Source organism: Myxocyprinus asiaticus, chromosome 21 (genome assembly GCF_019703515.2).
Source record: "Myxocyprinus asiaticus isolate MX2 ecotype Aquarium Trade chromosome 21, UBuf_Myxa_2, whole genome shotgun sequence".
Lineage (NCBI taxonomy): Eukaryota > Metazoa > Chordata > Actinopteri > Cypriniformes > Catostomidae > Myxocyprinus > Myxocyprinus asiaticus.
The window spans coordinates 17762212-17864019 of record NC_059364.1 but is presented as its reverse complement, the minus strand read 5'-3'; the positions used below and the strand labels follow the sequence as shown (position 1 = coordinate 17864019).

At 39.0% G+C, this 101808-nt stretch overlaps 1 protein-coding gene across 1 annotated transcript; it reads left to right on the top strand.

Moving 5' to 3' along the window:
* Positions 1-417: 417 nt before the first annotated feature.
* On the top strand, positions 418-61308 carry ptpn20 (protein tyrosine phosphatase non-receptor type 20). The gene is made up of 46 exons (XM_051648714.1): positions 418-541; positions 631-791; positions 3466-3531; positions 3666-3845; positions 3942-4017; positions 5977-6066; positions 6363-6441; positions 6556-6709; positions 7839-7910; positions 8075-8249; positions 8586-8721; positions 8884-9022; positions 9113-9265; positions 16595-16780; positions 16925-17084; positions 17280-17523; positions 22106-22206; positions 22303-22377; positions 22575-22682; positions 22763-22879; positions 24766-24965; positions 25060-25161; positions 25256-25349; positions 25902-25987; positions 27304-27493; positions 28318-28523; positions 28970-29065; positions 29578-30020; positions 31441-31741; positions 32518-32688; positions 32792-32966; positions 38048-38258; positions 38366-38403; positions 40593-40679; positions 41235-41299; positions 43017-43178; positions 43261-43435; positions 43883-43959; positions 44580-44653; positions 45228-45376; positions 46486-46631; positions 46891-46981; positions 52344-52678; positions 54828-55043; positions 59721-59783; positions 59947-61308. The coding sequence occupies exons 1-46, from the start codon at positions 418-420 to the stop codon at positions 60019-60021; spliced, it is 6624 nt and encodes a 2207-aa protein (XP_051504674.1). The 3' UTR covers positions 60022-61308.
* Positions 61309-101808: the final 40500 nt, after the last annotated feature.

The following is a 101808-nucleotide window of genomic DNA, read 5'->3' as shown; positions in this document are numbered from 1 at the left end:
TGCTAGCAACACCTACAGTAAGTCATGGGTTTGATTCCCAGGGAGAACATCTACTGATAAAATGTATACTCCTAATGCACTGTTAGTCACTTTGGATAAAAATATCTGCCAAATGTCTATACATATAGAACCACTACTGATTAGTCTAGAATGACGCCTCAGCTAAAGACAAAAAAATTAATAAAAAATAATTAACAAATATTAACGATTAGCAGAGCACAGGCGTAGACAGGTTAAGATTTACATAATCACACATTATTAAGCATGTATATTACAATCAATACTGTCATGAAACTCTGGTGATAAAAATCAGAGTTCCTGAACCACAGTATGAACCAGAGCATCTCCATTCTCTTCTATAAACATAGACCAGCTTGTGTCTCTCCTTCTCAGGTATCTGTCTCACGACTCTGCAGGATGAGCAGCACATTTGTGACCCTTACCGAGGTGCTGGAAGCCAGAGGAGGACCACTGGAAGAGGACGAGGTGTGGTCCTTATTGCTGGGCTCAGCTGAATCTCTCCTGGATCTTTCCTACAAAGGTAAAGCACTGACCCTTGCAGTTGTTATGTCTGGCTGTTGAAGAGTGCACTCCATGCAAAATGTAATGAATGTGGCTCTGTTTTTCTAGGTCACAATATCGGCAACATTATAACTCCTGCATCACTGCTCTTGTCAGCAACTGGAACACTGGCGTTTAAGAACTGTGCTATGACAGATGAGTTGTGTGCCTTCACAGCCCCAGAAATGCTGCAAGGCCGTGCCATATCCACTAAGCTAGCTATGGAGAAGGTCAGTTTCATTTAATGACATCATGTGGGTATTAGACAACTAGGATGCAGGCTGACACAATATGCACTGTTTTTTAGCACATTGACACTGAGTTACCTCTGACTGTGTTTGTTCTGGAAAGTTAATTGCTAAGACAACAGTAAAGAACGTTGAGAAAGAATTTCCATTTGTAACAGTGAAGGTCAAAAGATTTTGGCTTTTTTTTTTTAATTTTTTCTTTTTACATAATTATTGTGTTAGTTGCAAAAGCAACATGACAAACATTTTTTTAAAGAAAAAATATTAATAAATTAAAAAATTAATAAATAGCTGACTAACTAAACATAAATAATACAGTATGTGTATTTCACTCATATTTTATAGTGAACACTGTGACAACACACTACAGGCAAAAATGTTTTTTAAGTTCTGGGATATATTTTCCTATAACATGTCCTGTGTAACATTGATAAAAATATTAAAAACATATTTAATATATTAAAAATATGAAAAGATGTTTATGTTTATATTTTGTAGGTACACTAGTATATTTATGAACTGACCATCTAATTTACTGGTCAATATTGAATGTTTTTCAGCAACAGAAATCTCAACTGCACTAAATATACCTGAATTAAACTTAAAGGGATAGTTCACCCCAAAATAAAAATTCTCTCATCATTTACTCACTATTATCCTATCCCAGATGTGTATGACTTTCTTTCTTCTGCTGAACACAAACAAAGATTTTTAGAAGAATATCTCAGCTATGTAGGTCCATACAATGCAAGTGAATGGGAACCAAAATTTTGAAGCTCCAAAAAGGACATGAAGGCAGCATAAATGTAACTCTTAAGACTACAGTGGTTAAATCCATATCTTCAGAAGTGATATTAAAGGTTTAGGTGAGAAACAGATCAATATTTAAGTCCTTTTTTTACTATGAACCCCCACTTTCACTTTCAGTTTCACATTCTTCTTCTGTTGTTTTTGGCGATTCACATTCTTCTTGCATATCGCCACCTACTGGCAAGGAGGAGAATTTATGGTAAAAACATACTTCAAAATGTATCTGTTTCTCACACGCACTTATCATATTGCTTCTAAAGATATGGATTTAACCACTGGAGTCTTATCGATTACTTTTATGCTGCCTTTATGTCCTTTTTGGAGCTTCAAAATTTTGGTTCCCATTCACTTGTACTGTATGGACCTACATAGCTGAAATATTATTCTAAAAATCTTTGTTTGTGTTCAGCAGAAGAAAGAAAGTCATACACATCTGGAATGGCATGAGGGTGAGTAAATGATGAGAGAATTTTCTTTTTTGGGTGAACTATTCCTTTAAAACATAGCAGAGCTGCACGATTCTGGATAAACTAAGAATCACAATTTATTTACTTAGAATAAAGATCACGATTCTGAAGAAAAATGCTTATTTCAGTGATTTACAAAACCTGGACATAAGGGTATTAAACAAAGTAACATATAATTTACTAGCGGTTCTGACAAAATGTTCTCAATCTATGCAAAAATGCAATAAAGTTGTTAATTAAATATATACATTTAAAATGCCTTAAGTCCACAAGAGGGCGCAACGACTACATTATAAACCAAACAGCACCTTGTGATTATTGCAAAAAATAATAATAATAAATAAATAAATAAATAAATAAAATCCTGTTAAAAAACTGCATAATAAATCAAAAAACGATTTAAGCTGTTTCTCACATGCTAAGTAAAAAGCAAAACGATCAGAAATAAGCGTCAGTTCTATGATAACTTGGTATTGCACTTGTAAGCAAATATGCAATAAAACTGTTATTTTACAAAAGTTTTTGTTTTTTATAAATATTAACAATTTAAATTAAAACAATCTTGTATAACTTTATAACTTGTATACATCTTATAAGCTTGTAAATGAATTATTCATGAGCCAGAGTAAACAGTGATTTAAGTTTTTTAGCAACAGTAGCGATTAAACATTAAAACAAATTATAATATTTTTTTTTTTTTAGATTTTTTTTTTTTAAGGGAACTTAATGCAAATGAAAGTACTAAAATATCTGACACTTTACTGTGTGATTGTTAGATCTACATATATATTGTTTTGATGCAGAAAGAATGCCTGAATGCCTGTAACAGACAGCATGTAGCTTATATACAATTAGACATCGCACAGATCTAACACTGAAGAATTTGTTAACGGCTGTGTTTGCTTTAATATCTGGTCAAGACAGCGCAGATTTAATTCCGTCTGTTTACGCTGGTAATTCATGAACAGTTTCATTACATTACATTAATATCACCTAAAGAGGGGTTTTGATTAAAAACAGTGCAGAGTCTCGTGCAGGAGCGCTGCATTCATCACAAGACTCAAGTGCATGGACGGACACGCATGAGAGCGTTTGAAAGCAGCTGGCTGTGATCAAACAGCGCACGGGTAGCGAATTTAGTCAGATTTTGGTATTTTTGTAGCATCGGTTGCTATTCAAATATTGAACTGAACATATATTCTGTCACACTCCTAACTAATCGTGGCTGCACCCTGCAGTTTGTAAAGTACTGTGCTGGACAAACGTCTTTGGCCATTGCGTTTTAGTTTATTCAGCGTCTCGTAAGGAAAAGCACATCAACAAATACTGCTAATCATCAGCTAATTTTAATTTCTACTGATTTGTGTAATTTCTTCCAGATAATTGTGTATTCTCTCGGTATGACTCTCTACTGGTCAGTTGACTATCACCTCCCTCAAAACCAGGTCAGTCACAGCAATCCCATAAAGCAAGTCATTTATGAATGAACCATGCTAGAAAATAATAAGCCTGTTATATTTAACTGATTACCTTCCAGTTGACAATGTATTGGAAATTGTTGTTGTTGTTGCTTATTCAGCCTATTCAGCTAAGTGATTCTCTGAATTGCCTTCTCCTGAGCATGTGTGAGGACATGGCCCATCGGCGAGCAAACCTCAACTCCATCTTGGAGGTGTGTGAATCACACCACAAAGCTTCTCTCCTGCCTCCTCCCAACAAGGTCATCAAACAGCTGGTCGAGGATGTCTTCCAAGGCTCTGTGAGTTAAACAAGTCTTTTTAAGTCTCAAAGAGTTGTTTTCAGCAAATCAAATTTGAGATATTGTAGCCGAAGTTCATGAGACCTTCCTTTCCAGGTGGACCAAGCTGCTTTATCTGAGAACGTTGTGCAATTGAGTGGCAAAAGTCAGATGGTCAGAGAAAGACTTCATGGTAGGAACTTACAAAATCTGTTGAATAATTCTGAATCACAAAATGTAGTTTATTCTCTTAAAGGTGCACTCAGTAATTTTTTGTATGTCGAAGTGTGTCGAAGAATGGCTTACACTAACACCCAGTGGCCTGGATGTTGCATCATTCAAACGCAGTAGTTTTTAGTTACCAGTGTCATTGTAGAAATTCACTATGTACAGTAAGCTTATTCCATGAATGAAAATGTCCAGTAACAGGGCAGTTACTGAGATTAAGCCAGTAGTATTCAGCTTGTCATGTGATGCAATCATGGCAGCCCCCATGAGGTGCCCCTGCTCCATGTAGAATAAAAGAGCTTTTATAAGGTTACTGATATGACTGAACTCTTCATCTCACATGAGTGGTCATGATTTTATTAGGACTGTCAATCGATTAAAGTTTTTTAATCAAATTAATTACATGGTATGTCGATTAATTGCAATTAATCACATACATAAATATTTGCTGAGAAAGCCCCTCAAATAACAATAATTGAATATATAATTATTAAATAATTATAAATGGTTATAAATAGTTATATTTAAATAATATATAATATATATATATATATATATATATATATATATATATATATTATAAATAATAATAATAAATAATACAGATAATTCAAATGCATTACATTATTTTGGCACACAAGTGAAGCATTAAAAAAGACAATACAAAAAGTGGCTTTATAATGCAATATATTGTTATTTCCATGTTATTGAACATAAGTCTGTCATTGGCCTACAGTTCACAGCAATCCATTTTGCAATTAAATTCATCAATCAGTCCAAGATTTATTATAAGGTCTTGTCTAACGACGCGTCAGTGTTCACCTGCGTCAGACATACGCTTTTGGAGCGTCTCGGTTGTTGCATCAAAAACATACAGTTTTAGGTTGCTGTGTCTATTGAAACAAAGTTTTATACTTAGAAAAGCACATCTTGAGATCCCTGCCTTCGAATTTGCGCTCCATCAAGCTGTGTTTGAACACAAGAACGTGTTCTCATCTTGTGTTGTCTGCCCTTGGTAAGTGTGGTTTGTTCTCTGTCTGTATAAGCTGCGCATTGCCTATACAACGAGTTTCGCTTACTGCCCCCTGAAAAAAACAGGTGGTACTCCATGCTTGAATTGCTCAGATGGAAGGAATATTCCTTAATTACGGTCGGGGACATGATTAATATCATTCATTTTTTTTTTATGTGTTATTTTTTTAAATATAATTAATCACACTGAATTAACATGTTAAATCAACAGCCCTATATTTTATACATATGTTTCAAAATACTAATCATTTTATTAGAAGTAAAACTTTTTAAAAGGGGAAAAAAAATTCTGAGTGAACCTTTAAGGTTGTATCTTAAATAATTACGGAATATAGTGTAGTCAAACTAGTTAAATGACTCAAAATGTTTATACTGCATGTTAAAAGTAACTGTAACCTGTTTTAATAAAAATATGCAAAGGAGGTGATGTAATGGGTACACATGCAATTTTACACACTGTGCACGTCACTCCTTTTGCATAACAAGTGTAAGTGGGTGGTGATGCCACAAATTTGTCTTAATCTATGCCATTAACTAAATGTTTTAATGGTAATCCAGACCTATTCCTTGAATTAAATTGTTTATCCTGTTAAATTCTAATTAATAAGACCTCTCAAGTTTGACCAATATGTGCGTAAGAAAGCACCATTGCACCAATAAAACAGTGTCCACAATAGGATTAAGGTTTTAAACTAAACCGAACATGGGATTACAAAAAGTTGTAATCAGGATCTAAGCATTGATGCAATAAGGTGAACCCTTAATGTAGAGTTTAGAGCTCATTTGTCTGGCCCCTTTCCAGAGGTTTTTCTGGGGCATGTGCAGTATATACTTCAGTGTGTATACAATGTGGTGGACATCTCAGTAGTGATCAGGTCTCCTTGTTGAGCAGGTAAGCGTGGACCATATACTGGTTATACAGAGGGGAGCAGAGCTTCAGGAGACACTCACAAACTTTCTCTGGACTCTGAGGCAAAACAAGGTGAGCATTTTATTTTATAATCAATTAAATCCTGTGCTGAATTCATTGTTGCTGTATGTTGCTGTTTAAATTAATAATTTAAATTTGGTAGCACTTTAAAGTTCTATATGTTAACACAGTGGGAAAAAACAAAACAATAAAAATTGAAAATTATGTTTATTTGCCGCCATACATTTTGCATTAACTAATCTTAATGTAAAAATCATCATTGTAATGTGTTACTGTTAATTGCAGAGCATTTAGACATAATTTCCAGTTTCAATGTTTAATCTAGTTTATTTGGTTTTAATTTTCAGGGATTTCCCATCAACAGAAAACCTGGTCTCTTAGAAGTAGACCTAGTCAGGCTCCAGCCTATCAGGGCATCTCAAACAGGTTAGCAATTTCTGTTATGCACTTTTAAATGTACAGTTATCAGTTATCATTACACTGAGAACCCTGAGCAATGTCAGTCTCTGATGTGTGGAAATCAATACTATGGTATCCTAGAGATTCTCAGGGGCTTCATCACAGACGAAGCACAAGTTGCTGGCTGCCACGGAGTACGTACCTCAACGTTCCCAGCAAGGGTGAAGCCAGGCCTTCCAGTCCCTCTATTATTGCCAGCGAGTCTTCAGTCAGCCTCTCCCAAAGGAAAGCTATGGTAAAGTGCTCGATGACTTTGCTGGATTGTGCATTATACAGTGGGCCCAAAAAGTATTTGGATAATTTTGGACACTCTGGCCAATTTTGGTTATTTTTAATTACTTTTAACCAACTGATCTCATGGTCATTTTTAGTGGTTGTGTAAAGTCAGTTCCCCTTCAAGTTCACAAGTAGTGTCCTAGCAGAGTAACCACAGGTCTAGTTCAGTTCTCCACCACTACTTAAACAACAGCAAATACATTATTATGTGACCCGAGTTGTGATCTTGCAATCTAAATGAAATGCAATGAGATAAATAGACAGTGTATTGCAAAATAATGTCAAGAAAACACCTCGTTTCTGAGTTGTCCTCGCGGGCTGCACGCAAAAACACAGCGTGACCAGTGTAGTCCGATTCTTGAGCAAATTATTGTTTTAACTGGTTCTTTTAATGAATAGTAAAAAAGACTCACAAACTCATGAATTACCATTTTAGAGTCTGACATATTTCTACAATGAATGACTTACTGAATCAACATTTCACTTACTGAACTGAGGATATTATCATTTTCAGAAATGACGCAAGGGCTGTTATGTAAAGCTACTTACATCAGCATCACTACTGGCAGGTTGTTCATATGACAAAATGTAGTTTAAAAAACATTTTTGTTCTTTACTTGAATTAAACTATATAAATATGTTTTTGTTAAAATTCTGTTTTTACAGCAAAAAAAAAAAAAAGAATACTGCAAGAAAAAACTGGTGTGGTATATTAACTCTTGACGTGTTCTAGTAAGTTTGACAACCAGAATGTTTCTAAATACTTTTGTCTTAATATTTTTTTTTTTATCTATTGTTTTATCATTTAAATTCTACAAACTTCTTTTCTCAAATCTTTTGCTTGAAGGTGTGCATCTCTTCTATTTAAAATGAATGACACTTGGTTTGATATTTATTATATACTGTAATGTAAAACCATTCATGCATTTTGAAGTGTGGCTTAATTGTCCAAATACTTTTTTTTAAACCACTGTATGCTTAGTCTGCTTTATACTAATGTGCTGCTTATATGCATACTTTATTATGTATGCTTAATCCTAGTCTTGCTTTTTAGTTGCTGATTATCTGTTTTCATATTTCAATTGTAGAGTCTAGGACCTGAGTTTACCAGAATGACTGATGAACCTCAGATCGTTTTAGAGCTGCCTGGATCTATAGTGGTAAATTGAGTTTTAATATTACTGTTACATATATATCATTTGCACTTCCGAATTAAGCATTTAATATTCTGTTAAGAGGTTTAATGTGTTATAACATTTTACTGGCCACTAAAATTGCTGAGTCTTATCTCCTTTTTTCTCTCTTTCTCTCTCAATCAATACAGTCGAAGAAAGGCAAGTCAGGTTTTTCTCAAAGGGAAGTTAATGTGATCATGCCAAATGAGCAGTGTTTGGCAGTGAAATGTGACATCAAGTCACGTGGGAGAGATGTCTTCGACATGGTTGTGGCTCACGCTAACCTTGTGGAGCACTTTTACTTTGGCCTTGCTTTCATTGATGGTAATACAATGTTCTTCCATGTCATTCAGCTATGTTACTTTCCAGAATAAATTGTTATTGCTCTCTTTTGTGTTGTTTATGACTGAGAGAGATCAAGTATTTATGTAATATTAAACTCACATCAAAGGGCATGGGTAGTTGACATTTGGAATGTTGACATGTCCATGCTAAACTCCATCTAAAAGTATTTAATACAGCATTTCACAAATTACTATTCATGCAACTATATGGAGTATTTAGTTTAAAAAATGCATTTGTCACACTGTAGGGCCATTTAAAATTAACTAGTGAAGGCAAAAAGGTTAATCTTGATGTTCATTTTATTTTCTAATGTAGATGGTGAATTTTTCTTTTTGGACCATGAGACAAAAATCTCCAAAGTTGCCCCAGATTCCTGGAAGAAAGTGGCTTGCGCAACATTTACCATTTTTCTCCGTGTCAAATTCTTCCCTGATGACATTTCCTACATATTGTATGTATTTTGTTGTTTCAGATTGGCTTAATAATTGTGTTTAAATCATGATTTAAATTTCTGTTTAATGGACAATATACCTAGTAATGTGCAGTTAAGTCTTTTAATTTCATACTAATGCTTACTTTTGTGTGTGTGTGCGTGTATAATTACTTTTAAAAGGCATCGACTTACACGTCACCAATACTATCTCCAATTGAGGAGAGACATTCTGGAGGACAGAGTGTACTGTAATGAAGAAACAGCATTGTTTCTGGCAGCACTAGCACTGCAGGCTGAGTTTGGAGACTACATGCCTGAAGTGAGTCAGATAGTATGGAACTTTATAATATTCAACAGACATAGCCACTTTAGAAAAGACAAAGTATTCTGAGATATAAAACTTTTTCAGGTTTATGGGAAGAACTATTTCCAGATGGAGCAGTACATCTCTAAGAGAGTCATTGAGAAAGTGGCCTTGCCGTGTTTAAGAGAGGAGTTGCCAAGGTTACATGCCAGTAATGCCCAAATGCTTCCAGAGGAGGCTGAGATGGAGTTCTTAAAGGTAGTTTTATTTTACCTTGAATCTCATTCTAAAAAAACTCTTGTTATGCTTGTAGAACTCTATTGTACAACAATAAAGAAAATGAACTATCAGACAGGTTGTTATTGTTTTGGATTTTAATTTATTTTTAGTTCCATTTTATTTTTTATTTTTTTCAATTTGTCCTTTTAGTTTAGTTTTGCTTTTGTTAGTTTTCACGCTATGATATATAGTTTTAGTAATTCAGATTTTTTGTTTATATTTCAGTTTTTCAGTTTTCAGTATTTGAAGGCATTTTCAGTTCTCTTTCAAGCATGTTTCGGTGTCTCACTTTGGGATACACCCCCTCCGCATATTCCTCAGAAGCCCTGTTACATTACGCCAGCTCTTATTGGCTGGCAGAGGTGACGCTCGTGTCTGGGAGTGGCTCCTCTTCCCAGTATAAAAGGAGCGACACATTGTCACTTCATTATTCAAAAACCTCTTCTTGCTTCACTCCAGAAGCCTGGATTACCGTTCGGAATAGTCATCGACTAGGATCCACACTGGCTGCTGACTACTTATTCCGGTACAGAGTTCTTTCAACGAATTACTGGCCACCACACCGTGTTCGTTTTATTCTGCAGTTTGCCCTCCAGCTAATTGTTAGAATTTCTTTAGCACTCCAGCTAAATGGCTGCAGCAATGCAGAGTACTTTGGCTAGTGTGGGGGATTCTTTGCGGCTTTGCTCTTGCGGGAACAAAATTTCATGCAAAGACACACACCAGGTTTGCTCTGCATGTCTTGGGCTGAAACATGCCCAAGCGGTGATTGACAACCCGGGATCATGTGAGCATTGTGCATGTTTCACCATGAAGAGCCTTCGTCGCAGACTAGCTTGCCAAGCTAGCCTGTTGGGCCAGGATCCCCTCGCGTCAGCTAGACCTGCTTTGGCTACTGCCCCACAAGTATCCATTCCTGTAGAGCTGCCCACCACAGTAGCTTTGACCTGGGGTGAACAGCTCGATGTGTGCGCCCCTTTGTCCACTGAGCTCAGTACAGATGAGGATGAGGGACAGTCAGATTTTCTTTTCTCTGAGAAGGACAATTTTGAGGGTTCCCTTTTCCTTCCCCCTGCACAATTGGCACAACCCCTCACCGCGGCGGGAACCATGGAAGAGGCGGGTGAGGAACCATCCTCTCCGCTTCTCAGCGTTGATCTGCAAGATCTGTGCAAATGCGCAACAGAGAAATGAAATATTCCGTGGCCGACTGTGGTAGCAGAGGCTGCAGAGTCTCACTATGAGTTCAAAAGGCTGCAGAGAGCAAAATGGGCAATGAGACAGCTTCTTCTAATATTTCCAGAGCTATTGGAAGAGGTTGTGGTCACCTGGGAGGATAAACCTTTCTCAAGCAAAATGCCCATTCAGGGGGGATCCGCGCTCGATTTAGAGGGAATGGAGAAGGAAGGTCTTCTCCGCATGCCTCCCGTGGAGCCTTTAGTAGCAGTGCACCTGCACCCCGGGTGCAAGGCAGCTGCAAATCCGACATTGCCATCAAAAGCGGACCAGTTTCAGTCAAGCATGAAGGAACGCGCTTATAGAGCAGTCGCTCTCTCTGTTAGGACTTTGAATGCTATCTCCATGCTGACCGCATACCAAGCTGAGCTGTAAGACGAGGTGTCTGCCATGCCAGGTCGGGCACAATGGGATGAGATCTGTGTTGCCACGGACATCTCTCTCCATCTTCAGAGATGTGCTGTCCAAGCTGCAGGCAAGGCCATGGCCACAGTGGTCATTCAGGAGAGGGGCAATGGCTTAACCTGGCTAACAATTCTGATGGAGAGAAGGAGGCCATTTTGGATGCACTGGTTGTTTCAGAGGGGATTTTTGGTTCGGCTCTGACATGGATGCAGAAGAAGTGTGAGGAAAAGAAGAGGGATGATGAAGCTTTGCAGCTCTGTCTGCCCAGAAAGACACAGACTGCACCTCCCCCACCAACTCGACAAACTTTTGCACAAGTTACGGCTCGCCTACCTCTGAGCTTTCGTATTCCTAGGCGACAGAGACCAAATGTGAGTGCAGCGGGTCAGAGTGGAGTTCCAGAGCAAAAGAATGCTTGGTCCAGGGAGAACTATCCACCTGTTACAGCTCAGATGGATCAGCCTGCTCCTCATCCCACTGAGGGAACGAGGAGGAAGGTGGCGGCAACATGATGGGAAGGGAGCCCACACAACTACACATGCGCAGTACAGAGCTCATATGTTCCCACAGTTCAGCTACTAGATGGTGCCAGAACACTAGATATAAACACTTGGTGGGCGTGTACAAAGTCCCGCTGGGTGTTGAGAACAATACAGTATGGGTACAGACTGTAGTTTGCCTCTCGCTCCCTGCAATTCAGAGGAATAATTCACTCTCAGGTACAGGGGGGCATCAGCTCATGTTCTTCAGGAGGACATTTCCTGGCTGGCGGAGATCATACATATGCTATACGAACAGCCATGCCTCTTCCATTATGAAGAGATCTGCTGTCGCAAGCGCAGGAAGAGATTTTTCATCCTCATTCAGAACGCTTGGCACTGTGGTCCTGGCCCATGAGTGGTTCAATTTGAAAACAACTGGTTTACCCGACAGTGCTATTAAGACCATACAGAATGCTAGAGCATCGTCTACAACATGGGTCGGCAACCTTTTTGACTGACTGCCATTTTTTATTTTCCTGGTCAATGGCTGTGCTGTATGTGCAAAAAAACATGCGCATGTATGTGATTTTGTGTCCACTTGTGAAAATGTTTCTGTATTGCATTTTTCTATTTTAATAGTTTATTTTTCATTACAAATGTTATTATCAGCATAAGTTTGAGTGAATAATTTGTGCAAAACCCGATGATTATGATATAATCATGATCCTGCAAGTCAATTTTCACAGGGCATCTTGTGAAAGTGCTTTAATTAAAGTAATCCTGTCCTTTTGTAAAAAATGAGTTAACAAAGTTAATGTCACAAATTTGCTTATTTGATTACTGATCACGAAATTGTGTGGATTATTAAATATTTAGTATATTATGTCATACATTTTTTTTAAATCACACAGAGGGGTAATTACTAGCATGTAAACAACAGCGAGAGAGGAGCAGTCTATTTTATTTATATAAAGTTTTTCACACCTGACCTGAACTCCAATCTACATCTTGACATAATCCTTCCTCATGATCACACAGCATATTTTCATCAGCTGAATGCGAGGCTAAACACTATTAAAGTGTGACGAGACTCACGCTGCGTGTGCAAGCCATTTGCACATCACATGCCGATCAACTATTTAGCCCTTTTTGGTGAATCCTAAAACTTTATGTCCATAAACCACACAATGTGGGTTTATGTTTTCTCTTTTAATTGTTTAATGTAATTTTGAGTGTGACCATGGTTTAAGGAGGGTGTACCTGTGTGCGAAATCTCAAGGATTAATAGTGGTGTTTTCCTTAATGCATCACATGTTGTTCTGAAAGCAAAAAGAAAAAAATGAAACACGGAATGTAGGCTGTCATCCGCGCAGCCTGACCGAAGCAAAGCGGGCGTTTACTTACGCGATTAACCGAAAGTGACACGCTGCTGGCTCGTGATGTGCAAATGGCTTGCACGCGCTGCATGAGTCTGTTGGGTATACTGCAGTCTTGTCACATTTTAACTTTTTGTTTAGCCTCCCATTCAGCTCATGAAAACTCGCTGCGTGATCATGAGGAAGGATTACATCAAGATGTAGATTGTAAAGCAGGTGTGGAATTTATATAAATAAAATAGTCTGTTCCTCTCTTGCTGTTGCTGTCATGCCAGTGATTACCCCTCCGCGTGCCAGCATTGCAGTGTCATAGGTTGCCGACCCCTAGCTGGTTTACAAGATCTCTTTATGAGTGTAAATGAGTGTAAATATTCGAGCGGTGGTGCGCAGATAAGCACAAGGTTCATTTTCAGTGTTCAGTAGCAGTCATACTATCATTTCTACAAGATTTGATAGATAAGGGGAAAGCATTCTCAACCATTAAGGTGTTTTTGGCTGCTATATCAGCATGTCATAGGCTTTGATGGAAACACAGTAGGGCATCATCCCTTATGGGGCTTTTCCACTGCACGGTACAGCTCAACTCGACTCTGCTCGCTTTTTGGGGGTTTTCCACTGTGGATAGTACCTGGTACCTCATAATTTTTTTAGTACCACCTCGGTCGAGGTTCCAAGCAAGCCGAGCCGATACTAAATGTGACGTCAAAACCCTGCAGATCACTGATTGGTCAGAGAGAATCGTCACTACCAGTGTCGCTGGATTTGCGACACGGGACATCAGCCCGCTAGTTTTAAAGTTAGCAACAGCGACAGCAATATCATTTGTTCACGCGACTTTCGAATTGTTAAAAGAAATGGCTGTGCGCAAAACCACGCCATGATCAATAAACGAGGTGCAGACGTTCCTCTCGTTAGCAACGAACGAAACGACACGAAACGAAAAAGTCTTTCAGGAAGTGTCTCAGCTGTTGGCCGCACACAGCTACCACCGGACCTATCAACAGTGTAGGGAAAAGTTAAAAAAAAAACGTAAAAGTGACTACAGAACCATCAAGGACCACAACAGCCAGAGTGGTTCAAAAAGAAGAAAGTGGAAGTGGTTCGACCAAATGGACGTTATCTATGGCGATAGACCGGCGAGCAATGGGAGGGAGAGTGCCCTGGACTTGGCGTTGTTGGAGTCCACGATGGAGGATGGTACGTTTTGTTACGTTAACTCTATATTCTGCTTGAAAGCTTCACTTTATTTAGTTGACCAGCTACAGGAAAGCTTGCTTCTAAAACAACCAGGCCGATTTAACTGTTAAACTTGTGTAAAATCACCATGCAGCAACTGCTTTATGCGGCACAATGAGCTAGTAGCTAACAGCTAGCGGTCGTGTTATTGTTTATGGTCAGTAATGTTTGTGTCGCGTTTAAGATGATGTCACGGCAGTAGAGGCGGCACAACTATGACGATCAGCCTATAATCCCACCCACATTGAGGCGGCACTAAACTGCAGTGGAAAAGCAAACTCAGAAAAGTAAAGCGAGCAGAGTCGAGTCGAGTCGAACCGTAACGTGCAGTGGAAAAGTGCCATGTGTCGCTTTATGAAAGTAACGTGTCTCACTCTCCCAGTCTCAAAACCGCTTTCTCCCTCATGGGACTTAGCTATGGTGCTTGAAATTATTTTGGAGTCTACATTTGAGCCACTGGACAAAGTTGATTTTAAAATATTGTTGTTCAAGACGGCACTATTGTTAGCGTTGGCTTCAGCTTAACGTGTTGAAATTCATGCACTCTCAGTAAATTCTGCGTGTATGCAATTTATGCCAGGGGACACAAGGGTTATAACATGTCCAAACCCTGCTTTTATGCCAAAAGTGATTTAGTCCATTGTTCCTCTTGAACTTAGGGCTTTTTGTCCGCCACTTTTTGCTTCATTGGAACAATGGTTGAATTCATTATGCCCGGTTCGTGTGCTGCGCATTTACAAAGAAAGGACTGAGAGGTTCAGGGAAAGTGATCAGATGTTTGTATCTTGGGGAAACCGATCACCAATCACCGATCTTTGGCATATTCCAGTAAGGGTTTTATGGCCCCAACTGGTTTATGTGCACATTCCACAAGGGAAATGTCTACATTGTGGGCTCTCTTTAAGGGGGTTACGATACAGGATGTTTGTGAAGCAGCAAGCTGGTCTGCATCACGCACATTTGCAAGGTTCTTTAAATTGGATGTTACTGCACAGATGTTAGCGCATGCTGTTCTGAGTGTAGGTTCTTGAGTCTGCCAGGACTCTTCCAGCCCTGGATTTAACATCATTATGGTTGGCAGAATGTTTCGATACAGGCTATCTGGCAATACGGTATTTAGGATATTCCGCAGTGAGACACGAAACTTATGCTTAAAAGAAAACTATAGGTTAATTGCATAACCCTGGTTCTCTGAAAGAATTAAGTGAGGTGTCTCACCAAATCATCCTACCTGTTGTGTGAAGCGAGTTAGAGGTGTGCTTGTTTTGAATAACAAAGTGACTCTGTGTCACTCCTTTTATACTGGGAAGTGGAGCCACTTCCAGACACGAGCGTCACGTTTGCCAGCCAATAAGGGCTGGCGTAATGTAATAGGGCTTCTGAGGAATACGTGTAAGGGGCGTATCCCACAGTGAGACAACTCACTTAATGCTGTTAGAGAACTGGGGTTACACAAGTAACTTGTAGGTTTAAAGGTGCACTAAGTAATTTTTTTTAATTTGTCATCTTGGACTTACACTGACATCTAGTGGCGTGGATGCAGCATCATTCAAACACAATAATTTTCAGTTACAGATGCCATTGTAGAAACTCACTATTCACAGTCAGCCATGATAAATTTAATCCATGAGTGAAAGTGTCCAATAAGAGAGCGGTTACTGGGATTAAGCGAGTAGTATTCGGCTGGTCATGTGATTATAACATGATAGCTCCCATGAGGGGACCCTCTCCATGTAGAATAAAACTGCTTTTTTAAGGTTTCTGATATGACTGGATTCCTCATCTCATGTGATTGGTCATGACTGTATACATATGTTTCAAAATTACAATTAATTTCTTGTGGCGTAAACATTTTTTATTCAGGAAAAAATTACATCTTTAATGAAGGTGGGTTGTAAAGGTTTAAAATTTTGTAATATTCTCTACTGTGTAATAATTTGTGGTGATTTTTATTTTAGTTAGTGTAGAGTGAAAATTAATTTTAGTTTACTTTGTTTTTTTCGGTTTAAATTTTTATTTAAAAATGTTTTTATTTCATTTTATTTTTAAGTTTTGTTAATGATAATAACACTGCTCCGATCAATATAATAGTACTGTATAATCAACACACTCTCACAGAGAAATCGTACAGATTCATACGAGTTGCTATTATATTGGTGTATAAAATCATACGAATTAGGTCGTACAAATTGGTATGAATTTTACAACTGCCAATCAAGTGACTGTCCCTCGTTTCCTTCTAAAACACAACAATTACTTTCTTTCATCATACAAAACATACTCTTTACATTTCAAATCATTCTTACAGACTCTACTCTATGGTTAGGCTTAGATACTGGGTTTGGGGAAGAGCATAAAATTAATAAGCATGTACACAACGTCTGACACGTGTAACTTTCACTCACTTCCGCATTACACACAGAGGTATTGGTGCGTCTAGAATTCTTACGAATTCCCAAGAACAAACTCGTACAATTTCATACGATTACATAATAATGTTATAGTACTTTTGTTCAAATTATCTGGCTGTTTGATCATAGTCTTCATTGTCAATGTCTTACATGCTTTTATAGATTGCACAGCAGCTATCAGAGTATGGGGTGCTGTTTCACAGAGTTGCCCGGGAAAGGAAGCCTGTTATTGGAGAGCTGATTTTGGGAATTTGTGCCAGAGGAATTCTGGTTTATGAAGTCAAGAGCAATTCTCGGATATTAAGCCACAGATTTCATTGGTCAGAGACGGACTGTCTCTCAACAAGTGTAAGTTCACAATTGTTATTTGTGTAGCTTACATTGTTTGATTTGGTTGAATACTTAATGATATCCAATAACATGCCATTTTAAAGTTGCTTAAAAATGTTTTTTGGGTGTAGTTTTTTTTTAATCATTTTGATCCTGTCACAGAGAAGAAAATTCACAATTGAATGCAGCCCGAGTGGGAAGAAGCACTCGTTTGTGACAGAGAGCTCAAAGATCGCACAATACCTGCTGAACCTCTGCTCAGCCCAGCACAAGTTTCATAGTGAGATGACCTCTCGTCAGCTAACCTACTGTTTAGCCTCAGGTGTGTGGAAGTATTCTCAAAATATTTCTGTATACAGAGCCTAATTTTTTACAGTATATCTATTGTTTAAAATATATTGTTCATTGTTAGTTGCATTAACTATGTTAACGAATGGAACCTTATTATAAAGTGTTAGTGCTTTGTGAATAAGCTGAATTTCTTGGAGTTAATTAATTCTATTATCTTTTGTCCTAGATGACAACATAGCAAAATATTCGTTAATATACCGTGCTCGACACGAACAGATGAAGAGGCTGTCATGCTCTGAGATTGTGCTCAATAATGTTGGTTTGAATGCATTACCAAATGACTTAATGAGCAAGTCCTGTGATGACCTGTCAGCAAAGATCGGTGTTCGGATACGACAGCAGAATGAAATAAATTACATTCCTGAACCAAGAGCTCTGAGTGAACTGAAAGACCAGAGCCAAAGCTGCAGGTACTTTAAAGGACTCTGCTCTGCACATCATTGAAATCACAATGGAAATATATATATATATATACACTGCTGGTCATACGTTTTGGAACACTTGACTGAAATGTTTCTCTTGATCTTAAAAACCTTTTGATCTGAAGGCGTATGCTTAAATGTTTGAAATTAGTTTTGTAGACAAACATATAATTGTACCACCATATTAATTTATTTCACTATAAAACTAAAATTTAATAAATAAAATTGTTTTTTTGAAATTGATGACTTGGACCAAATAATAAAGAAAAGCAGCAAATAAGTGCCCAACATAGATGGGAACTCCTTCAATACTGTTTAAAAATCATCCCAGGAAGTTGGTTGAGAAAATGTCAAGAGTACATGTCTGCAAATTCTAGGCAAAGGGTGACTACTATGAAGATGCTAAAATATAACACAGTTTTGATTTATTTTGGATTTTTTTTAGTCACAGCATAATTCCCATAGTTCCATTTATGTATTCCATAGTTTTGATGACTTGACTATTATTCTAAAATGTGAAAAAAAAATAAAAATAATAATTGTAATAATTATAATAAAGAATGAGTAAGTGTTTCAAAACTTTTGACCGGTAGTGTATGTGTATATATATACACACACACACACACACACACAGTACTGTGCAAAAGTTTTAGGCACTTGTGAAAAATGTTGCATAGTGGGGATGTCTTCAAAAATAGTTCATAAATAGTTTTCATTGTTCAATTAATGTCATGCAAAGTCCAGTAAACATAAAAAAACAATATTTGGTGTGACCACCTTTGCTTTAAAAACAACACAAATTCTCCTAGGTACACCTGGACACAGTTTTTCTTTGTTGTTGGCAAATAGGATGTTCCAAGCTTCTTGGAGAATTTGCCACAGATCTTCTATCTGTTTAGGCTGTCTCAATTGCTTCTGTCTCTTCATGTAATCCCAGACTGACTCGATGTTCAGTTGGGGGCTCTCTGGGGGCCATGCCATTTGTTGCAGGGCTCCCTGTTCTTCTATTCTATTTATTTGCAAAAGGAATGTTTAGGAGTCTAAAATGTATATTTCCTATTTACACACTAAAGCTGAAGATATACAGTAAATAACCATCTTAAGACAAATGTTTTTGTGAAACAACTTATGTGCCTAAGACTTTTGCACATACAGTATATATATATATATATATACAGGTGCATCTCAATAAATTAGAATGTCGTGGAAAAGTTAATTTATTTCAGTAATTCAACTCAAATTGTGAAACTTGTGTATTAAAATAAATTCAGTGCACACAGACTGAAGTAGTTTAAGTCTTTGGTTCTTTTAACTGTGATGATTTTGGCTCACATTTAACAAAAACCCACCAATTCACTATCTCAAAAAATTAGAATACATCATAAGACCAATAAAAAAAACATTTTTAGTGAATTGTTGGCCTTCTGGAAAGTATGTTCATTTACTGTATATGTACTCAATACTTGGTAGGGGCTCCTTTTGCTTTAATTACTGCCTCAATTCGGCGTCGCATGGAGGTGATCAGTTTGTGGCACTGCTGAGGTGGTATGGAAGCCCAGGTTTCTTTGACAGTGGCCTTCAGCTCATCTGCATTTTTTGGTCTCTTGTTTCTCATTTTCCTCTTGACAATACCCCATAGATTCTCTATGGGGTTCAGGTCTGGTGAGTTTGCTGGCCAGTCAAGCACACCAACACCATGGTCATTTAACCAACTTTTGGTGCTTTTGGCAGTGTGGGCAGGTGCCAAATCCTGCTGGAAAATGAAATCAGCATCTTTAAAATGCTGGTCAGCAGAAGGAAGCATGAAGTGCTCCAAAATTTCTTGGTAAACGGGTGCAGTGACTTTGGTTTTCAAAAAACACAATGGACCAACACCAGCAGATGACATTGCACCCCAAATCATCACAGACTGTGGAAACTTAACACTGGACTTCAAGCAACTTGGGCTATGAGCTTCTCCACCCTTCCTTCAGACTCTAGGACCTTGGTTTCCAAATGAAATACAAAACTTGCTCTCATCTGAAAAGAGGACTTTTGAACACTGGGCAACAGTCCAGTTCTTCTTCTCCTTAGCCCAGGTAAGATGCCTCTGACGTTGTCTGTGGTTCAGAAGCGGCTTAACAAGAGGAATACGACAACTGTAGCCAAATTCCTTGACATGTCTGTGTGTGGTGGCTCTTGATGCCTTGACCCCAGCCTCAGTCCATTCCTTGTGAAGTTCACCCAAATTCTTGAATCGATTTTGCTTGACAGTCATAAGGCTGCAGTTCTCTCGGTTGGTTGTGCATCTTTTTCTTCCACACTTTTTCCTTCCACTCAACTTTCTGTTAACATGCTTGGATACAGCACTCTGTGAACAGCCAGCTTCTTTGGCAATGAATGTTTGTGGCTTACCCTCCTTGTGAAGGGTGTCAATGATTGTCTTCTGGACAACTGTCAGATCAGCAGTCTTCCCCATGATTGTGTAGCCTAGTGAACCAAACTGAGAGACCATTTTGAAGGCTCAGGAAACCTTTGCAGGTGTTTTGAGTTGATTAGCTGATTGGCATGTCACCATATTCTAATTTTTTGAGATAGTGAATTGGTGGGTTTTTGTTAAATGTGAGCCAAAATCATCACAATTAAAAGAACCAAAGACTTAAACTACTTCAGTCTGTGTGCATTGAATTTATGTAATACACAAGTTTCACAATTTGAGTTGAATTACTGAAATAAATGAACTTTTCCACGACATTCTAATTTATTGAGATGCACCTGTATATATATATATATATATACAGTTGAAGTCAGACATTTACATACAACTTAGCCAAATATATTTAAACTTTCACAATTGCTGACATTTAATCGTAGAAAAATTCCCTATCTTAGGTCAGTTAGGATCACTACTTTGTTTTAAGAATGTGAAATGTCAGAATAATAGTAGAGAGAATGATTTATTTCAGCTTTTATTTCTTTTATCACATTCCTAGTGGGTCAGAAGTTTACATACACTTTTTAGTATTTGGTAGCATTGCCTTTAAATTGTTTAACTTGGGTCAAATGTTTTGGGTAGCCTTCCCAAGCTTCTCACAATAAGTTGCTGGAATTTTGGCCATTCCTCCAGACAGAACTGGTGTATCGGAGTCAGATATGTAGGCCTCCTTGCTCGCACATATTTTTTCAGTTCTGCCCACAAATTCTCTGATTGAGGTCAGGGCTTTGTGATGACTACTGCAATACCTTGACTTTGTTGTCCTTAAGCCATTTTGCCACAATTTTGGAGGTATGCTTGGGGTCATTGTCCATTTGGAAGACCCATTTGTGACCGAGCTTTAACTTCCTGGCTGATGTCTTGAGATGTTGCTTCAATATATCCACATACTTTTCCTTCCTCATGATGCTATCTATTTTGTGAAGTGCACCTCTCCCTCCTGAGGCAAAGCACCCCCACAACATGATGCTGCCGCCCCATGCTTCACGATTGGGATGGTGTTCTTTGGCTTCGCCTCACCCTTTTTCCTCCAAAAATAACAATGGTCATTATGGCCAAACAGTTCAGTTTATATTTCATTAGACCAGAGGACATTTCTTCAGAAAGTAAGATCTTTGTCCCCATGTGCACTTGCAAACTGTAGTCTGGCTTTTTTTGTGGCGGTTTTGGAGCAGTGGCTTCTTCCTTGCTAAGCAGGGAATCCTTTCAGGTTATATCGATATAGGACTCGTTTTACTGTGGATATAAATACTTGTCTACCTGTTTCCTCCAGCATCTTCACAGGGTCCTTTGCTGTAGTTCTGGGATTGATTTGCACTTTTCGCACCAAACTATGTTCATCTCTAGGAGACAGAATGCGTCTCCTTCCTGAGCGGTATGATGGCTGTGTGGTCCCATGGTGTTTATAGCTGCGTACTATTGTTTGTACAGATGAACGTGGTACCTTCAGGTGTTTGGAAATTGCTCCCAAGGATGAACCAGATTTGTGGAGGTCCACATTTGTTTTTCTGAAGTCTTGGCTGATTTCTTTTGATTTTCCCATGATGTCAAGCAAAGAGGCACTGAATTTGAAGGTAGGCCTTAAAATACATTCACAGGTACACCTCCAATTCAGTACACCGCCTATCAGAAGCTAACTGGCTCATTTGTCTAAAGGCTTGACATCATTTTCTGGAATTTTCCAAGCTGCTTAAAGGCACAGTTAACTTAGTGTATGTAAACTTCTGACCCACTGGAATTGTGATATAGTCAATTAAAAGTGAAACAATCTGTCTGTAAACAACTGCTGGAAAAATGACCCATGTCATGCACAAAGTAGATGTCCTAAATTACTTGCCAAAACTATAGTTTGCTAATATTAAATCAATGGAGTGGTTAAAAAATGAGTTTTAATGACTTCAACCTAAGTGTACGTAAACCTATGACTGATATATAGATATATATATATATATATATATATATATATATATATAGATATAGATATAGATATAGATATAGATATAGATATATAGATATATAGATATAGATATATATAGATATATAGATATAGATATATATAAAATAAAGGCCCTTCGTGTTGATCTTGTCTCTCTGCAGCCCACTGGAAACTTTCAGTCCTCCAATTTACCGGATAATGTCCAATGTCTCTTTGCAAAAGCAGGACTCAGAAGTTCATTCCACTACATCATCAATAAGAGGTAAAGGTGTTGAATTTTAACTGATTCTAAACAACATTTGTCAATATCTGTGAGTACTTGATAACATTATTATTATTTTTTATTTTTTTTTTGCAGACACTCCCACAAGAACAACCCCGGAAAGAGAAATAATTTGTGTTTCTCTGAAGAAAGATCCCAAGCTTGGCTTTGGTGAGTAAAAATGAGTTTCAAATATAAAAGCAGCATGTATGCATCTTTTGTATAGCATTAAAGGGATAGTTCAACAAAAATGAAATTTATACAGGTTTGGACCAACATCCGTAATTGATGACAGAAGTTGTATTTTTGGCTTAGCTATTCCTTTTAATCATTTGTTAATATCCATGTATATCACTGTTGTTGTTCAGGTTTTGTAATAGTTGGGGAGGACAACACAGGAAAGTTAGACCTTGGCATTTTCATTGCATCCATTGTTCCCAACGGGCCAGCTGAAAAGGATGGCAGAATCAGACCAGGTACAATACTGACTGTCTTCCCCCTTTTATTACCAAATAAAAAAAGAAAAAGACTTTCAGCTTTTCTCCTTTATGTTTAGGTGGTCGGTTGATCTCTCTGAATAAGATCAGTCTAGAAGGCGTGACGTTTAATACAGCTGCTGCCATCCTGCAGAACAGTCCAGATGAAGTGGAGCTCATAGTTTCTCAACCCAAACGTGCGTTTTGATCATTAGATGTATTGTATATTGTATCATGTAATTCCACGTTGTTTAAATGCTCTGTCTCCATGCATTTACCACCCCAATTCCGAAAAAGTTGGGACAGTATGAAAAATGCTAATAAAAACAAAAATGAGTGATTTGTAAATTATATTCACCCTTTGCTGTATTGAAAGCACTACAACTACACATTATATGATGTTTTTCCGTGTGAATTTCACAATTTTTTGAAAATGTACAGTAATTTCAAATCAGATGATTGCAACACGCTCCAAAAAAGTTGAGACAGGGGCAATTTAAGACTAATAACAATTTGACGAGTTGAAATTAAAAGGTGATGTGAAACAGGAGATGTTAAACAGGTGAGGCAATCGTGTCATAGTGTATAGGGAGCCTCCAAAAACAGCCTAGTCCTTCAAGAGCAAGGATCGTTCAAGACTTGTCAATTTGCCAACAGATGCTTCAGCAAATAATCCAGCACTTTGAGAACAATGTTCCCCAAAGACAAATTGGAAGGATTTTGGGCATTTCACCCTCTACAGTGCATAATATATTTAAAAGATTCAAGGAATCTGGTCAAATCTCAGTGCGTATAGGCAAGACAAAAACCACTTCTGAATGCACGTGATCTCTGATCCCTCAGACATCATTGTCTTAAAAAAACATTATTCATCTGTAATGGATATCATGAACATGGGTTTGGGATTACTTTAGTAAACCTTTGTTTGTCAACACCATTCTCAGCTGCATCCACAGATGCAAGTTAAGACTTTATTATGCAAAGCAGAAGCCATACATCAACACTGTCCAGAAGCGCTGCCGAATTCTCTGGGCTCGGTCTCATCTTAGATGGAAAGTAGAACAGTGGAACTGTGTTTTTTGGTCCGCAGAGTCCAAACTCAAAAAGTTTTTGAAAAACACAGCTGTCGTATTATCCGGGCCAAAGAGGAAAAGGACCATTAAAGTTGTTATCAGCGTCAGGTCCAAAAGCCAGTGTCTGTATGGGCCAGGGGTGCCCACTGCCCATGGCATGGGTAACTCACACATCTATGAGGGCACCATGAATGCAGACAGATATGTAAAAATTTTGGAGCAACATATACTGCCATCCAGCACCGTCTTTTCCAGGAATGTCCCTGCATTTTCCAGAAGGACAACTTCATACACATATTGCCCAGATTTCAAATGCATGGCTGTGTGAGCAGATAGTGTGGGATTGGCCTGCCTGCAGTCCTAACATGTCTCCAATTGAGAATGTTATGAAGCACAACATATGGCAACGAAGACCCCGTACAATTGTGTAGCTAAAGACCTACATAATGGATGAATTGGGGAAAATTCCACTTTTTAAACTTAACAAATTTGTGTCTTTAGTGCCTAAATGCTTTGTAGTGCTTTCAATATAGCAAAGGGTGAATATCATTTACAAATCACTCCTTTTTGTTTTTATTAGCATTTTTCATACTGTCCCAGCTTTTTCGGAATTGGGGTTGCACTTAAAGGTGAAGTGGGTAATTATTTTAATGTTAAAATACTTTCTCCTATCCCAGTTTAATATGCAGAGACTATAAGCCATTCGTAGGTTGATTACCACAAAAAATATAAACATTGTAGCTCTGTGGTGCTATCAAGGCTTTGCTCTGTTTGTTTGAGAATCCCAACTAGCCATACACAGCAACATTGACTCAACCAATGAGTTTGGGGCAGGACTACCTTTAGGGGAGTGTTTGGGAAACCTGTTTGAAAACACTGCTTATTTTTGTAGCTTCCTTTTGTGAAACTAGTGCTGCAAAAATTACACACCTTTCAAAATAAGAAAACTGACAAAGCCAACAACTGCTAGATAAAATTATTATTATTTTTATTTTTTTCTCTCTGAGTAGAGGATCTTCGGGACAGTAAGACCTCCCTGGCTACATGTAATCTAGGGATGATGCTGGAAAGAGGCTTTGACTCCCAAAGCACACTTAATGCAGAGTACAGGCCTGTCATGGAGGAACTGGAGGAGACCCTCTCTAATATCATGGCTCCTAAAATGGGGAAAAAGCTGTACATACCAGTGGTGCGGATTCTGGATATTAAGGTGTGACTTACTGCACTGTATAGTGTCCAGATTTATTGGGAAATGTCTCACATGAGTCAAAAATAATTACAAATATTTTTCTCATGCTGTGAAGGATGGGCTCTCCAATACCACCTCCAGCTTCAGCCTGAAGCCAGGTGAAGTGATCTACATGGAGCTTGGAAAGATCAACGGTAGCTTGGGAATCAGTGTTGCTGTGAGTGTCAACTACTCTGTATAGTGCTCATTTCTGTGAATCTTCAAACATGGATGAATGAATCAAGAGTGACTGTTATTACTGTTATTTTCAGGGAGGAATCAACACTAATGTACGGCATGGTGGAATCTACATAAAAAACTTGATACCAGGAGGAGCAGCAGATCAAGATGGAAGAATACAGATCGGTAAAGCCAATTAAAATACATTATTAATGTTCTGCATTCAAAATATTGTGTTATCCGCTCTTTCTCCTATAATACCAATTTAAAGATAAAATGTTTGTGTGTGCTGTATAAGTATACCCTGCTGGGGGGGTGCTTTAAACCAGGCTAAGATAATTTGCTGGTTGGTATAATCAGGTTTAGCTGGTCTCCCAGCTTGGCCAAATGTTGCCTAGCAGATTTAGCTGGTCGGCCAGCTGGTCATCCAGCATAACCAGCTGAGAAATGCTGTAAAACAGATCAGCCTGACCTGGCATGTATAGCAGCTAACTTAACTAAGACCAGCAAACAAAGTTAGGCTGGTTTAAGCTTTTTCTATTTCAGCAGGATAGTTGAGAATCTTTAGTGTAATCTATGAGTATTTGTCATTTCCTTGACAATATACAAATATGACTCCAGTGTTCTTGACATAAGATGTGTTGCTGACATGCTAATGAGCATGAATATGCAACCTCCTGACCAGCTGTGACGCATGATTGGTGTTGACAGCTCGACAATGTCTTGTGCGTGTGACAGGTGACAGGCTGCTGGAGGTAGATGGCTGTAACCTGCGTGGTGTCACCCACAGGCAAGCGGTCGAGTGCCTGAAGAGGACAGGAGAGGTACCCTCACAATCATTTAAGTAGTAATTGCCCTATGGAAATACTCGATTTGAATTATGTCATCTTTGCTCAGGGCAGTTCTGGGCATGGAAGTTTTTGAACCAATCACCAGAATCATAAAATGATGTCATGAAAATGCTGATTGGCTGGTGGCAACACAAGCCCAAGCCCTTCACTAGCGACTTTTCTGAGCTGTGACATCATAAGCAGCAGACAGGGAAAAATATTAAGAAGTCAATTTCATGGTAATGAAATATGATATATTTGAGATTTAAATTATTATTATTATTATTTCGTCAGAATTTAGGGTTACTGTTGAATGGTCGTCAATGGAAAAAGATGCTTTTTGCCCAAAGAATGGTGTAGTTATCTACCAGCAGGGGCTGACTGGACAATGCTAACCAATCAAACAAGACATAATCCACCAGTTTATGAAATCAGACCACTTGCATTGAGTTTTGTACTGTGTTTCTGCAGTTAAAGAGCAGTAATTTTCATTGAATCTTCACTGACACCTTGAGAAGTAACTGCCATGTGAACTCTAGCACAAGGTCACAATATGTCTGAAGGGTCTTTGACCCTCTCACCAACATGTCAGTTGCTTTAGGACAGCAGCACCAGCAGCCCTTGTGTCTTAGAGGTTCTCAGACAGCAGTGAGATCTGAAGTGACACAGGGTATAGAAAGCATATGTGTTGGTCATTATTTTTGATTGGGCTAATAAGATTTTCTGGTGAATGACGCTAAGCTGTGCGTGGTCGTACTGACACACTATGACACTTAAGCTGACCAATCTCCACCCCTACACACTGGTTAGATAATGCACCTTGAGTCAAGCAGTATGATGACGTGATTATGTTTATTAGGATTGTACATGACTGTCCCAAACTGAACTCCCAAAAACTAGTTCCTTTTTCAACGCCTTTGTCTTTAATCATGTACAATTGTTCACAAACTGTCTCCTGAATCAGATTGAAATTGTGTTAACCTCTGAAAAGTAAAGAAATGTGCTTCACCACACTGCAAAAAAACACAGTATTTACTCATTTACTTGAGAAGCAGAAAGAAAAAAAAAACCCATTGGCTAATTATTTTATCTTGTTTAAAGTGTTCACTAAATGTTGTAAGAATTATGCTTAAAAAAACAAAAAACAAATGGAATTGAAAATTTTTATACATTCCAAAAACAAGTCTTGCAACTTACAATTTTGCTTCACAAGAAAATGTATCTTGTTTTGAGGATGTTTACACATTTTTTCTGGAAAACAAGACAAAAATGGCTTGAATGGCTTGTGACAGGATGCTGCGCTATTTCAGGTGGTGAGCCTGGTTCTGGAGAGAGAACCTCCGGTGGTGTTGGACACATCAAGTGCCTCATCTACACTGGAGAGACAGAGATCTTTTTCACCCCTCAGTGTGCAGAGTGCCCCCACCCTCCTAAGGAGAGATGTGGCCATGGAAACGCCCTTGTCTGTCAGGGCCAAGGACTTCAGCTTTGTGTCAGATGGTGAGACGGGGCTAAGAGAGGGGAAGAGCACTCTGCCAAACATTTCAACTGAATCTGACAGCGACACTGTGCTAGCTGCCAGACCCACAAACTCAAAGATCAAGCCAAATATAGAACATGTCCAAAGGAGCACTGTTTTTTATATTTACATTCAAATGTTATAGTTGCATTTTTGCTTGCCATATGTTTCACATCAATTCTGACAGTTTCAGTTACTTTTATATAAAAATATAAATCGGGACTGTAACATCATAAACAAAATCATCAAACAGTATGTCATAAATGGGCATGAGCACATGATATTTAAGTCGTTATTATTGTAACCAATGTAGATATACCGGATATTGACTATAATGTCTGAACAAATGGATCAAATTTAATCTCTTGAAAAAAAAAAGAAAAACCCCCATTGTGGACAGTCCTAAAGAATGAATTTGAAAAACAAATGGATTTATTTGCAGTGTAAAGAAGCTTTAGTTTCATTTAAAGGGATAGTTCACCTAAAATGATAATTATGTCATCATTGCCTCATGTTGTAACAAACCCATATGACTTTCTTCCGTGGAACACAGATGATGTTCGGTAGAATGTTAGCCTCAGTCACCATTCTCTTTCATTGTATGGAGAAAATATGCAGTGAAAATGAATGGTGACTAATATTCTGTTTATTATCTCCTTTTGTGTTCCAAGGGGGAAAAAATGATACAGGTTTGGAACAGCCTGTAACTATACAAGATTGTACATATAAAAATAAAAAAAATACATTGAATATGTACACATTGTAAGCAACAAATTAAAAATGTCCTGTGCTTTCTGTGTGACAGAGAACACCATGGAGGTGACTGTACAGAAGAATGAAAGTGGCCTGGGGTTCAATTTCCTCATATCTGAGCCAAGTCCTGATGAGGGCAGCATGGTGCATATTAAGAGCCTCTCTTCTGCTCAGCCTGCATGGGACTCTGGGCTTCTAAAGGAGGGAGACATAATCATTTCTGTCAATGGAGAATCTGTTAGAGGCCTCTCCTATGAGGTAATGGATATATTTATCCAGCATTCCAGGACTGAACACATCAATAAAGTGTGAGACAATAAATCTCAAAGATGTAGTGGGAAGATGATGAGCAAAATATATTTGTATATGTATATTTTAACTAGTGTGTGGCATGGTGTAGTTTTTCTCTGATTGATAATCTTATGTTGTATATGTGTGGCCAAGGAACACAACTAGAATGTTTTTTAAAAACTTGCCCTTCTACGTCACAGTTAATATGCAGAAATTAGCCCTTTGTGCTTTATTCATATTGAATTAAAAAACTACAAGATATTAATGCATCATTAGGTTTTGGTCATGATGTTTATTTTTCTTGATTATTCAAAGACATAATATCTTACCGAGTATAGTTAATATTTTAGTTCAAAGGTGTCGTTAAGAGGCTGTCAACGCTTCATGACAAACATTTATTTCTGTTACCACAGGAAGTTCTACATCTCCTCCAGAAATCTCCATCTGAGGTCAGGCTGTCAATTTGCAGACCATCACAGGATGAATGTCCAGATATTGAGACCTCACTGGTATACCCTTCTGCACTGTCCTTTTATAACTGAAAATTTTAAATATTCATGAAATCAAAATTAAACTTGTGTGGGTTTTAATCCTTTAGTTGTGTGACAATCTCTATAGGACTGTACTCCTAAAAGTTGAACAAGTAAACTTTTAGCAAATATACATATTTACAATTTTACAATTTATAGTCTTTCTCTTCAGGGAAAATAGACAAAAAATATTGTTGACACATATTGTATAGAGAGGCATATGGAAAGTATATAGAATGTTTTGTCGAATAAAATGCTACTTAATAAAATGCTGTTTCAATAGGAAATACGTCAACACAGGAAAGAAAATTGTGTTCACAAAGCCATTTCTTTGGGTCTTTAAGAACACACATTTTTGGGAGAAATATTCAGAATCATTTTTGAAATTGGGGTTGTGTTGTATTGTTTCATGTTCAAATGGAAAAGTATGATTTTAATAACTACAGTTATAACTGAGCTCTTTCCCAAACTTACATCCCTCTCTTTTACAGGGTCTTTCCACACTTCCAACCCGTGAACTGAGATCCAAGTCTCTAGACCTGCAAGTAAGGTCTGTCACTCCAGACTTCAAAGATTTCCTTAAGAAGAGGGCAATGGAGATGGGTCTAGAGAAAGAAGGTCCCATGGAGAAAACCCAGGAGATCCCCGTGACCCAACAGAGCCAAGACAGGGAACTGGTGGATGAGACTACATCAAGCCCTTCGTCTTCACCTTCACTTCCATCCTCCATTGAAGCTGAGCAACCAAAACTTCATGCCATGGTGGAGGAGGAGCATAAGAACAAAGCCCCACCCCCAACTCCATGCACTCTTAAAGTGACAACTGCCAACACCACACCAAGTCCAGAAGCCCCTGATGCAGCAATTACAAGCCATAAGCAAGAGTCAAAAGATGATACCATCTCAAGAAGCAACCATAGCTCAGTTTATACCAGGTAAAAGCCTGCAGGTTATTTTTAGTGCTTGTATGATACAGATGCAACAAAAAAGTGAATTACCTTTTGTTTCTTTGATTGGGTGTTTTTTTTTTTTTTTTTTTTAAGATACAGTGACCCCCAAAACTATTTGGACAGTTAAATGTGAAGTGTGAAACTTTTTCTGTGTTAAAATACTTTCTTCTATCCCAGCTTAAAGGAATATTCCAGGTTCAATACAAGTTAAGCTCAATTGACAGCATCTGTTGCATAATATTGATTACCACTCAAATTAATTTTGACTTGTCCCTCCTTTTCTTTAAAAAAATAAAAAAATCTGGGTTACAGTGAGGCCCTTACAATGGAAGTGAATGGGGCCAATCCGTATATGTTAAAATACTCACTATTTCAAAAGTATAGTTACAAGACATAAACAATATGTGTGTTAACGTGATTTTAGTGTGATCAAATCGCTTACTAACCTTTTCTGTGTAAAGTTATAGCCATTTTTACAACTTCGTTACCATGACGATGTAATTTCAACAAACCCTGAAATGACTGTAAAAATGATGATTTAAGCAAATTTGCAGCTCAAATAAGACACAAGTTTTAACAGAGGAATTAATGTTAGTGGTTTTATAAAATTATAAGCTTCACATTTCTGTCTTCAAACCGTCCAAAAATTGGCCCCATTCATTTCTATTTTAAGTGCCTCACTGTAACCTCGATTTTGTTTTTATTTTTAATTTTTTAAAGAAAAGGACAGACGGGTCAAAATAAATTTTTGTGGTAATCAACACTGTGCTTAACTTGTATTGAACCCGGAATATTCCTTTAATATGCAGAGACAACTGCAATGAGACAACGAAAGTAGGCCTTTCATAGTTTAATTTTCTCGAAAACTGTAAACACTGTTTCTGTGGCGCTATAAAAATTCCTCTGTTTGCTTTGAGTGGCCCATCCAATCCGACACATCAACACTGACTCAACCAATGGCGTGAGTTTGAGGCAGGACTATCTTTTTGTTCAATTAACAGCAGAAAGGGGAAGTATTCGGAAAGATGTTTGAAAGCAATGTTTATTTTTGCAATTCCATTGGGTGCCGCTAGTGGTGCTGAAATTAATTTAGCTTTAAGTCACATATAAAATTTTATTTCATTGCATTTGTAAACAAAATTTATAACCAAATGGCATCTGCAAACCAAAGATGCATGAATAAATTCTCTTTGGTTTGATATTTTGTTACCTAATGCACCGACATGCATGCATTTTTAAATGTGACTTAAGTTTACAAATAATTTTTGAGGCCACTGTATATTCTGTGTGATATGACCAATAAAAAGGTTGATAAGATCCTAAAATTAAATTTAAAATGAACTAAAATCAGTTGAGATTTAGTAGAGCCAGACAAAATTTCACTTCTTGTTATCTGTCATTCCAGTGAATGCATGAATGAGAGCGCTTCAGTTTTCACAGCTAATGGGCTGACTGTCATAGCTGATGAAGAATACTTGACCATCGCCGCCACGGCACCCTGTAGCTGCAGCACTGCTGTCTCCAGTAATCTGCCTCCTCCGACACACCTTTCTCAATCAATGTTAAGCACACCTCCACCCTACCATGAAGTTCCTCAGTCAGCATCCCCACCAGAACCTCTGCCTCTTGCCCAGTCCACTGCCCCTTCAACCAGCAACAATGGCTGGGACGATGAAGATGAGGAGGACGACGAAGATCCCCAAAAGGTGAAGTCTATGTAGATAGGCCCAGACAAGCTTAGACCTGTATAAATGTCCAGGCTGGTTTATGATGGCTTGGTGCTGGTCTAGCTGGTGTACCAGTGCAATCACTGTTCACAAGCAAAACTTATTTGGTGAATCTTGTAGAAGCTATCCACCTTTTTCCTGAACGTGGAAATGTTCCACGGTTCGCCTGATTTCAATTTCCGGTCTCCAGTGTTTTCACCCGCTTCAGCGTTTATTCTTAGTGGGTAAAGTATTACATTTGTAGAAGTTGTCAAAAACATGTGAATCTATAACGCAGATACTTCACAGAGTCGAGATGACCGTTTTTTTTTTTTTGACAGTGCCTCACCTGAGTATGTAGATGACATGAAGCGATGGTCCGAGATGATATCATTACCTGAGTAGTTATGACAGCCAATAACTGCACAAGTTGAGCTGAAATAATTTTTTACTCCAAATAACACTTAAGTGGTTGTTGTTCTCCATCTGGATCGCTCGTTTCGGTTAGTTTTACATTGCGTCTCGAGACCAGAAACAGAAAGCAAGCAGTTAGAATCATCATGGCTCCGTCCAGTGGTTGCTCATGAAAACTGTGGAAAATGAAGCTGGTGGACTAAGGAAGTCTTGCAGATTAGGTTACTTAAACAGCCTGAAGGGGACACCAGCACATCAGCATCTCATAATGGGGACCAGCATCCAAAACACAACATATGCAGGTGACCAGCTAGCAGGGATACATTTTAAAAATATAATTTATATGTTCTTTCTTCTTTTAGGACATGTTGAAGGAGTTTGAATTGACCGTCTCACTCACCAAATCGTGGTGTGGTAGCTTTGGTTTTACAATCACCAGGAGTAAACTGGACAATTGCTATTATGTCCAAGATGTCCTGGATAATCCAGCCAAAGCAGATGGAAGACTGAGAGCAGGAGACAGACTTGTCATAGTACAGTTTTTCCCACTATTCTATTTATATCTAAGCTAAATTCAACATGTATGATCTTACAGATTTGATAGGATTGAAATTTGATGGCATTATCATTTTTCAGGTGAACGGTCAAAATGTGACTAATGTGACAGATGACGTGGCTATTGGCATTCTCAAGTGCTCCTCCAAAAGACTGCACATGGTGCTGGGCAGAGCTGTGCAAAATTTACTGCCCCCACCGCCTCCTGACACATTCCAAGACATAGTTATACCCAAGACTCCATCAGGACAGTTGGGTGAGGAAATGCTTTATAGTGGGGTAGACCAGAGGCAATTGTAACAGGGGGCAATTAAGAAACACTAAATGTATTTAAGGCTGCTTACACTGTCGCTTGTAGTTACCATATAAAATTCTATCATGGCTGTTAGGTTGGGTGCAATTTTAACACTAGTAATGAAAGGAACTGCAGCGAAGACACTGGGGCAGTAATGTTAAGATCCATATGCAGTTTAATAAAAGTATAAACAGTACAACAATGTAGCAAATCAAAGGGTAAACAAAAAGCAGGCAAGGGTTCGGTACACAGGAAGACAGTCCAAGAAAGGCAAACCAAGTAAATCCGAGAGACAGAGGGGTAATCCAGTAAACAGGCAATATGTCCAAAAACACACAAAAAGGCTGGTAAATACGATGAACAGGCAGGAGTCAAAACACAGGGAAAACAGTAATGGTAAATAATGCTCAGAATTGCAGACTAGGTAGAACAAGACTTTGCACAGAATGCGTGTAAACAGGGAACTTAAATAGACAGAGATAATGAGAAACAGGTGGTTGAGTAATCAGTCTGAGCGGAGGGTTATGGGAAATGTAGTTTGTGAAGGAAGGGTTAGTACTCTGGAGATGGCAACCTCTGGTGGTGTTCAGGAGAGATAGTGGGCACTGCCGGTGTAACAGAGACCCCCCCCCGCGAGCGGCTCCTGACGTGAGGAGGTTGTCTGCATCAGGGTCTATCACGACCTCTGGGAGTGGGACGATTAGGGAAATCATGGTGGAATTCAGAGATGAGAGCAGGGTCCAGAATGTCCTCTGAGTTTGTCCAGGAATGCTCCTCAGGAACGTAGCCCTTCCAGTCAACCAAGTATTGGTTGCTTGACCCCGGCATCAAGAGTCCAGGAGCTTGTGTACCCGAAAGGCCTCCTCTCCATCAATGAGGAATGGAAGGGGTCTCTGGGGGTCTTGAGAGCCCTCCTCTCTTGGAGGCGCCGTGGGTTTGAGCAAGGAAACATGAAAGGTGGGGGAAACATGGTAAACAGCAGGGAGCTGAAGCTTGAAGGACACAGGATTGATTTGACTAAGGATTTTGAAAGGACCAACATACCTGGGACTTAATTTCTTGCACGGGAGCCGAAGATGAAGATCTCGGGTGGATAGCCAAACCCACTGCCGTGGAGCATAGTTGGGGCCAGGCCGCCGATGGAGATTTGCCTGCTCCCTCTGTCGGCGAATAGCATGTTGTAAGTGGACGTGAGCTTGATCCCATATAGTCGACGACTGCAGGTACATCGGACGGCTCCCCGGACCAGAGAAAGAGTGGGGGTTGAAAACCTAGGATACACTTGGAGTGGTTCTGGTGGCCGGTATGAACAGGGAGTTTTGAGCATATTCGGCCCAGGGAAGGAAATGGCTCCAGTCATGCTGGTTCCCTTGACAGTAAGCCCGGAGGAATTTACCTAGGTCCTGATTTAGGCATTCAGCTTGTCCATTGGATTGAGGATGATATCCAGAGGTTAGACTCACATTGACGTTGAGCAATTTGAAGAATGCAGACCAGACTTGGGAGGTGAATTGGGGACCACAGTCAGAGATAATGTCTTCTGGTAGGCCATAGAAGTGGAAGACATACTGGAACAGGTTCTCAGCACATTCCATAGACGAGGGAAGTTTGGGCAGAGGGATGAATCTACAGGCCTTAGAGAAGCGGTCCACCACAGTTAAGATGGTAGTGAAGCCCTGAGAGTTGGATAGATCCATGACAAAATCCACAGTGATATGGGACCAAGGACAACGAGGGGCAGGCGGGAGCTGTCGAACAGACTTAGAGGTGGCACACACATTGCAGTTCTTAACATAGTCAGTGACCTCAGTCGCTAGGTTCTCCCACCAAAACTGATTTTGAACTAACCTGCAAGTAGCTTGTGCGCCTGGATGTCCGGAACAGGCTGAGTCATGTACCCAGTGAAGAACTCTGTTACGTAAGCATCTGGGAACAAAGACATTATCAGGAGGGCAGTCAGTGGGAGTGGGTTCTTGGTTCTGAGCTTGGGTGATGTCTGCCATAATGTCCCATTGTATGGGAGCGACAACGAGGGTTGGTGGGATTATTGAAGTCACAGGGTTGTTGCAAGCAGTGGACCCATAAATGCAGAACAGGGCATCGGCTTTGGTATTCTTGGAGCCAGGTCGAAAGGTTATGGTCAAATCAAACCTGGAGAAGAATAGAGAGGATTAAGACGCTTAGCAGACTGGATGTATTCCAGGTTGCGATGATCCGTGATCACCAGGAAAGGATGACGAGCTCCCTCTAACCAATGTCTCCACTTCTCGAAAGCCACTTTCATGGCCAACAGTTCACGGTTGCCAATGTCGTAATTTCTTTCACCACCTGACAACTTGCGTGAGAAGGCACAGGGATGGAGTTTGGCGGGAGATCCTTGTCATTGAGAGAGTACTGCACCAACTCCTGAATCAGAAGCGTCCACTTCCAGCACAAAGGGTCAAGTGGGGTCTGGATGATGGAGAATGGGTGCAGTCGTAAAACGTCGTTTGAGGTCATCGAAGGCTTGAGGATCAGAAGGTGTCCAGATGAGTTTCAGAGCTTTTTCTCAGAGCAATGAGGTGAGTAGAGCAGCCACCGAGCTGTAACCTCGGATGAAACATCTGTAGAAATTGGCAAAACCAAGGAAGTGCAGTAGTTCCTTGACAGACACAGGTAGTGGCCATTGCAGCACGGCTTGCACCTTAGAAGAGTCCATGGTGACCCCCTCAGGGGAGATGACATACCCCAGGAATGAGATGGTAGGTTGGTGAAACTCACATTTCTCCATTTCAAAGTTGATTTTGAACGAGGCGGTTGAGCACCATTCTGACGTGTTGAACATGTACATCAAGGGAAGAAGAGTAGATCAGAATGTCATCGATGTAGACAATAACACATTTGGTAATAAGATCGAGAAAAATGTCATTTACATAGGCTTGAATAACAGATGGACTGTTGGAAAGTCCGAAAGGCATCACCTGGTATTCGTAGTGGCCAGTGTGTGTAGAAAAGGCAGTCTTCCATTCATCCCCCTCCCGAATGCGGATTAAATTGCAGGCATTACGAAGATCCAGTTTGTAGAAGATTTTGGTGTATCGTAACTGCTCGTAAATCGTAAAAGAGGGAGAGGATAGTGATATTTGATGGTGACTGTGTTCAATCGTCAATGCATGGACGAAGGCCCCCGTCCTTCTTTCCTATGAATAAGAAACCAGCAGAAGCAGGAGAAGTGGATGGTCGAATTAACCCTCTTTCTAGGGACTTTGAGATGTACTCCTCCATAGCTTTATTTCAGGTGCAGATAAGGGGTATATTCGTCCATGTGGAGGAGAGGTGCCCGGCATTAGGTCAATGGCGCACAGTCACAGGAACGGTGAGGAAGAAGTTGCGTAGCCTTTGATTTGCTGAATGCCTCCTGGAGATCCGAATAATGTGGCAGGATCGACATCTCCTTCTCAGTGAGGATAGTCGTGGTGCTTACAGGAGGGAGAGAGATGGGTTCAAGAAGGTTGAGGCAAGACTGGAAACAGGAAGCACTCCAACGAGTGATTTGTCCATCTCTCCATGAGATCTCAGGGTTGTGAAGTCTCATGGGTCAGGTGATCTGTTGAATCTTGCCAGAGCCCAGAGGTCCTCTGTCTAGCGCTGATACATGTAAAGGAAGGACACGGGACAAAAGACAGATTTAGATTCGTGGCGAGACCTAGGTCAATAAAGTTCCCTGCAGCCCCAGAATCTAAAATGGCAGATGCATGATGTTCATTATTTAACACATGCAAAGTAACAGAAACTTCAAACTGTTTGATAAGAATTAGGTTTGAAAGTTCCAAACTCACCGCCGCATCCCCCTTCCTAGGGGGACGAGTAGGGCAGGCAGCCAGTAAATGTCCCGACTGTCCGCAGTAGATACATAATCTCTCCCGGAGACGGCATCTTCATTCTTCAGAGGAGAGAGAAGAAAGACCCACATGCATGGGCTCGTGATAACTGGTTGCAGCGATGTCTGAGTGAAGTGTGTGTAGAGGGCTGACTGGACGACGGGCTTTGATCAGGTTATCCAGGCGAATGGCTAATTTGATGAATTCATCAAGAGATCTCCCCTCATCACGACATGCTAGTTCAGCTTGAAGATCAGGATTTAATCCCTGTTGGAACAACAGTTTCAAAGTGTCCTCCACCCACACAGTTTGCACTGCTAGCATGCAAAAGGATAAAGAGAATTAAGCAGCAGACCTCTTGCCCTGTTTTAAACACAATAGACGTTCACCCGGATCCTTACCACCCTCAGAATGTTCAAAAACCTCCCATAAACGAGCTAGGAAGTGAGACAAAGAGCATTTTAAAATGTTCTCATGACTCCATACTGCAGTAGCCCAGTCGAGTGCCTTTCCTGATAGCAGTGATACAATAAAGGAAACACGAGCTTCATCATTGGGATACATTTGAGGTAGTTGAGAGAGAAAAAGCTCACATTACAAGAGGAATTATTGACACTTACTGGGTGATCCGTCAAACTTCTCAGGAAGCGAGAGTCGAGGATTAACAACAGCTGTAGAGTTGTGTTGCTGGCAGAGTTGCTAGTGGAAACCCCCAAGACTTCACACTGAATGTGTGTAAACAGTGAACTTGAATAGACAGAGATAATGAGAAACAGGTGGGTGAGTAATCAGTCTGAGCGGAGGGTTATGGGAAATGTAGTTCGTGAAGGAAGTGTTAGTACTCTGGAGATGGCGACCTCTGGCAGCGTTCAGGAGAGATAGCGGGCGCTGCCAGTGTAACAGGAACATTGAATGGCTGAATTAAAAGATCTTTAAAATATGTAATGGAACATTATTTCATTGAAGTATCCAGTTGAAGACTGTTCTTAACTTATCAGCTGATCTTGATAATTTCAAAACTATTCACTGTTTTTAAAGTATTACAGAAATAATATTATTGCTTTGATGTGCTCTTATGGTAAATGTAAATTTTTCAAGTGTCCCCTGTTATGGGGATGACTGTAACAGAGGTTAGGGGCAGTTGTAACATTCTGACTTCTTGAATTCCATTCGTCTGTGCAGGTATCAAGCTCACAGGAGGCATTGGCAGCAAGTGGCAGGGAATCTATGTCCTAGAGGTGGTGCCAAACTCCCCTGCCAGTGAGGAGGGCAGCATCCAGCCCAATGACAAGATTGTTTACATCTGTGGGAAGTGCACCCTGGGAATGACACTGGAGGATGCAGTGAAAGTATGTGAGAATGCCCCACGCAAAGTCAGATTCAAAGCCATGAGGTGAGAGCAGAGTTTTAGAGTATCGTACAGTATGATTAGGGAAATGCATTCATTACATGTCAGTGTTTGCTTTTGTAAAGTTTGTTATATGTTTTTCTTTGTTTCAGAGATGATCGACCAGTGACACCAATAGATAAATGGAATGGTATGTGTTTGATTGAAACCACAATAGCAGTCAGTTTATTTGAATTACAGCAATAATTGACTTATAATGGGCTGAATCTTATTTGATCTACATTCTAACCCATAGTAAAGAAAAATCACAAAGGAGATCTCTTTAAAATCTTAATTGTTGTCTAATTTTTGTCTCTTTTTACTTAAGGAATTTTAGGAGTAACATCTGAGACAAAGTTGATACTGTAAACTTAAGGAATAATTGTTTGATCTCTGCTGTTTATTTCACTCTGCGAGTGTGTGTTTGTTGGTATCACGAGTCATATGATTATATGGTGTTATATAGGGTCTTAACCTTCCCATGGAATAACTACTCTGGCTGTCAGTGAATTGTGTTCTCGCTAGCTCTGGGCGTGTGAAAGCTGAGGCTGGGCTGCAGAGGGCAGTCGTGATCTACGTGTTTTTTAGTCTAGTCTGAAGTGACAGTAATGAGGTGTCGAGCTGCTCCAGTGGTGCTCCAGAGCAGCCCAGGCTTTGACTACACATTTCCCTGGCCATTTCGATTTTTTTTATCAGATTGTCAACTCTTATTAGAGGCCTTTTTCATCGGTGTCAGTCCTGAGTAATATTTGATTCTCTTCATTTGATTTGAATCTTCACTGTATTTTGTCAGTGTGGGTCAGTTATGTTGGAATTTCTGAAATAAAGTTTAATGTTCATATGGTATATTGAAATAAAAGAAATAAATAGATTTTTGTATTTTCTGAAGAAAAAGTAAGTGGTTCTTGCCCATGCAAAAATCACTGCCATGATACTAGAGTGTTGTTAGTGGTTGCCAGGGCATAGCTATGCAGTTGCTAGGGTGTTCAGGGGGATTGCTAGGTAATTGCTAGGTGGTTGCTAAGGTGTTCAGTAGGGATGCTAGGTGATTACTTACTGGCCCATGTCAAAAGGGTCCACCAAAGTCTCTATGATATTCTGGTCCATAGATATGGCTTGGGTCCCTCTTTCACTGTCTGTTGGATTATTTATTTGTTGCCTGTTTCTACCAGGTGAAAATTGCAAGTTTTATTGCTTAGAAAATAGTTGGCTCTCCATATGAGGTATCAAACATGTCCATACCACAAACCATGTAAATATAACAAAGGACAAGTTGAGCACCGAAGTTTAACATTTAAAGGGATAGTTCATCCAAAAATGAAAATTCTCTCATCATTTACACAACCTAAGATGTATGACTATCTTTCTTCTGCAGAACACAAATGAAGATGTTTAGAAAAATATTTCAGCTCTGTAGGTCCTAACAATGCAAGTAAATGGTGTCCAGGCCATTGATGCTCCAAAAAGCAGATAAAGGTAGCATAAAAGTAATCCATATGACTTCAGTGGTTTAAATAATGTCTTATGAAGTGATCCAGTTGGTTTAGGGTGGGAACAGGCCAAAATATAACTCCTTTTTCACCGTACATCTTGAGAGCAGTCTCCTTGGCGATCATGATTTCAAGCTCGATTGCACTTCCTACTGCGGAATCTAGCACTCTGCGCATGTGTCAAGCGCTAGTAAGTGTAATCGAGCTTGAAATTATGATTGTGCCTAAAGACTGCAGATGTCAAGATTCATAGTGAAAAGGAGTTATACTGGATTATACTGGATTGCTTAAGAAGACATGGATTAACCCCACTGGAGTCTGATGGATTACTTTTATGCTGCCTTTATCTGCTTTTTGGAGCTTCAAAGAACTGATCACCATTCACTTGCATTGTATGGACCTACAGAGCTAAGATATTCTACTAGAAATCTTTGCTTCTGTTCTGCAGAAGAAAGAAAGTCTTACACATCTTAGATGGCATGAGGGTGAGTAAATTTTCAATTTTGGGTGAACTAACCAGGTTCTTTCAAATCCCTAACCCTAAGCATCAGCAACAGTAAAAGTGATGCTTGCCTTCAGTGATGCTTTTCAGAAAATGTCATAAAGTGTTAATTAACAAGAGATTGTAGGGCCTAACTTGTGTACAGCCTAAACATTTGTGTAGGGACGAGAACTGTTTTTATTGTAAAAAAAAAAAAAAAAAAATATATATATATATATATATATATATATATATATATATATATATATATATTTTTTTTTTTTTTTTTTTTTTTTCAGACAGTTGTAAATTGTTAATTGATAACAAAATATCTTCTTGGTGCTTATCCTCACTATTTCTCCTCTCCAGGTTTCTTTGAATGGAAGAAGGAGAAAAAGCTGTTCCCTCACCTGGAAGAGCCCAGCTCACCTGATGTGGAGGCAGCTCCTGCGGATGGTAAAGCCTTTGGTTTCCTGTTTCCCTGTTGTGTAGGAGATCTGTGCTGACAGACACAGCATGTCTTGCTCAGAGGACAGCGGATGCAGAATTAATTATTAGCAAGGGACATGGCCTCCTCTGGCCGATCAAAGAGCCTGTTCATTGTGTCTGACAAATAAAAGGCAAAGCTGATCTAGTGGGCATCCGGGTTGCTAGGAGACCGCTAGCCAGGAGGTCTGAAAGCGCTTGAAAAGGTGCTCATAGTTTACCTACTGTAGCTTGGAGCAGGTCATCAGCACATCTCCCCAGAATGGCAGCAAAGGAGGGGGACACTCGTGAGTTTAGGAATTGTTTTCAATTGCATTGCAGTGCTTTTAGTTTCCAATTTAGCAGGAGGGATAAGATTTAGTGTGATGCTTGAGTTGATTTTGTCGTTTTTTTATGATTCCAGTAACTTGATATATGTTCAGTGAGTTTGATGTACCTTGCAGTTTTCAGGCACATAAACTATTTCTCTCTCTTTTTCCTTCTATTTCTTTCTTTCTCTCTCTCTCTCTCTAATTTCTGTTGCAGTTAAACCTGTTGCTGAGAGTGCCATACGATTCAGGAAAAGGCTCTCTGTGACATCAGAGCAGGAGGTAACTGTCTCTCGGCCTGGTCCTATGTTGACGACATGGACTGTAATGTTACTCTAACTCTGTAATCTCTCCATGTCATTCACCTCTCAGTACCTTTGACATCATCCTCAGCACTAGATTCATAATTCATTAATTTTACACTATTCAAACAGTAATCAGTTAAACCTTTCCTAGAATATTGGAGTAAATACCACAGTTGGGCTAAATTCGAAATATAAGAAATACCTCCATTTCAGTTGATGAGCTGGGATTTGAATCAAATTGGCCACACGCCACAGAAAGTTGAATTTGAATAGGAATGGCAGGAAGAGGAATATCTATCCATCTTTCTGTGTGTCTCTGTGTTGTCCTATATAACTTTCAAGACTTTTTAATCTTTAGTAACACTACAATAAAGTTCTGTTTCATTAGTAAATGCATTAGGTATCATGAACTGACAATGAACCATATGTTTTTACAGTACTGATTAATCTTGGTTATTGTTAATTTATGAAAATACAATTGTTCATTGCTAGTTCATGTTAATTCATAATGCATTAACTAATGTTAACATAAACAACATTTAATTTCAAAAATGTATATGTTGAAATTTACATTCACCAAGATTAAAGGCATAGTTCACCCAAAAATGAAAATTCTTTCATTATTTACTCACCCTCACATGCCATCTAAGATGTGTATGACTTTCTTTCTTCTGCTGAACATAAACAAAGCTTTTTAGGAGAAAAGCTCTGTAAGTCCATACAATGCAAGTGAATGGTGATCAGGCCTTTAAAGCACCAAAAAGGAGATACAGTTAGCATAAAAGTAATCCATAAGACTCCAGTGGTTTAATCAATGTCTTCTGAAGCGATCCAGTTGATTTTGGGTGACAACAGACCAAAATATAACTCCTTTTTCATTGTACATCTTGCCATTGCAGTCTCTAGGTACGATCATGATTTCAAGCTCGATTACACTTCCTAGTACTTGAGGCATGTGCAGAGTGCTAGATGGCAAGTGTAATCAAGCTTGATATTGTAATAGCCAAGGAGACTGCTGTCAAGATGCACAGTGAAAAAGGAGTTACATTTTGGTCTGTTCTCACCTAAAACCAATTGGATCACTTCATAAGACATTGATTAAACCACTGGAGCTATCTGCTTTTTGGAGCTTCAAAGTCCTGATCACCATTCATTTGCATTGCATGGACCTACAGAGCTGATATATTCTTCTAAAAATCTTAGTTTGTGTTCAGCAGAAGAAAGTAAGTCATACACATCTGGGATGGCATGAGGGTGAGTAAATGATGAGAGAATTTTCATTTTTGGGTGAACTAACCCTTTAATATGTGTAAAAGTTCTGTTCATTGTTAGTTCATGTAGTTAATGTAGTAAACTAATGTTTAAAAAATATTTAAATAAGACTTTTCTACTTAAAAATGTATAGCAGTTAAATTGATTTCTTTTAATTGTATCACATTTTAATTTTACTTCCTTAAATTCAAGTTTGAAAATGCAGTTCTGCATCCTGTTTGCTACCTCAATTCAAGCTAAATACAAATTAAATTCAAAATCAGGAATGAATTAAAAGCCATTCTCAATTAAATTCTGAATGTCACACAACTATGGTGAATACTGTTAGTTTTTTGTTCTTAGATTTAGTTTGCAAGTTTGTTTTGATTAGATCTTAATCATATATTAAGTAAGTCATATTCCTGTTTCTCTTTTTTCTGCAGAGCTGTATTGTACAGGTGGAGTTTACCAAGCCAGAGAGGGGTGGGCTGGGCTTTGCTCTGGTGGGTGGAGTCAATGGGAGCACACTGAGAGTAAAGGATATTTGTTGCGGGGGCGTGGCCGAGCAGGATGGTCGCTTGCGAGTGGGAGACATCCTTTTGGAGGTATATGCAAGTCATTCACTCAGTCATTTCTTTTCCATCCACAGATTTGGTGACACCATATAATGTACTGTATGTTTTGTAGGTGAATGGCATCATTGTGTCAGGGTTGAGCCATAGTAAAGTTGTGGATATATTGCGGAAGGCAGAAGGCACAGTTCAGTTGATCGTATGTAGGGACATCCTGCCCATGTCAACCTGCTCTGGTTCCAGCTCCCCTGCTGAGGCCTCTCAAGAATTCAACACATCAAATTGTGCAGGTCAGCAAGCCTCTGATACACTCTGCTCTGCTATGTCTGTACATCTGCTGTGCTGGGTTATCATTAGTTAGTTTGAAAACGTTTCAAAGATCATCGTGTGCGTTAAATGGAAGCAAGGACATCTCACCATTTAATACTGTATAATTAATAAGGTCAATGCCACTAATTTGCTTACTAATTTGATGCATCGTAATGTTTTAGTAGTTTTTAAAAAAAATTAAAATCCTAAAACTTTGTTTATTTTCATGTTTAAATTAGAGTTTATATTTTGAATCCCATATTTTCAATGTGGTCTCAGAACTTTGGGCCCCACTGTATTTTTATACAACTATTAAACCGATAATTTATACCTGATGGATTGATACCTATTTCAGAAAATTTCAAATATTGGTTTTATTGGTTTAACAGTCTCCTCCTGTGATAATGCTTAATTTGCAGATGTTAAAGCACACACAGACACACACCCTGATCATGTGTCTTTCCAGCCCTCAGAATGTCATGGTCTCGGAGGGGAATGTGAGCAGGTATAAAAAAAAAAACCTTCACTTTATTATAAAATTGTGAGGATGTAAATGGGTAGTTGACATCAGATAGTTTTGGAAGGTTGACATGTATTTCTCTCACCATTATTATGCATGCAGCTGATATGACTTCATATTAATTGAGACTAGGTAGAATATTTGTTCTCTAATTTGTCACACTGTGTGATAATTTAAAATGAACTATTAAAGGGAGAAGGGGATTAAAAGTGATGAAAAACTTAAATGAAATGATGACCATTTGTACACTTTTTAATATAATTTATGTAAATGTTAACCTTCAGTGGAGTGCATTGACATGTTATGTGTTAACTTTCCAAATAGCAGTATTGAGATGATTACTTGCTACAGTGAATTTAATCCCCTTCGCCAGAACTGAAGGGACCTGGAGACAAAAGCCTTTTCTTTGTAAATGAGTTACTAGTCCACGTGTTCCATCACCTAGAGAGGTTCACCTTAAAAATGAATTAGCACTGCCTCCTATTTGCGTCAGATGAAACAGTTGAAACTCAGATGGCAGTAAGGGTGGCCGAGCCTAGTTAACTCATCACCTACCTCTTCTTTCTCTCTCTTTCTCTTATTTTCTTTCTATCTGTTGCCTATAGGAAAGTCGAAACATTACACCTACCTGTCAGAGGTGTTGTCCGTCTCTGGGAGTTACGGACATGCTACAGGAAAGGTGAGTGTCACTGAATTCCTGCATTTATAATTTGTTGATCCTGCTGCTGTAACACGATGGGTATCATGAAATATCAGTACCGGATCTGTAAGTGGAAACAAGTTTCAATTTAGGATAGTTTCTGCTTTATTGTAAAGTATTTGATTTGAAAGTGCATTCTGAATTAAATCAAACTAAATTCAAAAAGTGCAACTACAGTTTGTTTATTTATTCATATATTTTGCAAGGTGCTGTGACTTATCATTAACCATGTCAAAAGGACTGAATTTCATTGGAGTTTTTTTTTTCCCCCGTTTGGTGTTTTTAACACTGCTCTCAAAAGGAATCACCACAGGGAGGCGCTAAAGAGTCATTAATGAAATATATGTCCAACCCGACAATAATCACAGCTATGGCTTCTAGTCAGGTTGACCTACAAGCCGCATATGTTTTAGTACGTAGCACTTGCAGTTAGCAGCTTTTTTACATTTTAGGTGGAAAAATCGCAGGAAAATCAGCCTTGCATGATAACAGGCCCCGGAACGTAGCAATGTGGTCAAGGTCTCTGCTCATTCCTGCCTCGTACCCCCTTCAGGACAGACCCCCCGAAGCTGCATCTAGAACACTCCGTCATGAGCAAAGAGCATAGCCAGTTAGACGGCTGGAGCAGTGATGAGGAAGAAGATGGTGATGATGAAGACAGTGCTTCTCTGCCATCGCCTCAGGAGACAATTTCTTGTACAGGTAAATAAGACTACGTTATCTGTTAGATTTTATGTTTAAAGTTGAAGTGTGTACTTTTTTGTAAAATAATTTTCCTATCCCTGTTTAATAAACAGAGACAGCAACAAAAAAACAAAAAATAAAGAAAAAAAAGGAAAAAAAAAATCCCTCAAAAAATATGGGAACACTTGTTGCACTATCAAAATATTGCTTTGTTTACGAATCCCAGCTAGACCTACACAACGTTTGCTTAACCTCCTGCTGTGTGCATTTTCCATTTCCTTTTTGATTTGTAACTTGTAGCACCTAATAAACATGCAAAAAAAAAGTTGTGAAATTTTAAATAATACCAAGCTATAGAAAGTCTTTTTTTTTTTTTTTTTTTTTAATCAAACTGCTTATGTTTCCAGGACTGCTGGTTATTCATGTTTTTGAGACATAACAGATATTCCATCAGAAATTAGCATAATTAATTTTGATTCAAAGTAAATGCCAACATCATCCAGTTACTGCCAACCATATTAAAAGAAAATTATACATTATAAATTCTGAATCTGTGTACTGATTACAATTGTCCTATGTCTGGCAAACATGTCGAGTGGTCCAAACATCATCTGCAGCTTGAATCTGAACTTTTGATAGGAAGTTTGTATAGGATGCTCCCTTGTGCCCTTGCTCCCTATTTAGTGAATGACTTAACCTCCAGTGTGCTCTCTGTCTGCACTTATCTCAGTACAGTTTGAAATGCACTTTATTTTTATCCTAACTCTATATAAAGCCTCCGAAAGCAATATAGGCCCCTATACCTATAGAGTAGGTATAGGGGCGAGACTATCTGTTTGTTTGACCAATGGAAGACTGGTGTTGGTGAAACCATTATTTTTTACATTCCATTTGGTGGCGTTAAAGTCACAGAAATGAAAAATTTCACCTTTAATTATCATCATATTAATTATATTTATTATAATAATTATCATGTATTTTGTCACTAATAATTAATAGCTAAGACGATGATTGCCAGTGAAAATTTTTAGAGATGCTCCTTGGTTTGTGTGATTCCTAGACCTAGAGTGTGGATCCTGGAAGCATCTAAAAAGAATATTTGCATATGATCACTTTATTACATGAAGGTCGACCAATCGTGTCAGAAGAGGAGCTTGCCAGTCTTGCAGTGATATCCCCTTTAAAGAATAGCCAGTACTCTGGCTCCAGAGTCAAAGCCCTCATCCAGGCCCTTGAACAGTTAGACAAGCAAGATCTCATCAAAGAGTTTTTGGTAAGTTTCTCTAGTTTTGGTAAGAGAAATCTAGCTATAGTCACTACATTGTACATGTTTACATTGATGACTGATACAAGCAAACACATACAACCTCTGATTTATTTTCTTGTAGTGTTTTTCATATAAATCTGTTCATATAAAACTCTCTTTTGATACTCTGTGTTAATCTAATGTCTATAAAACACATTACATTTTCCTTTAAAGAATTATTCAAGTGCGTAAATAGAAGAATATGTATTGCTGTTTTTACTAACAGGCCTTAGAGCATTTGAAACTCTCAGACAACTGCCTGGTTGGAAAAGCACCTGAAAACCGTGAGAAGAACAGATACAGAGATATCCTGCCCTGTAAGTCCTTCTGCTTCTCCCATGAATCACCCCAAAACTTATTTTACAAGTTACCCTATTTAAGATTTTTATTGCCAGTTGTAAGCATCAATTTTCATAAAAGAGATTTTTAAACATCACATTTTCACACCATTTTGAAACCATGAGGACCACAGAGCAAAGGATGTTTGTCCAGTCGTAGATGACAACAGAAAGGCCCCTGTATAACTTTACCAGTAAACAGTGGAACACATGACACTGTAATTAAATAAAATGTAACCAATACCTGAATATTTACTCCCGGGTGTCTGACCAGTGCAGGCTATTAGGTTACATTGCTGGTGTAGACGTATATATTTCTCACTGCTACCACTTTGTGGCTTTCCAGGCCTCCTTACTCATGCGGTGCCCACACCGCAGCCATTGTTATCCTGTTTGTACTCGATCAGTTTTTGCTGCTGTGTGTGTGGTGGGGGGGCATTTATTTGCCCTCTCTGTTTAAAGCATAACACAGAATGTTGCAGACGTAAAGTCAAACAGGAGATGTGTGACTCACAGATCTGCTTTCACTGTTAATAGGAAACATCCATTCGTGTGAGGGGTCAGAATGTAGAGTGTGATTTTTGGGCTGGTGGAGTGTATGTGGAGAGTGGGCTGTATTTGTATTGAAGAGAGGGGGTCTCTGTGTACAAGAGGCCCAATATGACGCTTCATGTGCTGGCGGGAGGCAGACTGGCCCTCGCCTGGCCTGGAATGTTTGTTTATTTTCACGGCAGCTCACTGGGCTTCTGTTGAAAAGTGTGAGGCCCCTGGGACTTAACCACTGTTATTACTGGAGGCAGTTCAAGGGCCACAACCTTCTCCAGGAAGCCTGATGCCACCCATTGTGGGGGCCGCTCTGCACGAGTTTACCTACTCCCAGCGACATACACTTCCCCTCACATATGCCCCTCCCCCCCCAGTTTCTCTCCTTCCCTTTTCGTTTCATTTTTCGGACCCCTTCCTCTTCCGAGCTGTTGAAAGTTTTCGCAAGCGGCCCCCCTTGTAGAGAGTTACAGGCAAACCCAGGGCTGTCAGTACACTAACAGTACAATACTTTTAGAGTGACACCTTTAAGTCTGCACTCATGAGACAACACAACAACAATCTCTTCTGCACTTTGACTGTACAAAGCTATATCAGTCCACATGGCCACGCTGGGAGTATTCTAGAGCAGTGGATTTCAACTGGGGTTGCTTCAGAAGCCAGATTTTACATTAGACATCAATCGACCCTTCTTAAGCCTCACCCTAAAAGCAATTCTGACCATCCTATGTTAGCAACTGTTGCCATGTGCACCAATTCTCTGACAAACTTTTGCTTTTTTCCTATGAGAGTCTACAGGAGTAGGGCTGAAATGATTAGTCGAAGTTATCGACAACGTTGACAATAAAAATTTGTCTACAAAAATTTTCGTTGTCGAATAGTCGTTTGATATCATTTAACGTAACATGAGATCATACGAAACTCTAATGATGGTGCGAGAGCAGCACTGCAGCTCGTGCCTGACTGAAGAGAGGAAGAAAACACAGCTCACAGTCCAGATGCACTCTAAACTTTCACAGCTTCAGGTGATGTAGATTGCAAAGTATGAGGGAATTATACAAAAATACCAAATAAGTAAATACAGAAGCACTGTCGTTGTGGAATAAGCAGAGCCAGAGCTGAAACAAAACTTGCGTGTGAAGTGTCTTTAAAGAAAACACCCTGGCGTTACATCTTTAATGCAGTTATATTTAATGCGGTATAGCTTTATTTAAGTTCAGATAATAAGGAAGCAGGTCATGTAAATAACTACAAACTCTGAAACTGGCATTTCTATCAATTGCGCGAAGTGTCCCGATCTAAGGGGGAGAGACTGAAACTGCATCCGGCTGATGCACTCTGTCACGGGGACGCTCATCCCTCGAGTGCGCACGCTTGCTGCAACTAGATTATAACGTGATGGCTCGCGACTTATTGTATCATAATACAGTATATGTGTCACTGTGCATTTCTTACCGTGAAGAAAATTGGCAATATGCAGCTTTATTAATAAGAGAGAGTTTGTTTTTTTGTGAGATAAAGATGGATTGAAGTGAACAAAAAAGTGAGAGAGGGTAGTCTTCGCCCCATTATACACTGCAACAAAATACATTTTTGATTTGTTTTGTTTTTGTTTTCCAATATAAATATCTAAAACTCCTTTAAAACAACGTATATTTACTTTAGCAGCTATACTGCAGAAGAAAAATTGTTATCTTACAATGTTGAATATAATATTAATAATAGAAATATTTTAAAATATCTAAAAATCCTTTAAAAAAAGATGCATTCACCTGAGAAGCAGCACATAAGATATTTAGACTTGCTTTTAGAGAATAGATCTTGAATATATGAATATTTTGTCTTTACTGCACTCACAGAAGTAAAAAAATACACTTATATACAAAATACACTTATATTTGTTTCTTAACCAAGTATAAATATCTTATGTTGCTTCTCAAGTAAATGTATTTTTAGACAATTTTAAATGGAAAACAAGACAAAAACACTTGATAACAATAGGAATTTTTGCAGTGAATTTTTTTTACTGAATTAAACTTAATAAAAAGTTTTTTTTTTTTTTCTTCTTTAATTCAGTGAATGTCATTTAGAGGTATTTTTAAAAGATGATTTTGTCTGCTTTATTGTTAGCAAGCACGTTTTACACAACCTTTTAAGTCGGGGTGCAAGCTGAATAGTCGGTTAAGAGCTAATAATTAATCATTGCAATAATCGCCCGAATAGTCGAATAATCGTTCTAATAATCGTTAGATTAATCGATTATCAAAATAATCGTTAGTTGCAGCCCTATGCAGGAGTAATGTTTGTTTGAGTAGTTTTAAGCTGAATTTTATAGAAATTGTCCAAAAAATTTTAAAACGTTGTTGCTGGGCCATTTGTAATAGTGACACGAGGTACCTAGAGAGGATATACGCAGTGGGTTTTTTTTCTTCTTGAAATAAATCTCGAAAAGAGCATGCTGTGGATTAAACTGTGTCAGCCCTCATTCACAAATAAACATGTATAACATCAGCAGGGTCACCTACATTTGCTCCAAGGTAAATTAAAACCTAATAACTTAACATTAATTGTATTATGACAATTAATTGTATGTGATAATTGTTTGCCTCAGTTATTTGATTGAACATTCTGTGTATCAGAACTGTGCAATGTATCAGTTTCTTTTACAAAAATGTCACTCTTCATTCCAGCCCACATACGAATATTATCAGTTTCATTTATGAGAATATTTTGCCAAAAAAACGCACCATTCACGGTAATTTCCCATTCATTCCTATGGGATGTTCTGCAAAGTTTGTCAGAGCGAGCAATGCTAACCAAGGGGGGCGAAGCATAGCGAAGGGTCAATTGGTGACCAGTGTTGGGTAAATTACTCAAAGTAGTCCACTACAAATTACTAATTACTTTTCTAAAATAGTAATCTGATTACTGTACTAATTTATTCATCAAAAAGTAATCTCATTACTAATTGCTTTACTTTTAAGTTACTTTCTAAAACACTTTTCAAGGAAAGTTTGTTTTTCTGCTCAATCAAATTCAAAATAATGTTTATATTTCCTCCTTGTTCATTGTCGCACACAAGTCATACACTCAGCACCACTAATTCCTTCCTTACATTGACTCGTTAGGGGGCGCACACTGAACATAAACATAATTCATAATACATTCTATGTAAATATTATTTTAGAAATATCTGTAACCCCATTAATTTACTTAAAAGTAATTAAACTTATTGAAAGTCAGAAACTAATCTGATTACAAGAATTTAAAATGTAATATGATACACTACTTTTTGACTAAGAGTAATTCGATTACAGTAATGTATTACTTTGTAATCAGATTACCCAAGACAGTACCGAAATGTTTATCTTACCATGAACTGCATAGGCCTGACAATATCCGAAATGTCTCTGTCAAGGGTTTCATGCTCTTGGCAGCCAATAACTCACCACAAAATAACAGTGTGGTTGCCACCAAAAACAGCATTGTTTTGGTTCATTATTTTCAATGATGAGGGCATGTAATACAACCTGTCCATGTTGACGTACCTCCTAAGTGACATGAATTTGGGCCTTTGATGTCAACAACAAAATACATAGTTTAAAAGTTCATAAGCCTGTTTATTTTGATATCCGATCTATGCAAAATTATATGGTTAGTTGCAGTTTATAATTTTTATTAGCATTGTTTTTCTCTACTGTTGATTGTTGTTCTCTAGTGTTTCTCACCCTGCTCCCCTCACTCCTCAAAAATTTCTAGCCTGCATGACCTTGAGACAAGTTTGTTTCATTCATTTGGATTTATTTATTGTACCTTGGGAAAATTTGTTACTTCTTCTTTATGTGGAAACCAACAACATTGCATTCTTGCTAGATTAATAACACTGTTAGCTATCGAAGCCAACAAACACAATCACCTCATTGTATGGGGCCTCTGCATTCCTGGGTTTCAAATAAAAAACAAAATTGTGTTTTTGGAAACATATATTTGATAGTAAATACATGAGAGCTATGTTTGTTTGCTCATGCATTGATTTTTATTGAATCTGAAAAGAATATAATTGTATACCTTCTGGTTTTCATAATAAGCAAAAATGTTTGAGTCGCCTCATGGGACTGGAGCAGTCACAGAGAGTTTAACTGTTGTTTTCTTATCTTATAATACTGCGAAATAAAATGGAGTGGCCCCGAAAGGTATTTGGACATTTAAGCCACACTTCAAAACATATAAATGTTTTTGCAATAGATAATAGACTGTCAAACCTAGTGAAATGTATTTTAAAGAAAGATGGCAAAAACACACATTTTATTTTTACAAAAATAATTTTGTTTTTAAATAATAAAGCAATGGATATAAGCTACTGTTCAAACTGAAGACAGTATTTGGAGACTAGATGGTTGTCAAATGTTTGTGGAATATGTCCATTGTTAATGAGATAAACTACATCTGTGGTTACTCTACTAGAACACCTGCGTGAACTTGACTTCATACATCCAATAAATATAACCTTGAGACCAGTTGGTTGAAAATAATTGCAAAAATGGACGAAATTCTTCATTTGCAGATGTCTCTTGGTTTTATTTTTAAATGTCTTAAGTGTCCACTTTTTGGGGTGCCGCAGTACACACTTGTTCAAGCTCAAATGTACCATAATCTTTGCCTTAAGCCACACGGTAGGTATACATCTATCATTTCAGCAGAAGTGATATGCTAAATTTTTAAAAGTATCATTCTGCAGATTATGATCAGTTGATCACAAGCTACGATCCCTGTTTCTCTCTTCTGTTTGAACTTTCAGATGATAAAACGCGTGTTCTTGTTGGTGAGAATGAGGACTACATCAATGCCAGCTACATTCGTATGAAGGTGGGTGCAGAGGAGTTCTTCTACATCTCCTCTCAGGGCCCTTTACCTGGCACCCTAGATAACTTCTGGCAGATGGTGTGGGAGAACAAGTCTGATGTTATCGCCATGATGACTCAGGAGGTGGAACATGGCCGGGTCAAATGCCACAAGTACTGGCCCGAGAAGCTCAATGTTCCCAAAGAAACCAGCCGTTACCATCTCATCTTGGATAACTACCAGATGCTCAGATATTTCCACATTAAGATCATCAAGATGGTGGAAAAAGAGGTTGGAAGCATGTACCTGTAGGATGGAAATAGTGTATCTTTTACTTATTTTAACACTTTATATTTACCATTTGAAAAATCGATGCACTGCAAAAAAAAAAAAAAAAAATATATATATATATATATATATATATATATATATATATTTTTTTTTTTTTCTGTAAAAATATCTAAACATCCTTAAAACTAGATGCATTTACTTGAGAAGCAAATTATATAAGATAATAAGACTTTTCAGATTACATATCTTGAATTAAGTTTTTCCTACCCCATTGGCAAGACGTTTTTTCTTGTTTTAAGCATAAATCTAATAAAATTTAGTGAGGTTTATGCTTAAAAACACATTTGCCAATAAGGTAAGAAAAAACATCTTGATTCAAGATATACAGGTGCATCTCAATAAATTAGAATGTCGTGGAAAAGTTCATTTATTTCAATAATTCAACTCAAATTGTGAAACTCGTGTATTAAATAAATTCAATGCACACAGACTGAAGTAGTTTAAGTCTTTGGTTCTTTTAATTGTGATGATTTTGGCTCACATTTAACAAAAACCCACCAATTCACTATCTCAAAAAATTAGAATACATCATAAGACCAATTAAAAAAAAACATTTTTAGTGAATTGTTGGCCTTCTGGAAAGTATGTTCATTTACTGTATATGTACTCAATACTTGGTAGGGGCTCCTTTTGCTTTAATTACTGCCTCATTTCGGCGTGGCATGGAGGTGATCAGTTTGTGGCACTGCTGAGGTGGTATGGAAGCCCAGGTTTCTTTGACAGTGGCCTTCAGCTCATCTGCATTTTTTGGTCTCTTGTTTCTCATTTTCCTCTTGACAATACCCCATAGATTCTCTATGGGGTTCAGGTCTGGTGAGTTTGCTGGCCAGTCAAGCACACCAACACCATGGTCATTTAACCAACTTTTGGTGCTTTTGGCAGTGTGGGCATGTGCCAAATCCTGCTGGAAAATGAAATCAGCATCTTTAAAAAGCTGGTCAGCAGAAGGAAGCATGAAGTGCTCCAAAATTTCTTGGTAAACGGGTGCAGTGACTTTGGTTTTCAAAAAACACAATGGACCAACACCGGCAGATGACACTGCACCCCAAATCATCACAGACTGTGGAAACTTAACACTGGACTTCAAGCAACTTGGGTTATGAGCTTCTCCACCCTTCATCCAGACTCTAGGGCCTTGGTTTCCAAATGAAATACAAAACTTGCTCTCATCTGAAAAGAGGACTTTGGACCACTGGGCAACAGTCCAGTTCTTCTCCTTAGCCCAGGTAAGACGCCTCTGACGTTGTCTGTGGTTCAAGAGTGGCTTAACAAGAGGAATACGACAACTGTAGCCAAATTCCTTGACACATCTGTGTGTGGTGGCTCTTGATGCCTTGACCCCAGCCTCAGTCCATTCCTTGTGAAGTTCACCCAAATTCTTGAATCGATTTTGCTTGACAATCCTCATAAGGCTGCGGTTCTCTTGGTTGGTTGTGCATCTTTTTCTTCCACACTTTTCCCTTCCACTCAACTTTCTGTTAACATGCTTGGATACAGCACTCTGTGAACAGCCAGCTTCTTTGGCAATGAATGTTTGTGGCTTACCCTCCTTGTGAAGGGTGTCAATGATTGTCTTCTGGACAACTGTCAGATCAGCAGATTGTGTAGCCTAGTGAACCAAACTGAGAGACCATTTTGAAGGCTCAGGAAACCTTTGCAGGTGTTTTGAGTTGATTAGCTGATTGGCATGTCACCATATTCAAATTTTTTGAGATAGTGAATTGGTGGGTTTTTGTTAAATGTGAGCCAAAATCATCACAATTAAAAGAACCAAAGACTTAAACTACTTCAGTCTGTGTGCACTGAATTTATTTAATACACGAGTTTCACAATTTGAGTTGAATTACTGAAATAAATGAACTTTTCCACGACATTCTAATATATTGAGATGCACCTGTATATTATTTTTATCATACACAATTTTGCATTTCAAGTAAATGTATCATGTTTTAAGGATTTTTCTATATTTACTGGAAAACTACACACATACTGATTATGAAAATCAATTTTTTTATGTTTTCCTAATTCCAATACTTCCAAATTGTACAGCCTACCATTCACCTCAATACTGAACTGTGCACTTTTCCAGAGTGGAGACATTCACTTTGTGAAGCATCTGAAGTTCACCACATGGCCTGACCATGGCACACCCCAGTCCTCGGAGCAGCTGGTGCGATTTATTCGCTACATGAGGGCCGTACACTCTAAAGGGCCAATCACGGTACACTGCAGTGCAGGCATCGGTCGAGCTGGGGTCCTTATCTGCACTGACGTCATTCTCAGTCTCACTGAGAAAGACCTGAGTGTAAGTATTTCACACAAGTATAGCATGAACACCCACAATAAATGGTCAAGTAAGACAGATATTGGCTGTTGATACAAGTTATTGTGTGAGTAAATGGTCATGAATTATATAAGGTGAAAACAAGATGATAAACAGGCACTTTAGACCAATATATCGGCTATGCTGATAAATTGGATGATATTTGCCCATTTTGTGATTATCACACTGTAAAAAATTATTTTGGCTTTTAGTTATCATAATTTAAAATGTAGAGTTAGAATAAGTGCCCTTGATTCATCTTATTGAGATACTCAATTATCCAAGTTTTTGTTGGCTGAATTTTTGATAAGTTATTCAACTTAGAAAAACTATCCAGCTAAAATAAATAAATCCATCAGATGTTGGCCTCAGGTCATCAACTGACCATTTACCATCAAATGTCAGTTTATTTAACCACTGACAATGAAATGGCCCAAAGTACTTTTATAGTTATCAATAATAATACAGGATAATACAAGTAATTAAACTTCTATATTCAGTTTGAAATTATAAAAAAAAAGTCCATGTTTACTCATTAAAAAGATATTTAGCTCATTTAACAAGTTATACTGATTTAAGTCAAATTTATGCTCTGTTCAAACAACTTTCCCTCTTACGTTGAATAACCAATATCGGTCTACCCCTGCTCTTAAATATTTAACCAGTCTTCCTTTTTTTACATAGTTATATCCTCCTGAGACCCAGCATCCACATGCATGGATATTACGTTTTGGGTTCACTATAGGCTATGTTTAATTTAATTGAATTTAAACTGACTGATCTCAGTTCAGGAGACTCTAGACTGTCATTAAAGAGTTAAACTTTTGATGAACCAAGTCATGTGACAAAAAAACATGCCGCCGGTCTCAGCTGAGTTTGTCTTTTGGAGAAACGGCAACAAAACTACATCTGGTAAGAAACCTCATTAAGTTTTTACATTAAAACCTGTTTGAGTCAAAAGAATAGAGTCTCTAATTTCATCCAATATGCCATTTTAAAAATGTAATAGATTTATTGCGAAACAGTAAGCTGTTAAAGGGGTCATGAAATGCTCTTTTTTTATTGTTTCTTTATCTTCCCTGAGGTCCACTGATAATGTTAGTAAAGTTTTTTTTTCACCAAAACAGTCATAATTCTGTTATAAACTCAGCAAAAAAAGAAACGTGTGTTTTCAGTACACTGTATTTTAAAGATAATTTTGTAAAAATCCAAATAACTTTACAGATCTTTATTGTAAAGGATTTAAACAATGTTTTCCATGCTTGTTCAGTGAACCATAAACAATTAATGAACATGCACCTGTGGAACAGTCGTTAAGACACTAACAGCTTACAGATGGTAGGCAATTAAGCTCACAGTTATAAAAACTTAGGACACTAAAGAGACCTTTCTACTGACTCTGAAAAACACCAAAAGAAAGATGCCCAGCCCTGCTCATCTGCGTGAACGTGCCTTAGGCATGCTACATGGAGGCATGAGGACTGCAGATGTGGCCAGGGCAATAAATTGCAATGTCCGTACTGTGAGACACCCAAGAGAGTGCTACAGGGAGACAGGAAGGACAGCTGATCATCCTCGCAGTGGCAGACCACGTGTAACAACACCTGCACAGTATTGGTACAACCAAATATCACACCTGCAGGACAGGTACAGGATGGCAACAACAACTGCCCAAGTTACACCAGGAATGCACGATCCCTCCATCAGTGCTCAGACTGTCTGCAATAGGCTGAGAGAGGCTGGACTGAGGACTTGTAGACCTGTTGTAAGGCAGGTCCTTACCAGACATCACCGGAAAAACGTCGCCTATGGGCACAAACCCACCTTTGCTGGACCAGACAGGACTGGCAAAAAGTGCTCCTCACTGACGAGTCACAGTTTTGTCTCAGCAGGGGTGATGGTTGAACTCGCGTTTATCGTTGAAGGAATGAGTGTTACACCGAGTCCTGTACTCTGGATAAGGATCGATTTGGAGGTGGAGGGTCCATCATGGTCCGGGGCGGTGTGTCACAGCATCATCAGACTGAGCTTGTTGTCATTGCAGGCAATCTCAACGCTGTGCGTTACAGGGAAGACATCCTCCTCCCTCATGTGGTACCCTTCCTGCAGGCTCATCCTGACATGACCCTCCAGCATGACCATGCCACCAGCCATACTGTTTGTTCTGTGCGTGATTTCCTGCAAGATAGGAATGTCAGTGTTCTGCCATGGCCAGCAAAGAGCCCGGATCTCAATCCCATTGAGCACGTCTGGGACCTGTTGGATCGGAGGGTGAGGGCTAGGGTCATTCCCCCCAGAAATGTTAGGGAATTTGCATGTGCCTTTGTGGAAGAGTGGGTTACATCTCACAGCAAGAACTGGCAAATCTGGTGCAGTCCATGAGGAGGAGATTCACTGCAATACTTAACACAGCTGGTGGCCACCCTTTGTTCAGGGACACATTATTCCATTTCTGTTAGTCACATGTCTGTGAAACTTGTCCGGTTTATGTCTTAGTTGTTGAATCTTTTTATGATCATACAAATATTTACACATGTTAAGTTTGCTGAAAATAAAAGCAGTTGAAAATGAGAGGACATTTCTTTTTTTGCTGAGTTTATATGATAATTTTCCATCCTGTCTCTGACAATCTTTCTGAAAAGCTTGATTTTTGCCTCAGCTCCTCCTTTAAACTTCATTGTAAAAGCCCTCTGTTATGATTGGCTAACAGCGTGCAGCCCCTCAAATTCAGCCATTTTTGAAACACAATCGGAAGAGAATAAATAAACTCCAAAACATTAGAGATGTACATTTAACCGTTTACACATAACGCACATCCAACACATTGCATCCGAATATATTACACTGTTCATCTCAAGCAAAACTGTTAACACTCACACCCTGTCTACACCGGACGCTATAATCAATGATGCTGTCTACCATGGAAGCACCTGTTGTGGCACGTCACTCCAAAAGTAAACAAACAGGTGTCCCGTTCCATTTTGCGCTGGCACTACTACTGCCAACACCACAAAGAAACGTTTCAGAAAGTTTGTGTCGACGCGCCCGGTGTACACAGTGTGTCAGCATCATAAACAATCATTCCATTTGAAATATTAATGAATGGAATGTGTTTCTGATTGAGTCCAATACGGTTTTGAACTGTCCCATAAACTTCAGTGACAATTTCTTGACTCAATTTAAACACGCACTAGATGGACGTCTTTGACAGTTTTGATTTGTTTCCGGCGATGTGCACCACAATAACACCTCAGAAACAAATCAAAACGGTCAAAGACGTCCATCTAGTGCATGTCTAGATACACCAACAATTAAAAATAGCGCTGATAGGCGAAAGAACAGTTTGTTGAGCAGTTTTAACAACAAAACAACAGGAGCTACAGCAGCTGATGAAACGCATCTTCTCTTCAGAGTTGAAACTTGACACCGCGTCTTTTAAAAGCATGCCAGAGAGATGACAACAGTCAAAGACATCTGTGTAATACATATTTGTATACAAAAATAATTTGTTCAGGAGTATTATCCCTTTCCTGTTCAGGAAAAGTTAGGCTGCAGACAGTAGGCCTTTTGTCCTTCTCTCTGTATCTGTTTGCGAGCCAAGTGAACACCAGTGGGCGGGGCCATGGGTGTGATGATTTTAAAATAGGCGTTGATGTTGTTGAGGTCATCTTGAATTAATGAATACCCCAAGTGACGTAGGGTTGTCGCGGAAGTAGAGAATGGGGCGTTTTGGCAGCTTGGTTTCAATAAATGCTTTTATTGCATGGGGGATTAAGTTTTGAGTTCTTGAATTTACAGTATTTTTTATAGTAGAAACTCTTATATGTTAAAATATCAAGGAAAATTGTATTCCTCATGACATGATCCATTTAAACGTAATGACCATGTATGTGGACTATAGGCAAATTTTTTACTTAAAGTATCCTATTTTCATTGTGCATAATCAAATTGAGAATCATTGGAGTCATCCAAAAGCTAGAAAATGTTGCTTTCAGAGGCTGTATACATAGTTAGGATGAAAATAAGGTGCATTTCAAACTGTTCTGTGACCAGTGCAGACAGACAGCACACTGGAGGTTAAGTCATTGCCTAATTAGGGAGCAAGGGAGCATCCAATAGCTTTCCTGTGAAGCCAAGTGCATTCACTCCTAACATCTTGTCAGAAGTTCAGTTTCAGGCTGCAGAAGATGTTTGGACCACTCAACATGTTTGGCAGACATGGGACAATTGCAATCAGTTCATAGATTCAGAATTTTACATGCAAAATTATTATTTTACATGGTTGGAAGTGATCGGATGATGCTGGCCATTACTTTGAATCAGAAATATTATGCTAATGTCTGATGTAATGTCTGTTATGTCTCAAAAACATGAATAAACAACACTCCTGAAAATTTGATTTTAGAAAATCTGACTTTCTATAGATTGGTATTATTTAAAATTTCTCAATTTAGTCCTGCTGTCCACATATGTGTACATCAATTTTTAGGAAAACTATTTGGTCTAAAAAAAAAATTAAAAAGGGAATGGAAAATGCACACAGCAGTCGTGCTTGGGTCTCAGGAGCTTACAGATCCACTTTTATACTGTTATTTATAGATAAAACTGAACATTTATTCTGATCAGGCAAATGTTTGTACTAATGTTTTTCTCTTATAGATTAACGTAAGTGACATAGTAAAGGAGATGAGACTTCAACGGCATGGCATGATTCAGACCAAAGTGAGTAAATAATGACATTCAAGAATACTTTATTTAGCATCAAAATGGGGCTGGGAAGAAAACTTTTCCTTTGCATTCATTTTATGTGTTGCCCTTCCTCTGAATGTAAAGATGAATAAATTATTTGGAGAGGTTTCGACAATGTCATTCTTCTCTCTGTCAGGAACAGTACCTCTTTTGTTACAAAGTCTGGCTGGAAGTGTTGCAGAGCATCTCACTTCTTCATGGTAACCACTAGCAACCAGAAACCTCTTCATTAATGAATCCTTTACGTCTTGCAATTGTTTCCTCAGTAAGGCAACAATATATGTGTTTTGAGTGGCGGAAATGATGTGAACTTTTTCTGATGTTGATCATATGTGTGTGTCTGACATAGTATGATCACTTGTTCCACTAATCGAGTATTTCATTAAATCATAGGAAATATGGTAGATATTTATATAACAGTATGTGTGCAATATCCTTGGGATTTATATTTTTGTACCATTTTTTGGCTTAAAAACACTTATTTCATAGCCTTTCTTGGACTCTTAGTCATTTTGCCTTTAATGTGTGGTAGTTTTTTTTTTTTTTTTAAGACAAAATGTATGCATATTAGTCACTAATTCATGTTGCTTTTAATTAATTACAAAAATATTTGCAGTATTTCTCTGATTTTTCACATTTTGAAGAATGTATACTGTAATTCAGCCTCAAACCAAGTGCATAAAAGAACAAAATTATGCTTTGAACACCTCATTATCCAAACTTACAATATTGCATTGTTTAATTTAAGTAGCTGTGAGAGAGGCCACTAGACAGACACTTTAAGATCAATTTTAGCAAAGTGCCTTTTCATTTCTCTATGTGGGCAGCTCACTGCTGATGTTTCTTTATCTGGACTCTATCTGATTAAAGCATGCTGTTTTACCTCTTAGTTGACATCAGTTCAGAGCAGAAAAAATTAACCCAAAGAAAAAAGATTGATGCTGAGAGATTACAAGCCACAGCCTTTTTATCTGTATGTGTAGCCTTTAAAGGTCTGCCAGCAGGCAAAATCCCTTGGAAACCAGAATTGGACAGCAGAGCAAGTATCTGAAAGAGCTGCTTGCAGTAAAGCATCTTCAGTCATCAGTCCCACAATATTAAGCAACAAATGTGTGAATGGATTGACAGTGGCTATGGACCAATATTCTGTGATATTTTAGAACTGTTTTGCAACAAATCTAAGCTTGATGCAAACCTACAGCACAATAATTTGCAGCACAATAATGTCTTAATGATTATTGTTGAGCACATCAGAGCTTTTAAAGAGGAAAATCCTCCCATTTTGTTTTATCACATTTGTTTATTAATTTGTTTTACTTTTCCACAGGCTTTGTGAAAGGGTGATCCAATCACTGTACTACTGTATTACATTATAAATGATTAACCTTGTACTTTGATTGAAAGCTCAAGTACTGTATAAGCTATGGTTATGATCTTAGATGTTTCAGACATGTATTAATCTATTAATGTACTCATTTTTACAAATAAAAAATTAGACTGTCCCGTTCATGTCTTTCATTATATGCTAAATATTTGCACTCACTGAGCACTTTATTAGGAACACTATGGTCCTAATGAGCATTCTATTAGGAACACTGTCCTAATAACGTGCCCGATGTGGTCTTCTGCTTTTGTAGCCCATCCGCCTCAAGGTTTAACGTGTTGTACATTCTGAGATGCTATTCTGCTCACTATAATTGTACAGAGTGGTTATCTGAGTTACCATAGCCTTTCTGTCAGCCCGAACCCGTCTGGCTATTTTCCGTTGACCTATCTCATCAACAAGGCATTTTCATCCGCAGAATTGCCACTCACTGGATATATTTTGTTTTTGGCCCCATTGTGAGTAAATTCTAGAGACTGTTGTTCATGAAAATCCTAGGAGATCAGCAGTTACAGACATACTCAAACCAGCCCGTCTTGCACCAACAGTCATGCCATGGTCGAAATCACTGAGATCAAATTTTTTCCCCAATCTGATGGTTGATATATACAGTACTGTACAAAAGTTTTAGGCACTGGTGAAAAATGTTGCATAGTAAGGATGTCTTCAAAAATAATGGCATAAATAATTTTCATTTATCGAAGTCCAGTAAACATAAAAAAAGCTAAATCAATATTTTATGTGACCACCTTTGCATTCAAAACAGCACCAATTCTCCTAAGTACTCCTGAACACGTTTTTCTTGGTTGTTGGCAGATACGATGTTCCAAGCTTCTTGGTGAATTTGCCAGGCTGCAAAATCTGTTTAGGTTGTCTCAATTGCTTCTATCTCTTCATTTAATCCCAGACTGACTCGATGTTCAGTAGGGGGTCTGTGGGGGCCATGCTATCTGTTGTAGGGCTCCCTGTTCTTCTATTCTAATCTAAACTATTTACAAAAATAATGTTTGGGAGTCTAAAATGTATATTTCATATTGACACACTAAAGCTGAAGATACATAACTATCTTAAGATAAATGTTTTTGTGAAACATCTTATGTGCCTAAGACTTTTGCACAGTATTGTACATTAACTGAAGCTCCTGTCCCATATCTGTATGATTTTATGCATTGCACTGTTGCCACATGATTGGCTGATTAAATAATCGCATAAATTAGTAGGTATACAGGTATTCACAATAAAGTGCTTAGTGAGTGTATATTCACAGCCACTTTAATAATGAAGTAGATCACTGATCCTGAAAGCAGACTGTAGCATACTTCATATTTCAGTACAGCTCAGCTTGTCTTCCTGCACTTCGTCTGTACACATCCTGAGGTTTCCAGTTGTCATTTGTCCACACTGTGGATGATAAATTTCAGCTGAAGAAACAAAAAACGGTGACTTTGCAGCCAAAGATATGGCACCTGGGGCAGTGTGTTCCCATTTAGCTTTTTCTGCAGAGTAAATACTGGCTCTCACATGAGCTCTTGTGACAGCATGGAAAGCCATTTGACCTTGTGCAAGAGAAGGATCGCATTTAAAGCCAAACATTTGGGTGAAAACATGATTAGCAAGTTTTGCTGTTCCAGGCCTTGTTGGTATTGTGAACTATTGCTGCAGTTGCAGTAGTTGTCTTTTTAGCTTTTGTTTTTGTTTTTTTGAAGTACTAAACCACAAATAAGTGGTAATTTCACACCAGGAGGTATGTTCCCTAGTAATATTAATTTGACAATCACTGTTTGTTGAAAAGCTATGTGTTGGAAATGAAGTGCATGTGATTTCAGGGTTGTTTTGCAAAATATCAAGCCCATCTGGATTTCATTATTGCTTCTGTTTTCTTCAACATGTTCTCCAAGTGTTTCCAATTAGTAAAGACCAACAATGCCACTGTTGCCTCATAGTAAACATAATGTGTTGGTGGAATGGAATTCTTGACATAAGCTGTTGGGTTGTTTTTTTATTTATTTTTTTGTTGTTGGCAATCCCATCATCATATTTATATATAATTATTGTTGTTTTGTGCAAATATTGCTGCATTTTTAACTACAATGCATATAGCTATATAGCATATAGCACAATAGCTATTCTACATAATTGCCAAGAACTGCATTTATTGACAGCAGCGACCCGCTGAAATAAAGTAATTCCTTCAGCGAAGATGTGCAGGCCTGATTTAAAGCATTTGCAGATGTAAACTAGTGAAGGATGTGGTTGATATCCGACATACTACAGTGACTGATCATGCAACTTAAACAGCATGTGCAGAAATTTGAACTTATTTTAGGAATTAATATAAGATCTAACCCTGGCCCTCAAAAAGCTCATCTTTCAGTTTTATAACACTTCCAGAGCAGATGCTATTGTTACTGAGCTGAAAAGTTCAAGAAGAAAGTGAATTTTTATTTCTGTGCAAAGTGCTGGAGTGGGTGTATTGTCATGGTAAAGTCATTTGGATGCGTGAATTTGGAGAGAGCCAGTGATTTATAAGAGTGTGGAAAGTGTAGAAATGATCTCACAACCTCCTTGTAAATCCACCAACTCTTGGGTTCACGGCACAGTGAAGACATTACTTTTTTGTTACAAGTGTAAAAATAGAACACATGTAATATGCCACTAATTATACAATGTCCTACACAAAAAAAAAAAAAAAAAAAAAATGTACACTGAAATTGTTACTAATTGTAATAAATACAGGCAGTTACATTTATATAAATTAAACTATAAATGTTATTACCAAATCAACTCTCAGAGTTTTATAACATTTGTATTGTGGCAGGATGAATGAGGCACAGACATGAAATAGCTGTTATGTTTTTACCCCAGAGGGGCTCTTTATTACAATCTTGTGGGTAATGGTGTTAAGAAGTGCGGTGACTATCTTCTTTAGTGGTGCACTCTGGGAAGTGTGAAGTGGCTGTGCTTGTATCTGGAGTGGGGTGCGTTCACCAGAGACAATAATTCCTTCCCTTGTGAGTTTGTGTTTGCCACGTGCTGATCAGGCTATCCTTCACTCGAGCCTACGGGAGGAGAGATACAAAGACACAGCGGTAGACTGTCTGTGTTGCCGTTTGCTGTACCAGCCCAGTGTTGGACCTCAAAATGGAATTCCTGGAGTGCGAGAAACCAGCGAGTCACCCTGGCATTGGAATCCTTGGCTCGTGACATGCATTGGAGAGGAGCATGGTTTGTGACCAGGGAGAAACTTCAGCCTATCAGGAAATACCGCAGCTCCAGGACTGCCCACTTGATGGCGAGTGCCTCCTTTTCCACAGTGGCATATCTGGATTTGGCTGGGTTTAGCTTACGGCTGATGTACACTATCGGATGTTCTTCTCCCTGGTGGACTTGGGATAGGATGGCCCCCAAACCGGTGTCCGACGCATCTGTCTGCAGGATGAAGGGGCATCTGAAATCTGGGGCGTGGAGTACTGGGGATGATGCGAGGTCGGATTTCAGGGTCTGAAAAGCTTTTTCCACTAAGTGGTTCTATTTAACATTCTCCGGCTGCCCCTTCTTGGTCAGATCTGTTAACGGGCAGGCTATAGCAGAGAAGTTAGGTAAGAAACATCAGTAATACCTGGCCAACCCAAGGAATGCACGTACCTGAGTTTTGGTGGTTGGTCTGGCAAAGGAGCGAATGGCCTCCACCTTCTGCTCCTGGGTCATGATCAATCCTCTTCTGATTTTGTAGCCCTGGTAACGTGCTTCCGACAGGCCCAAGTGACACTTCTTCGGGTTGGCCGTTAGTCCAGCTCTATGCAGTTCTCTCAGCACCCTCCGTAAACAGTCTAGGTGGTCCTCCTAATGCTCAGAGTGGATCACCACATTGTCCAGATAAGCTGCAGTGTATGTTTGATGGGGCCTCAGCAGAATGTCCATCATGTGCTGGAACGTGGCAGGTGCCCCATGTAACCTAAACGGTAGGACCCGGTACTGCCAGTGGCCACTTGGGGTGCTGAACGCTGTCTTTTCTTTGGAGGTGGGATTGAGAGGCACCTGCCAAAATCCCTTCATGAGATCCAGTGTGGAAATGAATCGGGCACGTCCCAGTCATTCAATCAATTCGTCCACTCAAGGCATTGGGTATCCATCAAAGGTAGAGATTTCACTGAGCTTTCAGAAGTCATTACAAAAACAGAGGGTGCCGTCGCTCTTCGGGACCATGACAATAGGACTGGACCACGGGCTTCAGTATTCCTCAATGACTCCAAGTTGTAGCATCAGTTGAACCTCCTCCTCTATAGCCTGCCGGCGAGCCTCTGGGACCCGATAGGGCCGCTGCCTCACAACAAATTCTGGGGTTGTGTGGATTTCATGGTAGATGATGTTGGTCTGCCCAGGGGTTTCTGAAAACACAGAGAATTGACTCACCATGGCCTTCAGTTCGGTCTTCTGGGCAGCAGACAGTTGAGTCCCCAGATCTACAACCGGTTCTTCCTGTATCGCGAGGGCTGCCACTCAGTTTCCTGGATCTACCCACCTCTTGAGCAGGATATTTGGTAGATCTGTTCCACCCGTCTTCTCCCCGGCAGGCAAACTCTGCCCGTTACTGGCCCCACCTGCTTGGTCACCCTATACGGACACTGCCAGGAAGCCAGAAATTTAGATGTGGTACAAGGAATAAGTAGTAGAACCTGGTCCCCCTGTTTAAACCTACATGCTTGGGCAGGGCGGTTGTACACATGCTGCTGGGCTTCTGCCAGATATTCTTGGACCATGGGCATTAATCGATCCATCCTTTCATCTCCTGTATGTGCTCGATGATGGTTCAGTGAGGGGAGGGTTGGCATTCCCAGGCTTCTTGAGCAATGTCCAGTGAACCCCTCGGTTGCCATCCGAACAGTAATTCAAAGGGGGTGAATCCTGTGGACGCTTGTGGCACTTCCCAGATGCCGAAGAGCAGGTATGGGAGCATGAGGTCCCAGTCGCACCCATCCTGAGTTACCATCTGTCTCAACATCCACTTTAGCATATGGTTGAATCTTTCTACCAGTCCATCAGTTTGGGGGTGGTACACCGAGGTGCAGAGCTGTTTTACCTGCAGCAACTTGCAAAGTTCAGCCATCAGCCAGGAGATGAAGGAGTTGCCCTGGTCAGTCAATATCTCTTTAGGGATTCCAACCCCACTGAACAACAGAAAGAGTTCCTTCGTAATGTTCTTGGATGTTGCCTTCTTTAGCGGGACTACTTCTGGATACCGTGTTGCGTAATCCATGATGACCAGTATGTGCTCGTTGCCCCAGGCAGACTTTGGTAGCGGTCCCACCAGGTCCATCCCGATGCGCTCAAAGGGCACCTCAATGATGTGCAGTGGTACGAGTGGGCTGGGGGGAGGTCGCTCTGGTGCTGTCCGTTGGCATACTGCGCAACTCTGGCAGAATCGCTTCACTTCGGCATCTAGTCCCGGCCAGTGGAATCGATCTCGAACATGTTGAGTGGTGTTTTCTATTCCCAGGTGACCTGCCATTGGGTGCGAATGGGCCAGCTCGATGACCATTTTTCCTCCTCCTGCCTGTGGGCGACACAGTAAAGCAGACCATTATCTACTATGAAACGAGGAGAGGGATAGTTTGCGGGGTGTCAGACCTCCCCGTTCACTACTCTGACCTGAGCCCAACAGTTCTGTAAGTGGTCATCCTCTCGTTGCTCTTTGTCGAACAATCCCCCTTCTGTCACCTGTTGGAATAGATCAGAGATAAATTAAGGGGGAGTATTCATCAACTTCCCATCCCTCTCGCTATCCATGGCCAACAGAACCAGCTGCCTGGGCAGTCTTCGAACCAGCCCTTTCCTACATGGTCCATGATGGTTAGCAGGATAGACAGTGATGGCCAGTAGCTATTCGAACCCCAGCCAATCTCTCCCCAGCAATAATGGAACCGGCAAGTCTCTGACAATTTCTATTTCCACAGGCCAGGCTCCTGGCCTAGCGGCAATGGTAACTGACCGGGCTGGGACGTAACAAGTTTCACCATGGACACACGTAATAGGAATCATCGATTTGCTTGTGGGCCGGGGTGAGATGATCTGGGGCTGCACCAGACTCATGGAGCTCCTGGAGTCCAATAAAGCTTTTACTCGTCGACCGTCAAACTTTGCGTCCCTTTTTGGGGCTCCCTGGGGCATCGTCCGATGGACAATACAGCCTGTCAACCATACTCTGGCCTCTGGAGGATTTGGGTCTGTGGGCATCGGTTTATCCCATATTGTTGGAGCTGCCGGTCTGTTTACTGGTTGCAGGGTGCCCTCCAGCGGTTGCCTCTTGGACAGCGCCCTCCGGGGAAACGCGCCAGCTCTCACTCCGTCACCCCGGGCTTGCAGTGCCTCCGCCAACTCCACCGCTTCTACCAGGGCCATGAGGGTCTCCGGGTTTCTCATTCCTACTGCTTTGCGGTGTACCTGGGGCAGGGACCATAGGAGTTTATCCACAACCACTCCCTCTGCTACTTCAACCATGGTATTGTCCTGGGAGAAGCCACAGGTGTGCCAGGTGGGATAGCTGGTCTGTCTGCACGTGAACGGAGACGTGTGTGTCATATGACCATTCATGGAAGCGCTGCCCTGCACATACCGATGACAGTCCCGCCCGTGCCAGGATTTCTTGCTTGAGCGCATTATGGTTATCATTGTGGGGTGCGCTTAGGGCATAGTAGGCATGCTAAGCTTCCCCGGAGAGAATGGCGCCAGTATTCGTGCCCAGTCACCCTTGTCCCACCCCTCTTGCTCAGCCACCACCTTAAACATATGTAAATAAGCTTCTATGTCATCTTGCTCTGTTAATTTAGTGATGAGCTGACTGGCTCTGGCACCGGGTCGGGGATCGGAGCACAAAGTGGCGCCTCCAAACGCAGTCAATCCAGCTCATGCTCCGTCCCCTCTTGCCAGATGGCCATCTGCTCTACGAACTGCTGTTGGCAGAGGGAGATGTCAGTGAGCTGCCGCACAATCTCATCCATTTCCTGAGAGAGAGCTGGACCTGTAGTTGGGGAAAAAACTACATCCATGTAAGTTTCACTGTATGTTCTCAGTCTTTTTCTTGAAGCCAGCATTCTCCTCCACTGCGGCAGGATGAATGAGGCACAGACATGAAATAGCAGTTATGTTTTTACCCCGGAGGGGCTCTTTATTACAATCTTGTGGGTAATGGTGTTGTGCTCGGGTGCTGTGAAGTGGCTGTGCAGTGGGGTGCGTTCACCAGAGACAATAATTCCTTCCCTTGCGAGTGTGTGTTTGCTGCGTGCTGACTGGGCTATCCTTCACTCGAGCCTATGGGAGGAGAGATACAAAGACACAGTGTTAGAAATTCAGTGGAGTCGAAGCTCTCCTTCCCTCTTTCCGGTGCCACTTATATTTCCACCCGCTGATTAACTTCAGGTGTGCCCGATCAGCACACCATCTCCACTGCTGGTTGAATAATGATCTCCAATTATAGGGTGATGCTGATCTGTGCACGGGATGCTCGCCACAGTATAAATAATTTCTATCAAACCCATGTCCTAACATAGAGGTTATTGTTTGCAGTTAGATGTTTCACTCATGAGATATGCGAGACAGAAAATGAAAAGTATAGTTTACCCCAAAACATTTTTAATAAATACATTCTGGGTTTGGAACAACATAAGGGTGAGTAAATGATGACAAAAATGTTTTTGGGTTAACTATTCCTTCAAAGGACTTTTTTTTTTAAACATTGTGAATCTGCACCGAATTATGGAGAGCAAAGAATCAGTACCTAATGGGGAACCAATGGATCTTTGAGAGCAAATAACAGACTTGTGTGCAGACAGAGGTAATACAGGGGACGTCTCAGATATACAGCTGGAGTTTCACTTATGAACTTCTTACTCAAAAAAATATAAAGACTTGAGGGTGAAGAGTAGAGGTGAGTGAATGATGGATAAAGCAGAGAAGTGCATGTGCTGTGAACAGGTCAGGTGATGACTAGGAGGCCAGTCAGAAAATAATAGCGTTTCACCTGTGCTGTATCAACCATGTAGTCATGTATCTGATTAACAGCAGAAGAGCCCTCTTCCAATGTGTGCTGTAAAATATGACCAGGATTTTTGTGCACTGCAAAATGAACTATAGATTTTACAACGTGTCCTGACCAGGCACAAATCGTTAAGTTTCCAGCATCAGGTCATTTGTCTGTCAACACTGAAATACAGCTCCTATCTACTTGAATGGGGAAAGAACAGATCTCCAAAATGGTTGCTTGAATGAAAATTCATTCATCATTTATTCAACCTAATGCCAGATCTGATAAAATACTTTCTTCATTAATCCGCAACACAACGGAAAAGCCACAGCTCAACAAAATTGAGCCACAGTACAATGAAACTGAACCATAACACAACGAAATTAAGGCACAACACAACGGAAAAGCTACAGCACAATAGACATAAGCCACAACACAACAAAATTAATCCGCAACACAACGGAAAAGCCACAGCACAACAAAATTGAGCCACAAGACAACGAAATTGAGACACAAAACAACTAAATTAAGCCACAACACAACGGAAAAGCCACAGCACAATGAAATTGAGACACAACACAACAAAATCAAGCAACAACAAAACAGAAAAGTCACAGCACAACAGAAATAAGCCACAACACAATAAAATTGATCCACAACACAAAAGCCACAGGACAACGAAACTGAACCACAACACCACAAAATTAAGCCAGAGTACAATGCAAAATCTGCAGCACAACAGAAATAAGCCACAACACAATGAAATTGATCCACAACACAATCAAGTTAAGTCACAACACAACAGAAAAGTCACAGCATGACACACAACACCACAAATTAACTCACAACACAATGAAATTGAGCAACATCACAACTAAATTAAGTCACAACACATCAGAAAAGCTGCAGCACAACGGAAATAAGCCACAACACAATGGAAAAGCCACAGCACCAAGGAAACAAGCCAAAACACAACAAAATCAGCCACAACTCATTTACAACAGAAACAAACAGAAATATATCACAACTTAAAATACAGTGTTTAAAATTTATTTTTATGTTAACGTCATTGTGTTCATTGTGGATTACTTTAGTTGTTTTGTGGCTTAATTTCATTGCTCTGGCTTTTGTTTTGATGTGGCTTTTCCATTGTGTTGTGGCTTATTTCTGTTGTGTTTTCAGCTTTTATTTGCTTTGTTAATTTGGTTGTGTTGTGCAAATCTGGGCCACCACACTTTTCCCTTCAGAGTACTTCAAGTGCTCAACCTTTCTGAGTTAGTAGGGCAGTGGTTCTCAACCTTTTTTTGATGAACACTGATATTTACATTAAAATACTCACGGTTTCAAAAGTAGAGTCACAAGACATAAAGGACATGCATGTAAAAATTATTTTAGTGTAATAAAATCACTTACTAACCTAAACCTGTAAAGTTTTGGTCAGTTTTACAACTAAAACGACTGTAAAAAATCAACTTTACAGTTCAAATAATACACAAGTTTTAACACAGTGGTTCTCAACCTTTTTTTGATGAACGCCCCCCTACTTCATTCCCTTACCCTAGCCAACCCCCACCCCCCCCCCCATAAAATTATAAGCTTCACATATCTGTGTTTAAACCCTCCAAAAATTTACCACATTCACTTTCACTGACCCCATTCACTACCAATGTAAGTGCCTCACTGAAAGGCAGATTTTTTTAAATTTATTTTTTTAAGAAAAGGAGGGATGAGACAAAATTTTTTTTTGCAGTAATCAACATCATGCTAAAAATGCTATCGATTGAACCTGTAACATTTCCTTTAACAACCACCCACAACACCCTTTCATTGTGGCATTGACTTTTGCACATGTAAGCACCACTTTTCAACTGTGTCAATCAACAATATCTGTCAATCACTGAACAGACAGGTCAGGTTATGAGGTGGTCAAGTTGCTATGTGTCCTACTCACGCAAAATGAAACCATAACCACAGCTTCAAGCCATTTACTTTTCACAAGCTTGGCCTCTTCTCTTCTACTGGCAAGCTTAATTCTGAAAAATAACCCCAACACCAAATGCTCTTCCATTCAACTCACGGACAGACGGTTATGTCTTTAGAGCATTTACGCTGAATAACATGAAAAGGTCTAATCACCAGAGAGGTCCTCCAGTGAGCACTTTTCAGAAATATTTTTGGTTATTCCATTGACCTTACATGTCCTTGGAGATTCAATGAACCATTTAATATGATGTAGATAAAGGTTGTCTTGCAGATGTACAATTCATTTTACCTCCCAAGTCATCACACTGGTGATGACTGTTCTTCCATATTAGACACTTGGCACAGTGTGATGTAAAGGGGTTGATTTACCCATCTGGGGTCTAAAATCTAGTTTATTTCAGTCTTTATAAGGGTAAGTTAGTGCACTTATAAGAGTCATGCAGTTGCAGCTACACCTTTCTGTTGGGGCTGGGGTTTTTTAAGCCCGGAGCTGCAAAACAGATTCTGCAAAACAGATTTAACACAAAGGGTGTTGCAAATGTCAAAGATATTGCTGGTTCTAATAGGTCCTTAGATGTACACATCCAACAGAGTGTCCTGTTAAATGACACAGTTAATCTACACCAAGTATAACATTTGAAATATTCCTATTTATGCTAAGTACAAAGTTCCAGAAGTGTCAAGGCTATTCAAACTGTGGGGGCACGTGAGCAAAGTGGATTTATATGTATATAATGTCAAAGCAGTTTTTTCCGTGCAAGACAAATGCATGGTGATCATTGGTTGTCAAATTTGGTTCATAAAATAGACTTTTAATTAGTAAACCTATTTATTTAGCCAGTGGTTTCCCCTCACAAAAAGTAGGTTTACAAGACAACCACAAATTGTAGGCCCTATCTTTCTGGAAAAGAAAGAACTCTGTAAATAATGTGGGCAGTCTCCCACTAAGTATTGCATTGAAAAAAAGGGGCACATCTGTCTCTTCAGCCATCAAAACATAAAGAATATTTACAACCTCCAGATAATTACTACTGAACCTACAAGCCTGACTCATCATAACTGGCATCTCTTGACTTTCTTAGTGTCCGTTTCTTTGTTGTGAATTGGTGAAGCTCACCAGAGTCTTTTTAGATCTTTTTAGTGTGTGTCACCACGCATTCACCAAAGAGACGGGGAATGTACCCATCCAAAAGGACAAATGTAGAAAAGAAAAAAAAAATACAAGTACCAGCAACAGCTGCACTGCATCAGCCCAGATGGGCAGATCCTCAGCCCACTTTTATTCACCAACCATCCTTTCAAAGTCACAAGCTTGTTGCAAACTGAATCCACATAACTTTAAATTCTCTGATAGTTCCCTGGACTTTCCACAGGACAGGAGCTGAATTGTCAGCACACATAAAGTTCAATCAGATTTACTTTCTAAATTTGACTTGTAGACCTATGCTCTCGTTGCCTCAGGCACTTAAATACTTTTAAATGTGCTGTTCTAAGTGCAGTACCCTTTTCATGAATTAATGGTTTAGTTGTAATAAAGCATTTTTAACCAGATGCAATAGGACATTTTGTTTGTCACTTGGTTTCTATGGGCAAATTCTATTCAAAAGTGAGCATCACTATGCCCTACTTCAAGGGGTTCCCAACGGGGCAGTCAAAGGATGCCAGGAGGCGCTAAGAGCAATTTAGTAGAGAGGGGGACGTTAGGTTACAAATGGGGGTAGTTTATCAGTCATAATAATCAAATCTATCGTCAAGTTCCTCTTTGTATTAAAACACTGTAACAGCTCACAAACAGAAGGGAAGGAGAACACAGGGAAGCAGGTTTTTTCCAGGCTCAGGTAGGACTTTTAATCGGCCACTTCCATGCTTTACAACTTCACAAGCTCGTCAGCTTCACAGGCACATAGTAACTTCAGCTTCACAAACATAACAGATTAAACGTAGCGGCTTCAGGAGCACCGTGGCCTTCCTTGTGCCTCTGCGCGTCTCTCTCTCTCTCTCTCTCTCTCTCTCTCTCTCTCTCTCTCTCTCTCTCTCTCTCTCTCTCTCTCTCTCTCTCTCTCCTGGTGGCGTGGCTGCTTATATGCCCCTCTCCCCATGCTCACTGGAATTAGAGACAGGTGTTACACATAATGTAGCTCAGGTGCAAGCGCCCTTACCGCTTTCTCTCTCTCCGGACAGACGCTTGACCACGCCCCCGCTGCCACAAACGTTTATCTAGACTTGGAGTATATAATTTGGTTCTCAATTATATGGGTTGGTACGCATTTGTACTGTAGTTCGTCTGTCACATGCCTTCATCTGACCTTTCCTTCATGTTCATTGACTTTTACTTTAACCCTTTCATGGACCTTCATGTTGTAGTTGTTCCCCACACTACAATTCCCAGCAAGCACCATCATCATTAGTTTTCCATCAGTGTTCACAGCTGTTCCTCGTGTTGTTAATTCCCATGCCTGTGCATATATATTCCCTGGGGTAAGGGAATGATGTAGGGGGTGGTTCATCCAAAAAAGTTTGAGGACCACTGTGTTAAAACTTGTGTATAATTTGAGTTGTAAATTTGTTTTTTTTACAGTCATTTTAGGGTTTGTTCTCATTATATCGTCATGGTAATGTTGTAATATTGGTCAAAACTTTACACAGAAAACAGATTATACTTTTGAAATGGTGAGTATTTTAATGTAAAAAATTGGGCCCCATTCACTTCCATTGTAAGTGCCTCACTGGAACCAAGATTTTTGTTTTTCTAAAGAAAAGGAGGGACGAGTCAAATTTTTTTGTGGTAATCAATAATATGCCACAAATGCTGTCGACTGATCTCAATTTGTATTGAACCTGGAACATTCCTTTAAGGTGTTCTCTGGTTGCTAGGGAGTTAAAAGGGCCCACCCCTAATTTTCTACTATATTCTATTCAAAGATGTGGCTCAGGTACCTCCTTCAGTGTAAGTCAACAATATTTTTTCATCTGTTTTGTTTTCCGCCAGACCAAAACAGTGCAATCGCACAGAAAAGTAATAGCACACGTTTCCTTAAAGGGATAGTTCTCACAAAAATGAAAAAGGGACTTAAATATTGATCTGTTTCTCACCCACACCTATCATATCACTTTTGAAGATGTAGATTTTCAAGTGTACTCTCATGACGGAGCAACAGTTTAAACAGAATCTTTCTAGGCAAGCCAGGTAAAGTCAATTACTGTTTAATGGCACAAAATGTTTAAGGTAACTCTATCGCCCCCTTGAGTACTGAGGTTTGTTAATGCCACAGTAATGCAAGAAGGCATATTATGTATGTTCAGCCAGACCGTGTGTTGTCAATGCGTAACACCTTCTATGCATTGGCCAAGCGCTCGCATCTGTGTACGTGTATTAAGTATGTTTTTGGCTGTAGAGGCTAACATTCTGCCTAACATCTCCTTTTGTGTTCCAAGGATAAAAGAAAGTCATATAGGTTTGGAACAACACAAATTAACATGTTTGTGTAAACTATCCCTTTAATTTGGAGTTGCACGCCAAATTTTAATACTTGGGTTTAGTGGTGTTGAAAAATCCCTAACCTAAGTGTGGGCAACAGTAAGAGTGATGCTTGCCTCAGTAAGCACCACTAATAATAAGATAGGAGCTATTTTGGCTGGGACAAAACATCTGTTTGTAGGCCCATTGGCTGGCCTCTCTCTAGGCCCATCTTCAAAAACTTGAATTTTTCCATGACACTCGAACAATTATTGTAAGTTTATCCATGGAGTGATAGACATTGACAGAGTGCATGTCATTAACACCACAGTGGGTTTGGCAACATGCTCGCGAATGCTGTTCTGTTAAAATGAACACTTTTATTCAAAGTGCAGTTAAATCGTGTGCCCTGCAATGTTAACCATTCAGCAATTACATCTTAATGATGTTCCCCTGCAATCTGTCTCTGCAAGATTTCAAGTTCTTTGTTATAGAGATTAGAGCACTAATACTGTTTGGCTCTCCAGAGTTTCTAAGAGGTACATTGAGTTGCGTGTATCCAGATTATAAATCATGGACACAACGATCCATGACGTAGCCGTGTTTAAACAATTCACAGAACTCTGTGTGTTTTTTCCTAAAGCTATTGTGTATATTGGGCCAGTAGATCATTTTTATTGTGGATAAAGAATGAGAAATATTATTTCAAAGGTGATAAATCTAAAACTTGTTTTACAGTGCACCATACACCCAGTGATCCGGTTTGCATCAAAGGCCGAGAACAGCTTGGATCAGGAAACCTGAGCCACTCATGGTGGCAGACAGGGGGATGGTGACATTGGACAACAGATTACTTGGCTTGTACGGCAATCTGGGATGCTAATTAATGATGATGCCAGATGGAGAGGGCACCAGTGACACTCGAAAACAGCAGTGGCTTGATTAGTCTAAAGACTCTGTGCACAAAGTAACACCCTGCCTTTGACTTTTATCAAGAAAACTTGCCGACATGATGTTAATTACTGTTTAATCACTTTGTGGAAAATAGGTTTTCTGATCAAGATACCGTCCTCTGTTTGTTAATGTTCTTGTCCAATCAAAGGTGTAATTAGCACCTGCTTTCAATTACATTACTGTGATGTCAAGCTGAAGATATAGATAGATAAATCATGTCTCACATCACAGAAGATGTGCCTAAATTAGAGAACTATTACAATGATGCAGCATACACTTCGACTTCCCGGGAAGATCGTTTATCTTCATCAAAAGAGGGCTATCCTTGAGCAACTCAACAGGGGGCATGTAATTAAAAAATGCAAGGAGATGTGATTGTTGGGAGAAATAATAATTTATAACACTGAGCGCCAGGAGCTCTGAGAGCCATTTGTTTTCATTAATGTGAATTCAAATTACCTTTGTGATTAAAATGTGACTTTGACAGGCAGAGGAGCTGTGATCCGGGAGACAGGACTGATGAGACTCCTAATTCGGGCCATTTGTTTTCCGCCCAAAGAATGGGTGAGCGGTGCTTTTCTGTGCTGCCTTAATTTGCCATTTTATTAGATTTGAGACATTAAAAGTGATGGCCACTAAGTATGGGATGGAACTCCCTAGTCATTAAAGAGACTACTTCATCTGGAACTGAATCAGGTAATTGGATTCATGAAGACAAATGCAGAAATCTGTCTTATAAAAATCAAAAATGCCAGACGATGATTCTTCATTGTAAAATCTCTGTGACATTTTGAGAGATAGAGATCAGAAATAGGTCACTGTCATAAAGATAACGTCAAATGAAGCTGAGCAGTCATTCCTCCACTCCACTGTCTGTCAAGAACCATGATGATACCATAACATGGATGGATGCTCTGATAGATCACAATTGTGAATGAGTGCTAACTCATTCTGGCACAATGGAAAGTGAGTACCTTTATCAGATGTGGTCTGCCATGGGTCATTTGATCAGCAGGCTGATAATGTGGCATTACTGACAAAGTCTTTTTTCTTTATCTGCTTTAGAACGGAAGAACATGAAAAGACAGAGATTTCTAATTTGCAATGACTGCTATCTATGAACAATTACAAAAAAAAGAGTTCAACGTCTGTTTTAAAAAATCTCTTCAGAATTTCAATTACAGCATGTTGTATGCTTTTCAGTGCTTGTAGGCTACTGTATAATATCCCTTAAATTGTGTTCTTTACGGTTACCACTCTAAATCGTTATATTTCACTAAAGGGATGAACATTCTCTCATCATTTACTCACCCTCATGCCATCCAGTAGTGTAGTCTAGGCCATACACAGGCATACGCCTATGCCCACCTATCATACGTGATGATACGTATGGCCGCCGGAACAAAGAGTAGTCTTTTGACCCAGAACTTTTTCAATCTACTAACGCGATGCCGCATCACCGTTGAGTAAATTGTGTTTTTTTTTTATTTTATTTTATTTTAAAAAAAAAAGTGTACAGAGGCTGTCTCTCGTTTGGAAGGATGCGTCCTCCGGAAGTCGCATTTGTCGGCCGCGTACGTCATCGAGGCTGTCTCGCATTCATTTTCACTCGATGACGTATGCGGCCTTCCAAACGAGACACAGCCAGATATTCTCTAAACGCACACGGAGCTGCGGGAACGCAACTGATGGCACTGGCAAGACAGACAGTCCGACTAAGCTGATCCACCAATCAGAACGCTAATTTCAGACGCGATTGGATATTTGCTAACCAATCATATTTTCCGTTTCAGTAAGGGGCGGGACATTTTTTGTTTTTGTTTTTTTTGCCTTTTACTGCTGTCTGTGATGCCTTTTTCGTGATATCAAATCATTTCAATTTATATTTCTAAGTAGGAAAACAATTTAACTATACACAGAAAAGCACATAATAGTACACAAACAAAACAAATAACCATACATTTTTATGTAGACTATATATGGTAATACAAGATAACGTGTTAACTTGAACATTACTACACTCATATTAGCTACAATGCTTAACAGTTTATTGCGTATTATGAATTAGTTTATTAGTTAAAGTATTAATAAAGTATTAACGGTTTTCATAGCATCCTAATAAAAGGAACATTAATGACACCTGTTAATTTAAATACATATTTAACATCAAGTTACCATACCATGGTTCTTAGTGGTGTACTCTACACCATGACAGCAAGAAACTTGCCCTGATATACATTTTTTATAGTTTATGTGGGACTATAACTACTACAGTCTTTTTTTTTTTTCTTGTTTTTTATGAACATCTTACACATTTTACTTATATACTGTATAATGTAAATTAATTTTAGAGATCAGGTGCATGTGTGTTTTCTTTTTTTTTTTTTTTTTTTTTCCTACACCACTGATGCCACCCAGATGTGTTTGACTTTCTTTCTTCAGCTGAACACAAAAGAAGATTTTTAGATGGATATTTCAGCTCTGTAGGACCTCACAATACAAGTGAATGGGTACCAATATTTTGAAGCTCCAAAAAGCACATAAAGGCAGCATAAAAGTAATCCATATGACTTCAGTGGTTAAATCTATATCTTCAGAAGCAATATAATAGGTATGGTTGAGAAACAGATCAATATTTAAGTAATTTTTCACTATAAATTCTCCTCCCTGGCCAATAGGTGGCATTATGCATGAAGAATGCGAATCACCAAAAACAAAAGAAGAAGAGTGTGAAAGTGGAGATTGATAGTAAAACAGGACTTAAATCTTGATCTGTTTCTCACCCACACTTATGGATTTAACCACTGGGAGTCAAATGGATTACTTTTATACTGCCTTTATTTGCTTTTTGATCTTCAAAGTTTTGGTACCCATTCTCTTGCATTGTATGAACCTACAGAGCTGAGAAATTCATACACAAAGTCATACACTTCTGGGATGACATAAGGGTGAGTAAATGATGAGAGAATTTTCATTTTTGGTAGAACTATTCCTTTAAGAGTCAACCACAAGGTAATCATTTTGACAAGTCACTGGTCCTTTGAGTCCACAGACAGGGTTGGGAGGGTTACTTTTGAAATGCATTCCTTTTGAAATTACAGAATACATGCTGTAAAATGTAATTTGTTACGTATTCCGTTAGATTACTCAAGGTCAGTAACATTCTAAATACTTTGGATTACTTCTTCAGCACTGGTAGATTTTTTCACTTGTTTTGACTAAAAACTCTGTCAGTACAGTAAGACAAAATACACATGTTAAAAATACATTCTCTGAAAAACCTAAATATCTTATGCAGTGTTATTTCTAAAACAAGATAAATCAATCTGATCTTTAAGGATTTTTAGATATTTTTACAGGAAAACAATACAAAAATTATTATCAAGAATATGATTTTTGCCCTAATATCAAAGGTCTTACTAGAAAAAAAGAAATTATGATCCAACATGAATTTTCTTGATAAAAAAATATGATCGTGCCTGGTAACATGTGCAAGTAAAATGGCTAGAAATAGAATTTTAGCATAGCATTAAGCTGACAGTTTACACAAGGTTTATTTCTATTTCATCTGCTCCAGATTTACTTCAGACTTACTTCTCTGTCTGCTCGTATGAATGTAACACATCATAAGAAAGTGTTTCACCGCTGTTCAAATGCTCTTTGGATCACATCATTTATATGGATAAATGTTTTCCATCTGAAAGGACTAAATATTAAATGAAACAAATGACAATAAAATGCTAAATAATCTCTTCAGTAATCAAAATACTTTTTGAATGTAACTGTATTCTAATTACCAATGATTTAAATTGTAACTGTAGTGGAATACAGTTACTTATATTTTGTATTTTAAATACATATTCCCATTACTTGTATTTCGTTACTCCCCAACCCTGTCCACAGAACATAGAAAAACTAAAGGTTAATGGCTTTTGCATTTATTTCATGTTTTGTTTTTTGAATAATCTGCTGTTTTGTCACCCTTTTGTGTAATTTCCAGAACCTCTCTGTTTGGATTAGGGGAGAGCACAAATGACATCATTCCCTGGGTAGAAGATTACGATCAACATAATGGTGAATAAGTGACAATTCCTTCCAGAGTGATGTCACAATATCAAGCTTGCTAGTACAAAATAATAAAGAATAAAACACACAAAAAATGAAAATAAAGTAAAAATAAATAAATGCAAACTAAAGTGTACCTGTAGATGGCACAAGAGCACTCAGTGGCACTTCTGAAATGTCTGGGGCACCAATGTGAAGCTGATAAAATCTTTGTTTTTTCCTGAGCAGGAAAGTTTCCTCTGTTCTTTGCATTAATTTCTGGGGTTCAGGAACAAAAGATTTGTAGTTTCATATACATATTAGAATGACTGAAAGAGTTACTCTTAGTAGCTTGGAGAAATAACATTTTTAAAATACTACAGTGCTGTTTTCCATTGGCAACTCTCAGGTGTTTTAAGGATCTATAATGAAGTGTGGATAGGAAATGACTTAAAACCATTTTCCATAAAATATCTTCTTAAATTAGAAACCTGAATGGCTTTCAACAGCATACAACGTTTTTCTTTTCGGAAAGCTCAAATTGATTGATTGTGAAATGTCTTTTAAATGTTGTTGCCCATATTAAAACCACCTCATTTGCATTATTCATACCATAAGTAAAATATAAAGAATGTATTAGCAAAGGGCTCTGTGTGTGTAAGTTTACTAAGCCATGCTTTGGGGACAAATTTGTCCAGAGAAGTGTGTTAAATCTGACAAAGCCTCCTTTTAAGGACATCCAAGAATACTCTCATTTGGAAAAACATTTCATATATAAAATATTTTCTAACAATTTCTTGTAGTTATTCTAAAAATCAAAAAAGCTTTCTTTTTGGAATAGGGTTTGGGTTAGTCAGTAGTGTTGTTGTTTTTTGTTTTTTTTTAGTAGTTTAATGAATAGTAATGAGTCAGTGTGTGTGTGTGTTACTGTACAGCATGTGTATGGAGGAAGGGGAAGTGCACAAGGTCTGGAGTTTTAAAAGTGTAAAACAGGTTTATACAGTATAAAAGACATGGAACTTGGCATGTTTCTCACACGTCTTCCACTGTTGTCACTTCATTAATAATAAATGATGGTCACCTGCAGACACACACACACACACACTGTTCAAGTGTTTCACTCTTTTGTAACATTAACCCTCTGTTTGATGAAAGTCTCAGATAGAGACAATGGAAAAAAGGGAGCCCCTCAATCCCTACATAAAAAACACACAGTCCCCTCTCACAGTGTGGTATATTCGGCTCCAGTTACAACACTTCCTCATAATTCATCACTCACCCAATCAAAAGGAGGTTCTGTCGCCCCCAGTCCACAGCTCGGGTTTCATCCAAATATTGGTCAATAATCAGACATATCAGCACATCTGATCTGGGAAAACTCTGAGGCAGCTTGGAAGGAGAACTAAGAAAAGGCACATCAAACAGGATAGCGGGTGAGTATGTTGTGTATTTGTACATTTTGCTTGCAATTTACCTCTGTAATAACTTAATTGATTCATAACAACTAGGTTCAATTTCCTGCTGCCTTTTCTCTGTCCAAAAACAGCACAAATTAGAAAATTAAGCAAAAGAGAGGAAAAAGATGATGAGGGAAGCCCAGATGACGTGTTTACACATATGGAATCCCCCTGATTCAGTGGCCAGGCAGCTTGTTACATTTTCCAAGCTTCTAAAAACAACAGCCGTTTCATGAGAGGCACCCCTTCCATCTGCAAGGGACTTACTGAGAGGAAGACATTCAAAGCTCAGCCATCCAACAAAGAACTTTCAGTCACCTTTGTTGTGAAGTGTGAAGTTCACAAATTGTTAGCCAGAGTTTAAATATTAAATTTCCCTCCTCCACCTTAATAGCAGAAGCTGGATAGGGCACAAATGCCAGAGGCAAGATCCAGGCCATCTGCTGTTCTCTTTGTAAAACACTGACAATATTCCCACTTTCCATGCACCTTGCCATATTCTATACACCATGCCAGAGACATATGTGTTTGCAATTGATCCAACTGATACAGATGCATGTAATAACAAAGAGTATTTGGGTATACTGATGTACAGTTGAAGTCAGAAGTTTACATACACCTTAGCCAAATAAATTTAAACTCAGTTTTTCACAATTCCACATTTAATCGTAGAAAACATTCCCTGTCTTAGGTCAGTTAGGATCACTACTTTATTTAAAGAATGTGAAATGTCAGAATAATAGTAGAGAGAATGATTTATTTCAGCTTTTATTTCTTTCATCGCATTCACAGTAGTTTACATACAATTTGTTAGTATTTGGTAGCATTGACTTTAAATTGTTTAACTTGGGTCAAACATTTTGGGTAGCCTTCCACAAGCTTCTCACAATAAGTTGCTGGAATTTTGGCCCATTCCTCCAGACAGAACTGGTGTTACTGAGTAAGGTTTGTAGGCCTTGCTCGCACGCTTTTTCAGTTCTGCCCACAAATTTTCTATCAGATTGAGGTCAGGGCTTTATGATGGCCACTCCAATACCTTGACTTTATTGTCCTTAAGCCATTTTGACACAACTCTGTAGGTATGCTTGGGGTCATTGTCCATTTGGGTGACCAAGCTTTAACTTCATGGCTGATGTGATGGCACATGAGATGTTGCTTCAATATATCCACATAATTTTCCTTCCTCATGATGCCATCTATTTTGTGAAGTGCACCAGTCCCTCCTGCAGCAAAGCACCCCCACAACATGATGCTGCCACCCCCATGCTTCGTGGTTGGAATGGTGTTCTTCAGCTTGCAAGCCTCACCCTTTTTCCTCCAAACACAACAATGGTCATTTTGGTCAAAAAGTTCCATTTTTGTTTCATCAGACCAGAGGACATTTCTCCAAAAAGTAAGATCTTTGTCCCCATGTGCACTTGCAATCTGTAGTCTGGCTTTTTTATGGCAGTTTTGGAGCAGTGGCTTCTTCCTTGCTGAGCAGCCTTTCAGGTTATGTCGATATATGACTCATTTTACTGTGGATATAGAGACTTTTCTACCTGTTTCCTCCAGCATCTTCACAAAGTCCTTTGCCGTTGTTCTGGGATTGATTTACACTTTTCACATCAAACTACATTCATCTCTAGGAGACAGAATGCGTCTCCTTCCTGAGTGGTATGATGGCTGCATACATCCACAGGTACACCTCCGATTCAGTACACCTCCAATCAGAAGCTAATTGTCTAATCGTCTAAAGGATTGACATCACTTTCTGGAAATTTCCAAGCTGCTTAAAGGCACAGTTAACATAGTATATGTAAACTTCTGACCCACTGGAATTGTGATATAGTCAATTAAAAGTTAAACAATCTGTCTGTAAACAATTGTTGGAAAAATTACTCGTGTCATGCACAAAGTAGATGTCCTAGACTTGACAAAATATAGTTTGCTCATATATTTATTCTGTGGAGTGTTTAAAAAATGAGTTTTAATGACTTCAACCTAAGTGTATGTAAACTTCTGACTTCAACTGTATGTGGTTGCAAGTATTGTGCCAGTTTCTTCCCATCTGAATGAATTCAACCACAGTCTACATCCGGCTTCGCTCACAAAGCGGTTCACAGTTGAGAATGACAAGTTGATTTGGTGAGTTGTAAACATATTGTTAAATTACAGGGATTTTTTTTTTTTTTAAAGAAAGAAACAAAGAATGAAATATTATGTATTTGTTTTTCATGATAGGACATCCAACCATTTAAGCTGTTTAAATGTTTTACATGTTCTAGAATCCATGCAACAGATTGCCAAAATTAGGTCTGAAACATTTTAAATGCTTCAATCTGTAAATGATTTATGTCACACAATATTTCAGCCAAACTGCAACAACTCAGGATACAACAACTCTGGGTTGACATGCCCTACAAAAAAAAAAAAAAAACCTTTCAAGTGACAACTGACATAAATCAACACACTTTGTTTACTTATGTTTCAAACATTACAAGGAAAAAGAGTTTCCTTCCTCTCTATTCATTCAATAAGGCCTAATGGATTTCTCACTTTATAATAACTAGAGTTCTTTGGCTCCATTTTGCTGCCACTTTGCGAGCTCAAAAACAACTGTCTTAACGCCACAGAAGAATGATCATGATAAAGCCTTCTCACATGTATTGTTTGCAGGAGAGAATTTAAAGTGTGGGCCTTTGGCCTCACCTACAGTCTGAGTTGCAACTGCAGCCCTCAGTGGATGAGTGTGACTAATTAGCTAGAGAATGATATTTATACATGGCAGGGCCATTAACAATTTAAGCTCATGGGTGGCACAGCAGGAAGAAACGACAAGCATTGTAACCAGCTACATCAGCCTTGCTACGTCTTATTCAGCCCTAAGGCAGAGTCTGCCATTTCGGAGACCTTAACCATCTTAACGGGTTAGCAAAACAAACAACAGCTGCCATTATGGAAAGCTGCCCTTGTTCAGCTTAGTTTCCAAAAAAATTGTTTGCACTGGAGGAGACAAGACCACTTGATGTTATACTGACATGGTCACATCAAATAGCATGTGTCACATTGCAGATATTTCAAGCCCATTTAATTATTGTCTTGTTAAAGGAATATTCCGGGTTAAAACAAGTTAAGCTCAATCGACAGCATTTGTGGCATAATGTTGATTACCACAAAAGTTAATTTTGACTTGTCCCTCCTTTTCTTTATAAAAAGCACATAAATCTGGGTTACAGTGAGGCACTTACAATGGAAGTAAACTGAGTCAGTCCATAAACATTCAGATACTTACAGTTTCAAAAGTATAGCCACAAGACATAAACAATATGCATATTAACATGATTTTAGTGTCATAACATCGCTTTCTAATCAAGTCGATATTATTTGTTGTGGTAATCAACATGAACTGTAAAATTTTTCTTGGGTCATAATGGTAAAAATGTTCAATAGCTTTATGCTGCCAAGACTTTAAGGTATCAAAATAACTCTCAAAATAAACCTGCCCTCAGAAATATTCACTGGAGTACAAAGTGTGAAAAGGAGGCCCAGGTCTCCCCTTACTAATGAATGAATTGGTGGTACATAAATAAAAGCCACTCAGTCTGTGGTCATTACAAGCTGTTCTTTAGTAACTTTCACTTTCCTAGCCAGTGTTTGGAACAGCCAGTGTTAGGAATTGTCTAAGGCTGGTGCATAGAGGCAAACAAAAGACTGACCACCATCACTGAGTAAGAAATCCTGCCTGTCTAGTGAAGGAAGCCTGATGCCAGAGTGGTAGGACATGAGTTTTTATGAAAGGTGTAAAAATACCAGACTGCTCCAAGATAAACTCACTCTCCCGGGGCCTGACATTTAGCCTGGTGAAAGCCAGAAAGTGCTTGCACTTACCTGGAGAAAAGCCCCATTGATTTGAGCTGGAGCAAACCTTCTGCTCCTGTTTGAAGTGCACTGGGCACATTAGCCTGTGGGAAATACTAGGTTTTTCCATATGCCTCACATTGCAGAAAGTGTGTCATGGGCAACCCGTTTGTACAGGTATAGTGACAGCTTTTTAAGGGCATACTAAATTACTCATGCCCAACTGGGAATTTGGGAAATCTGTTTTCACATGAAGTGTTTTAAACACACTTTTCTGAACTGTCTGAGGAACCCCCTTTTTTATCAAAACATAAATACCCTGGTACCAGGAAGAATACAGATTTATATGATGTATTATTAAGGATGACTTAAAAAGTAAAAGAACATGAGGGAATTAAAATTCTAATGGAGTTTAGAGCATAACAGACAGAACAGATAATGTTCTAAACGTATATATAAACACAATGAAAGGAGAGCAAAGCAATAGTGACTTTCATTCCATTTCTTTGCTTTTTGGCCCTCTCAGCATGTGTTACTTTGCCTGTTGTTTCGGTGTTACTGCAGTGAATAGAAAACACACAGTTCAGGATTTACATTTAAGTCCTGTGTTTTGTTAGGAGCTGTGCTTTTAGTGGTTAAAACGCAGCACCAAAAGAACAAAACAGTGACAGTATACACCTTAAATCCTGCTCATGGAAGTTTTCAGCATTTTTTTTTTTTTTGCTGTGCCTGATGACTTTATCTCCAATTTCAGGTTTATGTATTTATTTTTAATGTATTTTGTCAGTACCAGACTCCCTGTGGCTTTAAAATGTTTTTACAGTGATTTAAAAATACCTTGAAGTGTTGTTTATCTGGTACAAGGAGCACCTCAAGGAAATTCAAACAGAAACAAGCCGGGTTTAAACTGTGAAAAGTCGCAGTAAAATATTCAGTGTTTATTCTTTTACATGTGTGAGTAAAAATACAAATACAAATTCCAATACAAAGCAAGGAAAAAAAGTGAAGAAAATATGTAAGTATAGCAATAGTGCATGATTAAGCAAAAATATTTAATTGTATAATTGACCTTAAGAAACTATGAACTTAAAAAAATTTGTTTGCAATTATTCCCCATTGATTCTCAATGTGATAATAAACAGTAGGCTAAACATAAGATTTCTAAGGAAAAAATGCGCTAAAGTACACAATAGTGTACATTGTGTTTAGCAGCATGGCGATAAATTGCTCAGATTTAAAAAATGGCATATCGGATGAAACTAAAGACTCAAATCTTTTTGACTCAAATAGGTTTCAGTGTAAAAACTTATTTAGGCTTCTTACCAGATTAAGTTTTGTTGGCATTTCTCCCAAAGACAAACTCCGCTGTGATCGGCGCCATGTTATTTTGTCACATGACTTGCTGCGTCAAACGTTTAACCCTTTACTGACAGCACAGAGTCTTCTAAACTGAGATCAGTCAGTTTAAATGAATTTAAATTATGTGTTGCATATAGCGAAGCCAAAATACGTTGTCCACACATGTGTACATGGGGTCACACTAGGTTAAATAATATTTACAACTTGAATAAAAGGCCAATGAAAGTTCACCCCAAAAATGAGAAATTCTGTCCTTATTTACTCACTCATCTGGTTTCAAATCCATATGACTTTATTTTTTCTGTGTAAAATACAACAAGGAGATGTTAGGTAGAATGTTAGTCTCAGTCACCATTCACTTGCATTACAAACAATTTTCCATACAATGAAAGTGAATGGTGATGAAGGTTAACATTATTTTAACATTATCATGTTACCACATGAAGCACATTTTTATGTTACCTGACAAAACACTGTTTATAGAGTGAATAAAAAGATAAAAGGAAAGGAAAAATAAATTTTAAAACACAAACATGAATATACATTAAATTGACAATAGGACTAGATTTACTCTTTTCATTATTCTTTTAGGAACTTGTTTTCGAAGAAAACATCTGCTCAAAAATCTTTCAAAACTGTTGCAGCATCTCTGCCAATGTCAGCAAAGCATCATAAAGAGAACAGAATATTCCATGACTCCAAATGATGCTGTATCACTGAAGAGGGCAGGATGAGGTCATGGGATACAGGAGAACTTGCTTGTGAGGGAAGAGATCAGACAGCTTTGATTTTGCAAAAAAAGAGCATCAGACCCGCAGGCAATGGCGCAGCTCCCGTGCATCACACCTGCCACTAAGGCTGACTGCTGTCATTTCCACATCTGATAGCAATTATTCCCCAGTCAATGGCACCACGGCATTAACTTGACGCACAAATCCCACCAAGGATGACAAGACTCATCAATCTTGTGCCTTCACTTGTCTCAGAGACACTGCTGTGCTGTTAAGTGTTGCTCTTACATCATAAGAAGCCTGGTGTTGATAGACAAGTCTCTGGTTTGTAGGTACAGCCATTTCCACAATGAATTTATTATCCTTTCTGGTTTGACAAGTCATGCACTCTTTTATCTTTCAAAAATATATGTAACTTTACTTCATTCGTTTTGCTTTGCTTGGACACGAGGAGCCCTTGCTTGCATACGTCTTTCAAAATCCAGAACATGCTGCAAGATATGCTAGCTTTGTTCTGTTTATCTCAATTCTCCCTCAACTAAGGAAAACTTTTCATATGTTTGACTCTGATTCTCACGTGGAGGAGCCCACAAATGAGTGTGAAGTTATCCTGCATTAGTTCACCAGTGCTCGCAATGTCCTGAGGGTCATCTCTTGGGTATGACTCTGACAGAAATTTAGGACTGCCATGATTGTACTGGCAGAGACCTAGTTTCTTCTCTGTTTTTACAAAAACCTTCTCTCTCTCAGCTCCCCATGTTGTGGATGTGTTTTCAGTATGCCCAGTGGATTCTTGACAGTTGACAAATCCTCTTCATTCACAGGCGGAGAATGCCAGCTGGTGTGAGCACTAACTAAATAATGACTATCTGCTGCAACCCACTGACCTGCAGCGACAACACACGACACCCCGCATACCTGGAGCAATGTTTTGTGGGAAAAAATGCTGGATCATGAGGAGAAACTAGAAATAGGTATTATGACTGAGAGGAGATGGAAGAGAGAAGGGGTGGGAGTGATTTAATGAAGCCAGTCGACTGTACACATCCACAAGAACAAAAGCCAACACAGCTCAGAGTCAAGCCCGTTTCCAGTAACCATTTTTGCAGGGGTCATGCAAAATTAAATTAAGATGAAAATCTTCTCTGTACTGAACAGAACATGACACGAATTGTCTTGGCAAAGTTATAGGAGATACGCGAGATTACGAGGATTTTGAATTATCATTGATTGTTCCTAGGGGAATGCTGATCATGCCACTAATTAGTGTGCCTAGCAGCACCTGGTTCTCCTCTAATTCACTCCCTTCTTAAGCCCTTCATGTTCTCAGTATCTTTTGCTAGATTGTTGTTTGATGTGAAGTAACTTACCTCACTCTTTCTGCCTAGTTGGTCCTGTCTCGTGTATCTGTGTAGTTGCCCGTCTCTGCCTGTGTGTCAGGAATGTGGTTGCCTTCCAGTTTGCTACATGTCAGCTGATCTTCATGATGTGTGTGTCGGGAGAAAGATTGCCCAACTCTGCTGGGTGTTGTTCTGCACCTCACTAAGCTTCAACGGAGGATTCCACAAATCTATTCCTGACTTCCACAACGCACACACTCATCTACAATAACACTCTTCACGGACTGCCCCTTGCGTGGCCATGGCGCGCACGCTTCTCGTATATCCCTTCCCACTACTGCAGCTGGTGCCAGGATCCTCGGACTTCATTAGCACAGTAACCCCTCAGTAATCAAAACAAGGAAGTACACCCCCCAAATATCTATACCGTGATCAATGGAAACATGTAAATGATTCACGCTGAAAGTATGATGAACAGTACATAAAATACAGAATCACGTGCATCATGCTAAATAACGAACCACGTCCACAGTGTGTTTTGACTGTTCCAAGGTGCAGGGACTGTTCCGAAATGACGTTTTCAAACCTGTAAAAATAATAAGACACTTAATATCCAAACACCTGACGTTCAGCTGACCGCTCATGTTTATTGACAGTGGAGGATTATATAGTGGGGAAAATAAGTATTGAATGCGTCAACATTTTTTTTAGTAAATATATTTTTAATGAGGCTAATCACATGAAATTTTCACCAGACATCAGTATTAACTCAAGAAATCCACAAATGTAAAGAATTCACAACATAAAAGTCCATAAATAAAGTTATGTGTAATAAAGTGGAGTGACACAGGAAAAACGTATTGAACATTCTAAGAAAAAAGCAGTTCTCCAAGGCAAGGTAAGGCAAGGAACCAGCTGAAATCCGTAAGTAGTTAGAAAGTAATTATACCTCCTATCTGTGCAAATTAATATCAGCTGGGTTAGTAAATTGATGGTCTATAAAAAGGCTTTTCATTACCAAGGTGTCACACAAGAAACATCTCATGATGGGTAAAAGCAAAGAGCTCTCCCAAGACCTTCGCAACCTTACAGTTGCAAAACATATTGATGGAATCGGATACAGACGTATTTCAAAACTTCTGAATCTTCCAGTAAGCACCACTGGGGCCATTATCTGCAAGTGGAAGCAACATCACTCCGTCATCAACCGGCCATGCACAGGAGCTCCTCACAAGATTTCTGACCAGGGAGTCAGAAGAATAGTCAGAAGAGTAGCCCAAGAGCCAAGGACCACTTGGAAAGAGCTCCAGAAACTTGGAGGCAGCAGGTACCATCGTCACAGAGAAAACAATAGGCAATGCACTCCACCGCCATGGCCTCTATGCATGCTCACCCCGCAAGACTCCATTACTAAAGAAAAGGCATGTTGAAGCTCGTGTAGTCTGTGTAGCCTGGTCATACTACACACCATGTTTGGAGAAGAAATGGCACTGCACATCACCCTAAAAACACTATACCTATATATACAATAGTGAAGTTTGGAGGTGGAAGCATCATGGTGTGGGGCTGTTTTTCATCACATGGTACTGGCAGACTTCATATACTTGAAGGAACGATGAATGGAGCCCTTTACCGGGAGATTCTTGAAGAATCTGCAGCCATCCACCAGGATGATGAAGATGAGATGTGGGTGGACCTTCCAGCAGGACAACGATCCAAAGCATACAGCAAAGGAAACTCTCAATTGGTTTCAGATAAAAAAAATCAAGGTGTTAGAATGGCCCTGTCAATCACCTGATTTGAATCCAATTTAACATTTGTGGAAAGAGCTAAAGATCAAGGTTCACAAGAGGGCCCCTCGGAATCTTCAAGATTTAAAGACAATATGTTTAGAAGAATGGGCCAAAATCACACCTGAATACTGCAGCCAATTAATTTCTTCATACAGGAAGTGTCTTGAAGCTGTCATTACAAACAAGGGCTTCTCCACTAAGTATTAAATAAATTTCAGTTAGCGTGTTCAATACTTTTTTCCTATGTCATTCCACTTTATTGCACATAACTTTATTTATGGACTTTAATGTTGTGAATTCTTTACATTTGCGGATTTCTTGAGTTAATACTGATGTCTGGTGAAAATTTCATGTGAATAGCCTCATTAAAAATATATTTACTGAAAAAAATGTTGACGCGTTCAATACTTATTTCCCCTACTGTAGATAACATATTTCAAATATGATATATTCAGTCAAATCTCCCTGCTGAAAAGACCAGTTTAACTAGCATGCAGTTCCTATGCTGGTCCTGGCTGGTTTATGGTGGTTAGTGCTGGTTTGGTGTTGGTCTAGCAGGTGGACTAACATAGCCATGCTTTTCACCAACAAAACCTAGCTGGTTAAGCTAGTTTAAAAGCCTGGTGGGTACAACAGCATATCAGGATTCCATGCTGGGGGACCAGCACCCAAAACACAACAGAAGCTGCTGAACAGCAATGCTGGTCTTTTCAGCAGGGCTGACATCAATGGTATCATAAATTGTGATATATATTTTTAGCTCAGATTACACTAAAATGCAATTATTCAGGCTGGTCCAGCAGATGTGCATGCACATTCCTGAGTTGACAGACAGGCTATGTATGTATCTTAAATGTGACTGGCTCTTTTACCTCTAAGGTGGGGACTTCCTTTTATACATCTGCCATATTGGGTGTTCTAACTTCTCCCATTCATTTTAATACAAGCGCTCCATCTCGGGCTAAATAGTCTCTGCATCGAGCAATGTTAGGGAGTCTCTAAAGAAGTCCACAGCAATGGTAGAAGGGAGCAGATGTAGTGGACAGAGACAAACTGGTGTCAAACTGGTGTCAAGCTTAATGAGACAAAGCACGTACCCAATATGTATACATTTGTGACTAGTAAATAACAACTGTGTGAGTCTGTGAGAAACTCTTTGAGTAAGGAAAGTGAAGTATGCACTTATAAGAGCAGCGACAAGCAAATTTAGCTGCAGCGTATTGACTAATGTAAATTACTGCAGGAGGTCCTACTTAAGGCAATATAGGATTTGGTTAGTGTTAATTGTATTATAATAATTTTACATTTTATATTTATCTATCTAATCCTTGAAAATGGTAAAGGTTAACATATTTGGCTTAAGTGCCCTACATATAAAATATTTTGCAACCAACAAGCACATTATAGGTTAAATAAGCAGCCCTTGAAATATGACACTGAATCCAAACTATTCATCATATAAAAGAAAATGTGTAATTCCATTCTGAATTCCCACTCATATTCCATTTGATTTAAGAAAAGTAATTTGACATTTTAGATTGTTTACACCATCAATAATACTCCAAAAGTAGACAGAGGTTAACAGATTTGAGGAGCCAAGGCATTTGGGTAAAGGCAAATGTGTACAAGGAGCTAGACAGCCTCATTTAACTTTCAGCATGAGTTCTAAATTACACTGCCCTTTCACCTTGGTTAGCTTTAGATTAATATCAGGTATTATCAACCATAATCTTCACTCTGTCACATCTGAGGGAGGACTAGTTTAGCTGTCTCTGAGTATTTACAATCTGTGCTGAACTTGAGGGCAAAGATTACCAATATCAAAAGAATGCATATTTGCTAGCACATTTAGCACATTAACATATCCAGATGAATGTATGCTTCAACTAAGCCATGGCAGAAAGCAATGCAACTGATGGAATAATTCAGATACTAGTAACTTCAGATTTGTTCATTGTTGAGTTGCAGCATTAACATTCTCAGATATGTTTTGAGAATGTTCTGTGCAGTCTGTTCCTGCTGTTATGGATGGTTTTCAAATGTGGCGGTGTGGTATTAGAATACAGCGCATATGTGTAGGTGTGTCTACATGTGTGTGCATGTGTTTACTGAGGGAGGTGTTGAACATTTACTCTGGAAATGCTCCCAATGTAACACCTCAATAAAGCATCAAGCCAACATAGATATTAGGCCTGGGAAGTCTTGTTTGGTGGTCCATGGTAAGTCCTGTTGAATAAGAGTGGGAAAAAGACATTTCATTGGAGATCTAAGTGAAATTGCTCTGCAAGGAATCCTGTGTTAATGCATGCTCTTCATCTAGATACAAGCATAAAGTATTAGACAACAGCTGCTGGTTATCTGTGGACTGAAAACGGCTTAGGTCAGGGGTTCTTAACGGGGGTGTTCAAAGGATGCCAGGGGGTGCTATGAGCAAATTAGTAGAGAGGGGGGCGTTGGGTTACAAATGGGGGGTGTTTATCAGTCATAATAATCAAATCTATTGTCAAGTTCCTCTTAGCATTAAAACATTTATCTAGACTTGGAGTATATCAGTTGCTTCTCAATTATACGGGTTGATATGCATTTGTACTGAGGTTCATTTGATTTGGAAGTCTAGCGATGCATCTGAAGTAACTGGTTTAGCAGCGTCAAATAAACACACAACCTCGGCTAATGCACCTGTATGGTTCTGTAGATGGATACGGCTCAATGGACAGAGCAGCGTGAGCGCAAAGCTCTTAAAACTCAAGCTCTTAAACTCGTAGCTGTGCCAGAATCAGTGAGAAGCAAGGCGCGATAATGAAGTTGAGGTTAAGGGAATGAAGTGGGGGGGTGTTCATTTAAAAAAGGTTGAGAACCACTGGCTTAAGTTAAGGTTAAGGATTCACAATAGTACTGTACATGGCAGCATCTCTGTGACATTTGGTGCTTGTCAAACACAGAAAGCTGACAAATAGTTAAAATAAAATAAAATCAGGAGAAAACAATTGTTATATTAATAGCTCTTTGTACCATGTCTTCAAACAGGCACATTTCAAACAAGAATGTGTCTTCCAATTCAGTATTTTCAACATTACCTTATACTGTTCAGATTTGTTGTCCTCTAACATGTTAATTCCTTTACTGCATCCTTTTCCAGAACTCCAACGTGGTTTTGTTTTAGCTGTAAAGCTGATACTGTCTTGATCATGCTAACCACCTTCAAGTTTATTCAGGCTGCAGCTATTAAACTGGGATTGGATGTGCCCCTGTGCCACGTCTGATGATTGTATGGCGGGGGTGACTTTCTGACCTGTTCACATGGCTAATAAAACATTCATAGAGGGAGAGGAATTCCAGTGTATAGTTTTGCCCTGTCTGTGATGTTTGGAATCCTGCAATGACCCCATAGAGAGCGCCATTCTGTCTGCAGACAAAGGCCTGCTGTTTCCCTCCGTATCATCGTGGACTAGACCAACACTCCTGACTGCTCACTGCTAAGCTAATCAAATATTTTTCTTCCACCACAGAATTAGTCTCAATAAATATTTTTTGCGTGATTTTTCCCTCTTTCCCTTTCCCTCTGTACAAATTCATCATGTACTGCATTGTGGTACAGTTCATGCAGGTGGTCAAAGGAAAAGTGGCCTCTTGTGTTAAAGTAGAGGGAAATAGTGAGCAAAGATTAAGTTAAATTGCTCTTACGACTGCCTTATTTGCCCCAGTTGCCTGTCCTGTGTGTTGAAAAAATACCCTTAAGATTCCACAGCAGATCTCATTGTTGTTGTTTGGTTTTTAATGTTAAATGTTTCACTTTAATTATGCTTCACCCATGACGGCAAAGTCCGAAGAGACTTATAAAATATTAATTGCCCTCTCTCTCTCTTTGCATTATTCCTTTGAGACTGATTTGAGATGGTTCACACACTCATTTCTTAATGAAAGAGCCATTTTGAAGGGTGCTAAAGTTAAACCACTTGGCACAAGAGGCTGCTCAGCTAAATAAATGACAGAGGTTTGAAGTATTCCTGCAGAATTTATGTCTATTCACTCCCCTGACCCACAGGCACTTACCATCTCACAATAGATACTTTATGTAGCTGTCATTGTTTGCCATGCATCAACTGAGATGGCTAGTTATTTTTTGTGGTTTGCATTTAAAGGTACAGTTCACCCTAATATTGTTTCAAAGCCATATGACTTATTTACTTCCGTTTGATGAACATAAAAGGAGATGTTTGGCAGTTATTCTCAGTCACCTTTCACTTTCATTGCATCTTTTTTACATAAAAGTGAAAAGTGACTGAGGTTGACATTCTGCTTAACATCTCCTTTTGTGTTCCTTGGAAGAAAGTCTTGAAAGTTTGGAAAAATATGAGGTGAGTAGTCGTTTGAGTGTGAACTAATGTATCTTTTTTTTTAAAAGATACATTAAGCTGCTTGCTTTGTGTGAAAATATAATGCTCCAGAGCATTTTGCCTCAAATCTACGTCCTGAAATTAGTTTCCCAGAAGGAAAACCTCCAAAGCTACAGACTTGCTGTTGTATTTACAAAGACAGTTATATTCATTAAAGTCTAAGCGGTGTGCTGTCATTTCCTGAGCAAGTCCAAGAGGCCCGTGACCTCCACCTTCACAGCAAAGTCTTTAAGCCCTGTGGGTGACTGCCAGGAGTAAATTACAATCAAAAGAAACGCTTCAACAATGGCTTGACAAGGATTATAAAATATATAGAAATTATGAGAAGAATAAAAGGTTTTGTATTTGTAACCTAAAATTATTGGTGTAAATACAGTTCTTTGGCTTCATGATGTAAGCCTGTTTCATGGAATAATATTTTTACCGTTAGTGCAATATCATTTGGTTTTACAAATTCCTCAAGTTTCTTTCAAAGACAAATAATTGTATAATTTCCTTTCACATAAACCTTCATGTTTTATTTTTGTAACTTGTACTGACAAGACAAATCCTTAATGTCGGGAAATTTCCAGTTGAAAACTAACAAAAGAGGCAATCCCCGGCAGGAATTGCCTGTATTTTTTTCAATGAGAATATTTTTGAATAACATTTGCCTCCTTTGTTAGCATTCAGCTGGAAAAGTGTGGCAATGTTTCCAAACAAAATGTTAACAGAACTTTCATCTGACACTCACATTCAATCAAGATTTTAAACATTTGCAGATTGTTATTTTTCTTTCTTATTAATATATCGCTTAAACTCTGGTGCATTTTTGGGCTGCCGCCTGCAATTTTTCACACTCAAATTTAAAAGCTCAACATTCACACATACTGTGGAATATTATATATATATACTTTTGTCCTCATTTTGTAAGAATATAATTCTGGTTCTGTTCAATCTCCTCTTTATCACCTACCATCACAAAATGCAGATCTGAAATGTAGGTGGCGCTCTAACACGTTTTAGCCCTCATAGATGTGCATGTCCATAGACATTCAGTCTAATTTTAAATTTGTGCACAACCCTCATTGTTTCATCGAATATCCTGGCCTCTGAGTGGACTAGAAGCTCAATCTAGGTGGTATTAGAAATCTGAAAATTCTCCCCTTTGTGATTATATAAAACATTTCATCACCAATTGTCGATAAATATTCTTCCAATGATTTGTTTAGCATGCTTTTCCTGCTGGACCTCATATTTTGTTCTGGACATCTAAGATATAACATTGGATGAATTACCCAAGCAAGCTCACATGCGAGTAAGAAATGGCAATTTTTTTTAAACTGTCTAAGGTAAAAGCAGATATAAAGTTTTTGGCTACTTGGAACTTACAGCTGCATTGATCAGCGCATTAAAAAGACGTTTGTTTTTGATGTCTTACAAAAATCATATTTCACTTTGTGATTATTTTGAAAATCCTTCGAACTGTGGTATTAGGGCAACATAACTATACAGTCACATTACTGGAAATGAGAGTTTTCATTTGATATATGACTTGTCCATTTAAGTGCTATGTGAAAGACTTATATTCACATTAATATTTGTACCACATCACCTTTAGGTGTCGCTTTTTCTCGACGCAGATGTTTTCAGCCCTTATTTTGTTTTTTTATGTAACATAAATTGATGGTATTCTTTCAAATGATACCCCATATGCCTGACTTATGGATCCGGGGACATTTTAAGCATAAACTTATTTAGCTATATGGGGGGTCCATAGCTATAAACATATGGACCCCCCATATGGTCCTGGCGGGTCCACAGAGTTTAAGGGGTTAAGTCTTGAGACCAAAAAATCGGATTAATCAGATCAGATAATCTATGAATATAGATTAGTTCTGTCTTTAATGTTCTAAAAATGATTTTGGGCAAGTGAATCTGCTTAAAATTAAATGTGTTTACATATCTTTAAGAGCCAAAATCATTGATTGATTGATTGATTGACTGGTGGTTGATTCATTCATTCATCGATCAGCAGCTACAGCATTTCCATTTATTTCATGTAATGTTTTGCTTGATGGAGAATTCCAAAACTTTCCATTACTGACTTCTCTTCCCATGTGGGAAAATCAGGTGTAATTTAAGTTAAATTTTCACCATTATCATTTGCAATTTATACAAATAACCCCACATTTCATGCTCAATGGCATTCTCTTGAAATAGCAAGGATTACTGTTTAGTGTTTGATCAGTGTGCAACTGTGTGTCTGAATTGTGGCCTTTGGCTCACCTCTGCTTTCAAGTCTAAATGATGGCTGGAAGGCATCCTATGCCTGTACATTTATTATCTTCCAAAAGCCTTCATTAACTTCCTTATTGCAAACAAAAGAACCTGCCTTTTTCCAGTTATTTTCCCTGTGTCTAGGGAGGCCATCATAACTGCTTAGAACAGAGAGTTCAGTGTGTTTGACTGATATAATTCATGTAACATTAAGACCCCTACATACGGGGTTTTCATCTTCACTCTCTGTTAGAGCCATCAACAGAGTTAAAAGCATAAAATGTGGTCTCCCTTACAATGCCAATTCCAGGGACTCAGAATCATATGCAATAATAATAGAAATGAACTGGCACTGGTTTTAACGCAGACATAAATAATAAACAGCAGAGCTGGTAAAATGATCCTGAGTCTTGTATTTTTCCCCAAGATAGTTTTAATCAGATTTATCTGCTTCTCTGGCTCGCTCTTCCTGCTACAGTCTGTATTTTACAAACTCAACGAAACTGAATACACCAAGGCAACATTACCCTTTCTCCCCTGGCTCTGTAACCCTGCTTGTCTATATATTTTTATTGGCAAGCATTTCAAAAGGCCCCACAGAAATACATGCAGGTAAAGAAACGTGCTGAATGTGTCTAGACACTTGAGGTCAGGCTGCTTAGTACGTTTGGATGCTCTGTGCGCAGAGCACGATCAGATGTCTGTTGTGGCATATCATGTCTAAATGCTTGGGATAGTTTTGAAATTGAGTATTGCAGCAAGTGCTTCGATTGCGCCACTGTGTCTGTTTATGGATAATGCACAGAATGGATTTAAAGCTTTTATTATTGCATCATCAAAGAGGAATTTGGGTGGGTGGATTCGGGGTGGAGTTTGGTTTGTTGGCGTATATAGAGCAGTGAAGTAGAAGGCATGCTGTGGGATTACATGATTATTGTGGAGAATTCTGCTTGTGGTATCATATTTTCTGGGGCTATAGCATCATTGTGAGCTCTGAGGGCAATTTGGAACTCTGTTCATAATGCTAAATACCTCCGGATAAAAATAAGGAATGCATAGAAAAGGGACTAAGCACCAGCTTCACAACAGCCAATTCATCATGTTGTCAAATAAAAATGTGAGCATGTGATGTTTCATTCAACAAGTGCAATGAAGATACTCACCCCCAAAATAAATAAATGAATGAATAAAATAAAAAGCAGTGTATAGTAAATGTTTAACACTAACCATTAAGACAGACCTGGCACAGTCTAATGGCAATTTATGAAACGATCTGTGCAAAGCAAAAGTATTTTTAATACTTGAAAGCTCAAGGTCAGCTTTGAAGCAATTTGCTTTCCTTGTCAGCTATGATTTATGCTATATATCTTTTATGCTCTGACTGGCTTGTAAAGTACACCTCTAGTTGCACTTAGCTCTCTCCATTTAATTCGCAAGAAATACTGTGAAATGGGTGAACTTTCTCTGAAACAGTTTAAAAGGCAGTATCAAATATCTTTATGATTGAATGGTCCTCAGCAATCTGTTGGTGACTCACTCCCTGATGAACTCCAAAGTGTAGAACTTAACAGGAATACAAAGCTCAGACTCTATATACTCAACATTAAGGATGGATGATGAAAGGGATGGGAAAAAAATCTGATGTGGACAGAAAGATGAATAGGAGGGCAGAATAGGAGAACGATGATGTAGTGTTAGGCAGCTGGCAGTGCACTCTTGGAAGCAGTCACTCCAAGAAATCATCAAGTCCAATCAATCCAGAACTTCCAATTCACTGTTTTGTTGGAATGCAGAAAAGGTAAGCAAGGAAACTTTGTGCACGGAGGTTGCTGAGAAAGATAAACGTGTACAATACTTCTTTCCAGATTTTTTGTAATTTGAAGATTTGACAATACAAGAACAGAGTAACAGAGAAATGATGGCATACACATGAACACCGATGTCCTTATGTTATAGTTTTTTTCATGTCCAATATCCATTTTATGGATTGTATAAATGCTTGAAGTGGGTTATTTTTAACCCACAGCTTAATCATTACATAGCATTTCTGCTAATCACAGCCGCAAAAAGACAGTGAGCATTCAGACAGTGGGCTCAAAGGTGACATGTGGCACTAGTATGAAGCAACTCAAACTCAGCATGTGGTCATTTTCATGAAGACATTCAGCATAGACAAAGCCGTGCTTGTTTTTAGACAGGACTGTGCATGAAGAGAGGAGGGGTCGGTATTGAAGGATAACTAATTTTGATTGACAGAGAGTTAAAGATCAAAGCCAGACTTGTTCAGGAAACCTACTGATCACAGTAGTCAGGGGTGAAATCATGTTAGGCATAAAGCAACAGCAGTGGGCTTTTGCAAACGGGTCAGCATGAGGGAGTTTTATTACTTCTGGACCAGAACAATGTATGCACTGCATCTTTTCACAAAGCCAAGTGATTTCATGCCTAAGTCCAGGGCCACCATCCAGAACTGGACAAGCAGGAGGGAATCTGCCATGTTTACTGGCCTCGTACCAGAACCATGGACATTGACAGATTAAGATCATTTCATTCTGTTCTATTAATCAAGATTCTTTTGGATTCAGTTTGAATAATACCTCCTGTGCAACACAATGATGCTCTGTATGTTTTAAAAATAGCAAAATATAGAAAGAGACAGACAGATAGGCAGACTGATTGATAGATGGATATATATAAAGAGATATGTAGGTGGACTATAAACTGTTCTGAGACAATAAAACAAGAGATGGAGGAATGTTTACATGACCAAAGTTACATATTAAATGTCATAGAGCCTACACAAACCTACTTGCAAAGCTCCAGCTAGCCATGCTTGACTTGGTGATTTTCACAGCCAAGGAAAATGGTTTGGTTGGCCTGAAATGACATTTCATGCTGTTAGATTTTCAGGAGCAAAATGGTGAGTTAAAGAGGGAAATGGAGAATTACCTATAGCACATTAAATATAATAAAATCATTAAATCCCTTTGCAAAACAACTGGGTGTTGTCTTTGTTTCTCCGGTGCATCTGAGCTTTACAGATATTCTACTTTGTCAAGATGAACTTTCATGCAAGAATGGCACTTCCAGTCTCATAAATTCAGAAAAGAATTATTAAAAAAACAAAATCATTTATACTATTTTGCTTATTATATCAAGTAATTACAGAAGAGAACATCTAGAGCTTTTTTCCTTTTATAACAGCAATTGTCAGTTCAACAAACAGCACTTTTAGCCAATTTAACTCTTTTAACAATTTAATAAAGTTATTCTGGAAGTGACTGAAGCCAGAAAAGAATGCAATTTGCCATTCGGTCCATTTGACGAGATTGGCTCATTGATAGTGTGTTGGTTCAAGAGCACCAGCATTTTGAGGACTCTTGAAGTGATTGATCACTCAAGGCACTGCAGGGATAATCATATTTCACTTGAGTCGCCACATGGCCAACACAAACGAGGAAAGAGAAAACAGAGAGAGCAGGCAATGGCTTACTTTCTGCCTTGCAGAATTCCTTGCAGATGCTGACAGTTATAGAAGGCTACTTTAAATGTATTTGTCCTGGTGCCAAAGAGACTAAGTGTTCCTTAAAAGAAACCAAAAAATTGTGTGTTATGCAAATGTGAATGGATGTCCTGAAATGCCTCTGATTTCTTATATCGGAAAACACCTACACTGATGAGCCAAAACATTATGACCACCTGCCTAATATACTGTTGGTCCTCCACGTGCCGCCAAAACAGCACCGACACAGGCATGGACTCTATAAGACTCCTGAAGGTGTCCTGTGGTTTCTGGCACCAAGACATTAGCAGCAGATCCTTCAAGTCCTGCAAGTTGCGAGGTGGAGCCGCTGTGGATCGGACTTGTTGGTCCAGCACATCCCACAGATGCTCAATTGGATTGAGATCTAGGGAATTTGGAGACCAGGGCAACACCTTGAACTCTTCATCATGTTCCTCAAACCATTTCTTTACAATGTGTGCAGTGTGTCAGGGTGCATTATCCTGCTGAAAGAGGCCACTGTCATCAGGGAATACCATTACCATGAAGGGGTGTAGCTGGTCTGCAACGATGTTTAGGTAGGTGGCACATGTCAAATTGACGTCCACATGAATGGCCAGACCCAGGGTTTCCCAGCAGAACATTGCCCAGAGCATCACACTCCATCCACCGGCTTGTCGTCTTTCCACAGTGCATCCTGGTGCCATCACTTCCCCAGTTAAACAGCGCACACGTACACGTCCCTCCACGTGATGTAAAATAACAAGGGACTCATTGGACCAGGCAACTTCTTCCACTGCTCCAAGGTCTAGTTTTGATGCTCACGTGCCCACTGTAGGCGCTTTTGATGGTGGACAGGCGTCATCACGGGCACTCTGACCGGTCTGTGGCCACGCAGCCCCAGATGCAGAAGGGTGCGATGCACTCTGTGTTGTGGCACATTCCTCCCGTAACCATCATTAAAATTTTCTGTGACTTGTGCCACAGTAGACATTCTGACGGTTCGGACCAGACAGTACATCCTTCATTGCCCTCCCACATCGATGAGCCTTGAGCCGCCCAACACCCTGTCACCGGTTTGTCAGTACCACTGTCAGTAGGTACTCACCACTGCTGACCGGGAGCACCCCACAATCTTTGCTGTTTCAGAGATGCTCTGACCCAGTCATCTAGCCATAACAATTCGACCATTGTCAAAATCGCTCAGATCTTTACTCCTGCCCATTTCTCCTGCATTCAACACATGGACTACGAGAACTTACCATCTAATCTACCCAGACCTTGACATGTGGCCTTGTTAGGTGCATCACCTGTGAGTGGTCATAATGTTTTGGCTCATCTGTGTACGTATTACATAGACTAAAATTATTTGCACAAAAATAAATGATTTCCTAAAAAAAAAAGAGACAAAGTGCAGAACTTTGCTATCAATATAAAGTTAAATTATTATAACTTAATAAGAAAATGGTTGATGCCCA

Excerpts from the sequence above, each read along its gene's own strand:
- ptpn20 (XM_051648714.1), top strand. The coding sequence starts at position 418 with ATGAGCAGCACATTTGTGACCCTTACCGAGGTGCTGGAAGCCAGAGGA. Across the intron at positions 24,966-25,059 it reads TGCGGATTCTGGATATTAAG|GATGGGCTCTCCAATACCAC; the intron begins GTGTGACTTACT and ends CATGCTGTGAAG. Across the intron at positions 46,632-46,890 it reads ATCTCATCAAAGAGTTTTTG|GCCTTAGAGCATTTGAAACT; the intron begins GTAAGTTTCTCT and ends TTTTACTAACAG.